Source organism: Bufo gargarizans, chromosome 9 (genome assembly GCF_014858855.1).
Source record: "Bufo gargarizans isolate SCDJY-AF-19 chromosome 9, ASM1485885v1, whole genome shotgun sequence".
Taxonomy (NCBI): Eukaryota; Metazoa; Chordata; class Amphibia; order Anura; family Bufonidae; genus Bufo; species Bufo gargarizans.
In genome coordinates, this window is record NC_058088.1 from 11,586,170 (window position 1) to 11,730,348 (window position 144,179).

General features: G+C 45.4%; 4 protein-coding genes across 10 annotated transcripts; 2 read left to right on the forward strand and 2 right to left on the reverse strand.

The window, feature by feature from the left end:
• The first annotated feature begins 637 nt into the window (after positions 1–637).
• On the forward strand, positions 638–47,250 carry CLIC1 (chloride intracellular channel 1). Its single transcript, XM_044269082.1, has 6 exons — positions 638–814; positions 29,925–30,034; positions 40,766–40,891; positions 42,073–42,179; positions 44,247–44,428; positions 45,311–47,250. The coding sequence occupies exons 1-6, from the start codon at positions 779–781 to the stop codon at positions 45,470–45,472; spliced, it is 723 nt and encodes a 240-aa protein (XP_044125017.1). The 5' UTR covers positions 638–778; the 3' UTR covers positions 45,473–47,250.
• Positions 47,251–62,864: 15,614 nt separating this feature from the next.
• On the forward strand, positions 62,865–90,214 carry DDAH2 (dimethylarginine dimethylaminohydrolase 2). 6 transcript variants are annotated; one of them, XM_044269143.1, is made up of 7 exons: positions 62,865–63,310; positions 79,969–80,416; positions 80,535–80,634; positions 82,210–82,283; positions 86,820–86,939; positions 87,085–87,228; positions 88,354–90,214. In XM_044269143.1, the coding sequence occupies exons 2-7, from the start codon at positions 80,153–80,155 to the stop codon at positions 88,468–88,470; spliced, it is 819 nt and encodes a 272-aa protein (XP_044125078.1). In that variant the 5' UTR covers positions 62,865–63,310; positions 79,969–80,152; the 3' UTR covers positions 88,471–90,214. The 6 variants fall into 6 exon arrangements, with proteins under 6 accessions (XP_044125078.1, XP_044125080.1, XP_044125076.1 ...); XM_044269145.1 differs by lacking the exon at positions 62,865–63,310 and adding an exon at positions 74,859–74,879; XM_044269141.1 differs by lacking the exon at positions 62,865–63,310 and adding an exon at positions 74,861–74,996.
• Positions 63,816–72,841, reverse strand: LOC122919933 (CCN family member 3-like). Its single transcript, XM_044269146.1, has 6 exons — positions 72,681–72,841; positions 72,395–72,602; positions 67,202–67,380; positions 66,770–66,925; positions 65,869–66,077; positions 63,816–65,284 (listed from the first exon to the last, which is right to left on the reverse strand). The coding sequence occupies exons 3-6, from the start codon at positions 67,215–67,217 to the stop codon at positions 64,928–64,930; spliced, it is 738 nt and encodes a 245-aa protein (XP_044125081.1). The 5' UTR covers positions 67,218–67,380; positions 72,395–72,602; positions 72,681–72,841; the 3' UTR covers positions 63,816–64,927.
• Positions 90,215–91,285: 1,071 nt separating the features above from the next.
• LOC122946546 lies at positions 91,286–98,398 on the reverse strand. Of its 2 annotated transcripts, XM_044306257.1 has the most exons (7): positions 98,254–98,363; positions 97,148–97,277; positions 96,514–96,831; positions 93,051–93,183; positions 92,505–92,536; positions 91,979–92,052; positions 91,286–91,888 (listed from the first exon to the last, which is right to left on the reverse strand). In XM_044306257.1, the coding sequence occupies exons 2-7, from the start codon at positions 97,200–97,202 to the stop codon at positions 91,793–91,795; spliced, it is 708 nt and encodes a 235-aa protein (XP_044162192.1). In that variant the 5' UTR covers positions 97,203–97,277; positions 98,254–98,363; the 3' UTR covers positions 91,286–91,792. The 2 variants fall into 2 exon arrangements, with proteins under 2 accessions (XP_044162192.1, XP_044162191.1); XM_044306256.1 differs by having other exon boundaries at positions 97,148–98,398.
• Positions 98,399–144,179: the final 45,781 nt, after the last annotated feature.

A 144,179-nucleotide genomic window follows, 5' to 3' on the forward strand; every position in this document is an offset into this window, starting at 1 on the left:
CGTTTCAGAATAAGGCTAGGTCTACAGGACGACATTTTGTCGCACAACAATTTTTATAATAATAGTCTATGGTGTCGCACTGCAACATGCGCAAAAAATCCATTTGAGATGAATTTTTCGGCGACTGTCGCGTCGCAGTCGCAGCATGTCACATTGCGACACCATAGACTACCATTATAAAAATTGTCGCGCGACAAATGTTGCAGTGTAGTTGTGCAATATTTGTCGCGCGGCAAATGTCGTCGTGTAGACCTAGCCTAAGAATGGTGTGTGGTCATTAAGGGGTTAAATAGGCAATCCTAGGCTTTGGCTGAAAAAAAAAGTGCATCAAAAACGGCCTCTGTGAACTGGTTATTCTGGTTCCTAACCATGCAAACGATGATTTCTAATAAACCGCACGCGTGACGCATTGGTGGTGCAAGAGTTGCACATATACGTGCGACACAATGTGTTCGTATGGGATCCACAAAAAAAATGAAAAAAAAGTCTGTGTCTAGCCCCAGCCCAAACTCTGTGACTCCTCTCCTGCCTCACTAGCTGCTAGACACCACCCCACTCTCTCCCTCTCTCCAATCCGCACAGTCTACCACCACCCCCAGCTCTGGTGCTGTCTCTTCCTGCCTCAGCCACAGAGCCAACCCTCCTGCAGCCACTTCCCACCCCACCCGTCTCTAAAGCACCAGCCAGCACCCATTCACACTGCACTCTCTGGATCTTTCCCCTACTGCAAAACTTTTTATTTCATTCGTGGACTGTGCGCGAGGCAGAAATCTTAAAGATGTCAGAGCAGGCTGATGTGGAGCTCTTTGTGAAGGTGAGGACTTCCAGTGGTCTCTTTTAATGGTATCTGATGTGACTAGTCCTCATTGTTTTGCAGCAGGTGGCAATAGCTGAGTGATGATGAATACGTCTATAGCATTGTAGATAAGATCCGAGTGGTCGCAACTAGTGTTGAGCGAACTTGTGTTTTAAGTTCGGCGTCTAAAGTTCGGGTTATCAAAGAATCGCGTTATGGATTCTGCTACCAGGGACCAAGTTATGGTCCATGGTAGCAGAATCCATAATGCGATTCTGAATCCATAACGCGATTCTTCGATAACCCGAACCCGCACTTTAGACGCCGAACTTAAAACACAAGTTCGCTCAACACTAGTCGCAACCCAACTTTCCTAGAGTCCTGAAAAGCCCAAGCAATCCCTCCTCTGTTCCCTTACCGCCATATCTCTTCTCTTCTGTTCTGTCCATTTGGAAACTTCTTGAGAAGCAGTAACGTTTACTGATGTTCACCCAGCTTTCCCAAAAACTTTAAATTTTAGCAATTTTTAGAGAAGGAAAGTCCACGACTTTGCCCCATTTTTTTTTTTTTTAAGTAGCTGGCGTTGGAATATAGCAGATAAATTATTGTCCCGTAATGTATGTCCATGGGAGTGACACTATTACCGTTGGGTGTACAGATATCTATCTACTGTACTAATTCACTGTTATACTGTTTGGTGCCATTTTCGTTCGTTCGTTCGTTACGTTTGCGATGGGCATGTAGGAGATGATGTGGCGATTACAGACGTACACGTTCTCCCCAAATCTGAGCCAATGCCAGGGCCTAAGGGGCTTGGTGGACCTATGCTGGAAAATAAAAATGCCTAGCTTCTGGGGGACCTATTGCAATGATATGATCCTATGGCCCACGTCTCCCTTGGGCAGGGTTTCTCAACTCCAGTCCTCAGGTCCCACCTACCGGTCAGGATTTCAGAATATCCCACAGAATGAATACCTGAGGTAAGTCCTGATGGATGGACACTAATTATATCACCTGCTCAATACTAAGGAAATCCTGAAAACATGGCCGGTAGGTGGCCCTGAGGACCGGAGTTGAGAAACTCTGCCCTTGGGCCAGTTCGGTCATCTTTCAGCTTTCCTTCACCCTACAGTAGGACATTTGTTGTCCTAGCTCTGTATCTAAAAAGCCTGGCGATCGTGGCATGTCCCTCGGCAGCTGGCTCCTACTCCAGTTGCATTGTCCCAAAATACTGTCTATGTGTAGGTTTATATAGTAGTATGTATACAAATTTTAGATTATGCATTATTTTGGTGCGTGCGCGTGTCTATAGCTCCAGAAGATGCAAACTGAGATGCAAATGGGTTCTTTTTGTATGTAAAATAGAACCAAAAATGGGTAAAAAAGAAAGAAATATGGATGCAGCCCAGAGTGTCCTTGCAGATGCTGGAGTATAGAGGAACAGGTTTAGGTTGTAAGTGGAGGGGGATGGGAGATTTTAGATCATGGAAAATATTGAAGAGGCAGAGTGCACTTCTTTCTTCGCTTCTCCATATGACCCAGCAGGTTAGGTTGAAGGCCTCGTACGCGGAGCTGCTGTCGTATTCCAGAGGGACTGTATTTACAGTAAATATTCTGTTAGGTGTTGTAGTTCGGTCAATTTCATGAGCTTGTAATGGTTAGAATAGTAGAAAATCATAAATGTCAGAACAACCAGTGTGGCGGGTATTCGGGTTGTATTGGCAGGTTGCGGTTAGATCAAGGTTTTTGAAATGATTTATTGAAATCTGCAGCAATACCTGGTGTGACCGTAATTTGTGACAGGCCTCAAAAACGGTGCTAGAAATCTGCCCGTCAGGAGTTTTATGACTGGTCTGTCGCGTGACTGACGTTTTTGTTGAAATTGCCTACAGTCATGGATGATGACCATCGTACACTAAATTGCCTTTGTGTCTTGAGTAGGTCTTCTGCTCCCAGTGGCAATGTGCTCTGAGGTCCAGCAGTTGAAGGAGTTCTTCTCCGCTAATAGGCCTGGGGCTACATGGTGATAGTTGCTGTGTAGCACTGCACCTGGAGAAATGAAGCAGTGGCGACAGTGACCTCAGATTATCAAAAAAATCCACCCCTGCAGAATATCAAAAAAATCTCGCGATACTGGGGTTGCATTGCTATCGAGTGGGGCTATTTCTAGAGCTACACAGCAATCCTTGGTTGCACAATGGGCATCACGACCAAGATCTCCATGTTGCACCAGCCAGTTTTCCGCGCAGGTGCAATGTGTGACGTGTACGCATAGCACCCACATTGATTCCTGACCCATCTATTTCAATGGGTCTGTGTACATGAGCGTTTTTTTTCACCCATCAGTTCTGCGCTGCTTAAAAAACGCAGCATGTTCTATATTCCGCTTTTTTCACGCAGCCCTGGCCCCATAGAAGAGAACGGGTCTTCAGTGAAAAAATCTGCATTCTCTTCTGGATGCAATGCGGTTTTCACTGATGGTTGCTAGGAGATGTTTGTAAACCTTCAGTTTTTTTTATCACGAGCATGAAAAACCGCTTAAAAACGCATTGCACCCGCGCGCAAAAAACTGAGCAACTGAACGCAATCGCAGACGAAACTGACTGAACTTGCTTGAAAAATAATGCAAGTCTCACTGAACGCATCCGGAGCCAATCCGTCACGTTCGTGTGAAAGAGGCCTAAAATGGGTTGTCTGGTTTTCCCATATCGCTTTATCTATTCTCAGGATAGGTCATCGGTGTCTGATTGTTGGTGGTCCGACACCCAGGATCCCCACCGATCAGCTGTTTTGAGGAGCTGTGCCTCCTCACAGCTTACTAAGCACAAGGTTGTTCTTGGTATTGCAGCTCAGCCCAGCTCACTTGAAAGATGCCTAGGCAACGGGAAAGTGGTCAAGACATCACTGGCCTAGGGTAAGCAAAGCAGCGAGAAGGCCACGGCGCTTCTTAATTGCTGATCACAGGGATCTTTGGTGTCGGACCACCACCAATCTGATGCTGATGACCTATCCAGATGGATAAGTCATCAGTTAGACATAATCAGATAACCCCCTTAAGCTATTTGTTGGTAGAAATTCTCCACCCTACAGTACTTAAAGGCCAACTGTGCCATCTTCACCTCTGCCATACATGGCCAGCTGTAATGACTGGGTGAGAATCAGTTGTTCCTAGAAGGTCAGATGCGATGATTGACCAAGAATGTGACCTCTTATGATCTTGAGAGATCTTCCAATATAAAAAGAAGAATGGTGTTTAGGGCTAGAACGTCCTTGAGTGGACAGAGAAGTCTGCAAGCTAAGATGTTGGCTAGCTACAGCATCACTGGTCTCCAAATTGTCCAAACTACAACTCCCAGGTAAAGGCTCTTTGGACATGCTTGGTAATCACTGTTCTAAATGGTTTGAACCCACAGAAGTCTGTCTAGGAAATTTTGAATGGTTATTTCATCTCTTACCTCCTGATAAGTTGCTGTGATATTTCCCTATTTGTCTTGCTTGGATACCAGTAGGTTGAGCTTGTCTACTTACTGCAATGTGGTGGTAATCGTAGGTAAAGCTACACGAAGCCAAATGTCACACTGACTGTAGGGAGGTGGGGCGCACAATGACGCTTCTCTAGTTTTTATACTCTAGGCCTAGTCTTAGGTATATCCTTGTGAAAGTCATGGAAAAACTTTGCATGACCAAAATATGAGTGACATTTGCAAGTAGTAATGGATAAAGGGTGGAGGGTAGATGAAGAAGGTGAGGATCCGAGATGGAGATCTGGAGTATGAGATTGTGGGTGATTGCAAGTAGCCTTTTATTTTCTTCATCAGCAATTCCAGGCTCAGGAAGCTGACTGGGCTCATTGAGCAGGTGAGATTCACAGGTGTGCTCGCTCCCAGGAGTCTACACTTGTGCAAAATGAGCCTCTATAGCCAAGTACAATACAGCTGGTAGCACTGCGCAGGTGCGGAAAACTGTATCATCGCGGGCATCACGCCCAAAGAAAGAAAAAATAGCTGTCGATCTAGAGTGAAGGAGGCAGGAAGGTGGAGTGGGAAGCTTGACTTGAAGCCTGAAGGTCACTGCCCCTTGACTTCAAGCTGCTCACTTAGTACACAGAGCGAGGGGAAGGGGGGGATTAAAAAAAATTGCTGCAAATTTAGCCATCAGATCAAATACCAAAAAACAGCATTAGAGACAAGATGACTTCAGCTTTCGGGTATTGCAGGCAGTTGATGGGGCTTAATGCGAGTGACCAGTTCCCTTTAATGGCGATGACTAACATGAAGTCCAGAAAAATCTCTGCCCCCTACTACTCTCTTAGGCCTCTTTTACACGGGCGAGTTTTCCGCACGGGTGCAATGCGTGATGTGAACGCATTGCACCCGCACTGAATCCTGACCCATTCATTTCTATGGGGCTGTGCACATGAGCGGTGATTTTCACGCATCACTTGTGCGTTGCGTGAATATCGCAGCAAGCTCTATATTGTGCATTTTTCACGCAACGCAAGCCCCATAGAAGTGAATGGGACTGCGTGAAAATCGCAAGCATCCGCAAGCAAGTGCGATTTTTCACGCACGGTTGCTAGGAGACGATCGGGATGGAGACCCGATCATTATTATTTTCCCTTATAACATGGTTATAAGGGAAAATAATAGCATTCTGAATACAGAATGCATAGTACAATAGGACTAGAGGGGTTAAAAAAATAAAATTAAAATGTAACTCGCCTTAATCCGCTTGATCGCGCAGCCCGACTTCTCGTCTGTCTTCTTTCTTCAGGACCTGGGTAAAGGACCTGTGATGACGTCACTGCGCTCATCACATGGTCCGTCACATGATCCATCCCCATGGTAAAAGATCATGTGATGGACCTTGTGATGGGCGCAGTGACGTCATCACAGGTCCTTTACCCAGGTCCTGAAGAAAGAAGACAGAAGAGATGCCGGCTGCGCGAACACGTGGATTAAGGTGAGTTAAATTATTTTTTATTATTTTTAACCCCTCCAGCCCTATTGTACTATGCATTCTGTATTAAGAATGCTATTATTTTCCGTTATAACATGGTTATAAGGGAAAATAATAGCAATCTACAGAACACCGATCCCAAACCCGAACTTCTGTGAAGAAGTTCGGGGTTGGGTACCAAACATGCCGATTTTTCTCACGCGCGTGAAAAACGCATTATAATGTTTTGCACTCGCACGGAAAAATCCCGCATTTTCCCGCAATGCACCCACATCTTATCCGGGCAAAAAACTTGACGCCCGTTTGAAAGAGGCCTTACTCTCCAGTTTTGATGACCTACAACAGTGGTTGTCACTACATGAATAGTATTCCCAGGCTACTGGGAATTGTAGTTGCACAGCAGCTGGAGAGCCACGGGATGGAGACCATGAACCGAGAGGAGAATTTATGTTCATATTTGAAAATGGTATCACCAGCTTACACGTTTTTCCCATTTTGGTTCAGTGGGCCTTCATACTCTAGTGACAGTGCCTCCAACCTGTTGGGAAACTACAACTCCTGGCAAGCTCTGGAAGGTTATGCTGGAAGCTGTAGTTTCCCAATAGCTTGAGAGCCACAGGTAGGAGACCTCTACTTTGGGGTCTCCGGGCTGTATCACTCTTGCATTATTCAAGACATGGAGATTTGCAGCGTTATTGGAGAAGAGGTGATTCCCGACTATATCAGGCTGCTTCACATTCATGTTTATTTTTTGCCACATTTTTTACTTTACCACTTATCTAAGTGGAGTGGATTGGATAGCATTTTGCATGGGTGTTCATTTCATTCATTCACCATTGTACGTCTCATTACCTGTGAAAGGAGGTATTTTCAGATTCCCTATTAGAGTACATTTGGGACTCACGTCAATTAGCCAGGGAGAGAATGACCACAAACTGTGTGTTTCTCTCTGGAGGACCCGGCATATCTGTATTTCATTCCAGTTCACCCATTGATTTCAGTGAACATCATGCAATACTTAATCTCGCCTGTGGTGGTGCTGCAGTAAAACCTAGCACTTTATCTTGAGGATTCCAGTCGATCACTGGGGTCCTAAGAGCTTTATGACCTGTGATCAACCAGTTTTTTTGTTGGCTGACCTGTGCCAACTATTTTATTAATTGATTGCACAGTGGCACTGTAAAAACTGAGCTGCTGATCACTTATTCCAAGGCTAAAAAACTTTATATTTTAATGTATAGGCAGCTTAAAGAGGAACTACAACTCCCAGCATCTTATGGCAACCTGTAGGATTGCACATGCATGGATCATGGCTTTTTATGCATTTTTAGAAAAAAATTTTTAGTACTGCACATGGTTTCCTGGATTTTGGACTCTGTTTCCCCACCAATAACACGCTCTGTGCACACAGAATGTGCTGTCGTGTTACAGGCATACACCCCTTCAGCAAATATTAACTTACAAAACCTACAGTAGTGCAGCAGATCATGGTCATGGTATACAGCAGGGATGGACAAGTTACAGGAGCCTGTTTGACCTCTCCAGGGCACAGATTTTTTTTTATTATTAACAGGTCAATAAGCAGTTTCATACCCATAAACGGCATACAACCCCTACTCTGAGGATGGGTCTGGTCCTGGTATACAGGGCTGCAAAACTTTACTATGATGATCTTCCATGGTGCTTGGAAGGGCCTGTACCCTGGGAAGGAAGCATATGTTCCTGAATGACACCATTTATAAGTAGGGGGGGGTCTTGTGACTTGAGTAATGGAAATCTATGGGGGGAGATAATGGGACCACTTCCTGTGAGAACAGCTGCCTGAATCCTGCAGGAAGTGTGGTTTATCTATAAACATCCTGTGCTTGCATACCAAGACCGCTGTCTGAACAAAGTACTGCAGCCACGGAGCTCATTGTGCCCTTTATTCTATGGTTGCATACAGTGCATACATTTTTCTGAAATTTTGACATTAAAACATTGCCTATTGGAATGTTTTTAAAGCTCCACATTCCCCTATTTATATGATAAAAAATTGGGCTACCTGAAACCTCCACTAGGGGGAGTTTACCGACGATAGATATATTATTGCATTCGATACATTCTTTGTAAGCTCCCCCTAGTGGTGGCTTCGTGAAGACAGAATTTTATCATCTAGTTTTATAGCTAAGAGAAGCACAGCGGGGGGATTTGGAGCTTTGTAACAGAAAAGCAAACCTCCCAACTCTATAAAGATTAATTGGCACAGAGGTTTGGACCTATTTGGATAGAGTGGTGGTAAAGGTTGTATGTTCATTTTTAGCTTTGGACATGTAAGGCTTTGTTAGTTATGTTCATAATGGAAGCCCCGACTCTGGGCCCAATCCATCCTATCGGTGCACACTGGATCTTATTGAGATATTGTGGGGTCTGTTGAGGTTCCATCTTTTTGACAGCAACGATAGTGCTGTTCTTGCTATCAAGCGTGATGGAATTGCCACCAGAGCCTCCTGAAAAGAACAGTGGGGCCGAACTGCAGTTCTAGACACTGTCCGTGGACAGGTGTGGCACTAAGAAGAAGCAGCCATGTTTTTTCTAAGCCTGGACAACCCCAATAATCTTCAGCTTGAGCTCTATGTAAGGTCCATAAACACTTTAAGGGGTTCTCCAGGCTGCAGATATTGATGACCTATGGCCTAGAAACCTAGATCATCAATATCAGATTGGTGAGGGTCCAACACTCGGTACCCCCACTGATCAGTTGTGGTGGGCTGCCTATGGTGCCAGAAACAGATCATACTGTGTAGTTTCTGGGAAGTCGGAGACACGGATCAGGATTGAGGAAAATAAGTGGAAACTATGAGTCTTTCAAAGTTTTTTAATGATGTATATTTTAAAATTACACCACCCTTACGGCCTATTATGCTATATTATGTGGATATGCTATTAATGTACTACCCTGGAGGAGCCTGTGTAGTCTGGACTGCTGTAGGTGCACAGGTTATAATCAGCCGATGACCTCAGGTTATATCGGAGAGTATTCCACCAGAGTTATTAGTGACTCCTGGGAGTTTCTCTTGGAACAGAATCTGGGATGGTACAGTTATGACATAATTCGAGAGATTTATATTAGTCACCAGGGGTGTAACTAAAAATGACTGGGCCCCATAGCATATTTTTAACCGGGCCCCCTCCCAGCAACTTCTCCGCAACACCCCTCTTCCCATGCAGCCAGTCATTGCCTCTAGCGGTCACATGCGCCAGGTCAAAATGGATGTTTATGCAGACCCTGGACCTGCAGTGCCGGTGATGGAGCCTAAACTCAGCGCGGAGGATCAGGTAAGTATGATCACCACGGTGGCCAGACTCTGCATTGGTGCTGTTCTCCTCTTCTGATCCTAAACTGTTTCCAGATGGGGCGGGTGCTGAACAGGTAAAGAACTTCATAACGCTGGTTAGCATCATGAGATGGTTTACCAGGTCCTCCTCCTTTTGCAGTGTAGCAGATACCATCGAGCAGGTCCTGGTCTGTAGTCACTGCTGTTGTGTCTGGGCTCAGAATTCCTACTAAACCAAATATTGTATCTGTATAGCGCCACCTGCTGTTTGGTCTTTTCCATATTTCTCCGTCCACCTCATTTAAGCAGGCAATACACGTTATACATTTGTCAGACGAACCTTCGGAGAATGGTGGGTTCAGCTGATACTAATGTGTGTAGAGCACTTTGGACTCTCCCGATAGATATCGGGGGGGATAAAAGGATTGGGCAAAATGAATATTTTCACCCAGTTCTTTTGTTCTCCGGGAAGATAAGAACTGTCTGGCAGTGGTTTTCTCTGCTCTCCCCATAGCATACACAGACACATTCGGCCAAGCTGAACATGTACGTGGATGGGGGAGATGGGAGAGGTAGCTCAAATATTGAGCCGACAGTTATTGCATGTGTATGGTCAGCTTAACATTGCTGAGGTGGTCGCACATGCTCAGTTCATTCTTTCAAATGCCACCAGCCGGGTCTACTGTTAGAGGCTGTGGGAGTTGCAGCAGAAAAGACACACACCCTGAGCTGTGATAGGGAGAGAGCTGTAGCATAGAAGACACACCCCCTGAGCTGTGATAGGGAGAGAGCTGTAGCAGAGAAGACACACCCCCTGAGCTGTGATAGGGAGAGAGCTGTAGCAGAGAAGACATGCCCCTAAAAAAGGACATGCCCCCAACAAGCAATTTTATAAATCTAGTAGAACAATTAGAGCAATAAATGTGGAGATCTCTGGATCCATGTGACGTACAGGGCTGGTTCTAGCTTAGGAAGAAAGAGATTGTCACATATTATATGATGCCTGTCACATTATCCCTCTAAAATTCTCAGTCGTTGTGTAAACCTTAAGGCGCCTGAAAATCCAACTTATAAGAAGGGCTATTTCTTTCTCCTTTTATTGATTGGAGATTGCAGGTTGCAGGGGTTTCTTTTTTTTTTTTTTTTCTTGGAGCTTTTGGTGCCTGTGTGTGCAGTACATGCTATGGAAATGATCCCATGCAAGGGGATTATAGGAAATTCCTATGCCGTGCCTGTGAGTGGCCATGATGTGGCCAAAGCTTCCTGATATGTTGATCCTTTTACTTTTTCCTTTGGGACTCTTTCGCACGACCCTATGGGCTCTGTGTCCTTCCTGTGGACCACAAATAGCGGTCCGCAATGCACAGGTACCGGCCGTGAGAATCCCATATTGTGGTGCAGATTCATTGACTTGAATGGGTCCGTGATCCGCAAAAGATAGGACATATCCTATCTTTTAGGGTGCAGAGGCATGGAACCGAAAGCCCACAGAAGAGATTCCTATTTGTACCTCCGCTTTGCAAAAGATAGGACATGCCGTATCTTGTTGATCGCCGACCCGCATCTGCAGGACGGAGTATGGAGCCCTTACGTTCCTGTGAATGGGGCCTTAACTATTTCAGTTCCATAAAATGAGATGCTGATCTGCCTTTTATGATCCCTAACATTTGGATCCCAAATCAACTGGAACATCTTAAAGGTGCTGACTCATAAGACGGCTCCGTTCGATATGCTGAATTGGGGAACATAAACATCAAAGAAGGCGTTGTCCTTTCAGGACCCAGAGAGCCCCTCACATGCTCAAGTCATCCATTTATTACATAGGGTAAGCATTCATCTGAATGGCCACCATCGCTGACCTTCAGAAGCTTCCCATGGAGAATTCAGCTGTTTCCAGGGACATTGGTAGCTGGACCAGTGGTGATCAGCAGATCAGTGACACCGCCTGTATGAAAGGGTCTGTCTCTCAAGGTGCAACCCATTTTTGCCCATATGAATAGACTTTTTTTGACCACATGCTTTTGAATGTGTTTTTTTTTTTCTGTTTTGTTTTTTTACACTGCAGTTTCTGAATTCTGTGTTCCAGAGCAGAATGTGTTTATGCATTATTATTTTTTTTGACCACATATAAAGAGGTTTTCCTGAAATGTCTGTTTTAGTAACTACTTGCATTCCCCACGTTATAACAATTCTGGAGCATCTATTCCTCTATTATTCTAGCTAGAAGTTATGAATAAGTTCCTAGATCTGTTTGCAGTAAAGGTGCTGTGCATGGACACACTGCCAAATGGTAACTCCCAGCTGGAACTTCAGTGCAAACTGCTAGTAATTCATTTATAACTTCTAGCAGAAATTACAGAGAATTAGCATCAGGTTTTGATTAAGAATATCCCTGACCAGTCTCCTTGTCCCAGCCACTGAAAAACACCCCCACAGTATGATGCTGCTACCACCATGCTTCACCGTAAGGATGTTATTGGGCAGTTGATGACTAATGCCTGGTTTTCTCCAGACATGATGCTTCAAATTAAGGCCAAAAAGTTAAATCCTGGTTCCATCAGACCAGAGAATGTTGTTTCTCACAGTATGAGAGTCCTTTAGGTGCTTTTTTTGAAAACTTCATTTGAGCTTTCACATGTCTTTTCCTGGGGAGAGGCTTGTTTCTGGCCACCCTGCCATAAAGCCCAGATTGGTTGACCTTCTGGAAGTTTAGAACAGACAGAAATAATTTCTTAAGGATAAACTACACGTACCACAGTTAATTTTAGAAAAAAGTAGAATTTAAACGTGCTTACTAAAAACGATACCTTTATTATTCAGACGGGTAATGGAGCAAAAACAGTTTGCTCAGGTGATGTCCTAAGTATGGTGGATATACTCAACAAGGACTCCTATTATAGATAGGATAAATTCTTAAATGGGGTCAATAGAGTGCTGACTGTAGGGTAGATGAGGGTAGATGAGGGTAATGGGTAAATGGGTGGAAAATAATCTTTCCCTGGATGACCCTCAAGATCTAGAGTCCTGTGCACAGGGATGTCCCCTGATGGTGGAGACACCCTGGCCCCCGTACCTAAGTGTCTCTGTAGCCGTAATAAAGCCCTACTTATAGACCTGGATTGGAAATAAATAAATCCAGGGAAAACAAAAAACACACATATAGATGAAAAAATATGTATAAACAAAATAACATCCCCAACGCCTTTCAGCTGCATATAGCAGCTCATCAGGAGGTGAAGTAGAATTAGTGGACGTAGGGAGTAACGAAGACTATAAAGTACAAGATGATACTTAGCTCCTATAAATATAACCTGTCAGATTCAATTCAGTGATGAAAACAAACCTCTGTAATAAAGATATATAGATCGATCAGAGGGGGGCCCTTAAGGTAGATGTATCAGGTATATAGGAGGCTGGAGGCTGAAAGTTTACTCCCATCTGCACACAGGATCTTTGGAGCTCAGCCAGAGTGACCATTGGGTTCTTGGTCACCTCTCTTATGAAGGCTCTTCTCCTCTAATTACTTTTGGCGGGGTGGCCAGATCTAGGAAGAGTCCTTGTTGTCCCAAATGTCTTCCAAATTTTTAAGAATTATGGAGGCCATCGTGCTCTTGGAAACTTTCAATGCAGCAGAATTTTTGTACCCTTCTCCAGATCTGTGCCTTCACTCAATCCCATCTAGGAGCTCTACAGGCAGTTCTTTTCTCCGCATGGTTTGGTTTATGGCCTCAAATAAATTGTCAGCTGTAAGACCTTATATAGTCAGGGCTGTTTCTTTCTGAATCATGTCCTATCAACTGAATTTACCACAAGTGGACGTCAATCAAGGTGTGGAAACATCTCAACGATGATGAAGAAAAATGGGAGGCCCCAGAGCTAAATTTTAAGTGTCATAGTAAAGGGTCTGGAATACTTCTTTCCATGCAAAATGTAATTATTATTTTTTTTTCAGTTTTAATACATTTTCAAAAAATTCCAACATTCTGTTTTCACGTTCTCATTATGGGTAATGATGGCGAAAAACTTGATGATTGTTATTTTTTATTCTAGCACAAGGCTACAACATAACAAAATGTAAATACAGTGAAAGTGTCTCAACACTTTCTGAATGTGCTGTATATACAGTATACAGAAGCATTGTTGTAGTAGTGATGACAGATCACTGCTTCAAACACTATAGCCTTTTACGGATATATTCACACGTCTCCAGGACCTCCTCCACTTCATTAGAATGCCCTCGGGTTACACTAGGTCTCCTATGCCTAGATAAGTCACTTGGTATTTATGACTTGGTCCATGTGGGTTGCCTGGAGTTGTCCTTGTAATGTAGTCTGACTCATAGCCTTACTGCGAAAGCAGTTATCAATGTGATAAAGAACTTGCATCCCTCGCACTGCCATAAATGCCTCTGTTATTACTGTACCTCTATGGGTGTTTCCAGTCATTAGTGTAAACTTACGGTATGTGTAGGAGTCTGCTTCTTACTCAACCATAATGCTTATACACACCCTCATTGTCTGTGACTACTGTGACAACCTCCCTGATTGTTATCAGCACTTCATTTTTTGACTCTGGCTTCTAGGGAACTATACATCTGTAATATGATGTCATATGTAGGCACCATACAGTGACACAAGGATACCTCGAAGCACCGAAGTATTGTTTCTGTTGGTGGTTCATGTACATAGAGGTGACCACCTTAAAGGGTTCTCTGCTTTGGGCACTCCCTATTTGTTAAGGCCCCTTTATAGGAGTTAACAATCTGGGCAATTATCGGGAAGGAGCATTACTAGGAACACTTGCTCTTGATAACTGGTCCATCTAAAGGTACCGCCGTTCACCCAATAAACAAGCAAACGCTCACTCGTTGCCTCATTGATGTGACACCCAAGATCATTGTTTCTGGGCAGCATCTCATCCTCATACAGAGAAGATGATTGTTGCATGTACTGTAAATGCAGCTCTCACTACTTCTGACCAGCGGTCACTTATTGGGAGCAAATGGTTCATTTCTGATGCTTGTCTGCAGAATCGGTCCATGTAAAAGGTCCTTTAAAGGGATCTCTTGATTGCTCGGGCCCTTAGTTATCATCCCTAATCTTTGGGGAAATCTACTGGAAGGTATTCAGCGCCTCTACAGGAGAAATACAGTATTAAACAGTGTCCATTTCAATCAATGGGTTGCCTATGTAATATAGGACAGGTTCTCCAGAGCAATAGATGCTCTTTGTAACTGCTCTCCACTCTGGCCAAGAGATGATGGTCCTCAACAGACCTCCATCAACTCGGAATTCACTAATTGGGTATAAAAGCATGGGTTTTCTCAATCGGACACCCCCTTTTAACATCAGCCAAGGGCTACATTTTAAGACTTTGTTGACCATCCGATGATCTCTAATTCCCTCGTTTGGTTTTGTAGAAACTCCCCTTGACTCAACGGCTCATTTTTGGTGGGTTTTCTAGCAGCATGTGTTAACTGGTCTCTTTATGCACAGGTGGCATTCAACTAGCATTTCACATTTGTACATCCGACTAGGTGTAAACCTTGATGTGATGTGTTACCATATCGAAAGGGTTGAGTTTAGCGTAGATCTGTGCAGGGTTCATGCAGCAGGACAATATGTACCAAACTGATCACATCAAAATGTTGGACAGAAATGTGTCGGCTTCTTTGGTGAACCAAGTCAACAACCGATTTGGTGCAGCCCGGCCACATCGTGTGCTCCACCTACATGGGTGGTAAGTTGTTCACTGATCTGGTGGGAACATAAGTCTCTGTATAGACAAGGTCCACCTTGGCACACTGCTATGTCATGGATTAATTTTGTTCAGATTTGTAATATGATGCCCATGGTCTGTAGTGTCTTATCTGTGCAGGGTATTGCCGTATGTGTACTTATAGCTGATAACCTGGATCGGATCTTGCAATGGGATATTTATTATCTGGATGCAGTTTGGCATTGGCACTATTTATCTGGGTGGGTGCCTAATGGCACTCTCTGAAAGAGAGAATCCAGCTTCTTGTGGAGTAAAAAATAGTTCTTTATTGGCTCATCATATATAATCTACCAAAATCACAGGAAAAAGGTGTCGTAACATGTTTCGGGCTACAGAATCCAGCCCTTCATCAAGACAAGATTGTCTTGATGAAGGGCTGGATTCTGTAGCCCGAAACATGTTACGACACCTTTTTCCAGTGATTTTGGTAGATTTTATATGATGAGCCAATAAAGAACTATTTTTTACTCAACAAGAAGCTGGATTCTCTTTCTGTTGGATATTCTATTGGGCCCAGTTCTGGCCTTTTTTCTGTGCTTCGTGGATTAGTCAGAGGTGAGAGCTGCAGCCATTTGTATTATTCTAATGGCACTCTCTGGATTAGACCTCTTGCATGTAGGCCATCTATTCCCATATTGCGGTCCACAATGCAGAGACACCATCCATGTGCCCGCCATTTGCAGATGCGGACCTATTGACTTAAATGGGTCTGCGATCCGCAAGATACGGTCCGCCGCACGACAAAAAAATAGGACAATACGGGCACGGATGGCCTATGTTCGTGTGCATGAGGCCATGGACATCCAGTTTTTTTAAATGTACAGCCTCCTAATGGTGCATGGGGTTATGTTCACACATTCCAATAGGGTATGTACTGCATAGGGTTGTTTCAATACCAAAATCTTGATTCGGTTTCGATACCATAAAAAAGTATTGCGATACTGGATACCATTCGATACCACGCGGAAAAAATAAAACGCCCAAAAAATCCGCGTGCATTCCGCATTTTAAGGAACGTCCGGCCCATAATAGAACAGTCTGATCCTAAAGTAAATAGCGAATCGCGCAGTTTTTATAACTTATTTTTCTGTTACGGCGCTCACCGCATAGGACATATAATATTTTTAATAGTTTGGACTTTTCAGACAAGGGTGATATGTGATATGTTTATTTATTGTTTATATATTTTATATGTAAAATTGGGAAAGGTGATTTATACTTTAGATTTTTATTTATTTTAACTTTTTTTTTTTTTTTTTTTACTTTAATAATTTCCCTCTTAGGTGGAATCTTTTAATCCCTTGTCCTATTCACCCTGATAGAAATCTATTAGGGTGAATAGGATCTCGCACTCTCCCTGCTGCCCTGTGCATAGTGCACACAGCAGCAGGGAGCCAACTATGGCAGCCAGGGCTTCAGTAGCGTCCTGGCTGCCATGGTAACCGATCAGAGCACCAGGATTACACTGCTGGGGCTCCGATCGGAACTTCCACTGCACCACTAATGAGGAGGAGGGGAGGGGACCCTGTAGCCACTGCCACCAATGATTTTAATACTTGGGGGGGTTTGGGGGTGCACTGCGCCACCAATGATTTTAATACTGGGGGGGGGTTTGGGGGTGCACTGCGCCACCAATGATTTTAATACTGGGGGGGGGGTTTGGGGGCGCACTGCGCCACCAAAGATTTTAATACTGGGGGGTTGAGGGGAGGGGCACACTGCGCCACCAATGATTTTAATACTGGGGAGGGACACACTGCGCCACCAATGATTTTAATACTGGGGAGGGGCACACTGCGCCACCAATGATTTTAATACTGGGGGGTTGAGGGGAGGGGCACACTGCACCACCAATGATTTTAATACTGGGGGGGAAGGGCACACTGCGCCACCAATGATAATACAGTTAACATTTAATAGAGGAGGCGGGTGCGGCACCTGAGGGGTTAACTGCCGCTAATCGCAGCTCCCCGCCTCCGGGATCCTACTTTCATTGGTGGTGCAGTGCGCACACCCCTGTCTCCTTATTGGTGGCAGCAGCACAGGGGTGAGGGAGAGAATGCTTCCTTCTGCCTTGTGCTGCTGAGGAGAACACGGAGCGTGCTGAGAGCAGCGCACTCCTTGTTCTGATACTAGACTGCGCAATAGCGAAGCCTAGTGTCGAAAAAAGGCAAATCTTGGTATCGAGATACTCGAAACAACCCTAGTACTGCACAAAGACTGGTGATCCACAATTCTATGCCTTGGTGTCATTATGGTTTTTTTTTTTTGTTTTTTTTTATGGTTTTAGGGGAAATGTTACTGCCTCTGTGGAAAACCACATTACAGTAGCACTGGCTTAGTCTTCCCAAATTCTGGTCAATCTGGAACCAACCACAACAAAAATGTGACTAATCTGTTTGCTGTGATTTAATGAACACTCTGCGACCGCAGTTGTGTATTTTTGTTGTAATAGGGCTGTTACTTTCTTGTATAATTTGACTTCGTGATTAAAGGGAACCTGCCATCAAGTTCATGCCGCCCAAACCACGGGCCACATGAAATCCCAAGCGGGTCCTTTATTATAGACGGCTATGTTTTTACTTGGGAACGCTGGGGTGTTCCAGGGACAACATAGTTTAAAAATGAGATTGGAACAGGAGATGAGCCTGATGTGCCGATTCTTACTACCCTGATCAGCTTCACTGACCGGTCTCTTCCGATACCCAACCAGGGAGAGAACTACGGTAACCACAACTAAGCGGGCAGGGAGAACTGTAGACTGGGCTCGCCTCTCCTTACCTGGGCTCGCCTCCCCAACTATTTTATTTTTTCCAAAATGTTTGAGTCTTTCAGAATAAAACAGTTCTGACATAAGGAACCCTGTTGGGATTTCAGGTTCACTTTAGTGTCATAAAAACCTTTGCCTACCAGGTTGTGTGTGTGTGTGTGTGTGTGTGTGTATATGTGTGTGTGTGTGTGTGTATATGTGTGTGTGTGTGTGTGTGTATATATGTGTGTGTGTGTATGTGTATATATAATCTCAAATCGGAAAAAAAAATATTGAGGGCAATAGAAGCCAATGGCGACCCAGTGACAGAACTTGCCCATGTGGTCTCTTCGAGGACACTTCAATGTTGCATGTGGGCAGAAGCAGGGTGTGTCAATTGTTACCAGTGTTGCTCTAGGTAGAGGCCCTCGGGCAGCATAGCAGTCCCTGTGTTTGCACAGTAACGCGTCATCACCTACTGTTATGCACAAATGTTTACTAAACCTCATCACCGGTTGCTCAGATTGATATCCCATTCAAGAAGGGCAGTTCATTTCTGCTAATCCCAGCCTGTTTATTTTTAATTTTCGACATCTCGTAGTTTTCCCTAGTTTTCTCGTTGTCAGTTATCCCTAATTTCTAAGGGCGATCAGATGTCTTTGGGAGGGGGGTTTAGTTTATTGAAACAATTGAAAAACTTACACAGGAACTTTTTGTAGCAAAATTCGGTAAAAAAAAAACTATAATGTAACACTATTTGTGACTTTTTTGAGTGAGCTGAGTTACAATTGTTGTCTTTGTCCATAAATTGCTAGAACCACTCAATAACTTGGTTGTAGTGATCGTTGGATGATTTGGCGCACTGATCACCTACATGTCCTATCAGAAGATATTGGAAAAAATCTGCACCTAAGAATCCTTGCAGGTAGAGAGAGTCCATGTTGTATCTTTGTGTGCCACCAAAAAAATGACTGGTGGCGTGCTCCATTGTATGGCACATTAGAGGGGTTCTCCCCTAGGAATATCACAGGGGCACTCTAGGGTGCCATGGGGTTGCCTAGAACACCTGCAGATATATGTAGATTCATGCCCCTTTCTCCCAGCAGTCCAAAGAGACTTGAATCTATAAGGTCACACATGGAGTCCATTCCGGGCCATGGGTCCATCAGATGAAACTGTATGGACTCCATGTGTGACCGTATAGGTTCCCATCCCCTTGGACTGCTTTGAACAAGAGGTATGAATCTACATATATTAGCAGGTGGGGTTTGTATTCGATTTTACTCATTACAATGGGGGAAATCTGAGACCTTTCTGTGTGACGGAGCATGCTGAGGAATTTAAAGGGGTTGTGCAGGATGAGAGACAGAACCTGCTTTTTCCTCGTTACCGCACCTCATCAGTTGCATTGGTTGTGTTCAACCTCAATTGTTTGCTTTCTTATCGGATCCCAGCTAGTTCTGCTTTGTTCTGATCACTTTTTGAGTAAAACCCCTCGCCTACCAGAATTAGATTTGTTATATTGTAAAAGAAGGCGCAGATCTTCCTGTTTGCAGCTCATTTCCTGACCCAACTGACTATTGGTCGTTGCCTTACACTAGGCTTTTACCAGCCCATCTCTCTCCCACCACCCACCATTGACGTCTAGAGGTTGCAAAAAGTGTTGATCGGTTCTACTTGCATCACTATAGAATGATAATCTGGTCCTCATATTGCCGGATTATTGGATATTGCTTACCTTCATGGCCATGTAGTGTTGATTTGGTGGAGCTCATACCGTTATCATAGGTTCCTTGCAGGCGGCCTACACTCTGGCCTCTATTGCCTGCTTTCTCCCGAAGACTGGCTCTGTGACCCAGTGTCTCCCCAGATCAGCGTCCCCATGCTGGCCACTGAAGCTACCGCGTTCTCTTCCCCTGGAGCCGACAGAGCCATATTTATGAGGGACATCACCAAGTCTGTACTCAACCACAACTGCCCCCCTGGAGAGCGCACTGTCTTGACCTTTCAGTACATGTGAGCCACAGGCTACCGCAAGATACTGTACCGTCCGCCGCCCCATATATGCAATGCAGAAAAAGAAAACCTATCAAAAATACACTTTCCACCCTCCTTACATCTATATAAAGTACTGTGCCAAACCATATTACGACAATGTATGTGAGTCGAGATAGATTAACCCTATTAAACTAGCTATAATGCCTGCTATGGCTGACCTTGATGAATAAGAACCTTCAAATGTGTCTTTAAAATATGCAAATTAGGGATTAAGTGCACCAAGGGCGGGGCCAGACCATTCAGTGCACCTTAGCTCCTCATCACTGCTTCCCTGGACACTCCCGTCTCCACCTGACTGCCTGGCCCTGTCAATTAAATGGAGGATGAGTGTCCAGAAAAGCAGTGGGGAGGAGCTAAGGTGTGTGGAGTGGCTAGTACCCGCCCTCAGTGCACTTAAGCCCTTATTTCTCCTGGGGAAGGGGGGGTACTGTATGCTTTTAACCAGTCAAGTCTAGTCCTACTAGGCATTATGGCAGGTTTAATGTGGTTGATCCTTCTTTCAGATGTTCTTTAGTGATGACCTTATAGAGATTGACACTATATATATATATATATATATATATATATATATATATATATATATATATATATTTCCCATATCATCACCATGACGGCCACAAGGAGATTGACCCATGACCTCTGTGGGGGCAGGAAACAGAGAAGAGGTTAAATTGCCCCCTCCCACCACCGCACCTCAGTGTTCCTGTCCCCACTGTGGCCAGGGTCAGAGAAGAGTCTCCCTGCGGCGGCAGGGAGATGAAGATAGGATTTTGTTTTATTATTTTTTCGTTGTCTCCAGGGGCCTCCTGGTTACCTGAGGCTCATCGGAGCTCCCCCAGTCCGCCGGCGGCCGCGTGCTCATGCTGGGCTGGGGGGTATCGGGAGGACTCGCTCTGGCTGGTCTGGAGCCTGCTCCCGGGCCGCAATTCTCCTCCTCCCCTGTGGGTCGGGCTGGTAGCGGCCGGCGTGTGCGCACGCCGACGTCGGTGACGTCACTTCCGGGTTCGGCGCAACCCGGAAGTAAAGCGCAGGAGCAGAGCAGTTTGAATAAAAGGCGGGAGCTGCCATAAGGACGCTGATCTGAGGTCTGTGAGTACTGCAGCTGCATTTTACCCTACAGAATGTCAGGTCCTGAGGTACAAACTGTGATGGAGCTGGATGCTCCCCCTCTGCCTCCTGTAAGTATCCCTCTGGGGATCCGCTTGTCTTATGGCACGATATTTTTTCTTTGCCAAAGCCTTATTTTCTGATACCGCTATTTCCATATCTGTTTCAGGCCAAAGAGGCGCAAAAAAAGCTTAAAAAACCTCCTCGCTGCATTTCTTGTGCAAGGAAACTGCCTGACGATTATGGAAAGAAGCTTTGTAAAGCATGTATTTCTGATGTAATCCAGGAGGAACAGTCGTCCCTTATGGAAAATATCAGATCGGTGGTTCAGGAAGAAATTCGGGCCGCTAGAGTTGCTCAGTCTGATCCCCAGGACGAGCCTTCTCGCAAGCGTCCGCGTTGCAGGATCTTTTCTTCAGGATCTGAGGACGCAGGCGATAAAGCTTCTACCTCCACGCAGTGGGAGGATGATCCATCTCTCTCTGAGGGGGAGGTATATGAAAATAATAGGAAGTTTTATTTTTCCTCGGAGGAGATGAATGACTTGTTAAAGGCAGTCAGAGCAACAATGGGGATTGAAGAGACCCCTAGGCGTTTCTATTCAGGACGAAATGTTTGGGGGACTCAAGGTGAAAAAATCCCGGGTCTTCCCCATAAACGAACACATTAGACAAATGGTTCTGGAGGAATGGTCAGAACCTGAGAAACGATTGGGGATTTCCAAAGAGTTTAAAAATCGATTATTATTCGACCCCTCTCAGTCTAAGCTGTTTGACGGGACCCCTAAAGTTGACGTGCAGGTGGCTAAGGTTAACAAAAAAACTGCCCTGCCGTTTGAGGATGCTGCCCAATTGAAGGACACCATGGAGCGAAAGGCAGATGCCCTTTTAAGGAAAGCCTGGGAGGCCTCCATGTTTAACATCAAGACCAACATTGCTGCAACATCGGTAGCCAGGTCTATGTACCTGTGGTTAGGGGAACTTGAGAACCACCTAAGCAGGAAGACCTCCAGGGAAGAGATCCTGCAGTCCATACCGCTACTCAAATCAGCTACAGGGTTCCTGGCAGATGCATCTGCTGAGTCTATCAGATTCTGTGCTAGGGAAGCAGGGTTGTCCAATGCGGCTCGTCGGACTTTGTGGATGAAGTCCTGGTCGGGCGACAGAATCTCTAAGCTAAAACTGATATCCATCCCCTTTTCAGGAGAATATGTATTCGGGCCGGTCCTAGACGAGATACTTGAGAAGGCGGCCGACAAGAAAAAGGGATTCCCAGAGGAAAGGTCCTTTAGGAAGAATCAGTCCTTTCGGTCCTACGGCGGACAGAATAAGTCTGTTAGAGGGAAAGGCAAGTCAGGCCGCTGGTCTTATCCCAAAGGGGGTAGAGGAAGGGGCTTCCTTCTCAAGCCCCAGTCTAAATCTGAGGACAAACAATGACGCCGTCGTAGGGGGGAGACTGAAGGATTTCCTGGGTCCATGGTCATTAACATCAAGAAATCCCTGGGCCCTGGACATCATTCAGCAAGGTTACAGGATCGAGTTCACCTCTCTCCCCCCTGCAAGATTCGTCATCACGAGGTTGCCTACCAGACTCTCCAACCTAAACATCTTTCAAGGAGTCCAGGACTTGGTGAAGAAGGGTGCTGTAATCCCGGTCCCCGCATCTCAGAGGGGTCAGGGGTACTATTCAACCCTATTCTTAGTAAGGAAAAAGGAAGGAGACTTCCGGACCATCATAAACTTAAAACAACTGAACAAGTTTATTCTTTACAGGAAGTTCAAGATGGAGTCTCTCAGATCCTTAGTGCCGTTGATAAAGCTAGGGGCATTTATGTGCTCGATCGACCTGAAAGATGCCTATCTGCACGTCCCCATTCACCCAGATCACCAGAGGTTTCTAAGGTTTGCTGTTCTAGACCCTTCCAATCGGATTCGTCATTTCCAGTTTATAGCACTGCCCTTCGGGATTTCAGCCGCTCCAAGACTCTTCACCAAACTTGTGGTAGAGATGATAGCCCCTCTCAGACAGGAGGGATTAAATATAGTGCCATATCTGGACGATTTCCTAGTCATAGCGGACTCAAAAGATCTCCTGCTGTCGGACCTGGAAGTATTTCTGTCCCGCCTATCTCAACTAGGTTGGATAGTGAACGAACCCAAGTCAATGTTGGTTCCATCCCAGAAGGTGAGATTTCTGGGAGTTACTCTAGACTCCGTAACCCAGTCAACCTTTCTTCCACAGAGCAAAATCCAGTCCCTGATAAACAAGGTGAGGCACTTCCAACAGGGGAAAAAATGCTCAGTGAGGGAAGCAATGAGCCTAATCGGCCTCCTAACCTCCTGTATACCCTCGGTCGAGTGGGCACAGGCTCACTGCCGTGTGATTCAGACCTGGCTATTGTCCCACTGGAACAAGAAGAAGGGTTCTCTGGACTCCAAGCTCCCAATCCCAGGATTAGTAAAGAAGTCCCTCTCATGGTGGACGAAGGAGAAGAATCTGTCCCAGGGAGTCCCTTGGATCAGATCACCGTCGATTACCGTCTTCACGGACGCCAGCCAATCCGGTTGGGGAGCAAAAATCGACAGAGCCTATTTCCAAGGAACGTGGAAGCGTCTAATATCTGCTCAGTCTTCAAATTTCAGGGAGCTGTATGCAGTAAGAGAAGCCCTTCTCGCCACCAAGCAATTGATACGAAATCAGCACGTGAAGGTCCTATCGGACAACGTGACTGTGGTCTCCTACCTAAAACACCAGGGGGGTACTCGATCAAGGAGACTCCAAAGTATCTCAGAGGAGATCTTCTCCTTTGCAGAAAAGGAACTAAAGTCCATCTCAGCAATGCACCTGAAGGGATCCCTGAATCTAGAAGCAGACTTTTTGAGCAGACAGGTAATAGATCACACAGAGTGGGCACTGAACCCAGAGGTCTTCAATATGCTAACCCGAAGATGGGGGCTTCCTACAATAGACCTGTTTGCATCAAGGAGAAATACGAAGGTGCAAACATTCTGCTCCCTAAATGCTGGGGACCATCCCTGGAGAGTAGACGCCTTCTCCCTAAAATGGTGCTGGGATCTAGGGTACGCATTCCCTCCATTGCCGCTCATCCCGAGGGTCATTCAGAAGATTCAGGAGGGGAGAACCACGGTGATGCTGATCGCTCCGTTCTGGCCCAAGAGGAGTTGGTTCACCCCTCTATTAAAGCTAGCAATAGACGAACCAGTGAGACTCCCACTCAGGGGGGACATCCTATACCAGGGTCCTTTGCTACATCCTCATCCGGAGTTCCTGAAGCTCACGTCTTGGATCCTGAGGTCTCCCTCTTAAGGTCTCAGGGCCTGTCAGACCAGGTTATAGCCACCCTGAGATGTTCTAGGAAAAAGGTCACTTCAGCGATATACCTGAAGATCTGGAAGAGATTCTGCTCATGGTCGGGCGAGGAAAATCCAAATTCCGTGGGGCCCAATATCCAGAAAATTCTGGAATTTCTACAAAGGGGCCTGGACATGGGCCTTTCTCCATCCACTTTAAAGGTTCAAGTTTCGGCTTTGAGCGCCTTCTTTGATTCCGACCTGGCAGACCATAGATGGATCAAACGATTCATTAGAGCTGCACGTAGACTGAGACCCACACTTAGGTCCCGCAGCCCAACCTGGGACTTAAATTTAGTTCTCAACAATCTTATGTGTTCCCCATTTGAGCCGTTGGAGGATTGTTCAATCAAGTTGCTTTCATTCAAGACTGCCTTTCTTATAGCAATTACCTCTGCCAAGAGACTAGGAGAGATTCAAGCTCTCTCCATTAGGGAACCATACCTTACCATCACTGAGGATAAGATTGTGCTTAAACTAGACCCAGGTTTCCTGCCAATGGTGGCCTCAGACCGCAACAGAGGCCAGGAGATCCTACTTCCATCCTTCTTCAACAATCCCAAGGATCAGGAAGAAGAGCAATTTCATTTCCTTGACGTTAGGCGTGCAGTTATTAGATACTTGGAAGCCACTAGGGACTTCAGGAAGTCTGACAGTCTGCTTGTCCAATTTGCTGGAAGGAATAAGGGATCCAGGGCCTCAAAATCCTCCATTGCAAGATGGATTAAGGACACTATTACCTTATGTTATAAGAACCAGAATCTGGATCCTCCTTCCAATATTAGAGCCCACTCTACCAGAGCTGTATCTACTACCTTCGCTGAAAGAGCAGGGGCCTCCCTGGATGATATATGCAGGGCCGCCTCCTGGTCTAGTATTCACACATTTGTGAAACATTACCGTTTGGACTTGTTTGGACTTGTCTGGAACCTCTGGCCTCTCCTTTGGTCAGAGGGTTCTCCAGGCGGTTGCCCCCACCCATAAAAAATAATTTTATAACTCTCCTTGTGGCCGTCATGGTGATGATATGGGAAAACCGGAATTAGACTTACCGGTAATTCAGTTTTCATGAAATCACCATGTCGGCCCATACATTCCCTCCCCTTCTTTTGTTGAAATTTTGTTGAAATTTTGTTTTTCACCGGTATTTTTCTGGTATGGTGTAATACTGGGAAATACTAGGACACTTCTGGCACTTGATATCTTTGGAACACTGAGGTGCGGTGGTGGGAGGGGGCAATTTAACCTCTTCTCTGTTTCCTGCCCCCACAGAGGTCATGGGTCAATCTCCTTGTGGCCGTCATGGTGATTTCATGGAAACTGAATTACCGGTAAGTCTAATTCCGGTTTTTGTCAATTAGATACCCTAATGAGCAATCAACCATGTAATAATTACTACCAACCACCAGTGGGTAAAAAAGTAGAAAACATTGTTCCTTGGATCCCAGACGTGGTTGTCCGTTGCAGTGCAAAAGGAGTAGTTAACTTGGATGATGGAGGAATAATTGAGTCCAGACTTTGCATGTATTTCCAAAAACAGCTTTACTTGTGTAATCCAAACAGTATACAGACTTGGTCTTGGTCTCCAGCAAGCTTTGGCATGAAGTTCTGGCAGGCTCTGCTACATCTGAATTCCTTCAGCTCTGCTATGTTGGTTGGTTTAAATAGGAACTTTTAGGAACTTAGCGTTTTGTAGTCTGACTCTCACTGTAAGGGTTAATTCACACGTCCGTTGTGTATTGCGGATCCGCAATACACCCGGCCGGCACCCCCATAGAACTGCCTCTTCTTTTTCGCAATTGCGGACATGTTCTTTTTTTTTTCCAGAGCCGCGGACTGGAAGATCAAGTGCGCGCTCCAGAAATGCAGATGCCGACAGCACACTGTGTGTTGTCTGCATCCATTCCTGACCCATAGAGAATGAATGGGTCCGCACCCGTTCCACAATTTGCGGAACGGATGTGTACCCATTCTACGGACGTGTGAATGGACCCTAATCCTAGGAACTTCTTCCTGGCTTCAAGCTTCTTTAGCTTGGCTTTTAGGCAATGAAAGCCCAGGAGGGGTACATGCAACCATGTATAAACTCACAGGCAAGGCCTGTCCAAATAGGACAAGGCCTGCTTCCTTCCCCAGCAGGGGACAAGCTGGACCTACAACCTCTCCTCCTGAGGGATAGGTTACACTGACCTACACTAGCTAAAACTCCTCCCTCTCTAGAGAGGGGGATAGAATTGAAGAAGGGTTCCATTCCACATAGTACAGCTCTGCCAGCAATGCCGCCACCTTGTGGTAAACCAGGTAACTGCATGAACAGTTTCATAGGAATAAATATGCACATTATTCAGGGATGATGTAAAATACATTCTGGTGACATAGGTTAGCGCGTTGGAGACAGTAGCAAGGTGCAATAGAGTGGTAATGGCACTCTGGGTCATTACAAAATCGCTGCTGGTAGTTTCCAACTGACTACGTCCCGTGATTTTTGTGGTTTTGGCAGACGTTGCCTTACAGAAAACAGATGTCGTTCTCAATATCTGCCAGGCTTAAAGGGGATTTCTGCATATCATTTCACTCTGCCATAAACCTGTCATTGATGGGGTCTGACTACTGCTAATAGTGATGGTTCCCAGACCCCCAGTCTTGCAAAGTATGTTACCCTGATAATTTTTAAGTAATTACTGTGAAAAGGGCCACATAGTTTGCCCATTATCCCTAACCATGTAAGACTGAGAAATTTCAATGACCATGGGTTGATTTGGTAACGGTGTAGAACTTGGAGAGATGGGTCAACACAACAAAATCCTTACATTTTTGTATTCTTCATCCATTCCCCACCATTTGCTAATCCAGTTACTTTTAGCTTGCCATAGCTTTTATCCATGAAGATACTTTAAGGGAATAAGCCTTGGTCAGATGCCTCCGGCTTCTCTCCCATATGAACCAAGGACCATTCATGTTAAAATCCATCAATGTCTTTTTCCCACAACACTTCATAACGTTGGCCGATCCAGCTAAAATATGGGCAGGTTTGGCTGTCTTTTGAATAATATATGGGCGCCTTTTGTGCACTTGAACACTATCCACTGCTGGCTCATTCCAACCATTTGGTGATGCAGTTGCTATGACCACTTGGGTAAAGGAGAGTTTTTTGTTGAATGAAGTTCAGAAATTGAACGGAATCCCTTATTCATTCTGACTGAAGAGATCTTGGGACTTTATTGACTTCTGTGTTGATCTTGAGCAGGTGTGGACTTCTTCAACCATGACTCATAAGATACTGTTGAAGACACTTGTGTAGACCTTGGCAGCCAAGGAGAGGCTTGCTTTGATGGTTTTGGCATTCAGCTGTCCAACTGTTAGGTGATCTCCATGTATAACCCTGCCCATCATATAGTCTGTCGATACCCGTAATGGTCCCTGATATACCCTGCAGTACAAGAAGAGAAGGTCTTTTTACTTTGCTCTTTCATGATCTTGAATGAAAGAAGGTACATTTGGCTCGGGTGCCAGGAAAGGTGTAATAAGTCATCTCTTGTGGGAGGGGGAGCCCCTTTTTAAGAACTTTCAACACTGACTTGCCCATTCCTATGGGAGGAACCGTGTAATTTGGTGGGACACCACCCAATTCAAGATTTACTCAGTGACCTCATCTCTTTGTAGGGTCTAGGTGTGGTGTGTGTACTTTCTGGCTCACAGCTATTTCTGTACGCAGATGATTATTTTTGGAGAGCACAGAAGGCATTTCTACGTCTCTATGTCTCTGAGCCATGATACCATTAAGATGGCACTGCGTCCTCCTAAAATCCTCTTAGTAAAAAATATTAGATATAAACTCATGGCAAACCTCCAACTCCACTGGCGACTGTTCTCTGCCACGGTGGACACGACTGAGTGACGTCTATGTGACGCCCCACAGATCTGGATGCTGGCTTGGTCCAGTTAGGTCACTTTTGCATGTCACGCAAATAAACCTAACCCTGTGAGTTAACCAAGGTGTGTCCAGCTAAAAATAGCTTCATTCCTCTCCCTGAGATTAATGACCGGACACGTGTAAGAAAATATTTCTCCATACAAAATGTTGGAATTTATTTTACTTTTATTTTTTTGAGCATTGACCTGTTTTACTTTTTAAGTCTATAAAAGAAAGGTCTTCATAAAATGAGACGTTTTACAGTTTCTAAATATAGTTTCTGAATTGGGGGAACGTTCACATGCTGCGGATTTTTCACGGCAAAAATTGCAGGTGAAAAATCCACCAGCAAAGTGGATGAGATTTTGCAGCAGAAACAGGAAAATCCTCCTGTCCTGCAGGAAAAATCTGCCTTGTGTTGGCCATACCTTGCAGTTCTCAAGGTTTTTAGGATCTCTGCTTGCTGTCATTCATGGATAGAAGTCCTGGTCATGTGGCAGACACACGGGTCCACCGCTCCGATAACTGTACGAGCCATGCACCTGCGTGTCCATCACATGAAGCTGGTGGTCCTATGAAGAAGACATATGTGGACCCTTGAAATATCAGGCAAGAGTCCACATATCTTCTACTTTCCACATGTAGCAGATCTGGATTTGTTAACCATCTTTTGGGTGCTGCTTTGCGCATCGTCGTTACTCTCTGATTAAAGATAATGAAGTGGATCGCCCTGCAGTCCTGTGTAAACCCCTTGATGTGCCGGAGGGTTACCCAGCTCTGCTACATCTGTTCTTTACAGTCCCTGCCTGCAGTTTTAATTTAAATCCTGTTAATGTTTGCCCGCAGTCTGTATTCTTTCTTGACGGACTCTCCACACCCTTTGTGATCCTGCTTGCCTTCATCTCTGGTCGTTCTCCATTTAAAGGGAGTGTGTCACCACTAGACCTAGAATATGTAGAGACCTCCTGTCTTTTGAGATGTTCCATAGACACAATGGTCAGGAGGAGACCTTATTGACTTCTATTGGAGTGTTTACTACTAGGCATGCTCCGTGACCTGTGCAAGGGTCAGGAGGGAATAGATAAGCTGTCGTATCACCTATTGTCAATGCTGGATCTATACATAGAGGTGTTACTTGTCATTGTAACTCTGCCTCTTGTGATGATGGCTACTGAAAAGTTACCTGCATGAATAAAGACCTCTAATTGGGCCTAGTGGCCGGTATGAAAATTGATTTTATATACATTTTATTTTAAAAAAAATGGATGACAAGGAAAAGATTTTTAAAAGTTAAAAAGAATTCTAAAAATTCTATGTTTAAGATAAAAAGGTAATTTTCTGATGACACGTTCCCTTTAAGCCTGCACCCTGTTCTGCCCAGAACTTGCAACGCTGCATTGGCACTTTCCCAGCTCTGCTAGGTGTCCTCTCTCCTGGGGCCTGAATTATTTCTTATTGTGGCTGCTCCGTGCCAGGGTTAGTAAGACATGGGTGTGCCCCCTTTAAAGCTGAGGAATTTACTAGGATGCATGTGCCAAGTTAATGGAGATGGGACTAGAGCTCGCCTACTCCTCCATGTTCTCCGCACCCTCCTCAGCAGACACCTTATCCTCCACTTTAAATAATCCACTTCTCCACTCCTTGCTCTTCATTCATTCTTCCTCATTATTTGCTCTGTCTCTGGCTCGGTTCCTCTTCTCCCCCCTCCCTCTCCCGCAGCTGCTGACTTTCTCTGCCTTGTTCTTCTCTTGCACAACATGGGTATTGTTAATGTTTAACGTAGAGATGAGACGCCCATCGATGTGCTGTGTACTCCTCTCCCTGTTTTACCTTTTTATATAAACCCCATATTTATTTATTTTTTTTCCCCCTCCAGGCGGGCTCTGATGGACAGACCATTGGGAATTGCCCCTTTTCCCAGCGCCTCTTCATGGTCCTCTGGTTGAAAGGAGTCACATTTAATGTCACCACGGTTGATATGAAAAGGTGAGGAACGGTTGGTAACTAACTTACCACGGACCTAATGTATTCTTTACAGGGATGGATTATACGGAGGTCATGGAGGGCCTAAGGGGTCCCCACCACCCACCCCTGTGGCCCAAGGGTCAACGATGACTGTTTGGTGTTCTATCTAGCCGATAAGAGGTGGAGAGATGGTTGCTTCTGTGAGGATCTGCAGCAGAAATCTGAAGGCCTCAGATTTCTTCTGTGGATCCTGCAGTAGATACCAGAAGGATTTTCAATATGCTTGGTTATGTTGAGATCCCATAGACAAGTGGAGAAAGTGACATGCATGCGCAGCAACCTTTCCTATAGGTAGCTGATTCGGGGTTATACGAGGTCCAAGTTTCATAGGTAAAATGGAAGCCTCCACTAAAAATTTTGCCCCGGGGTCTCCAACAACTTTAATCCAGCTCCGATTGTTTCTGTGCTGGGCATCCATATTTTTTACTTACAGTACCTGGAGTTCAGTATATGTTCTAATTGCTTATTGCTGGTTTCATTGCCTTCCTTTCCTGATGAGCGGTGCTGCAGTGTAAAGCATAGAGAAACTAGGCAAGAGCCCTAGCCATTGATCAGACAGAGGCTAATCCTGCAAATATTGCAGGAGCTGGAGTAGCAAGAGGTGCCAGAATAAAGTAACATTTCAATAGTTGCTCGACAAACACCCGCCTCACTCCCCTGTACACATGGATGCTTGGCGGGAAGGGGGCTGTGGCGCACCCATACACATTGGACAGTGGGCCGCTCTTGCCAGAATTATAATAATTATTATTTTATTTTTTTTATTCCGCAACTCTTTAAGGAAGACTTTAAAGAGCCATCAATTTAAAGGGATGTTCTCAGGAGATTTTTTAAAAATAACGGAGATGCTTCCCCCGCCCATCCCCATCCCCCAAGTGATTTCCCCCACCTCTGCAGTTCGGTGCTCACTAAATTAGGCTGGATCCTCTGCACTTTCTGTCCCACTTCAACACATCAGAAACACTAGGGAAGACCAAAAACTGGCAGATCACTGATAAGTGGCAGAGAAGGCCTTTCCTAGTGTGGAGGCGGGACAGGAAGTGCAGAGTGGTGAGGACTGGAGCAGCAGTGGTGGAGGATTGGCGGAGGTGAGTAAAGCTTATTCGATATTTTCAACATGTTCTGGCCCGATTGTGTTTTTTTTTTTTTTTCTTTTTAAGCTACCCATACACATTACATGTATATCTAATAGCTGATGTCTAGGGAGATGAGTATGGAGCAGATTCAATGGGAACGATGTTGTCCGAGTAGTACACCACTTTTACAGGATGACAATAATACGCACAAAACCGAAGATAAAATCAAGTTTAGACAGAGGAAAACTTGTTAGGAAACATTCTTTCCTGTATATTTACTTGTATATAAAGTGCAAGTGCTGCCAAAAATTACAAGGAGGAGGCACTCCGATACAACCTGTATATCGCATAAAGAAGGGCCTCATTCAGATTATGGTATAATTGTTCAGGTAGTGGGACTCTTACACTCATAAAGCCTATGCAGTAAGTGAAAGGGCTGCCAAAGGAACCGGCACTAAAGGAGGGCATCATACTCAGTCTTGAAAAATTGATTAATAGCCTGCTGGTGACCCTCAAAAACATTTGGAGCAAGGGCCTGCTGATCTGACCATCTAAAACCTTAGGGGCGAGGGCCTGCTGCTGCATTGGTGACTCTAGATAACCTGGGGCCGATCGCACATCCCCGTGACGGCGACGATCATTCGGATGTCTGCCCTATCAACTTTCAAAGTTATTTTCAGCGAGAACCACAAGTAACGGGGAATCGGGGTTTGATTCTGGAGAGGGAGCCTGAGAAACGGCTACGGTCTACCACATCCAAGCAAGGCAGCATGCGTGCAAATTACCTATTAGGTATAATTAGGTGAAGGCCTGCAGGTGAGCTGACCCTGTAAAACATTATATTCGAGGGCCTGCTGGTGAGCTGACCCTGTAAAACATTATATTCGAGGGCCTGCTGGTGAGCTGACCCTGTAAAACATTATATTCGAGGGCCTGCTGTGAGCTGACCCTGTAAAACATTATATTCGAGGGCCTGCTGGTGAGCTGACCATTGAAAAAATTAACAGTGTTCAAAGCAGGCCGGGTCGCCTGAATACTTCAGCTAGGAATAATGGAATATGACTCCGGTTCTATTTTGTTGGTTTTTGGAACTGGGGCCATGATTAAGAGGGAAGGCCGGGGACATCCGTATTGCGCCGCTAGAGGTGAAATTCTTGGACTGGCGCAAGACGAACCAAAGTAAAAAGCATTTGCCAAGAATGTTTTCATTAATCAAAAACGAATATCGGAGGTTCGAAGATTATCAGATAACGTTGTAGTTCCAACCATAAACGATGACCACTGGCGATCCGGCGACGTTATTTGCATGACTCGCTGACCAGCTTCAGGGAAACTGAAGTCTTTGGGTTCCGGGGGGAGTATGGCTGCAAAGTTGACAAAATACACTGTATGTCACAGATACATTTTTGAAGCGCACACGTTACACAGGAGATGTGGCGCAGCTAATGTCACTGTCCGCAGCTGACACCGTCTACGGAAAAAGTGCACTGGATGTCACAGATTTTTGAATGCGCACACTTTACACAGGAGATGTGGCGCGGCTAATGTCACTGTCCACAGTGGACACGGTCTACGGAAAAAGTACACTGGATGTCACAGATTTTTTGGATGCGTACACTTTACACAGGAGATGTGGCGTGGATAATGTAACTGTCCGCAGCAGCCTATTAGACGCTATTTAGCGCAGGATGCGCTAAAAACATATATTGCTGCTGTCGCACACAATAGTTCTGAAAAGGACTTTTGGGTCTCTGCTGAAAAATTTTTCTAATAAAAAATCTTCCAATAACCCTCCCTACACTGTCTGTCCCTTCCTATGCACAGCTCCCCCTGTCTACAAATGAGCTGAACATGCGCCATTGGGTGCTATATAGCACCCGATGATGAGTTCCGGTCAGCCAATCACTGTAATGCCAGTAGCCAACATGGCTGCGGCATTACAGTGCGTGGCAGTACCTCCACAGAACGTTTATTGGCTGCTTAGCAGCCAAGAAACGTACGGGGAGGAGACTTGAGCATGCTCGATCATCACTACTGACGGCCAAACGTGTATTCGGCCAACAGTTTTCTCAGGTGTATGTGTCCCCCTTCACCATTAAGATGACTTATCGAAAGGGGTCTGACCGTTGCGGCCCCCCGACAGTCACTAGAATGGGGACCCATGCTCCAAGTACAAGCGCTCTCCAGCATCCCCATAGAGCTGAATAGAGTGCCAATGCCCGTGCGTGACCGCTGCTCCATTCAGCTGGGGAAAACGGGCCCCCATTCTGTGGATAGGGGATAAGTTGACTCAATTGGACAACCCCTTTAAATCTCTTCTATCTATTTTGTAAGTTGTTGCATACAGTCTAGTGTTCCCTGTTATCAGCCTTTTTCGGGCACAGTAAAATCAGTGTATAGACAGGGTGGACTGTCTGTGATGAGACCGCTGTGAGTCACCGCTGTCTCTGCCCCACCACGTCTTGCGTCTTGATGGAACGTGGCGTCCTGCCATAAGGAAAATATTTCTGGCATTGCTGTTTTCCTTTCCACACCCAGCTTGCAAATTGCAGGACGTAATAGATGTTAAGTCAAGGGTGTGTCCACTTTTGCATTCTTTTTTGTGTGTGTTGCTCCAATGCATCTAAAATGAAGCAGCTTTGATTTAAAAAAAAATAATATATATGTTGAAGGCTGCTTGCAGCCTGTAATTGTGGGAGGAGCGTGCGCACCCTTTATAAACCCCCTCCTACAAGCAGGAGGGCGCCCGTTGTTGCTTACTTTTCGGTGGTGGAGCGGTAGCAGCCCAGCGCCTGACATCACTTCCGGTCACGTCCCGTGTGTGATTTCGTACTGCCAGCCGCACTCCCTGTAGTAAGTATAGCCGCTCTGCGGCTGGCCAGGCACGCCGCCACCGGCACCTCGTTCCTTGGTTCGGCAGTGCTCTGCCCGTCAAGCCCCGCTCTGCCCGCCGCCGCTGCCCGGCAGTCCTCGTCGCACCGCTCCCCGCTCCTGTGCTGTTCCTCCGGCGCTGGCATCACGTGATGACGCGCCGCCTGGGGGCGGGGGGTGGGCGGGGAGGCTGGCTGGCTGGCAGAGGCGGCTCACGGCAACCGGCTCACGACATACTGTTGTATTGGGGAATCGCTCCCCAGCCGCCCCCCGCTCCCTGTGCTGTTCCTCCGGCGCTCGGCGTCGCGAGATGACGCGCCGCCTGGGGGCGGGGGGAGGGCGGGCAGGCCGGCCGGCTGGCGGGGACTGCTCACGGCAACCCGGGCCGGTTCTTCCATGCAGTGTGGAACTCACTGTTGAACTGAGGAATCGCTCCTCCAGTTACAAGTTGGCCTATGAGCCCAGTGCGGGGGTCAGGGGCGCCGGGACTGGCAGCGGCCGGCGTCCGGGTGCCGGCCTGCTGCATATTAACCCCCGCATTGCTGTGGTAAAAAAAAAAAAAAAAAAAAAAAAAGGGATAAAGCTTCTTGTTTCAGCATGCTTGTTCGGGCCATGCTCCGGTTAACCCCCGCAATGCTGAAAAAAAAAAAAAAAAAAGGGGTTCCAATGCCAGGCCGGCCAACTGCTGCCCACGCCAGTGCATTGTCCGGTCTCACCCCCTGGGTGATTGGGGACGGTCGTTCCGGGGGTCAGGGGTCCGGCGGTGCCTGGGCCTCCCGCCGGTGCGGCCGCCCTTAAGTCACCTGGGGGAGGATAGGGGGGGGCGTTTCCCTGATCCCTGCATCTTTCCAGCACGGGTCTCCCTGGTCGCTCGGGTGTAATGTCTACCTGGTCACTCAGGGTTGATGGCTCCCCGGTTCGCTCTGGGTGTAATGTCTTCCTGAATCGCTCAGGTGCAGTGTCTTCCTGGTTTGCTTAGGTGTGATGTCTTCCCGAATCGCTCAGGTGTAATGTCTTCCTGAATCGCTCAGGGGTAATGTATTCTGGAATCGCTCAGGTGTATGTTTTCCGGGACCGCTCAGGTGTAATGTCTTCCTGGATCGCTCAGGTGTAATGTCTTCCTGAATTGCTCAGGTGTAATGTCTCCCTGAATCGCTCAGGTGTAATGTCTCCCTGAATCGCTCAGGTGTAATGTCTCCCTGAATCGCTCAGGTGCAATGTCTCCCTGAATCGCTCAGGTGCAATGTCTCCCTGAATCGCTCAGGTGTAATGTCTCCCTGAATCGCTCAGGTGCAATGTCTCCCTGAATCGCTCAGGTGTAATGTCTCCCTGAATCGCTCAGGCGCAATGTCTCCCTGAATCGCTCAGGTGTAATGTCTCCCTGAATCGCTCAGGCGCAATGTCTCCCTGAATCGCTCAGGTGCAATGTCTCCTTGAGTCGCTCAGGTGCAATGTCTCCTTGAATCGCTCAGGTGTAATGTCTCCCTGAATCGCTCAGGCGCAATGTCTCCCTGAATCGCTCAGGTGTAATGTCTCCCTGAATCGCTCAGGCGCAATGTCTCCCTGAATCGCTCAGGTGCAATGTCTCCTTGAGTCGCTCAGGTGCAATGTCTCCTTGAATCGCTCAGGTGCAATGTCTCCCTGAATCGCTCAGGTGCAATGTCTCCCTGAATCGCTCAGGTGCAATGTCTCCCTGAATCGCTCTGGTGTAATGTCTTCTCTGGTTCGCTCTGGTGTAATGTCTTCTCTGGTTCGCTCTGGTGTAATGTCTTCTCTGGTTCGCTCTGGTGTAATGTCTTCTCTGGTTCGCTCTGGTGTAATGTCTTCTCTGGTTCGCTCCGGTGTAATGTCTTCTCTGGTTCGCTCTGGTGTAATGTCTTCTCTGGTTTGCTCAGGTGGTATCTGCCCTGATTCGCTTTGGCGTTAATGTCTTCCCTGAATCGCTCAGATATCATGTTTTCCCTCAGTCATTCAGGTGCGGTGTCTGCCCGGCTTCGTGTGGGTGTTGCGTGTTCACTGGGTCACTCGGGGGTCATGTGTGCCTTGTTCATTCGGGGGACGTGGTTCCCTGTTCGCTCGGGTATCATGGATCCCCCTTGGTTGGCCGGGCGTCTTGTGTTTCCTGTGCGTTCAGGGATCATGTGTTCCCTGTTCATTCGGGGGGCATGTGTTCCCCGTGTTGGTCAGGTGTCATGTGCAGTATAAACCCGGGTGTCATGTGTTCCCTGAGTCCCTCGGGCACGGTTCCGGTCCAGGTTCGTATGGGTCAGGGTCACGCACCCGTTCGCTGCATGAGGGACTAGCTGTTCGCATCCCTCGCCGGGTATCGGTCCGAACACAGCTTATTTCTGCACATAAACAGGGCCTCGGCCACCAGAGCTGCAAGCAAGCCACCATCGTTGCGCCAAAGTTTCCTCCTTGTCCAGGTAAGATCCAGCCACGAGGCTGCTGTTACACCCTGTCACTGCGTTAAGTATTAGTCTTCACGAGCTCCCGTTCATAGGTCTTCATCTCACTGCAGAAGTCAGTAGCATGGTTTTCTTCCCTGATTCGCTCAGGCGTCATGTTTTTCTCCAAATCGCAGGTGTCATGTTCCCGGAAATCGCATGTGTCATGTCTTCCCTGAATCGCTCAGGGTTATGTTTTCTCCAAATTACAGGTGTCATTTACCCAAGAATCGCAGGTGCCATGTCTTCCCTGAATCGCTCAGGGTTATGTTTTCTCCAATTCACAGGTGTCATGTTCCCAAATTGCATGTGTCATGTCTTTCCTAGGTGACTCAGGGGCCAGGTTCCCTGGATTGCTCTGGTGTTATGCCTCCCCTTACTCACTTAGGGGTAATGTTCCCTGGATCGCTCTATCTTGTGTGTTCCCTGGATTTCTGTTTTCCGCAGGTTCACTGCATGCGGCGCGACTTCGGGCTCTTATTCTGGCTGTCCAGGGTTACCCAGCAGTTGGCCATGGCGCCCAGGCTGCATCCCGGTTCTCCGTCGCCTCTTCCAGTGCCACCAGATCGCACCTCTCTCCGGGTCTCGTACTAACGCAAGCTTATTTTCGGGTAAGCAAGGCCTCAGGCCACCGGAATTTCGATCCATCATCAATTGTGTCGCAGGGCTCCTCCATGCCCGGTCACTCCACGGGGCCGGGTTTCAGGTAAGTTCCAGCCGAGTAGCGGCGTGACGCTTCTCCGCAGCTCAGAGCCTTCCTTCGTTCTTCACGAGCCGCCATTCCTAGGTCTTCAGTATCGCCGGAGTCGGCAGCGCTGTCCGTTGATTCGGTCAGGTTGCGATCCTTTCTATACCATGTTCATTCCTGTTTCCTTCTGATTCTCAGGTTCATGTATTTCCCGGATTAGCTCAAAAATTCACGTATTTACCCATTCACCCAGGTCTAATTCCCCGGAGTCGCGCGGGTTTACGTGTTTCCTGGATCGCTCGGGTTCATGCATTTCCCTGAAACACTCAGGTTCATGTATTTACCTGAATCACTCGGGTTATGTTTCCAAATTCGCCCGGGTTCATGTTTCTGGATCGCTCAGGTTCATGTAGGTACCCAAATCACTCAGGGTTCACGATTTCCCTGAATCGCTCAGGTTTTGTATTTTCCTGTCTCTGTCAGGTTGCCAGTATTTCCAGGTGGTATGTTTTTCTGATTCACCCAGGTTACGTATTTCCCTGAATCACTCAGGTTTTGTATTTTCCTGTCTCTTTCAGGTTGGCGGTATTTCCAGGTTGTGTGTATTTCCTTGATTCACTCAGGTTACGTATTCCCTGAATCGCTCAGGTCTTTCTTCCCACAGGTTGTTCGCATGTGCCTGAATCACTCAGCTCCTTTTCCACAGGTTTGCATTTGCCTGAATCGCTCAGGTCTTTTTCCCGCAGGTTGTTTGCATTTGCCCGATTCGCTCAGGTCTTTTCCCGCAGGTTGTTCGCATTTGCCTGAATCGCTCAGGTCTTTCCCACTGGTGGTACACATTTGCCTGAATCACTCTGGATCCGTTATATTTGCCTGAAACGCTCAGGTCTTTTTCCCACAGGTTGTTCGCATTTGCCTGAATCGCTCAGGTCTTTTCCCACTGGTGGTACACATTTGCCTGAATCACTCTGGATCCGTTATATTTGCCTGAAACGCTCAGGGTTTTTCCAGCAGTATCCAGTGGTTCCTGTTTACCCGGTTCGGGTTCCGCATGTGTGAATCCCTGATGGCATGGGATCCGGGTGCATCACGGGGGTTTGGACATGGTCACCCATTATCTTGACAGTTGTTATTACATCAGGTATTGTACTCTGCTCCCACTCAAGCGGCATTCTCCTGTTCTTTGCTACGTCATGGTTTGCTCAGTCTCACCTGGGCAGTCTGCACCCTGATTCCTGATCATCAGGGGACCTCAGGGCGTCCCCTTGGTCTGGGCTAGTTGCTCCAGCTTTTCGCCAGGCTTGAGGCCCCCGTGGCGGCCGCCAAGCTGGCTAAGATCCAGGCCGCCTTTTCTTCCGCAACTTCTTCCAGGGTCCTGTCCAAGTGGGAGCTCCAGTCCCTGTTAGGGTTCCTCAACTGTGCGTTTACTATCATGCCCAGGGCAGGTCTGTCACTTCCCGGCTCCTCAGTCAAAAAAAAAAAAAAAAAACCCCATCCTCGGGGGGAGGTGGACGAGGCCATCAGGGTTAGCGCGGCGGTCCAGGTGCGTAGGCAACCCATGTTAGGCGAGCTTTCCGCAGATTGTCCGTAGCCCTAGACGGTCTCCCTTTTGGGCACTCAACAAGCATCATCACAAAGCAGCCATGTACCAGGGTTCTATGGGTTCTTAGACCCGGGGAGTCCACGTGCGGCACGGTCAACCGTGCAACCCTGCGCGGCATCCGGGCAGTTCTTCCCTACGGCCAACTGTTGGTATCCCGTCAAGGCGCTCCAAGAGCTCCTGGCCTCACTCCAGTCTCCCGCGTTAGACGACCCATTGCTCCCGATCAACGGTAGGCCCCCTTCTTCGGCCCAGTTGTCTCTGATATCCGCCCCCTGGCGGCTGGGTTGGGGTTCAACCCTAGCACGGCATCCGGGCACTCCCCCCACGTAGGGGCCGCTTCCGCAGCATCCAGCCATCAGGTATCGGCCACGTCATCCGCAATGGGTCGTTAGCGGTCGTCCTGATACGATAGGTGCATTTCCAATCCGCGAATTGAGATTGTCAGAGCCTTTCGTTCTTCGGGCTTCATGGGTCCATGATGCTCCAATAACCCATTGCACCTTACTCCATGGGTTCCTCAGGCCCGGGGAGTTCACCTGCAGCGCCATCTCCCGCACAACACCGCTCAGGCGACATCTCACCTGGCACTCTGATCACTTCATCCTATCCATCCCATCCTCAAGACCAGTCAGACCGGTCCTCCCACAGAGGTGGACTTTCCTTACGGCCACCTGCTGGTGTCCTATCAAGGTGCTCAAGGAGCTCCCGGCCTCCCTTCAATCTTCCGATCTAGACGACCCGTTGCTCCCGATCAACGGTAGGCCCCTGTCTTCAACCCTGTTCATCTCCAACATCCGTACCCTGGCCGCAGGGCTGGGTTTCAACCTTAGCACGCTATCCGGGCACTCCTTCCGCATAGGGGCCGCATCCGCAGCATCAAGTCACCAGGTACCGGCGCATGTCATCCGCAAGATGGGTCGTTGGCGGTCGTCCTGCTTCACAAGGTACGTTCCGAATCCACGGGCGGAGATCTCCAGAGCCTTTGTTCTTTGGCATTATAGTTCACACTATGCTTCAATAAATGCTTCACTCCCTGCTACGTACCGGTTCTCTTTTGGCCACTATTCAGGCCTTACCTCGTCACTGGCGCCGGGCACACTCCAGCCAGTTGGGTTAGGACAGTCCGTAGGCATGCCTATTCTGTTCCTCGCTTAGCTCCTCCCACAAATGTTGAAGGCTGCTTGCAGCCTGTAATTGTGGGAGGAGCGTGCGCACCCTTTATAAACCCCCTCCTACAAGCAGGAGGGCGCCCGTTGTTGCCCCTCCCTCCCATCCCCTTTTCTCATACTCTCCTCCTAGGTGGCCCACTATTCAGGCCTTACCTCGTCACTGGCGCCGGGCACACTCCAGCCAGTTGGGTTAGGACAGTCCGTAGGCATGCCTATTCTGTTCCTCGCTTAGCTCCTCCCACAAATATATATATATGAACCATGTTGCGTTGACAGCTCCTGTGCAGACCTAGGGGTCACCATGGTTACAGACTACAAACAAGCAAACCTGTAGTCGTGCCAGTGCCCCTCTTGATGCTAACCTACAGACTTTATAAAAGAGGGCAGAATGTCTGTTCCCTGGGGAGATAAGCATTCAGTAGTTTCTGGCGTCCACTTATCTCCCTCTCCCTACAAAAATAATCATATGTGATCATGGGAAAAGTCAGGGGAGATAGCTATTGGTTGAATCCTATGTGTATGGCGGGATTTACCCTCTGTCCATTGCTCCCCAACCATAGGCAGAGGTGACTGCGCGTGACTCTCTCTATTCAAATCTATGGCGTTGTAGTAGGTACCTCCCAGGCAGGGACCCCAGTTCTCCCAGTAGGTTGGAGCTCAGAGATAAAACCCCCATCTATTGGCCATTTCATTGATCTGGTCAATGTTGGCGGTCACTTTCAGTGTCCTTAAACTCACGAGATGCGGTATTTCCGGTTCCGGAGCCTGTACGAGGCTTGGGCTGATATCATCTTCAGTACTTCTGCTCTAATAATTCTAATTTGCCTTCATTTTATAGGAGGCCAACAACCCTGTTGACTATCGCCCCTGGATCACAGCCCCCTTTCCTCTTATTCCGAGGAGAGGTCCGAACAGATACCAATAAGATCGAGGAATTTCTGGAAGAGACTCTGTGCCCCCCAAAGTAAGTGCAACGTTCACAAATGGTTGTGTTCTCACAGTTACAATCTGACACTGCTTAACATCTACAATGAAATGATATTCGGGAGCCTGTATTATTCTCCAGAGCTGCATTCACAATTCTTTAGGCTCCAGAGCTGACATCATCCAGCATTCTCTGTGTTCATTAGCAGACATTTAGTCTTTTACATCAAGGACTACTGTACAGTAATCTAATGGTGGGAAAACGAACGGTCTCATTGCATTACTAGAGCTTAGCTAAGGGTACTTTCACACTAGCGTTAAAGTTTTCCGGTATGGAGTTCCGTCCTAGGGGCTTAATACCGGAATAAAACGCATCAGTTTTATCCTAATGCATTCTGAATGGAAAGCAATCCGTTCAGGATGCATCAGTTCAGTCCCTCTTACGGTATTTGGCTGGAGATAATAACACAGCATGTTGCAGAATTTTCTCCCGCTAAAATTCCGGAACACTTGCCGGATCCGGCATTAATTTCCTTGCCGGATCCGGTACCAAGTGTTCTGGAAAACTGGATCTGGTTTCCCGGTCTGTGCATGCGCAGACCCTTTAAAAATGTAAAATAAATTAATACCAGATCCTTTTTTTCCGGAGAGACTGATCCAGCACTTCAACGCATTTGTCAGATGGATCCAGATCCAGAAACAAATGTTATCCAAATGGATCCGGCAAGTGTGAAAGTGCCCTAAGCTGACATGACATCGTATCTACAGGATAGGTGACCAGTGGGACCCCCACAACATGTACCCCTACAACATGAGACCCCAGGTTAAACTATAACTTCCATACGCCCTGACAAGCCATGCAGAAAGGGGGTGTATAGCGGTATAGAAACCCCTTTAATAATGCTTGCAAACTCCATGCATCATCTACAGATGTAGCGGGGTTAATAGCGGGTTAACTAGAAGTGATAACTCAGCAAGTGTGACTGTTAACCATGCTACATCTGTATAACACAGCCATGCCATTATGGGACAAACAGGCCAGTTTTGTGCATAACCCGGGAATATTTGCCAGTTTAAAGGAAAAAGGGCTAAAAAAACAAAACAAAAAACTCATTGTATCAGCTGAGATATATGCACAGCCCCAACGAAGCCCCCCTAATGTGCTTACTCGGCCATACTGATTTTAATTTGCATCTGACCTATTGTATATCTCTTGCTCAGATACCCAAAGTTGGCCGCCAAAAACCCGGAATCCAACACGGCCGGACTTGACGTCTTTGCCAAATTTTCTGCCTACATCAAGAATTCCAACCCTGCTTTGAACCAAAGTAAGTGCAAAATGCTGGAAGACCAGGGGGACGCCATTTATCTGGGGCATCACTAATTGTAAAGTATGGTAAAAACTAAGACCTAGATCCCCCCCCCCCCATAGTCCTGACAGTTGGTTGTGGGGTTGGTGATATTAACCAGGACCAGAGGAGGCACCAGTTTTAATAATTGCTGAAGGACCCCCCTGCCTGATGCAATGGCAGTAGACCGTCAGCAGTCCGGAAAGCTTCACACTTTGTGCACGTAGAAGATATGGAAGCCCCGCCGCTGTCAGTCCCAACCACAGCTTCCTCCCTCTGCTGGTGTTTGCTGACTGCACACCGTTTCCGAGGATTGTGTGAAACATGAGCTCATATCTAGCTTGAGGGAGTTTCCTCCATTGCAGAAGCACCGAGAAACGAGGCAAGGCTTCGGGCCACATTCATACTGTGCAGATTAGGTGCAGTTTTTGATGCTTTTTTTTCCAGCCAAAACCAGGAGTGGATGGTCTAAGGGGGCAAGGTATAAATCCTTCCTCCATACTGTACTATTTTAAAGACCCATTCCTGGTTTTGACAGTTACACAGTTGTACTTAAAAGGGTGTATAATTTCCCCCCCCGGTAGTACTTGTAGGGTATATAATTCTCCCCCTGGTTCTACTTGTAGGGTATATAATTCTCTCCCTGGTTGTACATGTAGGGTATATAATTTGCCCCTAGTTGTACTTGTTTGGCATATATTTCCCCTCTTGTTGTACTTGTAGGGTATATAATTCTCCCCTGGATCTACTTGTAGGGTATATAATTCTCCCCTGGTTGCACTTGTAGGGTATATAATTCTCCCCTGGTTCTACTTGTAGGGTGTATAATTCTCCCCTGGTTCTACTTGTAGGGTGTATAATTCTCCCCTGGATCTACTTGTAGGGTATATAATTCTCCCCTGGTTCTACTTGTAGGGTGTATAATTCTCCCCTGGTTCTACTTGTAGGGTATATAATTCTCCCCTGGTTCTACTTGTAGGGTATATAATTCTGCCCTGGTTCTACTTGTAGGGTGTATAATTCTGCCCTGGTTCTACTTGTAGGGTATATAATTCTCCCCTGGTTCTACTTGTAGGGTGTATAATTCTCCCCTGGTTCTACTTGTAGGGTGTATAATTCTCCCCTGGTTCTACTTGTAGGGTGTATAATTCTCCCCTGGTTCTACTTGTAGGGTATATAATTCTCCCCTGGATCTACTTGTAGGGTATATAATTCTCCCCTGGATCTACTTGTAGGGTATATAATTCTCCCCTGGATCTACTTGTAGGGTATATAATTCTCCCCTGGATCTACTTGTAGGGTATATAATTCTCCCCTGGATCTACTTGTAGGGTATATAATTCTCCCCTGGATCTACTTGTAGGGTATATAATTCTCCCCTGGTTGCACTTGTAGGGTGTATATAATTCTCCCCTGGTTGCACTTGTAGGGTATAGAACTCGCCCTCCTGCCATTTTCGGTATACAGCTCCTAAGCAGATTGTGTCTCCATGGCTACAGACTACAAACAAAGCCCGTGTACTCTGATTGTGCCGTCCTCTTTTACGCCAGGCCTTCTTCCCTCTCTTCCATTGTCTGCTGCTTAGAAAGAAGTGGGAAGAGGGCAAATGGAGTAACACATGCTAGTAGGATTGGACTATAAAGGCGTTGTCTGTAACCATGGAGACACATGGGTCAGCATAGGAGCTGCATACATGGGGGAGTGCAACTGTTTTTTGTAAAGTTATTTCTAATTGCTACTGTCTAAGTAAAATATCAAGTATTGCTGGAAGTATAAAATCATTCTGTGCTTGTAATGAAAATCATCTCTTTATGGTGAGCTTTTACGTACTGTATATAGGCAGCATCCAATCTGAACAAGCAGAGCTGCAGTGTAAAGCATGGTAATGGGACAATGCAGTAGCCTGGGCTTCAGATGAGAAAGGAGGCGGGTTTTAGACTAGCTCGTACTCCCTGGTTACTGATCATTAGCTTTTATAGTGTGTCTTGATATGTTTTGTATTCGCCCTCTGATATGTAGTGTAACCCTGGCTCCTCTATCCCTCAGCTCTGGAGAAAGGCCTCGGGAAGGCTCTGAGCATTTTGGACAATTACCTGAACACTCCTCTTCCGGAAGAAATAGATGAGAACAGCGCGGAGGACGAGACGGTGTCTCACCGCAAGTTCCTGGACGGTGACGAGCTGACGCTAGCCGACTGCAACCTCCTCCCCAAGCTACACATAGTACAGGTGAGAGGCATCCATGTTCTGGAGGCACAAATCACTTACATGTGTGGATATTGGCAGAGCCGGATGTAAGAAACTGGGCAGTTGCCTAGGGTCTGCATCCCGAGAGGCAAATTAAAACCGCACAGTACTGTGTTGCAGTGCATCGTGGTATTATCTAGGAACTGACCTGCCGTATTTAATGGGACCTGCAGGATATTGCATTACTTTGTGGGGTCTTTAAGAGATTATCGGGGAACTATATGGTGGTATTATATATGATAGTATCACATTGGCACCATATGACAGTATTATATGGGCTAAAATTACTATTCAAGCGGAGTGGATGTAGGGGTTGCAAAGACTTGCCCAGGGCCCCAATTCAATTCAGGGGGGGAGAGCACAATATGGCAGTACTATAAATGCGGGTGGCCCTGAGGTGTGCAAGTAAGGTAGTTTAATAATCATTCAGTCCTTTCTCGAATGAAAACCTTCTGATATGCACTGACTTCTCATTTGAGCTTGTGCTTGTATATATAGATGAAAATTTGAGCAAGCAGAGCTGCAGTTTAAAGTACGGTGGAGGGAAAGGGCCGCAGCACAAGCTTCGGATTAAGCAGAGTATTTGAAAATGTCTTAGATCCCAGTTTACCTAGTGGAATAGAGCTAAAAAGCACCCTAGAAAATAAATGGCAAGTAAATCTCCTGATGCTGCTCCCCCTTCCCCTCTCACAGCGCGCTGTACCATAGAGGAACTGCAGCTCCACCTCCCTCCTCCTTTTTCCTGTATTACACCAGATGGAGGAGGTTCTCTGTACAACTATACATCGCTTGTATACGTGTATTGTCCAAGTTCTGAAGTCTCACCGCTCTCCTCCTCCTCCCCATTTATTTATTTTTTTGCAGGTGGTCTGTGAGAAGTACCGAGGCTTTAAGATCCCCGAAACGTTCACCGGAATCCATCGCTATCTCTCAAACGCCTACAAGCGGGAAGAATTTGTTAGCACGTGCCCGGCCAAAGTCGAAATTGAACTTGCATACGCCCCGGTGGCCAAACCCGCCAACTAACCGGCCAGCTCTTAACGAGAAAGAGGAACCCTCCTATTTAAGCTCCTTTATAATACACACAAAATAGCAACAAAAAAAAAGAAAAAACAAAAAAAAGCCCTCGCTTCTGTTCCTTTTTTTAAGAAGGACAGAGCGTCAATTGGCCTGTCGAACTGCCACTCGATAAATCCTGGGGAGACCCTCCTCGTCTAAATTGGGGCACGGTTACAGTAGACCAGGATCGGTGTAGTTCCTAAACACGGTCTCTAGGTGGCAGTGCACATGGTAAATTTCTGTTATCGGCTGTGACTCTCTCACCTATAGGACGATACGTTTTCTATACAGATCAAGGAGGAGGATTCATTTCTGCTGTGCATTAAAGCTCTTTTTCTTTTTTTTTTTTATGTGTATTTTATGTTTTTCTAATGGAAGCCATTATACCACTAGACAATCGACATGTTAAATTCCTGCTACATCTTCCTGGGAGATCATTCTATAATATACAGCATTCTATAGGACTATGGGATGATATGCCGAGGCTGGTCTCCCTGTGACACAAGTGCCTTTTTGATACCCTCTAGCTGTAAATATGATGAGGTCACGGACCCAAATATATATATTCTGATGCATAAAATCCCCCGCAGCCACTTGTACCGTGTTTGCCCTTCTTTTAAAAAGATAGTTAAAGGGCTTGTTTGAGTTAATTGCTCTGGAGGACCCAACATGTCATTGATTTCAATGGGAGTGGTGTAATACCTTATTTCTCCTGCGGTGGTGCTGCAGGGAAACTGAACACTTGCTACTAGGCTCCCGGCAGAGATCACAGCTGATGGAAAACCATGTTTATAGCCTATGGTGGCTCTCTAATGAAAAATAGATCATCCAAAGTGGGCAACCCCTTTAAATGTCTGCCTTTTTTAGATAGCGAGACCCTCGAAGGTTGGCGAGATTAAGGCTGAAATTCACAGCACAGTAGTAATAGGTAGACCAGGGATGTCAAACTCATGGCCCTCCAGCTGTTGCAAAACTACAACTCCCATCATGCCTGGGCATACTACAGCTATCAGGGAATGATGGGAGTTGTAATTTTGCAACATCTGGAGGGCCATGAGTTTGACATCCATGAGGTAGACCATACATTCCATGTAAATTAGTTATTAAAGGGGCACCCCTGCTTTATTTTCTTCAGACGCCTTTTTAGTTTGCATAGTTTTACTGTATATATTCACAAATCTGAATCAAGAGGGGTTTGATTATAGGGGGGAGAACTTCTTTTTCCAGTGCACCCCACTTCCTATGCTGCGGCCTTCAAGTATATTGCAGCAGAAGACATCAAGGGTCTACACCCTGACATTTATAGACCTCTTTTTGTTTAGTTGGGCTCTGCAGGATTACAAAAACAGCGCCACATCTGTCCACAGGTCGTGTTGGGGTATTGCAATTCAGCTCCATTCGCTTTTAATGAAATTGAGCTGCAATACCTCACACAACCACCCAGGCAGGTGTGGCGCTAGAGGAATGCAACGATGGGACCACTTTTTAAGATGCCTTTCTTTTTATTTTTGATTAACACATAACCACACATAGCCCTCTAATACTAGACACTGACCTTTTTTAGTTTTGATTAGAAGACTGCAATGACGCCCCCTAGAGGCTCCCCCCTGTCAGCTGCAAGTACCTTGTTTATTGCAATTCTTTAGGCAGGACTCATTCTCACTTAGACCTAGAAGTTGTATATTTAATATTCTGAAGAAATCAGCCTGAATATTCACATTTATATTAAAAACTTAACCTGAAAACCACCTGTTGGAGTTCTTTCTATGTATAGTGTGTGATTGTGTGGAAACTGGCAGCAAGGAGTTTTATTTATTTTTTGTTTTTTTTTACCCAAGAAGGGAAATTTGGGGTTAAAGGTAATGTCTAAGATTAGACAAAAAGGTTAATTACCGTAGGGGTGTGTGACGCAGGGCATATCACTAGGTGCACCCATGCCCTGGGCTCCTGGACCTTGCACCCCTGACTCCACTCTTGGTGACGGGCCTGTGGATATTGTTGGGCATTGTTATTTTGGCCCTGTATTGATGTGCTCACTTACATACTATATAACGGTATTATTTGGGCACTAATATATGTTATTGGTCAGTCCTGTGCCCATTAAACAAGGGAAGTGCTGCCAACATAATCAAAAAATTTGGGGATGAACGATCACAGTAGCGATCATTCATCCCCTCCCTTAAGCTTTTTTAAATGAGTTTTGATTGTCTGGTTTTATAATGTATCGGGGCCAGGGTCAAAAAAGCCAGGTCTCATAGGGCCGCATAGCAAAACTTACTACGGGCCCCTTGCCCCTAGTTTCCAAGTGCACGTGTGTTGATCACCCCCCCCCCCCCCCCCCCCCCCAGGCAATGCAGAACGCCCCAGATTTCTGACAAATGTTTTATTTTTTCATGTGGAAGAAATTTTAATTAAATACAACTTTTGTAATAAAAAAAAAAGTTGCTTTTGGCCTCAGCCATTTTATCGGACTTTTATGTCGGAAAAGTGGAACCGATGCTTCAAATATATGACGCTCATTCTGAACCCCATATTTACAGAAAACTGACATAAATACATTGATAAATCTCCTGCTTCTCTTCATTACAAAGCTAGCTGCCAGCAGCCACCACTAGGGGGAGCTCAGTGAAAAGGAATTAATACAACTTCTATGGAAGCTGTAATAATCTTTGTATTCAGCTCCCCCTAGTGGTGGCTGCATGAAAATGCAGTGTTTTCATACATTGAAGAGAAGTGCTAGTTCTGAGGGTCCCGGCCTCCCCCCTGGGCCCCATAGCAGTCGCGTAGTCTTTCTCTATTGCAGGTACGCCACTGATTGGGCTCCTCTAAAAGGACCCTGACGTGCGCTGTAATTCCTATGGGACAGGCGGTACTTGGCACCAGAGCGCTTTGTGGTTTTTCTCAGTTGGCGCTGCTATAGTGTGTGGTCTACAGGGCGAGCGCCTGTATAATCCCACTTCTCCTCCTGACCAGAGCAAGAATTTAACGTGGCAACACCAAAAGTGGTCCCTGGGGGCCATCCTTTCATTTGGTATTCTGACCTGTGGTCCCGAAAGTCCGGTCTTGTAGTGCTACCCTAGTGTTACCTCCCCAGTAGACCGCGCTATAGTAGCACCAATCAGTCTGTGGACATGTCGAAGCACAAGAGGCGGACAATTCGTAAAGAAAGGGTGTAGAATAATAGGGCGATTATGGGTTTTGGGTGGAGTTCCCCTTTGAGTAAATCCCGCTGACGATGCTTTGAGGTTTTGCATCACATGTTGAGAAATAATTTTCTAGCAGAAACCTGCAGTGCTGTGAACGTGCCGCCGCACGCTGCTGATTCCTCGGTGAGGGAGACCCGCGGGGCATGAACCGAGAAGGAAATAGAATAGGGCATCATCGGTGAGTCCAGAATGGAGGGGCCCCCCCGCTCACACACAACAATTCCCTCTGTTCCAGTTCATTATCCTTCACTAATCGCACAAAAGTTGCACAGATGTAGCAGAGTTGAGTTTGTCATGTCAGATTGCATTATCAGGGTATTGCGATATCTTTATCAATCTGCAGTCCTATACAAAACGCATAATCCTAAAAAAAAAAAAAAACTGTTGTGCCAAATGACAAACCAAACTCTGCCACATCTAGAGGCATCTATGGCCTGTCTATTGGGGGGTCTTACATGAAGGACAACCACTTTCAAAGGAAGCCGCAAGGATGTAGGCCAGGGGTGCTCAACCTGGGGTCCTCCAGCTGTTGCAAAACTACAACTCCCAGCATGCGCTAATAGCTGTAGTCGCAGCATCCCTGATCTAGGCATTTCCCCTGTAGCGCCTGCTGGTGGAGAGATGTGGTATCACAGGGTGGCCATTCAGGTCCACCAGAATAGAAGCGGCACTCCAGTCTGGTTTATTAAGTGGGGTACAGTGATCTCCATATGTCCTAATAGGGCATATCAATCCACATGCAGCTAGCTCCCTCTGGTGGTGGTTTCAGGTAGACACCATTTAAACAAATTTAAAAGGCCTCTCCAGATGGGAATCCTTTTTATTGCTCCTATCACATGTTCTTCTCTGGGATGTTTTTCCTTACACAAGATCATATAGCAGTGGATATATACACTAGGGGCCAGATTTATCATTACTCTGACAGCTCACTCCACTTTAACATATGGCTAAAGTCAGTTTTAGCCAAGTCAGATTTATGATCGGCCCTTTAAGACTGTAATAAATGTGGTTTGACGGTAGCAGTTTATCCGTCAGTAAGCAGCTTTACAAAAGTCGCACGTTTTTATGAAAAAGTCGCATGTTCTTTTAAAAAGTCTCATAAGATAAGCATGGTCCTCACTGGAGTGAAATTGTGACTTTTTTGCGACTTTTTAAATCGTCCCAATAGTAAATTTGTCTAGAGATTCATTTACATAAGAAAACACACCCACTTTCAGAAAACGGGCAAGCATAGTGCAGAGAAGAAAAAAGTCGCAAATTTTTGCGCAGTTTAAGCGATTGCGCAAAAATTTGCGACTTTTTCACTACATTATTCAGACTTGAGCTAATGATAAATCTGGCCCTAGGTGTCTGTATAACATGCATGCAGAACAGTGGGTGCTGAGCAGTGCAGCTCTAGAACAGGAGGAGAAGAGCAGGCAGCAGCAGAGCGATGCTGAGGGATGATTTGGCGGCGGAGTTGCAGAGGTCGGTATCGCAGCAGGTATTGTGATAGGTGACGTTGATCCCCAGCGTGCGCTTTTCACCGCTGATCCCACACAGACTGTTCACAGCGCAGCTCATCTCGTGCAGGATAAAGGGAAAGTTCTCTGTGGGAGATAAAGATGCGTCAGTGTACGGAGGTCTGTAGCCTGCCATTCCCACACTCGCCACCAGGTGGCTCCTTGCATCCTCAATTATTCCATAGACATTACCGCCTGATCCACGATCGGTGGATTTTCAGTTTGCATCCTGTTCAGACAACCTCAACCTTCGCCTCATGCGCGCAACCGTATGAGTCTACAAAATACAGATACCAGCTGTGTGTAGGGTGGCCACCTTTCCCAACAAAATATACCGGCCAAATAAAGCCACACCCAAAAGGGGGGGGGGGTGTTATGTGGTGTTAAGTCGCTATATCATAATGTGGCTCCCAGTATTAATGGTGCCCCCAAAATAAATAATGCCTCCATCAGTGCCCCCAGTAATTGTAATGCCTCCATTAGTGCCCCCCCAGAAAATACCCCTATTAGTGCCCCCAGTAATAGTAATACCTCCATTAGTGCCGCCAGAATTAATGATGCCCCATTAGCACCCCTGAATAATATTAATAATATGGCTCCCAGTATTAATAGTGCCTCCATTAGTGCCCACAAAATAAATAGTGCCCCCAGTAATAGTAATGCCTTTATTAGTGCCCCCCATGCCCCTATTAGTGCCCCCAGAATAAATAATGCCCCATCAGTGCCCGCAGTAATAGTAATGCCTCCATTAGTGCCCCCCAGAAAATAGTAATACCTCCATTAGTGCTGCCAGAATTAATGATGCCCCATTAGCACCCCCGAATAATATTAATAATATGACTCCCAGTATTAATAGTGCCTCCATTAGTGCCCCCATTAATAGTAATGCCCCTATTAGTGCCCCCAGAATAAATAGTGCCCCCAGTAATAGTAATGCCTTCATCAGTGCCCCCAGTAATATTAATGCCTCCATTAGTGCCCCCCAGAAAATGCCCCTATTAGTGCCCCCCAGTAATAGTAATACCTCCATTAGTGCCCCCAGAATAATGATGCCCCATTAGCACCCCCAATAATAATAATAATATGGCTCCCAGTATTAATAGTGCCTCCATTAGTGCCCCCAAAATAAATAGTGCCCCCAGTAATAGTAATGCCTCTATTAGTGCCCCCAAAATAAATAAATAATGCCCCAATTAGTGCCTCCCAATAATAATGCCCCCAGAATTAATAGTGCCCCCATTAGAGCCCTTATAGGAAAATATATAATGTTCTATTGGTCTGTAGGACCAAAAAAATCCCTTTAGGGATCCCTATTTGACAGTTAAAATCATAACTTTATTCATAATTCATTTACTAACACACATCTAGTTGAGAAAAAAACAAAGAAAAATTGATTAAAACTATCAGTGGTAAGGAGTTATGAGATAATAGTCAATATATCTGGTTGCCTGGATTTTGCAACCTTTTATAACAAAATATTTGTATCCGGCTCTATATAATAGATATCTTTTATTGTATAGTTTGAGGGCCGTTGATATGTGGAACCTCCCCTTTATTATGGACTCGTATAAGATTCCCAATGTGGGCTCAGCGCGTGTTTTCTACACTTTGTTTGTATTTGAAGTACATCTAGAAGGCCTATATTTAGTTTCAGTTTTAGTCGTGCTGAATCTCATTTGTTAATGCCATTCCCCTTTTAGAATGTCACACTATTGCAATGCTTCTGAATGGCTACAATGTTGCCTCTATTTATTTCATAGAGGTCTAGAAGGCCTATATTTATAGGACCTATATCTGGTTTCAGTTTTAGTCGTACTGAATCTCATATATTATTGCCATTCCCCTTTTAGAATGTCACACTATTGCAATGCTTCTGAATGGCTACAATGTTGCCTCTATTTATTTCATAGAGGTGAATGTAGGCACATTTCTATTGTACAAACACCGCTGAGCAAACAGGTGCCTGCAGTAACGCTGCTTGGCACTAGAGGTAGGTATTGAACCACCACATCAATCTCTGAACTATCTTCGCCTCACTATTCCTCTTTAATATACCATATATTGTATGGCCGGTACTCCTCTCACTCACTTAAACACACTGCCTAAAAATAGGTTCGCATAACTACACCCCTCCCGACATGTTTCGCCGCTGTTGCGGCTTCGTCAGGGGATGCGGGGTATACGTGTGCGCGCGCTCGAATGGACCTCCCTTTATGCTCTCCAAAAGTCCCGCCCCTCTAGGTCTCTCAACCAGTCCCGTTCGTACATGCGTTCACGGATCAAAGGTCACTATTCCACGTGTATGCTCTGCGCCTCTCCTGTCCCGTCGCAAGTCAGTGACGCCCAGTCCCAATTCAATGACGTCGGATAATGTTTACATGAGAAGACTGTCATGTTAATGGACTGTCAGGAGATCGCTGGGTAATTCACTTATCTTTTTTAACATTTCTGGGCTGGTATAAAGCGAGCAATACCTATAATTAATGTTTTATACTATAATGAGATGATGACTGGAAACCGAATTAGTATGAATTTTATATTTAGCCCCTTATTGATCTATCTTATTAATTTGACTAAAACGGGCAACTTTTTCAGCGATTTCTTAATAGTGACATACACTCTCCTTCCCTAGCTCTTCATTTTAATAATTATTTAGATTTTTTTAGATTTTTATTTTTTATATTATTTTCATATTTTATTTCTATATATATAATAAACATAGATACAATATAAATTGATCTAGATCACTATTACTATATAGTCTATCTTTTGATGGTAGGTACTGTATAGATTTATTGGGGATTATTCACACAGTGTATAAGAACATTTTAGCTGTATATGTCCCCTCAGAAATCCTACCAATCTAGAGAGCCATCAGGACGATTTTATATATCTATATCTTGTGTATTTATTTGTATATCTAATTCGTTCAGAGGACACATTTTATCATTATATTTATTATTAATTTTATTTTATTTTATTTTATTTTATTATATTTTATAAGTTATTGGTGTAATTTGTTTTTAATTATTTATCATATTTTAAATAGATCATTGTAGGATTAACTACAACGAGGATATGGAGCCAACAATTGTTTTCAAGATTAGGTAAAATGTATTTTATAAAGGTAATTCTTAAACGTGGGTGGGTCATTTCTCTGAGATTTTTGAAGGGGGGGTCACCATTCTCTATTTCTTCTCTTACATGTTGTTTTTTATATATTTATCATATTAAATTTTTCAATACATTATTTTATGTGCCATCTATTTAAATGAAGGCTGTATATGAAAAGCCTTCATTTAGGCCTCCTGGACTTAAAGTTTGTAGCCTTTGTATCCATCTGGCTTCCTCCTGTAGAAGTTTTATATCCAGATTTCCACTCCTAGGTCCCAGGGTCTTTTTCATCAACCCCCAAAATTTGAGGACTTCAATATTTCCCCCATGGGCATATGTAATGTGCCTGTAGAGAGACGTGTCTTTTCCTGTATTTATTGCACTAATATGCCCAGATATCCTTCGTCTTAATTCCTGTGTGGTTTTACCCACATATAATTTTGGGCAGTTGCAGGATGCAATATAGATAATTCCGCTACTGCGGCAATTAAAGTATTCTCTTATTGCATATTCACGTCCATCTACAGGGTTTTTAAATTTTTTTACTCTCGGTAGGTACTTACAAAACGTACAGTTACCACATGGGAATGAGCCAATGGTACTGGATTTTAACCAAGTTGTGTTTATTGTTTCCTTTACAGGTAAAAAACTGTGAACCAATTTGTCCTTCAGATTCTGTCCCCTTCTATATGTCACACTTGGATATGATGATAGGACTGGTCTTAATTCATCATCACTGGTAAGTATTTTCCAGTGTTTTTTCAGAATATTCATTATTTGTTGGTTATTACAATCATATGTGCCTATACATCTTATCCTTTTTTCTTTTTCCTCATTTTTCTTTTTATACTCATGTGATAGAAGTTCCTCCCTCTTGACATTTTTGACGCGATTAAAGGCCCTTTTTAGGCATTTTCCAGGATAGCCTCTACTCCTGAATCGTTTGTATAGTTCGTCAGCCTCCTTTTTAAAGGACTCCTCCGTTGTGCAATTTCTTTTGGCCCTTAAATATTGCCCCACTGGTATTCCTCTTCTCAGGGCTATCGGATGCCAACTCGTCCAATGGAGGAGGCTATTGGTCGCAGTGGGTTTTCTAAAAATATCAGTAAGGACTTGGCCATCCAGGTCTTTCTGGATTTTTAGATCCAAGAAACATATAAAGTCCGAATGTATTTCAAAGGTAAAATGCATACCTATTTTATTATGATTTAGAACACCAACAAAGGTGTGGAATAATTTTTCATCTCCCTCCCAGAATAACAACACATCATCTATAAATCTCCCCCAAAATAAAATGTGATCAGTAAATTGTGCCATTTTTTCCGTGAAAACTATAGTGTCTTCCCACCACCCCAGAAATAGGTTAGCGAAAGTCGGTGCACATGGTGTCCCCATCGCGGTACCCTTCATCTGTCGATAGAAGGTACCGTTACAGAGGAAGTAATTGTGACTTAAGATGAATTTCAATAGACATAGTATGAATTCATTGTGTTCACGAAAAGTAGTGCTCTTAGTATCCAAAAAATATTTTATAGCCTCTAGGCCCAAAGTATGGTCAATGTTACTATAAAGGGCCTCTACATCCAGGCTCGCCAGGTATGTAGATGAAGATAAAGAGATACCCCTGATCTTAGCTAGTACGTCAGTCGTATCTTTAATATACGACGGTAAGGATGACACAAACGGTCTCAATATCACATCCACATACTCACTGGCAGATTGGCTTAGGGAGTCATTTCCGGACACTATCGGACGTCCAGGTATTGGGTTCTTCCCTTTATGCACCTTTGGTAGTGCATAAAAGGTGGGGATTGTGGGGCTCTTATTGTATAGGAAATCAAATTCCTCTTTTGATATAAGACTATTGTCTTTAGCTGACTTCAGAATATCTTTTAAGTCCCCCAGATATTCCCTGGTGGGATTTTCGTGTAACGTCCGATAGATTTCCTTGTCCATTAATAACCTATTTACCATTTCTTCATAGTCCTTTCTATCCTGAATAACTATGTTTCCTCCCTTGTCACTTGGTTTGACAATTATATCCTTGTTAGTTCTCAGTTCATTCAATGCATTTATTTCTTCCTCTGTTAGATTCTCCGGATTTAATTCCTTATCTATTTTTAACTTATTTATGTCCTGAGAGACCAAGTGTACAAACGTCTCGATTTTTTGGAATTGTGAGAAGGGAGGTGTCCATTTGGATCTAGGTTTTAGATCTGTCAGAGGGAGGGCAACATCCACATTGTAACCCTCACTCTCCAGATGTAGACTCTCTAATATTTCTAAGGCTTGTTGTTCCCTTTGGATGAGTTTTCCAGTCTCTGTGTTTGTACTGGAGAACTGCTTGTGTAGTGCCAATTTTCGTGCAAAAAGATTTATATCTTTGATCCAATTAAATTTATCAAAGTTAGGTACTGGTGTGAATGTCAAGCCCTTCTTTAATAAAGTGACTTGTGCTTTTGTCAAAAGCTGTGTGGAGAGATTTATAATTTGAGAGGAGTTATCATTTTCCATCCAATCTATTTTGTGCTGTATCCCCACTTCTCCCTGTCCCTCGGTTGGGCACTGTTGTGGCCTAAAAAAAGAGGGGCTATAGGTGGTACAGCAAAGATATTGGATGGTGTTGTCACAATTTGACTCTGATTTTGTTGTAATCCGGAGTTGGTGCCATTCGTATTCATTTGTCCAGAGACTGCTGATGTTATTTCCAAGGGGGTAGAGGTGTCCAGAGATGTTTTGGACCTTACTGAGGTTCCCAGGGCCATCTTGTTCTGGATTCCCATGTTCATATTGGAAAAAGCAAAACCACCCAAGAAAGATGATGTCCCACTTTGTTGTGGTTGCAAACATTCTGATGTCTTCTCTTTTGGATTACCAGTTTTTTTCTGATCTCTGAATCTATTATATCTCACTTTTCTTTTTGTACCGCCCCGATTTCTCGGGTCTTGATTATTAACACTTTCGGTACCTGATGTATCAGATTCAGAGAAATCCGTATATCTAGTATTTCTCAACGGGTAACTCTGTTTATTTTTCCAGTTATATATTCGATTATTGTCGAAATCCAACTTATCACGGATATACTTTCTATGTTTTCTTTCCTTTATTTCCTCTTTTAGGGTTTCAAGACCCTTCTGCAATTTCAGTTCCTGATTTTTAAAATCTGGATGCTGTTAATTCGGTTTCCAGTCATCATCTCATTATAGTATAAAACATTAATTATAGGTATTGCTCGCTTTATACCAGCCCAGAAATGTTAAAAAAGATAAGTGAATTACCCAGCGATCTCCTGACAGTCCATTAACATGACAGTCTTCTCATGTAAACATTATCCGACGTCATTGAATTGGGACTGGGCGTCACTGACTTGCGACGGGACAGGAGAGGCGCAGAGCATACACGTGGAATAGTGACCTTTGATCCGTGAACGCATGTACGAACGGGACTGGTTGAGAGACCTAGAGGGGCGGGACTTTTGGAGAGCATAAAGGGAGGTCCATTCGAGCGCGCGCACACGTATACCCCGCATCCCCTGACGAAGCCGCAACAGCGGCGAAACATGTCGGGAGGGGTGTAGTTATGCGAACCTATTTTTAGGCAGTGTGTTTAAGTGAGTGAGAGGAGTACCGGCCATACAATATATGGTATATTAAAGAGGAATAGTGAGGCGAAGATAGTTCAGAGATTGATGTGGTGGTTCAATACCTACCTCTAGTGCCAAGCAGCGTTACTGCAGGCACCTGTTTGCTCAGCGGTGTTTGTACAATAGAAATGTGCCTACATTCACCTCTATGAAATAAATAGAGGCAACATTGTAGCCATTCAGAAGCATTGCAATAGTGTGACATTCTAAAAGGGGAATGGCAATAATATATGAGATTCAGTACGACTAAAACTGAAACCAGATATAGGTCCTATAAATATAGGCCTTCTAGACCTCTATGAAATAAATAGAGGCAACATTGTAGCCATTCAGAAGCATTGCAATAGTGTGACATTCTAAAAGGGGAATGGCATTAACAAATGAGATTCAGCACGACTAAAACTGAAACTAAATATAGGCCTTCTAGATGTACTTCAAATACAAACAAAGTGTAGAAAACACGCGCTGAGCCCACATTGGGAATCTTATACGAGTCCATAATAAAGGGGAGGTTCCACATATCAACGGCCCTCAAACTATACAATAAAAGATATCTATTATATAGAGCCGGATACAAATATTTTGTTATAAAAGGTTGCAAAATCCAGGCAACCAGATATATTGACTATTATCTCATAACTCCTTACCACTGATAGTTTTAATCAATTTTTCTTTGTTTTTTTCTCAACTAGATGTGTGTTAGTAAATGAATTATGAATAAAGTTATGATTTTAACTGTCAAATAGGGATCCCTAAAGGGATTTTTTTGGTCCTACAGACCAATAGAACATTATAGATTTATATCCCGAGGATCCCTAAAAAGGGACTGTGGAGATTTACTTATAGGAAAATACCGCCAATTATTATTGGGCGTAGCAAAAAATTCCGGACACCAGCAGGGCCACTAAAATAATGGCCTGGCCTGTGAGATACTGGGCGGGTGGCAACCCTGTGTGTGTGCGCATGTCGCATTTTTTGTGATCCCAGTAGTAGAAATGGCTGTCCGCTGGGGGGGGGGCTCTGACCATTGCAACCCCAGCGATCCCAAGAACAAGAGGTGCCCAAGTTCTATAATTTTCGGGACAGGCACACGGATGACATCTGCATTTTTGCGGTCCAATAGAAATGAATGTGTCCGAGCTGCAAAAAAATGTGGTTTTTGGCTACTTCGTTTTTACAGGTGTTTCGGCGCACACCACAATGTGTAAACCCAGCCTGAGGAACATTGGGGGTCATTTATCAAACTGGTGTAAAGTAGAACTGGCTCAGTTGCCCATAGCAACCAATCAGATTCCTCCTTTCATTTTCCAAAGGAGCTGTGAAAAATGAAAGGTGGAAGCTGGTTGGTTGCTATGGGCGACTAAGCCAGTTCTACTTTACACCAGTTTGATAAATCTCCCCCACTGTTTTCAGGCTCTGACAGCAAGCAGAGATCTTGAAAAATTCACACGAACACCATTTTAGGATATCCCTCCAAAAGTTGTACTACCTTTTGTGGAAAGGACATAAATGGCTTCTGTGTGCTTTCCGCGTTTATATGTCCGTTCCGCAAGAGATTGGAACATGTCCTATACCTGTCCACAAAATGCGGACCCGTTGACTTCACATGCGGATTTCACACGGACCACAGCTGTGGTTTGCCGACCGCAAAACGGAGACGGCCGTGTGTATGAGGCCTAATTACTGGGTCAGCCCAATGTTGACCTGTCATGCACACACTGACCACCAGGGGGCCGGCACTTACTGGTCTTTCCAGTGGCTGTAGAGTAGAGGCATCGCTCCTTGGGGGGGCATGTCACTGGGAATTTAATGCAGTCCATTGGAGAGAGAGTCGGAAACAGGCAGGTGTAGCATCTCAGGCAGTCCCCTAAAGGGTTAAACACAGCGTTACTGCTCAATAATCCATCTGTGTCCTCCTCAGGTATGTCGCTGCAGGTCACGCCGATTTACACCAGAAGAGTGCTATCTGCACCGAAGTTCACCTAACACCCCTCCCCCCATCCCCAAGGGGGGGGGGGGAAACTATCTTCAGGAGCCATAGTATATATATTTTTTTTTATTGTATATATTATATCTTAATATTTTTTATTTTTTTGATCAGTGATATTTTAGCACATATCATTCATTTATTAATTTGCAGACTTTTTTTTGGGGGGGGGGGGATATGTATTTTTTATGTGGTGTATTTATTTCTTTAGCTGCTTTTTATTTATTTTTTTGTTCCTGCTCCGTTGCATCCGTACATTTTGAACCCTTTTATCTCAGGCGGAAGTGTCTTGTGATCGCCAGCGGGACCATCAGTCCAGAGCTTGTTCTCCTGTGTAGCTCAGCCGCGTTAAAGGGGTTATTCCGCAGAACATATTCTACCTTTTTCAAATCAGCCCCTGGATCTGAATACTTTTGTAATTGCATGTAATTAAAAATTTTGTATAGGCACTGAGTTATTCAATAAAATGTGTCTGTACAGCGCCACCTGCTGTTTATTATTGTTCTTATTTCTCTGTCGACCTCAGTGAGGTCATTGAGGTGGTCGCACATGCTCAATTCCATACTACAACTTCCACCATCCAAGTCTACTTTTAAAAGCTGTGACAGTTTCAAGGAGAGAGCTGATACAAAAAGGACATGCCCCCTGAGAAGGGATAAGGAGAAAGCTGCAGCAGAAAGGACATGCCTGCTGAGCTGTGATAAGGAGAGACCTGCAGAAAAAATAATATGACCCCTGATCTGTGATAGGGAGAGAGCAGCAGCATAAAATACATGCCCGACATGCCCCATGAGCTGTGATAGGGAGAGAGTTGTAGCAGAAAGGACACACCCTCTGATCTGTAATAGGGAAAGTGCTGCAGCAAAAAGGAAATGCCCCCAGATATGTGATAGGGAGAGAGCAGAAGCAGAAAGGACATGCACCTTGGGCTGTGAGAGGGAGAGAGCAGCAGGAGAAAGGTTATGCCACATGAGCTGTAATAGGGAGAGAGGTTCAGTACAAAGGACACTCCCCCTGAGCTGTGATATTGAAAAGCTGCAGCAAAAAGGACATGCCCCCTGAGCTGTGATAAGGAGAGACCTGAAGCAAAAATAACATGACCCCCTGATCTGTGATAGGGAGAGAGCAGCAGCAGAAAAGACATGCCCGACATGCCCCATGAGCTGTTATAGGGAGAGAATTGTAGCAGAAAGGACATGCACCTTGACCTGTGAGAGGGAGAGAGCAGCAGGAGAAAGGACATGCCACATGAGCTGTGATAGGGAGAGAGGTTCAGCACAAAGGACACTCCCGCTGAGCTGTGATATTGAAAAGCTGCAGCAAAAAGGACATGCCCCCTGAGCTGTGATAGGGAGAGAGCTTCAGCAGAAAAAGCACGCCCCTGAGAAAGGACACACCCCCTGAGCTGTCAGCAGGAAATAAATCTAGCAGAGCAATTGGAGCGAAGAATGGGGAGATATCTGGATCCATGTGTCGTACGGGGCTGGTTCTAGCTTTGTTAGAAAGAGATTGCCATCTACTATATGATGTCTGATTTTCATTTTTTACATTAGTCATCAAGTCAATGGGGCTGAACTGCAATACCAGATCTACCAGTCTGTTTTACTAAATAACTTTATTCTTTGTGCAATATTGATTTTCCAGTAACTCTATAGTGTCCCGTACCTCTGTTATTAGTACTAGAAGTTAATTAACGATTCTACAGTTGGCGTTTGTCACACACCCCAATTGCAGATTTTTTAAACATTTCTAGTAGTAATATCTGAGGAACAGAAGAACATAGAGTTATAAGAATAGATGCTCCAGAATTTGTATTACACGGGTAATGCAAGTAGTTATAATTTATTAATACAAACATGTCAGGAGAGGCGACAGCGCCCCTTTAATAAATACCCCATACGTGCAAGCTATAGTAGAACGGACCTATAGAGGCATTATGGGTAAATATACATACACTCTCTGTTTGCCATGTCCTAACACCAGCTTTATGTCCACAATGATTTATATAAGGGGTAGGGGGTGTCCGCCAATACAGTATATAATACATCATGTATGCCTAGGGGGTAACTAGTGGGGCACATCCCCCAGCCGTTTGAGTGTCAGGGAGTTGGGAACAAACCTATTTGCTTTGTTCAGGATATTTAGATACAGGGCTAAATCATTGCCTCCTGATGAAGGAAAGTCTTGCTACATCTCAGAAGACCTGAACATACATGGTGCCGTAGCTGTAGGGCTCATTGATCCCTACAGTTTATGATGACTTGAGTTCATAACTCAATCCTTACAATATCTCCTCCAGCTTACAATTATAACATAGTCTTTCACTTACCATATTGTATGAGGAAGACCAAGGTCGTAGCCACAGTGAAGATCTTCATGGTCAGTCCCTTCCTTCTGTATGTCCTGCACCCCTTCTCTGCCTCTTTTATCTGCTTCCTCCTTTATTACCGACATCCTTCTCTTAATTAACTCTAATTTCATTTTTATTCTCCTTAGAATCTCCAGCTTTGGTTGAGCAGTTACTGTCCCAGAGCCATGAAACCTAGTGATGACAGGAACTATCTGGTGATACTTCCTAATACATTAAGTCTATCTACATCCGCATGTTACATAAATTGTCCTCTTTAAAACATCCTATAGTCTGGCACTGTCAGGACAACTCCAGTCCTATTAATGCAGTTCATGACTTTTGGGCTTGTAACCTCAAAGAGTCTCCATGGTGGTTGGAGTAGAGTACCTTTGGATTGAGAAGAAGCCATCATTATGATGACCTTAGAGCTTCTTCAAAGTCAAATTCAGATGGAATCTCAAGAACCTTATAATAAGCCCACCACAGGATCCTCTAGTCCTCTGGTAGGTTATTCCAACAATGATGATAGATGATCTCCAGTCTATTTCCAGCTATTGTCCTAGCTGATCTTCCATGCATAGAACCCTTAAAGTTCTACATCTACTGTAGATTTTAGACCGGGCAATTTGTAAAGGACCTTATGGATATTTTTTATCAGTGGAATAACCATGACCTGTCTACTAGTTAGGAGCATAACTGCAGACTATTGATCCAAAAGTCCTAGTGAAGATTTGGAGATGGCAGGGGATTGGTGTGCCGAATACCAATTTGTGCAGATATCAAGGACCACAGATACTGCTGGAAGACGGTAACTTCCATGATGGTCATCCACAGCGGTTCAGACTGGGATATATTAGAGCTGAGTTCTGTTACATCCACTCTATGGGATGATCATATACAGCCCAGCCACAAGCATATGGACAACTTCTCAATCCTTAGAAACCAAAGTTTAGGAACATACATGAGGAATCTCTGAGACTTTAACTCTATTTTACCTGTTAAAGGGTCGGACATTGGCTAAAGCAGGGGTCAGTGACCTCCAGTGTTATGAAACTACAACTCCCAGCATGCACATTTGCCTGGCTGTTCTCCCAAAGAACTCTCATAGAAGTGAATTGAGCTGAACATCAGGAGAATTTGCTAACCCAAGGTCTACACGATAGACACCCCCACTGGATAGCACCACCGAGACATCTTTATCTTGGAAGAAAGCTAATCTGCATATTTCTTTTCCCAGGGAGCATTACATGTCCAGTTCTGGTGCTCTCCACAAGGAGAAACATTAACCTCCCAAGTCTAGAGAACCACTTGAAGACTTTTTAGCTTTTAGGGAAAATATGACCTATGTCTAGTTGGACAGAAATGGACTGTAAGATTCTAATAATAAGTTGCTGTGTTCGCTCCCTACATAACTACTCAGTGACTCACAATAACTGTGTGTGGACGTCCTCGTGATTATCACAAGCGATGGGACCTCCCTTTATAAGTTGTTCGGAGGGGGCAGTGGGGTTACCATACAATGTCTCTTTGTCAAGCTGCTCGGCTTCTCGTCTGTTCATTTCTCTTCCTAAGAATTTGAGGTTTCTTCATAGAAATTGGGCACAATAAAAATGAAGCCCCTTTCAGGAGCTTATTGACATTAGCACACCAGTAGTGCCTGGTGCCCCATGCTGTTGTGCACTTTCCACGTCTTTGCTAGCATTGCTACACCTCTGGAGATCACATCCCTGTGCTGGCTCTCACAAAAAAATTGGAGTGAGTGAGACCGACCTTGAAGGGACCCCCACTTTCTAAGGACCCCATATCAGCTGCATACTGTGCCTCTATGTATGTACGCACTTGGTGTTAAGGTTTCCCCAGAGCCTGAATAGGTTGCAGTTAAGACTCCATCTACATGGACAATGGATCTTGTAACCTCAGGGTACGTCCACACGTACCGGAAATTGTAGTGGAAAAGCCAGCAGCGTTTTTGGACAGAAACAACAGAAACTGCTACAAAAACCGTAAGTACTACATGCGTTTTTTGCCGCATGAAAAGCCCGCGACCTACACCCTCTCCTCTACTGCAAAGGGTGAAACCTGCAGGAATAAATTGACACCCTGCAGCTCGATTTATGCCACAGTTTGGATGAGTCTTCTTAAAATCTTGTCCACTTTCCAATACAGTGCAACGCTGCAGATTTGCCGCACAAAAGTCTGCGTTGGCAAATCCACAGCTATTCAGTCATGTGTGAACCAGGCCTCAGTGTCCTGGTTTCCAATCTGACCAGGGTGACATCTGCTTATTCTGGTTTCCTCACTCTTACAAAATTCACTTCTATGTATATCTAAGAACCAGCCATGAGCCAAGCTATGGACAGGAACCCTGGCGGACAAGTACAGCGCTGCGGAATATGTTGTGGCCATACAAAGAACACATAGTTATAACCTGGGCTGTGTTCCTCCAACCCACCCCCACTTGTCATCTGCATTTCATTACGTTCAATAATGAGTAAAACTGACAGAGGAAACATGTGACAGCATTTTATTTCCTTCATGCAGAGCATACATGTGATCCTGTATCGAAAGAACTGCAAATCTGTACCAAAAGCAGTGCAAGAAGCAAGCCCACTGCTCCGTCCTCGGGTGAGGTCCTGAGCTGAAGGATAAACTGCTGCAAGAGAGGAGCCGGGTCATAGGTGTCTTTGGGTATGACTGCACTGCCCAGTCAGTGTGACGCGGCCTTGCCGTGTTCGAGCACCACGCGGCCAAATATAATACCATGTGGCCATTAACAATGCAGACCGGCTAAACAGTGTGGCCTCAGCTTAATTAGGGTGCAGTGTGGCCTATTTGGCCATGCAGTTCTTCATCGCAGCGCGTCCCAAATGCCACACAACCAATATACATATTCAGTACAAGGCATGGGGTAATGGGGATATTGGCGGCCTTACTTCTTTCCCATCCAGGTCCTCTCTGGACAGCCCCACCACTCCTGTCCTGCAAATGGTGGCTAAAAGAGGGGCACATGACACAATCCAGTCCAACGAGCTGCGGGTGTGCAGTTTCCAAATTTTTTCAGTGAGATCTGCAGATGGATGGGGTCACGTGCCCCTCCATCTTCCACCATTTGTAGGACAGGGCTGCCAGGAGAGAGGTCAAGGATGGGAAAGGGCTGCAGAAGAACTTCTGAAGAGTACATATTAGTAATTTACCAGTATCCCAATGTCTTGTACTGATTATATTGTAAGGTGAACAACCCCTTTAAAGGGCTACTCCCTTCTTAAGCATTTATGGCACATACATAGGAAAATCTAATGTAACAGCAAGAACATTGGGAAGACATTAGGGATGAGTGAACTTGTATTTGAAGTTCGGCGTACAAGGTTCAGGTTATCTAAGAATTCCGTTATGGATTTCGCTACCAAAGACCATAAGTTATGGTCTGTGGTAGCAGAATCCATCGAAAAATTCTTAGATAACCCAAACCTTGTACGCCGAACTTAAAACACAAGTTCGGTCATGCCTAGAAGACACTAAATATACTGACTTCCTTCTAACAACTCAGTCAGATCATAAAGGTCTCATCAGTGGGAGTCTCAGACTCCCGACACCCCACTGATGTTGACAGTGATATAATCTCAGTCCATAATTTCATTGGCTTGGTTGTCTTCTTTTTTATTTAAATCAATAGATGTTACCGAAGTTGTGGTCTCCACTTTTGGCTTTTTTGCTCTCTCACCCCGCTTCCTTTTTTTCCCACCGCATTCACACCTCTGCACCCACATAACTTGGTGGGTGATTTTCCTGTTGAGTTTGGCACATTGAAATGACACTGGGCGCGTGTGGGTCAGCGAAGGTTTGCATAAACGGCCATCTGAGCAAAGCCCACAGAATTTAGGGAGCAGAGGTCGGCTCGAGAGACAGTCACGATAACGGACGTGCATGGGATGGGACCAGTGCATGACACGACTGCAGACGTTAGTTGCCTTAAGGACCTGCCGAAAAGACAGATAATGATTAGAGTGGACACGTCCCACAACCTGGTGCTACATCCTAGATGTTTGATTTGACAGGATGGTTCCTCGAAGCCTACTGAGCATGCTCCTGCCAGTGCATGCTCTCAAATCGTCAGCTTCAAGTGTATATATCAGAGATATGAGCAGTATCCATGTATGATAGAACCATAAGGGACAATCCAAAATAAATACTCCACATTTTGGGGCCATGATGGGACCATGATACTAGGGGAACTGATAGGGCACAATATCAATAGCTCCTTCTCAGTCTTGATTTGTTCACGAGATTGTCCTCTTGACAAGGGCAACACAGCCTAGAATCCTAACTTTCTCTTGTTCTTTTTGAGTCACTATCTGGCGAGCTCGGCGGGATTATTTCAAAGAAAGCTCTGAAATTCTTCTGGGAACCAATCATGTGATGGATGTCCCTAAATATTAGTATTATTAATATTATATTAATCTGTTCAAGAATCTAAAGTATGTAGAAACATTGAAAATCCCTTTAAATGCTGGGAAAGAACTGGAAATGCAGAACCTTAAATGTGAGCGTTCCTTCTTCTTACCGTATAGTTAGCATTGGGGTATTGTCCCTTGCAGGGTCTGATCATGCATAGCCTCTTCTCAGCTTTAGGTATGCAACTTTCCTTCTCGTAAACTATTCGCAGTGAAGTCCCAAATCCACAAGTGCGTGAGCATGGGGTCCATTCTGTATCGGGTCTGCAGGGAGCTGGTTCTTCCAGTGGCTCCTCATCCTGTTCTGTATCTGTGAACCCTAATGGAAGATGAGACGTCCTTATGATACTGTAGTCAGTTAAAGCCTCAGACCATCCTGAAGATAAACTGTCACAAAATGCTGCCTCACACAGTTGGGTTTCTACCTAGTCTGACCACCCTGTACACTATTTGGGGGTTTGTAGGGTTTCGGGAGATCATTTAACCAGACGAAAGCTCAAGGATTTCTGTGTGGAAGAAAGGTATTCACAGCATTTCCCTACTGGGTGGGTACAGACAGATGTCTTATCGACATTGTCCTCATCCTCATGACCAAATTGGGTGGAAAAGTACCCAATGTTCTTAGTCCTTACTCCGAAATTCTCCTATTACTCATTTTCTGCTTTCCTTCATCTCATTTTGAGATTGTTTTTTTGCAGGATTTTGTGGCTGGCAATTTTTTTTTTATCCCTTCAATGGGTCCTTTTGTGTTATGGCCTCTTACAGATGCCCTTGTACAGGGGTTGTCCATGATTTTTAAAATAACTATCTACTATTTTTCTCCAGGGTCAGCACCACCTCTGTCCATTGTCCTGTGTCTGGTACTGCAGATCATCCCCATTTACTTAAATTTGTGTCAACTACTATGGATGATGGTTTCCTTGAAAGTCACGTTCACTTGTTGCTTCTGCCACCACCACCCAAAGCTCTGTCCCTACCCCATACAGATCTCCACACTCAGCTTTATCTCACCTCCAAAATCAGGGGCTTCTCGTCTTGTCCTGATCATTGCCTCTGCACCCGTAGACACATCATCTACAGCTGGGTAAGTATCATAGGGTTCATCCGAGTCTTCAGACCCACTTGACACCTCCAGACATTTCCATTGGGCACAGCACTCACCTGGAGCTGAAGTTGGAACAATTCATATGAAATCAATATCAATACCATGACCTAAATATGACTTATGGAGAACCCTATAAAAAGCCGGATGTAATGTTGTAGAAGAGCATTTATAGGAGGAGGTCTAACCCGAAGCTCCTGAGCCCCAGTGAAAAATCTGTTAGAAGGTCCCCACCTACCATGTGTCTTCTTCTGTAGCAGGGAGGCCTTTAGACCCCTCAAACATCTACCCCTGCATCTCCTAAAGCTGCACCCCTGTACATAGACCATACACGTTCTTACCAGTGACTAGTTGCATTTCCTTGCAATCGGGGATGAGGGGTTTCTCCGGTTCGGGACACAGAGGGACACAAATATATTCCCATTCTCACATTTACAGCGACTTTCACAGTTTATTTCAAACTCTTGTTCATGGAGAATCTCATTGCCGTCCTGGAAGCAAGACTGATGCTCGTAATGGACTGAAGAAAGGGAGGAGAAGGGGTTAAAAACAAGTTTTAGGTAGAAAAGAAGACGGATGTGTATATTAGGTGAAGCTGACGGGAACAATATTACTGAAAGGGCTCATTCACTTCAATGGGTGTGCATAAAAACGGAATAGACTCCGCGTGCATTCAGTTTCCGCATGTCCACATGGCCTTTCCAAAAAAATATTGTCCATATTACGGACAAGGGTAGGACTGTTCTATTAGAAGCTGGCCGTTCTGTTCTGCAAAATGTGACATACGCCCAGTATCCGTGTTTTGCAGATGCGCAATTTGCAGACCGCAAAACAGGCAATGGTCGTGTGCATGAGCCCTACGGAGAACATTCCCGGATCTAAATGTTCTCCTTCTGATAGGTAGCACTGTCTGCCATATTAGGGTATGTTCACATGGAGCTTTTTGTGTGCTGCTAAGAAAAAAAACTAAAAACTGATGCGGAATCCGCTTCAGTATTCCTCGTGGGTTTTTGGATGCGGTGTTTGGCATGTTTTTTATGCAGTTTTTGGTCATTCTCAGTTTGGATGCAGATTTGATGCTGAATTCGCACCAAGAATGAACGCGTCACTTCTTTTTTTTCTACATTGTGGTTTTAAAACCACAAGAGGAAAAGAAAAGTTCAGTGTAAATTAACAAGCGCTTTTTGCATTAAAATAAATGTTGTTGATTTTCAAACTTTTTGGGTGCGGTTTCTGGGTGAGGAATGCGCACTACTTAAAAAAAAAACCTGTGGGCTACATTCACAAGACTTTTTTTAGAAATAGGTGTCAAATCTAGTCCTCTTCAATTGTATGGTGACTGTCGGTCCGTGAAAAAGGACTAAGGGCTCATGCTCTTGCACGTGTGCCGCCTGTTCCGTGAAAATGCACAGTCACCGTCCGTCGGTGTGGCTTGCACAGACGAATGACGACCCATTTAACTTGAATGGGTCCACCATCTGTCCGCACTGCAAAAAAATAGTTCTTTTTTTTTCCAGTGCGGAGGCACAGATAGAAAACCCAAACGGCCGATGCCCGTATATTGCAGACCCGTTGTTTGTAGGCCGCATCGGCCAATAATGCCCCCTTCCCTCTAAGAGCTCATGCTCATATTTTGTTTCCAAGTCCTTACAGTTTTTTTTTTTGCGTATGTGAAACCATTCACTTCAATGGGTCCACAAAAAAAAAACGGAAATGACTCAGTGTGCATTCTGTTTCCATATGTACGTTCCGCAAAAAAATAGAACATGTCCTATTATTGTCGGCATTACTGGCAAGGATAGGATTGTTGTATTAGGGGTCAGCTGTTCCATTCTTCAAAATACAGAATGCACACGGACGTCATCCGTATTTTTTGCGGATCCGTGTTTTGCGGACCGCAAGATACATATGGTCGTGTGCTAAGCCCTAAGGGCTCATGCACACGAGCGTAATGACTCAGTGCCCATGCAAATAGTGGTCCGCAATGCACGGGCCATGTGTACTTCGTTTGCGGAGGCGGACATGTTGACTTGAATGGGTCCGCGATCCGCAAGTTATGGCCAAAGAAAGAACATGTTCTTTTTGTGGTGTGGAGGCACAGACCCAAAAGCCCACGGCAGCGCTTTGTAATGCTTCCAATCCGTGCCTCTGCCCCGCAAAAGTAAAGGTGAAGTCCTATCTTCAGTCGTAGGTTGCGGAACGCGGACCCATTCTAGTCACGGATTGCATATGGCCTGTATATTGTGGACTCGCCGTTTACAGTCCGCAATACGGGCACTGAGCCATGATGCTCCTGTGCATGAGCCTTACTGTATTGCAGCTAAACCACATTCAGTGGAAAGCTGCAGTACCAGACACAGCCCATGGAGGAGAGTGGCGCTGTTCCTGGAAGGAAGCAGACATGTTTTCTCGTACAACTTTAACTTGAAGGGGTATTCCCATCACATACAATGGGGGCTTATTACTAGGATATGCCCCCATTGTCTGATAGGTGCGCGTCCCACCTCTGGGACCCGGAGCAGGGAGAGCTCTGGCTGGAGGACCCTGAGTTTCCCGGGGTCCGTCCACCACCAAGCGCTGCTCCCCGCTGCTCCCATACAAGTTAATGGGAGCGCGGTCCCTGCTCCCATTCACTTTAATGGGGCAGACAGAAATAGCTGAGCCAGCGCTCGGCTATTTTTGGCGGCCCCATTAAAATAAAAGGAGGGCGGTTGCGCATGTGCAGTGTGGTCTCCATTCATTTCCCCGCTCTGTTCTCGTTTAGGTGCGGGTCCCAGTGATGGGACCCCCACCTATCAGACAATGGGGGGAATATCCTAGAGATATGCCCCCATTGTATGTGATGGGAAAACCCCTTTAATGCATAATCATTATTATTAAAGGGGTTGTCCAGGATTGTGTTATTCTCAGTATCTGATCAGCAGCTGCCGGCAGCCTGAACCCTTGCTGATCAGCTCTTTTGCAGTGATGGAAGTTGGGGCTGGATATACACAGCGCCATTCATTGTGCAGTGGACGGAGCTGGTTACTGCAGCACTGCGCCCATTGAAGTGAATGGAAACCGTCTCATTCTACTGCACCAGGGATCAGCAACATTCGGCGCTCCAGCTGTGGCGAAACTACAGCTTCCAACATGCATGCTTGCTTGGCTGTATTTGGTGCTCCCATCGAAATGAATGGAGCATGCTGGGAGTTGTAGTTTCACAACAACTGGAGTGCCGGAGGTTGCTGACCCCCGCAGTATATATATAGATCAGGGATCAGCAGCCTCGAGGACTTGGCTGTTCTGAAACTACAACTCCCAGTATCTTCAATTCACTTCTATGTGGAGTTACGAGAACATCTGAGTACGGCCTCATGTTCCGTTTTTTGCGGTCTGCATTTGCGGAACAGAACAGGCGGCCCATTGTAGTAATGCTTATTCTTGTCCGCAAAACGCACAAGAATAGGACATGTTATATTTTTTTTGCGGGGCCACGGAACGGAGCAACGGATGCGGACGGCACACGGAGTGCTGTCCGCGTCTTTTGCGGCCCCATTGAAGTGAATAGGTCCGCACCCGAGCCGTAAAAACTGTGGCTCAGATGCGGACCATAACAACGGTCGTGTGCATGAGGCCTAAGTGTGCATGCTAGGAGTTGTAGTTTCCCAGCTGGTGGAGTGCAGAAGATTGCTGATCCCTGGGGTATCGGACCCCCGCTGATCCTATATTGATGGCCTGACCCAGGGGTCAGCAACCTTCGGCACTCCAGCATGCTCCATTCTCTTCAATGAGAGTTCTGAGAAGAAGAATAGAAGTAGTCTGCATGCTGGGAGTTGTAGTTTCACAACAGTTGGAGTGCTGAAGGTTGCCGGTTGCCTGCCACTAAGGATAGCCCATCAATACCACAATCCTGGAGAACCGCTTAATCTACCGCTATCTCATACTGAGATGGATGCTATTTGTCCGCACAGAGCTAACAGTATACAAACACTTCTCACAGCTGAGCCTTTGCTACAATTGTATCCATTTTAGATGCAAATCAGCAGCACAATGTGCTACAATGTATCAAGTCAGGCTGCGTAACCCATAGAACATAGGCTGCCACCGATACATAGTAGCAAACCCTCAGAAGAGGAGTCTCTACATTACAGGGTTCCAGAACCAACAATGTTCTCATTCTGAAACAGCAAGCAGAGATCTTGAAAATAGTGAAAAAAATGAAATGCGACGTACATTAGAAAGTTAGTGAACTTTTCATTCATTGACTTGGGGTACTTTCACACTTAGCGTTTTTCTTTTCCGGCGCTGAGTTCCGTCCTAGGGACTCTATACTGGAAAAGAACTGATCAGTTTTGTCGCAATGCATTCTGAATGGGGAGCAATCTGTTCAGGATGCATCAATTTAGTCTTTTTGACTGATCAGGACGGAGATAATACCGCAGCACGCTACCGTTTTATCTCCGTCCAAAGATCCGAACACTTGTCAGGCATTTTTTTCCATAGGAATGTATTAGTGCCGGATACGGCATTCAAAATACCGCAATGCCGGACCCGTCCTTCCAGTCTGCGCATGCGCAGACCGAAAAATAAAAAAATAAAAATAAATGCCAGGGTGACACCGGAAAGACGGATCCGGCATTTCAATGCATTTTTAAGACGGATCCGGATTCTGATCCAGTCTTACAAATGCCAGCAGTTGGCATACGTTTTGACGGATCCGGCAGGCAGTTCCGGCGACAGGAACTGCCTAGCCGGATTTCTCTGCCGCAAGTGTGAAAGTACCCTAAAAACCTAAAAATCCCCTTTCGACTTACAGGCCAGTTTTAGTCTCATGCCAATCACGGTAAAATTGCGTAGGGGGTCATTTACAAAGACCGGCATTGATTCCCGCCTGCGCTGACAGAGAATACGAATAATTTACGATGGGGTGTGCGCTTTGTCATAAATTAGGCGCATCTACAGCAGTCCGTGCGCCTGTAGTGATATATGACTCCACTCCCTAAGTGGAGTCATCTTTTGCCCGATACGCCTAAATGTTAGTAAATCTGCCAGGGCCGATGACCACGCCACCGTCACGCCACCGTCACTCCCAAGCGGTGAGGACTGTTGCAGCATTTCAGATTGTGACAGTGAAGGTGCATCGTGATGGTTATTTTATTGCACTTTACATGTAAAAGCCACCATGGAGCCATCCAGCCTTAGGTCTCATGCACACGACCGCGTCCACTTTGCAGTCCAGAAACCACGGATCCGCAAAATACGGATGCTCTCTGCGCGCTTTCCACATTTTTCTCATTACTAGAAATGACTAGTCTTGTCTGCAATACAAACAAGGAACGGATATATACGGATGCTGACAGCAAATGTTTTTTGTTTTTTTTTGGGGGGGATCCGTATTTTACTGGGTCCATGTGAAATCCGCAAATAAAATGCAGCTCGGACGCGGTGGTGTGCATGAGGCCCTAATCTGCGGAAAGGTATCAAATGTTAAAGTTGCCTGAAGGTGCCCAACCCACTGGATTTAATAGAAATAGAAGTTACTTATGACAAACCCTTGCACACTCCTTGTTGGCCGGCCGAGTCTCCCGCGTAGTCGCAGAGTAAATTTTGGGTACCGTCACACGGTCTAAATCCATCGCAAGCAGAGTTCAGGCCATGGACGCAAACCGTGCACCCACAACCGCAGGTGTCCGGCGCCGGAGCAGCTCCCGTGGGGCATGAAAAGAGGATCTCCGGGCACTTGCACGTTGGCGGACATCCCTTAAAGGCGGAGACAAGAAAGCGCATTAGATGAGCGTTAAAAACGCAGAGGTAATGAAGCGCAGAGAACAATCTTACCGGCCTGTCCGCTAACGTCCACGTCGCACACAGTAACATCAAGCAGGCTTCGATATATGACCCCATTTCCATGCATTAGCAGAGACGTCTCCAAGGATTCCCACAAGAAGCTGCCACTTTATATAAATCAACATGGGCGCCTCTCATTGGCCGTCAAGATGCGTGAGTCATAATGTAAGGGGCCTGAGGTTTAGTATTTACGCTGAGTATCGGACGCCTGGGCTCGGAGATAACGGCAGAAAGGAAGCACGATGGCCATGACTCACTTATTATTTTCAGACCTTCTTGTCCTGAAGTTATTTTTAAGTATTTCGGCCGAGCGCAAGGTGCCCCACTGTCAGGAACCCCAACAACGTACTGCAGTGTGCAGGAGAACCGGGCAGCAAGAGCTCAACTTCCCTGCAGCTCCCCCACAGGAGAGGAGGAGCATTACACATTGCTCCGGTATGATGGCTTATTTCACTCTCCCTAAAGCCTCTTACACGCGGACGTGTGCGCCCCGTTGCCGTATTGCGGACCGTATTTGCGGATCTGCAGTACACGGGTGCCGTTCCGTGGGCATTCCGCCTTATGGATGCAGACCCATTTACTTGAATGGGTCCGCAAATCCGGAGATGCGGAACGGAAGCACGGAACGGAACCCCACGGAAGCACTACGGAGTGCTTCCGTGGGGTTTCGTCCCGTACTTCCGTTCCGCAAAAAGATAGAACATGTCCTATCTTTTTGCGGAACGGCCAGATCGCAGACCCATTAAAGTGCATGGGTCCGAGATTCGCTGCGGCTGCCTCACGGGGCGGTCGGTCCAAAATCCTGCATCTGCTGTAGCTCCAGCACTGACTTAGGCCTCGTCCACGTTTCCGTTTTTCATTGACCTGTGCTGTCTGCGTTTATTGCGGACAGCACACGTACCCATTGATTTAAATGTGTCTGTTCATGCACTACTTTGATCCGTGATGCGGACCCAGCACACCCATTGAAAATGACGGACACAATGCGGAGGGAATCCGTGGTGCATCCGTTTTTAGCTGAAGACTAATAGGAGATTCGTTGGAGCTGAGCAACGTCAGTGAATTACGGATGACATCAGGATGGTAAAAACAGACACATGGGGATTCTTCACGGACATCTTCACGGATAAAGGCCATACGCTTTTTCTTTCACGGACGTGTCACTGACACGGAAACGTGGACGAGGCCTTAAAGGGGTTGCCCAGAATTAGAAAAAGATGGCTTTTCTCTTCCAAAAACAGGGATTGTGTCTCGTGTTGCAGATTGGCTCCACTGTATTCAACAGGCAAAGCTGCAATACCGCTCGCATCCTGTGGACGGGGTTGGTGAAATTTTTGGAAGAAAGTAGCCATGTTTTCCTAATCCTGGACAACCCCTTTAATTACACAGCTTCATCCATTGTGTAGCGGACAAGACTGGTTACTGCAGCCCTGGTCCCACTACACAATGGACGGGGCTAAGACGTCTCCGACACCGGAGCTACCGCAGAATAGCGTGTGCGGTGTCCGACTCCAGGCAGTCTCATCATGAAGATAGGCTATCATTTGTAAAATCCTGAACAACCCCTTTAAGGCACATGCATGCTTAGCTGAGCCAAGCATGCATGTATATGGGGGGGTGTCAGGAGGAATAAACTGTATGCAGTGCTGGGTGTTCAATGATAGGACAGGTTTATAGCCGCATGAACATTGGCGCAGGGGCCACTTTATGTCCTAGAACACGTGAGGAAGATGCAGCGAAACACGACTGCGGCATCTAATCATAGAAAATGTCCTTAGTTTATTAATATACAACCGCAGATGATAAAGCTTTGAAATGGAAAGTGCAACCCCTTGTTATGAAGGGAAATCTGTCATTTACAGATATGAGGCATCACGTGGCGGCATAATGTCATACGTGAACCTGCTCCCTGGATACAGGTAGGTATAGAGGTGGGTAGCTGTAGCCTCCAGGTGTGTGCTGCTATCGTCTGGTGTGGGTACAAGCTCATGGATTTTTTTTAATGCAATTTTTTACCTGAAGATCCGCTCAGGTAGCTCCTGTGGAGCAAGCCTGTGCCATAGACTAGTGCAGGCTTGTTTAGCAATGGAGGGGTTAATTATATTCACCACTCCCTAAATGACAGGCTAGGTAGGTTATAAGGTGAGTGAGCCTATGGCTGTTTGTGTGGAGATCTGCACGGGGTGGAAGGTAAAATAGAGAGAGGGACCTGATCCTACATAGACCTGTCTCCATGTGGGCACAGCCTGGTCAGACGTGGACCCCGTGGCATGACTGAAGATCGGGGACCTCTAACACTGAATGCAGGTTGTGTCAGAAACAAAAGATACTGTATGTAGGGTTGTATGATAGGTGCACGTGACTGCAGGACATGAGCGGTGAGAGGGCGGTATAGGCTCTCTGATCTATATGACCTGTGAATGTGTATAGGGGAGGAGATGTGTATGTATAAAGGGGAGCAGGCTGCGGGTGTCCTATGTGTATATAGAGGGGGAGAAGGCTGCGGGTGTCCTATATGTATATAGAGGGGGAGAAGGCTGCGGGTGTCCTATGTGTATATAGAGGGGGAGAAGGCTGCGGGTGTCCTATGTGTATATAGAGGGGGAGAAGGCTGCAGGTGTCCTATGTGTATATAGAGGGGAGAGCAGGGTGCGGGTGTACTATGTGTATATAGAGGGGGAGAAGGGTGCGGGTGTACTATGTGTATATAGAGGGGAGAAGGGTGCGGGTGTCCTATGTGTATATAGAGGGGAGAAGGCTGCGGGTGTCCTATGTGTATATAGAGGGGGAGAAGGGTGCGAGTGTCCTATGTGTATATAGAGGGGGAGAAGGGTGCGGGTGTCCTATGTGTATATAGAGGGGGAGAAGGCTGCGGGTGTCCTATATGTATATAGAGGGGGAGAAGGCTGCGGGTGTCCTATGTGTATAAGAGGGGGAGAAGGCTGCGGGTGTCCTATGTGTATATAGAGGAGAGAAGGCTGCGGGTGTCCTATGTGTATACAGAGGGGGAGAAGGCTGCCGGTGTCCTATGTGTATACAGAGGGGGAGAAGGCTGCCGGTGTCCTATGTGTATATAGAGGGGGAGAAGGCTGCGGGTGTCCTATGTGTATATAGAGGGGGAGAAGGCTGCGGGTGTCCTATGTGTATATAGAGGGGGAGAAGGCTGCGGGTGTCCTATGTGTATATAGAGGGGGAGAAGGCTGCGGGTGTCCTATGTGTATATAGAGGAGAGAAGGCTGCGGGTGTCCTATGTGTATACAGAGGGGGAGAAGGCTGCCGGTGTCCTATGTGTATACAGAGGGGGAGAAGGCTGCCGGTGTCCTATGTGTATACAGAGGGGGAGAAGGCTGCGGGTGTCCTATGTGTATACAGAGGGGGAGAAGGCTGCCGGTGTCCTATGTGTATATAGAGGGGGGGGGGGGGGGGTTATTACAGAGGGGTGCATATCACCTGTGTATAGATTGTGTACACAGGGTCCTGTACATGTGTTTATACAGAGAGATGCATTTTGTTGTTTGTAGAGGGGTATGCGTCATCGGTATATACAAGTAAAGATGTATGTCATCCGTGTGTTTAGAGAGTCCTCATGTGTATATTGGGGAAGAGGGATGCACTTCCTGTCTGTGCTGCACATAGAGAAGTGTGTGTATTTTGGAGAGGGATGCATGTCCTGTGTGTGTGCTGCACATGGAGGAGAGGGGTGCATGTCCTGTGTGTGTGTGTGTGCTGCACATAGAGGAGAGGGGTGCATGTCCTGTGTGTGTGCTGCACATGGAGGAGAGGGGTGCATGCCCTGTGCTGCACATGGAGGAGAGGGGTGCATGTCCTGTGTATATGTGCTGCACATGGAGGAGAGGGGTGCATGTCCTGTGTATATGTGCTGCACATGGAGGAGAGGGGTACATGTCCTGTGTGTGTGTGTGCTGCACATGGAGGAGAGGGGTACATGTCCTGTGTGTGTGCTGCACATGGAGGAGAGGGGTACATGTCCTGTGTGTGTGTGTGCTGCACATGGAGGAGAGGGGTAAATGTCCTGTGCTGCACATGGAGGAGAGGGGTACATGTCCTGTGTGTGTGTGTTGCACATGGAGGAGAGGGGTACATGTCCTGTGTGTGTGCTGCACATGGAGGAGAGGGGTGCATGTCCTGTGCTGCACATGGAGGAGAGGGGTGCATGTCCTGTGCTGCACATGGAGGAGAGGGGTGCATGTCCTGTGTGTGTGCTGCACATGGAGGAGAGGGGTGCATGTCCTGTGTGTGTGCTGCACATAGAGGAGAGGGGTACATGTCCTGTGTGTGTGCTGCACATGGAGGAGAGGGGTACATGTCCTGTGTGTGTGTGTGCTGCACATAGAGGAGAGGGGTGCATGTCCTGTGTGTGTGTGTGCTGCACATGGAGGAGAGGGGTGCATGTCCTGTGTGTGTGCTGCACATGGAGGAGAGGGGTGCATGTCCTGTGTGTGTGCTGCACATGGAGGAGAGGGATGCATGTCCTGTGCTGCACATGGAGGAGAGGGGTGCATGTCCTGTGTGTGTGCTGCACATGGAGGAGAGGGGTGCATGTCCTGTGTGTGTGCTGCACATGGAGGAGAGGGGTACATGTCCTGTGTGTGTGTGTGTGTGTGCTGCACATGGAGGAGAGGGGTGCATGTCCTGTGTGTGTGTGCTGCACATGGAGGAGAGGGGTGCATGTCCTGTGTGTGTGCTGCACATGGAGGAGAGGGGTGCATGTCCTGTGTGTGTGCTGCACATGGAGGAGAGGGATGCATGTCCTGTGTATATGTGCTGCACATGGAGGAGAGGGGTGCATGTCCTGTGCTGCACATGGAGGAGAGGGGTGCATGTCCTGTGTGTGTGCTGCACATGGAGGAGAGGGATGCATGTCCTGTGCTGCACATGGAGGAGAGGGGTGCATGTCCTGTGCTGCACATGGAGGAGAGGGATGCATGTCCTGTGTATATGTGCTGCACATGGAGGAGAGGGGGTGCATGTCCTGTGTGTGTGCTGCACATGGAGGAGAGGGGTACATGTCCTGTGTGTGTGTGTGTGCTGCACATGGAGGAGAGGGATGCATGTCCTGTGTGTGTGTGTGTGTGCTGCACATGGAGGAGAGGGGTGCATGTCCTGTGTGTGTGCTGCACATGGAGGAGAGGGGTGCATGTCCTGTGTGTGTGCTGCACATGGAGGAGAGGGATGCATGTCCTGTGTATATGTGCTGCACATGGAGGAGAGGGATGCATGTCCTGTGTATATGTGCTGCACATGGAGGAGAGGGGTGCATGTCCTGTGTGTGTGTGTGTGTGTGCTGCACATGGAGGAGAGGGGTGCATGTCCTGTGCTGCACATGGAGGAGAGGGATGCATGTCCTGTGTGTGTGCTGCACATGGAGGAGAGGGGTGCATGTCCTGTGTGTGTGTGTGCTGCACATGGAGGAGAGGGGTGCATGTCCTGTGTGTGTGCTGCACATGGAGGAGAGGGGTGCATGTCCTGTGTGTGTGCTGCACATGGAGGAGAGGGGTGCATGTCCTGTGCTGCACATGGAGGAGAGGGGTGCATGTCCTGTGCTGCACATGGAGGAGAGGGGTGCATGTCCTGTGCTGCACATGGAGGAGAGGGGTGCATGTCCTGTGCTGCACATGGAGGAGAGGGGTGCATGTCCTGTGCTGCACATGGAGGAGAGGGGTGCATGTCCTGTGCTGCACATGGAGGAGAGGGGTGCATGTCCTGTGCTGCACATGGAGGAGAGGGGTGCATGTCCTGTGCTGCACATGGAGGAGAGGGGTGCATGTCCTGTGTGTGTGTGTGCTGCACATGGAGGAGAGGGGTGCATGTCCTGTGCTGCACATGGAGGAGAGGGGTGCATGTCCTGTGCTGCACATGGAGAAGGGTGTGTATTTTGGAGGGGGGTACATCTGTGTCTGCCCCCTCTCACTCTGCCTCTCCAGTGCTGTAGGAGGAGGCAGCTGGAGGGAGGGATGGAGAGACGGGGGAGGGATGAAGGGGGAGATGAGGGGAGGGATGAGGGGGGAGACAGCAGGGTGCTCTGACTGGGTGACCCCCAGCTTTCTGCGGTTTGGGGACAAGGACTTATCACGTGTTTGGACCCTGCGCTCCCTGTGGTGAGTGACCCTCCCTGTACCCAGGCCCTGCTGTGCCTCGCCCTCCTCCCTGCAGTCCCTGTCACAGCCCCTCAGCCCTGCTGCATGTCACCCCCTGCACGCAGCCCATGTCCTCCTCTCATCCCCCCCCCCGGTGGATGTGACCGGCTTGTGTCCTCCTGGGTCTCTCCGCCCTGTGACTTCATGTCTCCTCCAGTGCATGGTGTCTCCCATCCCTCCATCCATCCCTCTTTTCTCTCCATCTCCTCCAAATTCACTTGTCTATCTGTCCTCTGAAGGGTTAAAATGAGCAGCCCAGTGCAATCCCTAGTATCCCTGCGAGCCCGTGGGCCCGTCACGTGCAATGCCGGTGTAGGACCACCCTTACCTATTGTTATAGAGCCCCTATTATAACACGTCCCACCGAACGTACGGCGGCCGCTTCATAAGAATGCCTGATAATCATATATTATTAGGCCTTGTATGGCCTCAATTAACCCCTTCAGCTCTGGGGGAGGGGAAGGCTGCATGCACAGACTGGGGGGGGCAGCATGACAGCACAGCATCCTGCAGGCTACTAATTGCGCTTGAACATCACTAATTGGGCACTGCGCCTTTAAGCTATTCCCAGTCACTAATGGGAGGAGGGCTGCATATAAGCCCTCCAGCAGTGAATGGGTTAAGACTCAAAACGGAATCTAAAGAGTAATTTAACCCACTTGGTTCCAGACGGGGCTCAGAGCAGGATCCTCATACTTGGCTGCGGATGTAGCAGAGCTCATATGGCTTCTAAGGGTAACACTAGGGTCAGATTGGCCCAGGTTCAGACATATTGAGGCCGCGAGGTCCAGAAGTAGCCCGCTGTCTTATTACAGGGTGATTTCCCACTTGTGATGTTATCTAGTAACTTGCTAAGACCCAAGGGCCGGTCCGTCCTCTATTGCTGTCTGCTTCCATCATGGCGGGGGAATGTCTCGATACTTCAGAGGCTTTGCTGTTACCCATGGGCTTTATTACCATCCTCCAGGGAACAAGTTTTGGGACCAAATTTAGAAGTGTGGATGAGCTGCTGCTCAGTGGTTGCCGGGGTCTATTGTCCACTTGTCGCCCACATGGTGACCGCTGTGTTTGTGTTGGGTGTATACGTCTCTGAACATAGTTGTCATTCCTTTTTCTTGCAGGATGTGAAGTCAGGAAGGAAACCAGAGGAGAGGAACTCATCCAGGCAGGAGACAAGAGAATTAGGAATAATTGAGGGGAGAAGACTGGTACAGTAGAAGACGGGCGGTGGCTTCCAGATCTCAGTAACGTTTGAAGGTTTTGTAAGGTTCCTTGACTTTGGTTCCCCTACCTGGGGCATAAGAAATGACTGGTAGATACACTCATGTTGTGGTCAGAGGGGTGCCCTCCTCTCTGGCACAGGAGGCCGATGGGAAGGTGGACCTTGCAAGGGCTCAGAGAGAAAGTGGAGTCCTCTGTGGCATCTTACGACAGAAACTAGGACTTCAAGTGATGGAGCTTCCACCAAATGAAGATCTACCCCAAGGGCAACTTATTGGTGACATGGCAGTGGTAATAGCAGACACAGCTTTAATCACCCGCCCGTCAAACCCTGCAAGGAGAAAAGAGGTGAGCAGTAATGTCTGGCAGTCTGGGGATGATTATGTATTCAGCCCATCTTTGTTTCATAATCTACCATCTGTTCGTTCCTCCTCACTCTCTGCTCTTTTTTCCATCTTCCTCTCAGACAGAAGGTTTACAGAAGTTGTTTGAAGAGTTGAAGTTTCGAGTTTGTGAACTTACAGATGAAAGTGCCACCTTGGATGCCAGTGACATCCTCTTCACAGGTGAGTGGTTGACCAGAGCTTCACATAAGGTCTATCTCAGGAAGCTTCAGTGGCAGGAGGTTACCGTAAGTGTTTTAGAGAAGATGTGCAGCATGGGTTCAGATAAAGGTGTGATGGTGGCCATGTTTGTAGATTAATGGGAGATACTTTAGGACCAATGTAGGTAAATGCTTCTGTGGGCTTACATATCTATATAGGTTCAAGATGAATAATTGAGTTCTGAAAAGTGGTGGAGCTCCGTACATGCTGGAGGTCTACACTGGCATTACTACGTTGCATGGCTTCTATACTTTGTACTTTTTACCCATGGGACATGGACAAAACTTTGTACCTGTAGATTCTGCCGTCTTGTAGAAAAGTCAAAGGCTAGATCTGGCCATATACTTTGGGCCAAACTTGCTGATGATCAAATGTGTATGGAGGCCTTCTGACTGTCCCCTGATGGCAGAAGCTGGAGAGAAAAGGGGGACTGGGCCTGCTGGAGCTTTATCATACCCGATCCTGTGTTGGTATTAATCCATGCCAGAATGGTCTAACAGTGTCTTACTTCCCTATCTACACTGGCCTGTAAACGCTCAGCTTGGCCGAGCATGCATGTTTGGAGAGAGTCCTGTCAACCTACTGCTATCTTGGACGGAGTGGAGAGCAGTCACACAAAGTGTCTCTTGCATTGTCTGTGTACTGCAGGACAGGTCCTCCAATCTGCTGACTTGGATGGACATTGTGTAATACTTAATTTCCCCTGTGATGGCACTGTAGGGAAATTGAATACTTACTGCTGAGTTTTCCAACAGATTACAGGTGATTTCTGAGGATCCCAGAAGGACACTTTATGATTAGCTTAGTGTCTAGGGATCCTTTTAAAGAAAAGTAGGGATTGTCCAATGCAGAGAACCCCTTTAATGGCTTTCTTGTTAAGTAAGGCAGAGGAGTTCAAGTGTGTTAACCAAATTGTCCTCCTCACAATCATGTTGGTGTAGAAGGAAAGATTTCTAGAGACACTAGAGCTGCAGTCAGTAGCTTTTTCTATCTGCCTCCTCTACTACTGTCTGTGGGATGGGAGGAACACGACTGGAGAATCAGACTACACAGGGTTTGTTTGTAGTCTGTTACCATGGAGATGCCTAGGTCTCCATAGGACTAGTATGAACAGAATGATAGGATACCTTTTGCTTCATTTGTTTTATTGGCTGCGTTGAAACAATAAGAAAATAGTTGCACAAGTATACTTGCCCTTTAGGCCCCATGCACACGACCATATTTTCCGTACAGATCTAATGATTCATTTAAATAGGGCCACAAAACTTGTGGACAGCACTGTGTGTTGTCCACATCCGTTTGTCGCTCAGCAAATAGATCTAACATGTCCTAATGGTCAGGATCCACAGTTTGCAGACCAGAAAACCTATAGGGCCTAAAGGGAAGAGCAACCAAACCTAAAATTGGTCTCCTAACGAGATCTGAGGTCAGCCATGACAAAAATTCCAGAAACAGCGCCACTCTTATGCCCTGGATTTGCCTAGTATTGCAGCTCACTGGATGCCTGGTACATTATTTCTATTGTTCTTATTGCAGGTACAGAAATCTTTGTGGGTTTGTCAAAGTGGACCAATCTCCGAGGTGCTGAGATGGTGGCGAAAACTTACCAGGTAGTAATCCACTGTTCACTTCTCTAGTGCGGCCTCCATATTAATGTATACACAGCCCAGACGGCCATACCGTCGAGACTCGTTCACTGCCTTGAAGTGGCCTTAACTGGGTGAACCTTCTTGAGCCTTCCTATGGTGGGCTACCGAGGCTCCACTTGGTAAGACACAAGTTCTAGTGAAGTGCATGGGATGACCTTCATGATCCTTCACCTGGGACCACAAAGTTCTCTACAGACTTAAAACAAGTTTACTGGCGCTCTTGCTTAAAAATGTTGAGTATGCTCCAAGGAAGGTCAGTGCCGTAATGACAATTAGAAGAAGTAGAAGAAGAATTCCTGCGCTTACTCTCTGACTGCACCTAAGTACTAGTGACTAGAAGCGGGGTTCTACCACGTCTTCTCTCCTCTAAGTTGTAATAAGTATATATGTGACAGTCACGCCTACCTGAACTCGTAGTGGAGAGTCCGTGATGTTGATGTGTAGTGGTGACTACTTCGAAACGCGTCAGTTTTTGGTCCACAACAGCTCCTGTAGCTGTAAGCCAGCGTGACGTCACTGGCGCTCTGATTAGGAGCACAAGCTTTTTGAATAGGAAACGTGCTGTCGGCCAGGTGCACGTTTTCAAACTACACAGCCGGACTGGAGGATCGGGAAAAAAAGTAGTCGCCACTACACATCAACATCACGGACTCTCCTCTACGCGTTCAGGTAGGCGTGACTATGTCACATATAGATACTTATTACCAGGGGTGGGATTCAAATTCTTAACGGGTTCCCTACTCAACGGCAGGCGTGCGGCGTCAAGACACAGGTTTTTATATAAATACACATAAATTCACCATATAAATGGTACCGCTACATAAATACACCATATATACACTACACACACATACCACCCAACTTTCAAAAAGCCCAAGGAGCTAAACTATCAGAGGCGTGCAAAGCTCATCACAACCAGTTTTTTAAAGCGCAAGCCCACACCTCTAACTCCCCATAATGTCTATCTGCCCAGTCTCCATTGTGCCCCCCCCCCCCCCCCCCCCACAGTAGTTATACTACACTCACATAATCACATATACAATAATACTACAGAAACTGTACACCTGAAAATGCCAGTACCACACAGATGGTGCCCCCAGTACTGTGCCTGCTGTGCTCCCCAATACTAACCAGCAGAAACAGGTAAACCCCCTGATAACACTAGTACCACACAAATGGTGCCCTTCAATAATTATTGGCAGACACTGCCCTGCAAATAGCTGCGCCCAGCAAACGGTGCCCCTGACACTAAAAGTGGAAAACATTATGTCCCCCTGTTACTACTGGGGGACTATGGGGAACATGGTTACTATTATGTGTACTGTCAGAGCATTATTACTTCTGGGACACAGTGGGGACATTATTACTACTAAGTGCACTCTGGCAGAGAATTAATACTATTGGTGATACTTTGGAGCAGTATTACTCTGGGGGGCAAACTGGCCACTTAAAATGAGCACCAGTACAAAGAATGTCCCTTGTAATGTGCCCCAGTACAAAAAATTCCCCCTAATGTGCACTAGTTCAAAAATGCTCCCGTTCTGTGTGACAGTACAAAAAATACCCCCTTATTAGTGCCCCCTGTTGAGCTAATATCCCTATAATGCCCCCATAATGTGTGCAAGTATAAAATACCCCTATATAATGCTCACATAGTGCTTCTCTCCCCTTACCCATAGTGTCACCCATAATGTGCCAGTATAAAATGCTCCTATATTGTGCCCCAAGTAGATGCCACCATAGCGTTCCTTCCATTTCCCCATAGTGCCCCTATAATGTGCCTATATAATATGCCCCCATAGTGTTCTTCACCCCCCCCCCCTTCCAACCCCATAGTGCTTCCATAATGTTCCAGTATAAGATTCCCCCATGATGTCCCAGTGTAAATGCCCCCAGTAGGTGCCCCAATGTGGCCCTGAGTAGATACCCCAGATGTGCCAGTATAATTACCTCCAGTAGATGCTCCCATAGCGTCCCCCCCCCCCCCCCCCACATGAGGTGCCGGTAATGCTCCCATAGCGTTCCCGCATGATGTGTCGGTAATGCCCCCATATGGTTCCCCATCATGTGTCGGTAATGCCCCCATAGCGCATCACATAAAAGGAAAAAAAAAAAAACACTAATACTTGCCTCCATGCTGCCAGCGATGCAGGCCTCTTCCGGCCTGTGTCCTGCGCAGTACTAATCTCGGCAAAACGCCAGTGTGAAAGTAGCCTTAAAGGACAGCGGACGTGGCAGAACCCCGCTTCTAGTCACTAGTACTTGGGTACAGTCAGAGTAAGCGCAGGAATTCTTCTCTACAGACTTCAGACATGACAAAGTACTGGTGCTGGCCACCAAAAATGGCAGCTGGGACCATATCTTATGCTGAACATGAGTTGCACCTTCTCCTTTCACATCTTCTTCTGCTTCCTTCCCGATGGCTCTCCAGGAAGCTCCAAACTGATATAGATATATTATTTTATTTTTTTTAACACTTTTTAATATTTTGCAGGAAGATAACCTTATAAAAATAATTACCGGTATCAAAGGCTGTACACCATGTCTGTGGTATGCGTCTCGTATGCGGCCCCTAACCTCCCACATGATTACTATTTACACTCAATTTATTGCAATTAATAATATAATTGTGAATGTAGCTTTGGGTGTGAACAGAGAAGATGTGACTGTAGATCGGCAGATGAAGGAAGTAAAGTAACTCAAAATTATTTGTAGATTTAAAATAATAACGAAAATGTGTCTGTGCCGCTGTTCAGACTTGGCAGATGCGTTGGAAATACTTGTATGGACTTTACAGCCTTTCTGGAAGGTGCACCAAGAGATCGGTGCTCTGCTGATTTAGAGGGCATCTGTCAGCAGTTTTGTACCTATGACCGGTTACATGTGCGCTCGGCAGCTGAAGGCATCTGTGTTGGTCCAATGTTCATATGTGCCCGCATTGCTGAGAAAAATGATGTTTTAATATATGCAAATGAGCCTCTAGGAGCAACAGGGGCGTTACCATTACACCTAGAGGCTCTGCTCTCTCTGCACCTGCCGCACCCTCTGCACTTTGACAGGACCAGGTATGATGACTCTTTCACTCCCTGGCCCTGTCAATCAGTGCAGTAGGTGCAGAGAGAGCAGAGCTTCCAGGTGTAATGGTAACACCCCCATTGCTCCTAGAGGCTAATTTGCATAAACGAAAACATAAATTCTCAGCAATGCGGGCACATATGAAGAACATGGGCCCAACACAGATGCCTTCAGCTGCCAAGCGCACATGTAACGGTCAGCCAGTGTCATAGGTACAAAACTGCTGACAGATGCCCTTTTTAAAGGCTGTGTCCTCCTCTGCAACCAATGTTTAATTCTGGCAATGAAGGAATTTTGCAACAGATCTGGTTTAGCTGTTCATTACCGTTTTGTGCACACAGCTCCTATGCAAACCTACGCGTCTCCTTGGTAACAGACAACAAACAAATATCTGTCGTCTGATCCTAATGTGCATTCAGTAGGGTTACCCAGAAGTCTGAAACTGATAGCAGGGAGGATGACTGCAGGAACAGGTTGTGCACAGCTCCTGGTAACCATGGAGACACATGGGTCTGTATTGGAGCTGCATGCATAAAATATTTTTTATATTCTTATTTAATTTTTTAAAATCAGACTAGGGATAAGTGAAATGCGCTTTGGATCCAAGATCCAAAGTCTATTTTGTTCCCCTGCTTCATCTTAATGCTGTATGGAGCGCTGTCTCCGTTCAGCACTAAGGTGTATGCGCTGTGCAGAGGCAGAACTCGTTAAGTCCGAATTTGCGCGAGACTTCGGATTGCGTGTGTTTTTTTTTTTTTTTTTTTTTTTTTTTTTTTAAAACCCGAAGTTCTTCACCGAAGTCTCGTAGAATGTTGCCTCCGCGCAGCACATACATTTTAATGCTGTATGGAGACAGGTCTTCGTACAGCATTAAAACTAAGTTGGGGAATGAATCCTCTTTGGATCTTGGATGCGAAGCGCGATTCGCTCACCCCTAATCAAGGCTATAGGGTAAGTTCTTCTGTCTTTTTTTCTTTTAGATGCATTATAGCCGTAGAAAATGGTTTGCAAAAGTATTCATACCCTTTTAAAAAGACTTCATTTCATGGTGTATCCGTCCCGGCAGCATGCTGTTGCGGATGATGCCTTTAAGGAGTTGTCTGTTTGATTGCTGGGGTCCCGCCAATCACAAGAATGGAGGGTTGTGCTGCTGTTTGAATGGAGCGATGCTCACGCAGGCGTATTACCACTCCATTCATTTTCTATTGGGCGGACTACTGTACCCAGCCATCTGTCAGTCCCATAGAGGATGCATAGAGTAGTAGCACGCTCGGGTGACCCTGGCGGCATTCAAAGAGGGTACACACAGGACCCCCAGTTCTTGTGATCATTGGTGGTCCCCCAGCCATCGATCACTTACCTCGCGGATAGGTGTTATGATGGGACAACCTCTTTAACTATTCCAAACCTTGCTTCCCCTAGGATTATGCAGTCTCCACTGTACCGGTCGCAGGAGATTTCCACCTAAAGAGTTTCTGCAGCATGGGCGGCCCGGACACCCTGGTTATCGGCAGCAGCGACACTGCTAAAAAAGCACTCAAGGTATGACTGATAAGGGGGTGGGGAGGAACCATCAGCAATCCTGCATCACAAGCATAGGAGCATCCATTTCCCTGTGTATTGCTTTACCTCTATAAATTATGCAATGGGAATGTAAAAGCCGGATACGTATCCTTCACTTCATCAGACGATGGAGCAGCTGACGGACCACCATTACGAGACGCTGACCGTGCCCGACGACCCCGCCGCCAACTGCATCTACGCTCGCGTGGGTCCAAAGTCCAGCATCCTGGTTCATCGCAGTGCAGAGGAATATCCAAACAGTGTCCAGGTGACTATATCCGACTGAGGGGTGTCCTACAGATGTAGTCATCGCCCTTCCGAGGGTGTATGTGCCATAGATGCATTTCAGGCTGGTCTGGTCCTCATCTTGGACGCTTTTTCTGGGCGATGGGAACCTGGTGGTCTAATTTATATCTTTTGCTATAGGGCCCCTTGTTCTCTCCCCTGAAATGTTTCTAAATCTCCCAGAATGCTGTGCAGCAGCCCAAATTTTCAGTTTGCTGTCCAAAACTCTGTTCCTATTTGATGCAGAGCTCTGAATCCCCTGCTTTGCATAGCCAATTCCTTCATCAGCCACTAGGGGGAGCGGTGTGCTTTATGTGGATTTATTCAGGTAACATTGAGTTTAGTGGGTGCTGTGTGCAGTGATCTCCCCCTAGTGGTGGCTTCAGACCGGACAAAACGTTCAGATGCACTATGGCAGGCATGGCCAATCTGAGGCTCTCCAGCTGTTGTAAAGCTACAACTCCCACCATGCCCTGCTGTAGGCTGATAGCTGTAGGTAGCCTGGGCATGCTGGGAGTTGTAGTTTGGCCTCAGCTGGAGAGTCTCAGGTTGGCCATCAATGTACTATGGGGTTTTGGTGCTTCAACTTCTATTTAAAAAAAATGAAATCTATATATCATATCTATATCTATATTTCTGAAACTACCAGTAACGATACAACATTTTTAACCTAAAAATAAGGGTTAAGACATTTAGCTGCCTTTTATATTCTATACTTTTGGCAGCCAATGACCCATTGTTAGGTTTTCGGGGTTCACTGCAGCAGCCAGAACAGTGACCCCCTATAGAAGTGTGGTTGTGCCTGGTACTGCAGCTACGTCCTGTTTACCCTAATGGGCTGAGTTGGAGTATTTGACACAGCCACATGTATATTATACATTGATGGGCTAAGGAGAAGTAGAAACCCCCTCCCGTGCCAATTTCTTAACCTAACCTCTTTGCCACAATGAAAGCGCCCATTGCCCCTCTCTGCCTTTCCTGTGCTGCCTCGCCTCATTGGTGGTGCGCCCCTGACTAAAACCCCTTCCATGTACTAACTGTTCGGTTGTGGCCCGGCTCAGAATATACCCTTTATAATATACAGTGTATCCGCTTTCTCTTCATCCAGGTCTTTCAGAAGCTGACAGATATTACGCTGGTCCCTGCGTCTTGCACCGAGGTCTCGAAGATCGGAGGCTGTCTGACCGCCTGCTCTATACTGATAAATCGCAAGCTAGAGATCTGAGTTGTCGACCACCTTGAGGCTAGTTGTCAGACCACCCAACCTGACCCGGAGTTGTTGGTATACAGGCAGCAGCCGTCCCTCTCGTATCTCGCCGTACAGCAGACATGTCAGTCTATGGGTTTAATGGTATCATACATATTTTACAGTACTGCACACAGCCTGTAGCACAGTGCGTATAGACATATCTAGGGTCAGGCTGCCTGTAGATTTCAGTAGTTATCTGGAATTAGACTTTATTTCTTTTTCTTTTTTCTATAGGTGAGAGGATCTAGCCCGACCTGGTTAAGATAATGGAGTTTAGTTATCGTAGGCTGTCGACTGCAATTATTAGTGGCTTATAAAGTTTATTACTAATCCATAACTGAATGACGGAGGCCTTTACACGTCAGCAGGGGCAAGCCTATTTGAATGATTGTTGCTGTAATGTCTCATGTGGCCACTAGATGGTGCTGACATGCACCTAGAAAATGCTGTTTACTTTATGGTTACAACTGTTGGTATAAAAAAAAATCTGATTACTAATGCAGGCTTTGGCAGTGAATGGCATGGTAAAACTGTTGCCCCCCCCCCCAGTGCCAATACATCTTTTAACTCATTGGAGAGCAGATGGCTTTGTCGGCACTCTTCTAGATCTTGGCCATATTAATCAGATTTTTTTTTTCAAAAAATCTGCAGGGAAAAATCTGATTAGTAATGCAAACTGGAATGGTCTTCTCCCCTTCTACATGCCTTGGTGCCAGTCAAGTTATGAGCTCAGCTGATCTAGTTTGACAGTTCTGTTAATACACTGCCTGACAACCCTAACCGTCTCAATGTGATTGTCAGGTAGCTGCTCCATAGCGGCCTGGTTTGGATGGCTTTGTTCTCAGCTTGTGAATGGAATGGCGCTGAACCGAGGGCAGCGAGCGGTGCAGAGGCATAGCAGAACCCAACTGTTACTTTTCCTTACCGCTGCTTTATTAATCAGATTTTTGCAATATAGAAGTAGGTGGAATTTGTAGATGTGATTACATTCTGGGTTATCCATTTGAACTTTTTTGTAATATCCAGTACAGAATGAAAGGGCATCTATGGAAATATTACCAAAGGGGGGAAAAATATCAGACTGTTCCAACCAATCAGATGTTTGCATCCATGTTGGGCCTAGAACTTTTTGTAAGTGTAATGCTATTGTCTGCATTGCCCGGGCTGATAAGGTCATAGCAATAGATCAGGTTCAATCACTGCTTCTCTCCAGCTGCTGTAAACTACAACGTCAGCCTTCAGGGCATGCTGGGGTTTGTAGTTCTGCACCAGCTGGATAATGACTGGTTAGAGAACACTTCTCTACAGCGATGCACACCAAGAAGCAATCGACCTGTTGACTGCCAAAGGGCGACATGGCTCATTCTACCTTGTACTGCCTTACGACTTGTCACAGTTGTCACCTCTTCTGTGGTCATTCTGAATGTAGCAGTCATGATTGTTGACGGCACATCCTGGCAGTCATATCTTAGCCGGGCGGTAATCTGTTGTTGCCTTCTGGTGCTATTTTTGGTTGAATGGGTGTTTGGAGGGGATGGACCTCCCCTGGGTTCAGAGGGTGGATCTTCGTTTATCTCGTTCCATGCAGTTTGTCCCCTCTATTCTCTAGAGCATCAGTAGGGTACAGTAGACCACCCCTGTTCTGTCTCCTCTACCATATGCTGGAAACTGGGTTTGTTTTTTAACCATTTGACTTTATAAATAAAAGGCTTCAAGACAACGTGGCCTGTGTGATTTCTACTGATGTCTGACCTGATGGACACTGGATGGCAGGGATAGCCAATCAATACTCAAAGTACTTTATATCCCATATTTTACAGGTGGAACAGTTTCCAGCTTGACTACGGTAGTACATTGCAAAAGCCGTGGAAGACGTTCAGTGTCAAGATAATGATTGCTACATAAGTAGTCCAGAGCTGCACTCACTATTCTGCTGGTGGAGTCACTGTGTACATACATTACATTAATGATCCTGAGTCACATCCTGTATTATACTCCAGAGCTGCACTCACTATTCTGCTGGTGGAGTCATTGTGTACATACATTACATTAATGATCCTGAGTCACATCCTGTATTATAGTGAGTGCAGCTCTGGAGGATAATACAGGATGTAACTCAGGATCAGTGCATGATCTGTAATGTATGTACCTACCTAGTGACTGCACCAGCAGAATAGTGAGTGCAGCTCTGGAGTATTCTGCTGGTGCAGTCACTAGGTAGGTACATACATTACAGACCATGCACTGATCCTGAGTTACATTTTGTATTATACTCCAGAGCTGCACTCGCTATTCTGCTGGTGCAGTCACTGTGTACATACATTACTTATCCTGTACTAATCCTGAGTAACATCCTGTATTATACTCCAGAGCTGCACTCACTATTCTGCTGCTGGAGTCGGTCAATAACATTGTTATTATAAACTAACACCCCCCCCCCCCCCCCCTTACCACCACAAAAGTGGGGGAGGAAATCGCCTATAATGTCGGGTCAGGAGGAGCAGTTGGTAATTCCTACATTAGTTTACTGTACAGAACAGGTTTAAAGATGTTATTCATATAATGCAGAGCTTTGTGCACTTCAGCCAGCATGGAATGCTGGGAGATCTCTGCTCTGAAGCTTGCAGAATTGTGAATTCAGTTCTGAACTGTCCTCCAGACTATAACCTGAGATCGGCGTAAGTCATGCATTTGAATTTCTTGCTGTGGATGAATTCTATATCTGGAGGGGATTGGATCCATTAACTATTTCATGACTAGTGCCTGTGTCTACATGAGAAGTGCTCCGGGCGCCAAGCCTTCTGTAGTTTTATTATTCACTTACATTTCACACATTGTGAATAATTTATCCTCAAGAAAACATGAAACTCATTAGTCTAAAGTCACACAGTAAAAGATACACCCTGGGACGATGAAAGAAAGCAATGTTTTACCCATCCCCCAGAGATAAGCGTCTCCATGCACACAATGCGCCGCTTATCTTAATGGAAAAGCCAACTGGTCAGTTCTGCTCAGCTGATGGCCGGTCGGGTCCCATAGACTAAGAATGGTGGATGGAGCCCAAAAAATTGTTGTGATGGGCCTAAAGAATGGTGGATTATGGAGATATACTGTATATATGTATGTGCAGCTTTATAGTATAAAAGTATAATAAATCCGCTGTCTATTGCTCCCGGTTTATCAGCCGTCTCAGGCTGGAGAGAGGAAGACTGTGGGGTTCTTCATCTTCGCAATCCTTCCTCTCGCGATCACCTGAAATCCTACACATATACTTGATCTGCTTAGTCGCCTCTTCTGGTCACATGATGTTGGCATATATTGTATTATGACTCTTGGAAGGTTTTCGGAAAGGATCCCGTATGATCTCCAGCTCCACGTAAGATACTTCACTGTCCTGGAAAATTTTGCACGAGATTTTATGAATATTTGCATGCAATTCCCTATATCCCCAGCAGAGGGAGGCACTGCGGCCACTGATACTCACAGGCTCCAGTTTAGGGTGGCCGGGGTCGGAGCTGATATTTTCCGTGAGAGGGAAGTTGTCAGATCTCTTTCTGTCTGTAATGCAAAAAAAATAACTAATTCCAGAAGGTGAGGACATGCGCACTATGGTCAGGTTCACACGTAGCAAAAGCATAACCTCCTTTAAGGGTATTTTGGCAACGGCAGCAAATTTCCCGAGTTTTACATTTTACCGGATGGTAAGTATGAAAACCGTCTACCGGGCAAGTGAACCCGGCCTAAGCCCCAAGAAAGGTCTCTCTTTTCTGTTCCTCTCCATAGCCGCTTTCAGAATTCTGCTAGTTGCTCTGGGAAACAGTCAGCAGTTTGGCTCCGCCCTGCTGTCAGACACGTGACCAACTGCCACCTGAGGTCCCACAATGCACTCTGGTGCCAAGTTCTAAATGTAGCTTTAGTCACGAGGGGAGAAGAAGGCGTCACGCAATTCAAGGAAATCTAAACATTTACAAAAGTATGTGAACCCCTTAGGATTTTAGAAAATCTCTTACCTTGGCGATGTTGATGGGGAGCGGATGTTCTTCTAAAAAAAAAAAAAAAGAAGGTTAGACTGTGGTTAGATCTGAGTAATATTTAAATATTTCTCTTATCCGTTAGAAAGTATCCCTAAGGCAGTCCCCAGGATAATTATCTGACCCTGGTGTTGGCTAAGCAGCTTCCCAAATGTTCTGCCCATTGTTTAGGTTCTTTTTTTGGTGAATGTTACCATAGAAACAGGTCAAGGGGCCAACAATGACCTACTTCCTGCAACAACATAGCAGCTACAGTACCTGCAATCACCACTAGATGGAGCTCCCTTTCAGTTTACGGCCAGCTGAATAAATTCATATGCAGTTAGCTCCCCCTAGTGGTGGCTGCATGCAGACAGAATTATATCAGTGACAGGAAAACAAGTCACAATTTGATTAATAGAAGCAATTCAAGAAAAATTTAGACTGTGTGGCATTCAAATGTAAGCAAGCAAGCAGAGATCTTTACTTACATAAGACCTAGCTCTGCTACATCTGTATTTCCGTTACCGTGATATGTTCACCTACCTGCGTTTCATTATCAGGATGCCCGAGGTCAAGCAGATCACGATAGTGAGCATTATCAGTAGAAGCGCTGCAGTCATGATGGTCAGCAGGATTCTTGTCGACATGGCGGAGGCGATGGGAACAGAGGCCTCTTCTTATATGTGAATGACAAGGAAATATTCAATGACAGAGGACTGTAATGCTGGCAGTGAGACATAGGGGGCAGCGCAGTGACAGCAGCTGTATGGGAAATTGGACTGCAAACTGTACTGGGGCAGAAACGGAATCGGTCTATGCTCTGTGAGGGGCTGCGGGGTTTGGAGAGGGGTGGCGGGGTTATACATTTACTGTAATATAGCGCCATCATATGTCATCATTACCACACTGTAACAGTCACCCAACAGACTTCTATCGCCCTACAAGGGGAGGGGCCTGTTCATACTGCTCTACTACATGTGTCACATTATCACCCTACAGGGGGAGCGGCAGGTTCATGTCTCACTACTATATCTTTCACACTATCACCCTACAGTGGGAGGGGCCTGCTCATACTGCTCTGTTTTATGTCACTTTATCACCCTACAAAGGGAGGGGCAGGTTCATACTGCTCTGCTATACATGCAGTGGCGTGGGGAAGCGGTCTGCCCCGGGTGCCGGCTCTCAGGGGGGCGCCAGAACAGAAGCAATGAGCGCTTCCATCAATACAGATAGAGGCGCTCATTGCTTTTCCCTTTATAGGATGCAGTGCGTCTTATAAAGGGAATACTAGTGAGCGCTTCCATAATAGAGGGGGAGAGAAGCGCTGTGAGCGCTGTATGGTACTCACCCCTCCTCCTGCTCGCTCTTCTCGGGGCCCGCGATGCTGTGTCCTGGCCGCCTGCAGCGTCAGGACGTATAGAGCGCACTCCAACCTGACGCTGCAGGAGGTGACGGCAGCAGGGCCCTGAGAAGAGAAGACCTCCAGGACAGGGAGAGTGGGGTGCGCTCTCTTCAAACAGCTGGGGGCACAGAGGGCATTACTACTATAGAGAGGGCACAGAGGGCATTACTACTATGGAGGGGGCACAGAGGGCATTAATGTGAATGGGGCACAGAGGGCATTAATGTGAATGGGGCACAATGAGCATTATTACTGTGAAGGGGCACAATGGGGATTTCTACTATGGAGGGGGCACAGAGGGCATTACTAGCACAGTGGGCATTACTACTATTAAGGGGGCACAATGGGCATTATTACTGTGAAAGGGGCAAAATGGGCATTATTACTATGAAGGGGCAAAATGGGGATTATTACTATGAAGAGGGCACAGTGGGCATTATTACTATGAAGGGGGCACAATGGGGATTATTACTGTGAAGGGGGCACAGAGGGCATTACAACTGTGAAAGGGGCACAGAGAGGGCATAACTACTGTGAGAGGGCACAATGTGGGCATAACTACTGTGAAGGTTGTACAATGAGGGCAATACTACTGTGAGGGGGTACCATTTGTTTTTTTAAGTATTGGGGGGGGGGGGGATTTCCAGAGAAAAGAACCCACCCCGGGTGCCAAACACCCTAGGGACACGCCACTGTATACATGTCACACTATACATGCTCTGCTATACATGTATCACCCTGCAGGGGGCAGAACAGTCTTTATGGGCTCTCAGTACTGCTTTAAAGGGAACCTGTCACCGGGATTTTGTGTATAGAGCTGAGGACATGGGTTGCTAGATCGCCGCTAGCACATCCACAATACCCAGTCCCCATAGCTCTGTGTGCTTTTATTGTGTAAAAAAAAACGGATTTGATACATATGCAAATTAACCTGAGATGAGTCCTGTCCCTGACTCATCTCACGTACAGGACTCATCTCAGGTTAATTTGCATATGTATCAAATTGTTATTTTTTACACAATAAAAGCACACAGAGCTATGGGACTTAGTATTGCGGATGTGCTAGCGGCCATTTAGCAACCCATGTCCTCAGCTCTATACACAAAATCCCGGTGACAGGTTCCCTTTAAGACCTGAGCAAATTGAATCCGGTGACTGCAAGGTTCTTAAAGGGATTTTCCGAGATTTTGATACTGATGACCTATCCTCTGCCTTCTCTGACAGCTGATCGGCGGGGGGCTTAAGTGTCGGACCCCCGCTGTTCAGATCAGTATCAAAATCTCAGAAAACCCCTTTAAGCATCCACACCTCCTACTGGCCCAGAATAGCTACGCGTTACACTGGGAAGACAGGGAGTCATGAAATGTTCCCGAATTCTCACAGGGCCCTATGATAAATCTGTGGATCGCCTGTCTAAAAGTGACTTTTAGTTGTCTTACTTTCTTTCAGATTTTTTATGACAGAAAACGTAGCACTTTAGGCGCTTGCCTCTGTTCCCGCTAAGACTATATATATATATATATATATACAAAAAGTACACTTGGAAATGGGGCACAGCAGAGAGGTGAAGATCTACAAATATAAGTTTTATTCTGGCACTACAAAATGAATGGGCCCGCTCCATTTCCGCTGAGCTAGACACTTTGTAGAGCTGTTGTCGGGAGAGTCTAACGAACGCTCCAAAACTGTAGCCAAAATCGAGGCAGAAAGTCATTAGGGAATCTGGGCTATCTTCCAACAGTAATAATACAATTGGCCAGCAGATGGCAGCATCACCTCAGTGTCGTTTCCACCACACACATTAATGCCTGGGTAAAACGAGGACTGATTGTGTTTAACTATTAAATGACAGCTGTAGTCCACAAGATTGAATTCATTTGGACTGCAGGTGTAGTTAGATAGTTAAAGTCAGTCGTGCTACAAAAAGTCGCAGTGTAGCCTCACCTTTGCAGCACGGTGCGATACATTTGTACCACAGTGCAGTACATTCATAGGGCGTTTCCCCCTGTCCCCGGTGTAGCTCACCTACAACGTCCATCACATCCTGCCCCAGATATGACTCGCCCGGAGTGACTGTCACAGGGTACCTTAGCATTTCCCACCATTAGACAGCTATGTCCAGGGCCTGTACACACACGACGTATCACCCTCCTTGTGGTACCCCCCCATAATTGCCCTATGAGAGGAAGGACAAGCCCACGCCTCTCATATCTGTATCACATTATTGCACTACAAGAAGTGGGACTTGCTCATACCTCCAGACCATCACATTATCACCCTAAAAGGGCCAACAGGTTCTTACTGGTTTACCATTTATCCCAGTATTGCCTTTCAGGGTGAAGGTCAAGTTCATACCTCTAATACCTGCCCTGTGACACATTTGCCCGGGTTACAATATTGTCCTAAATGTTCACGGCCATCCTCTAGTATCTAACGGTGTTCCCTGCATTGTCCCACTCAGTCTAACCCTCTGCCTCCCTGAGTCTGCCTCCCTGAGTCTGCCTACCTGAGTCTGCCTACCTGAGTCTGCCTACCTGTGTCTGCCTACCTGAGTCTGCCTACCCGAGTCTAACTACCCGAGTCTGCCTACCTGAGTCTACCTACCTGTGTCTGCCTTCTTTAGTCCTGGGGGGTCAGGTGTGGGGGCCCCCACATAATACTCAGCCCTGAGGTCAGGAAACTCCTGCACATTACATCCCCACAGGCCGGTGTTGTTCTTCTTGTTGTCCAGCGGGTACCATATTTTCCGGCCCATCACCTGGCTGAATTTCACCACTTTTCCATTCTTGGTGAGGGTGAAGGTGTGATTGTGCCGAGAAAAGGCTTTCCTGTCCAGGCAGAGGAGGCACTGCAGGGAGTTAAGTGTCATGCGCCCACTCAATAGGGACAGAGAGAGGGAGGGAGACGGGAGGACGGAGCAGCCTGAGGAAGAAAGGAGGATGAGAAAACAAGAAGGTTTCTATTCTCGACAGCAAGCGGTGGCCTTCTATTAGAAAGTTGCAGAGCTTTTCATTAGATACTGATGAAGCTACAGAGTTGTCCACTAGTCATCATCAATAGTACGGCTCAGTTATAATGTATCCTGTCATTATGATGTAGTCATATACACAATAGTTAGAATGTATGGATTCTCAGATGAGATCTCCCATAGGTTATACTCTCATCATCACAAGATGATTCTCAGAAGATACAGTAGACATGATATCGGGGTATGTGTATACTGTGCCCTCCGCCTCACCTTCCACTCCACAGGTCACCACAAGAGCGAGCGCCAAGACAACCCGAAAATCCATTGTGTCCGGTGGACGTCTGTTCTTCAGATTAAGACCTGACTGCCACCCGTGTGCCAGTCACCAAGTCTATACCACCTGTGTGCCAGTCACAGAGTCTATAAAACCTGTGTGCCAGTCGCTGAGTCTATACTACCCGTGTGCCAGTAACTGAGTCTATACTACCTGTGTGCCAGTCACCAAGTCTATACCACCCGTTTGCCAGTCACTGAGTCTATAAAACCTGTGTGCCAGTCGCTGAGTCTATACTACCTGTGTGCCAGTCACCAAGTCTATAATACCTGTGTGCCAGTCGCTGAGTCTATAATAACTGTGTGCCAGTCGCTGAGTCTATACTACCTGTGTGCCAGTCGCTGAGTCTATACTACCCTGTGTGCCAGTAACTGAGTCTATACTACCTGTGTGCCAGTCACCGAGTCTATAATACCTGTGTTCCAGTCGCTGAGTCTATAATACCTGTGTGCCAGTCGCTGAGTCTATAATACCTGTGTGCCAGTCACCGAGTCTATAATACCTATGTGCCAGTCACTGAGTCTATACTACCCGTGTGCCAGTCATTGAGTCTGTACTACCTGTGTGACAGTCTCTTTCTCTATAACACCTGTCCAGGCATTCCTGTACCTACGCAATCTATGTGCCAGCCACTGTCTCTACCACTTGTATGCTATTCACTTATATCCCCTATGTGCCAGTCTCTGTCTTTATACCACCTGTCTAGCGTTACTATGTCTATAATTCTTGGGTGCCAGTCTCTGTAACTTTAGTCCCTGTCTGAACATTGTCTATCTATCCCACCTGTGTGCCAGTCTCTGTGTCTCTACCACCTGTGTGCCAGTCTCTGTCTCTACCACCTGTGTGCCAGTCTCTGTGTCTCTACCACCTGTGTGCCAGTCTCTGTGTCTCTACCACCTGTGTGCTAGTCTCTGTGTCTCTACCACCTGTGTGCCAGTCTCTGTGTCTCTACCACCTGTGTGCTAGTCTCTGTGTCTCTACCACCTGTGTGCCAGTCTCTGTGTCTCTACCACCTGTGTGCCAGTCTCTGTGTCTATACCACCTGCTTGCCAGTCTCTGTGTCTCGGGCCGTGCCTGGGTCAGTCTGCCCAAGTCTCGCTGTCCCATTTTCCATCATCCAGCATCAGGAGGAGATGAGGAAGTGGAGTTCCAGCTTTATCTGTGACATGCAGCCCTGACATGTTGTGTCCGCCATCTCCGGGGGGCCAGCCTGGCTATACATGGGTATAAACAAGACATAGAAGAAGAGGCGGAAACCTCCTCAGTGACTTGTCATTCCTTAATATAGTCTGTAAGTGGATTATCTGAAAACAACATTTAATGGGCCCAACTGGATGGCCGTATGGCTTTGCAAACTGTTACTATAACAGACAATTCAGAACCAGAAAGGAACAGTCTTCTCCTTATTCACTTCCACATGGTTCTCCATAGGTGGCGGCATTACAATAGTGCATAACAATCTACTAATAGAGCACCAACATATTCCGCAGCGCTTTACAGAGGATACATGCACCAACAAATGAGACATTACATAGTAACAAACTAATGAGCAATTTACATAGCTGTGAGGGCCCTGACCACAAGAGCTTACAATCAATTAGGGAAGTTAAAGTGCTTGCTTTGTGTAATTACAGTACCCAGCAGCAGGGGGTATCTGCAAATGTTTGCTGTTGTTCTATGTAATGTAATGTTAAGCTATACAGAACATAGAGCAAGGCAGAGGATAGATAAGAGATGATGGAGGAGGCGCAGCACTCGAGAGAAAGTAACAAGTTTAAATTATATTCTGTACTGGATGGGAACCAGTGTTGTGAATGGCACAGGGTGGAAGCGTTAGGGCAGTGATTGGCACAGGTTGGAGGCACCGATGCAGTGACTGGCACAGGGTGAAGGTATCAGTGCACCGAGTAAAGTCATTAACTCCTTAATTTATTTCACTTTAAACGGTCATACTGTTATACTGTTTAATACAGTGTAGCTGCATTTTGTATGTATGTTGTGATATCTATATATATATATATATATATATATATATCCTGTTCATTTGCATTGTATTTGCGAGGCTCTGTGGAAAGGGTTAATGAACACTGAGAGACTTTTGGGAATTTGAATAAGAAGCTTGCAATTCTCCATAGCTGCCATAGGGTTTACGAAAGAGCATGTTTTGGAGGAAAAAGCCAGACTAGTTTACCACCAAAACCAGACAGACTGACCTTTTGAATGTCTGGTCTACCTAGGTTATTATGTCTGAAGACTTGTTTGTGTCTGGAAAAACATGCTGTGTCATTGGCATTGAGTAGCATTGAAGCTGTAATGTAAGTCTATGAGAGACGGGAGTTGTAACATTGTATCTGTTTGTGCTGAGTTTCTCCACTCCTCACACTAGAAGGTTCTAGTTCAGCCAGAAACTGTATATAAGGAGAGCAGTCAGAGCCCTTAATGTTCTTAGGGAACAGTGGTTAGAAGAGGAGACTCTGACAGACTAGTGAGTCACCAGAAGAAGACGCTGAGATGGGGATACTCTGCCACAGCCTCTGTGCCTCCTAGCCTTGGACCAGGATATCAGCCTTCTGAAGGGAGAGCAGAACAGCTAGCTCAGGCCTTTCCTCAGCATAAAACCCTTCTTCTGCCAGGGAGGAGACTGGAGAAGCCAGCCCTATGTCTCACCTGTACTTCCTCCAGTAAAGAAGCACCCTGGTTTACTGAAGACCCTGACTCTCTGGACTTAATTCCCATTGGGGTGCATCAAACTGTACCATCCCTTCCAGAGAGCAGCAACACATAGTGATACCTCAATGGTGTCCAGGAGACCAAGTGTAGCATTGGGGCCATTCCAAACCCGGCCAATAGACAGTGACGGGCACAGGATAGATTCTTTAGATTATGGATGTGCCTAGAGCTCGATAAGAAAGGCGCACAATAGGGTAGTACGTTCTGAGACGTTTGTGCAAAATAAACAATGTACAATGGAGGCTCACCTTTTGGGGTTGTGCTAACATAGGCACAACCCTATTGTAGACTTATTAGACAAGGAAATGTCTTTGGGTGTGCTGCCGCAGGTCGGGGTTCCTTTGCAGAGGGATGTCCAGTCCATCCAGAAAGGGTGCTTTAACAAAGAGCTCAGATTCCTGCTTCGGAGCTTCAAAACCCGGTCAAGACAATCTTGTGTTATAAAATCTTCTTTATTTAGTTAAAAATCATGCCAGGTAAAAACAACATGTTTTGTGGAATAATGATCTTCTTCATCAGGTTAGCATGTATAAATGTACATGCTAACCTGATGAAGGGGATCATAATTCCCCGAAACGCTTTGTTTTTACCTGGCATAATTTTTAATGAAATAAGGCCTCATGCACACAACCGTAGTTTTGGTCCGCATCCGAGCAGCAGTTTTGGCGGCTTGGATGCGGACCCATTCACTTCAATGGGGCCGCAAAAGAGGCGGACAGCACTGTTCACTTGAATAGAGCTTAGCCCTGCCCCGTGACGTCACTGGGCCTGCGGTAAGCAGTGAGAAAGCCACGGCGCTACTGGAGCACCGCTGCCTTCTCAAACAGCTGATCGGCAGGGGTCCCAGGTGTCGGTGTTAGATTCTGATAATCTTATCCAGAGGATAGATCATCACTTTAAACAAACTGCAGAACCCCTTTAAAACTGTAATTTGTTGTTAAAGTATTACTTTTCTTTATTCTATGGAAACGGTAAAGTATTGGAAACCATGAGGTTAATTTAGGTTGCCTGGCTGATGGACTAAAGTCCACTCCTAGTTAGTGAGTCTAGTGCGTGCAGACCTTGAGAGAGGATGTGTTTGAAGAAGCTCTGCAGACCAGCCCTGGAGTTCCAGAGAACTGCTATCTCTGAGACCCCAACTTCTACACCGGAGTATTCCTAAGAGGATGACAGATATCAAGAGTCATCAAGGATAGTCAAGTTACTGTAACACCAGGAAGATGCAGACTGTTTAAGGCAAAGGACTTTGCTACTGTGAGGGGTATACATTGCTCAGGTACCTACCACACTGTGATATGGGTTACCAAGAACAGAGTAGCACACCTATGGTTACTGAGAGAGACTGCAAAGTGCATAGTGAGAGAGGCTGAGAGTACTACTTCTGCCACCTTTTTTGCTGCCTACACCTGGCCCTTGTGAACAGAAACCTCTGTAAACTACTTCTGGACTGAATCTTTGCTGCTAAAACTATAAGGAAAAAATATATAATATGTAAAAGATAAATAAAAGCAGCCAAACTGGAGACAGAGAGATTCATTGCCAAAGAGAGTAAAACTAACCCTTAATTCTCTTAGGATACGGGGGTGTATGCCATCTGGTTCTGCTGATTTGTCTATTTTAATCTTTTTAAGATGCTGCTGTTACTTCTTCCTGGGTCAGACAGGGACACTTTTAATGGGGAATTTACTTTTACGTTCTGCATTTCATCTGACAGTTTACCGTATTTTCCTCAGTGAATACAGTGGAGAAAAAAATATTTAATAGCTTTGCTTTCTCCTGATCGCTGTCTGCAACTCCCCACTCATGTAAAGGGCCAACACCTTCAGATTTATACTTTTTACTAGTTATCAGTGCAGTGAGCAAAGTAATCAACGCCTTACTTTATTTCACTTTAAGGGGTTAACTTAAATTGACTTATACTGTTTAACGATCGCCCCTGAGGAAGCCTTATCGGCGAAACCTGGGTCGGGCATTGAATTTGATGGACCTGATTAACACGCCTTATAAAAAGCATACAATCACGATTTTTTTGTGAGTATAATAAAAAAAAATCCATTTACTTAACTGTGCGGCCCTTCACTATGTACCCGTAGGAAGGTTGCTTTGAGGAAAGGCTACTATCCACAGGACTCAGGTGTGCTGGTTGTGTCAAAGAAGATTGCCGCTTCTCATGAGCTTGTGAACTGGGACGTATACCTGGCAGCGCGACCACCTTTTTGTATAAAGACTGGTTATTGTGATTTTACCTGCATCACACGGAGGTCAGCGAAGCTGCTCTGACATCAGGAAATGCAGTGGTGAACTTTTTATTTAGATTTTTTTGTTTATTTGACTTCATATTTTTGTTATACTGTTTAACCCCTTCAGGACTCGCGCCGTACATGTACGGCGCTGGTGGACGTGACTTAAGGACCAGCGCCGTACATGTAAGGCGGGCTTATCAGGCGGGTGCAGGAGCTGCACTCACCAGATCAGTGGCATGGACCCGGCAGTAACTGACAGCTGAGCCCCTGCTGCAGATGCCGGCTTGTTAACTCCTTGTATGCCGCGGTCAAAGCTGACTGTGGCATGTAGAGGGTTTGCGGCGGGTACGCGTGCGGTGGCAGGGACCCGATGGCAGAAAAGGCAAGCCCGATGCCTTCCATAGGCATCGGAGCTTGCGTTATACAGAAGCCTGTGAGATCCAGCCCTTAGGCTGGGTCTCATAGGCAGGCTGTCAGCATAAAAGCTCACAGCCAATGCATTACAACACCAAAAAAAAACACAAAAAAAAGTGTTTTTCATAATAAAAAAATAAGTTTCAAGAAAAAAAAACCAAAAAAAAACAGACATATTAGGTATTGCTGCGTCCGTAACGACCGGCTCTACAAAAATATCACATGATCCACCCCCTCACCTGAACGCTGTAGAAAAAATTAATAAAAACTGTGCTAAAACAATTTTTTTTTGTCACCTTACATCACAAAAAGTGCAACACCAAGCGATCAAAAAGGCTTATGCCCCCCAAAATAGTACCAAGCAAACCGTCACCTAATCCCGCACAAAATGAGCCCCTACATAAAACAATCAGGCAAATTTTTTTTAAAATATTGCTCTCCGAATATGTAGACACTAAAACATTATTTTTTTGGGTTTCAAAAATGCTTTTATTGTGTAAAACTTAAATAAAAAAAAGTATACATATTAGGTATCCGCGTGTCCGTAACAACCTGCTCTAAAAAAAATCACATGAACTAACCCCTTAGGTGAAAACCGTAAAAAAATAAATTAAAAATGTAAAAAACATTTTTTGCCACCTTACCTCACAAAAAGTGTAATAGCAAGGGATCAAAAAGTCATATGCACCCCAAAATTCTACCAGTCAAACAGTCATCTCATCCCGCAAAAACTGAAGCCCTACTTAAGACAATCTCCCAAAAAAAACTAAAAAACTATGGCTTTCAGAATATGGAGACACTAAAAAATAATAATATTTTTTTTAATGCTTTATTACGTAAAACTGAAACAAACAACAAAAAAAGTAGGCATATTTTGTATTGTCGCGTCTGTAACAACCTGCTCTATAAAAATAGCACATGATCTAACCTGTCAGATGAACATTATAAAAAACTAAAATTAAAACTGTGCCAAAACAGCTATTTTTTGTTACCTTGCCTCACAAAAAGTTAAACCAAAAGTCATATGTACCGTGAAATGGTACCAACAAAACTGCCACCTTATCCTGTAGTTTCCAAACTGGGGTCACTTTTTTGAGATTTCTACACTAGGGGTGCATCAGGGGGGTCTTTAGGGGGGCAACTTAAAATTATTCCACTGAAATCTGCCTTCCAAAAACCATATGGCGCTCCTTTCCTTCTGCGCCCTGCCGTGTGCCCCTACAGCAGTTTATGACCACATATGGGGTGTTTCTGTAAACTACAGAATCAGGGCCATAAGTAATGAGTTTTGTTTGGATGTTAACCCTTTCTTTGTTACTGGAAAAAAATGATTAAAATGTAAAATCTTTCAAAAAAGTGAAATTCAGAAATTTCATCTACATTTTCCTTTAATTCTAACCTAAAGGGTTAACAAAGTTTGTAAAATCAGCTTTGAATACCTTGAGGGATGTAGTTTCTAAAATGAGGCCATTTATGGGTGGTTTCTATTATGTAAGCCTCACAAAGTGACTTCGTTCAGACCTGAACTGGTCCTTAAAAAGTGGGTTTTGGAAATTTTCATAAAAACTTTAAGATTTGCTTCTAAACTTCTAAGCCTTGTAACGTAACCAAAAAAAGAAAGTGTAAGGCCCCTTTCACACGAGCGAGTTTTCCGCGCAGGTGCAGTGCGTGACGTGAACGCATAGCACTCGCACTAAATCCTGACCCATTCATTTCATAGGGTCTGTGTACACGCATCAGTTCTGTGTTGGGTGAAAACCGCAGCATGTTTTTCACGCAGCCGGGCCCCACAGAAGTGAATGCGGCTTTAGTGAAAAATGCATTGCATCCAGAAGCAAGTGCGGATACAATGCGTTTCTCACTGATGGTTGCTAGGAGATGTTGTTTGTAAACCTTCAGATTTTTATCACGCGCGTGAAAAACGCATCAAAATGCATTGCACCCGCGCGGAAAAAAACTGAACAACTGAACGCAATCGCAGAGAAAACTGACTGAACTTGCTTGCAAACTGGTGCGAGTTTCACTGAACGCATCCGGAGCCGATCCGTCACGCTCGTGTGAAAGAGGCCTAATTTACAAAATGATCCAAACATGAAGTAGACATATGGGAAATGTAAAGTAATAACTATTTTAGGAGTTATGTTTTTGGTAAATTTGGTATTTTTTTTATAAATAAAAATGTAAATTTTTGACTCCATTTTACCAGTGTCATGAAGTACAATATGTGACGAGAAAACAATCTCAGAATGGCCTGGATAAGTAAAAGCCTTTTAACGTTATCACCACATAAAGTGGCACATGTCAGATTTGCAAAAAATGGCAGGGTCCTAAAGGTGAAAAATGGCAGGGTCCTGAAGGGGTTAATACGGTGTAACTGCATTTTATATGTATGTTGTGATGTATCACAACATAAAGTGAAGGGGGGACTGCTAGGGTTAATAAATACTGTGAATGGGGGACTGGTGATGGTGAGTACAATAAAGGAATTTAAGAGGGGCCTGGATGTATTTCTGGAGTGTAATAATATTACAGGCTATTTACTATACAGGCCAGGAATAAGTCACCATGGCGCATGCGCAGCGGCGTGCGCATTCAGAAGATTGCGTGGCCCGGCCGGGAGAAAATCTTCAGTCTTTTGCGCAAGCGCGGCCCGGCCGGGAGAAGGCGTCAATCAAGCCTAGCCGAATCCAATAGGTGGACGTCGCGCTTGCCGCAGGTAAGTATGAAAACCGCTGATTGGAATACCCCTTTAAGTGGGGAAAATTGGCTTCTACCTCAGTTTTTTTTTTTCCTTCCTCTGGATCAACTTGCAGGATTACAGGCCGCACTGGATGGACAGATGTCTTTTTTCAGCCTTATAAACTATTTTACTAAAACAGTAACTAGTTATATTGACCCCATAAAATGTTCCTGCCGGGGACCCCTATACAGTGCCATGGAGAAAATGCCTCCGTCGCCAGTGTCTGCTGGAGACTTCCCTTTCACACGGTGCCCGACAAAGGAGATTGCAGTGTCTGTCAGAGAGCGTCTCAAGCAGGACACCAGGAACATGTCCACATGACAACGTCTGAAGCTACACCATTCAGACGTCCGTAGTGTTTTGCGGCTTGCATATTGCGGACCGCAAAACACTGACGCCGCTCATCGCCGGCACTTAATAGAGAATTCCTATTCTTGTCCGCAGCTGCAGACAAGAATAGGACTTGCTCACAGTTCGGGGCTGTCCACATCTTTTCCAGCCCCATTGAAAATCAATGGGTCCACACCCGTTCCGGACCCGTTTCACGGACGTCTGAATGTTGTTAAGAAGTAACCTTGAAGCTATGCATCACTAGAAGCTTTAGTATAACGGGAATCTGTCACCGATCAATATAACAGTAATTGTCCTGATTACTGCCGGAGCGTGTCCTCCAGATCCCTGTGACACAATATTTCTTTCTTATCCTATTTTATGCTTCCGTGAACAATACATTGCAGTATAGACAGGCCATATAACATTGTTGCATTTCCTTATCCATCCCGTGTCTATATAGCGGTATTATTTACTGAAGGATGTTGTGTAACCTCAGCCCTGATTTACATACGAGTGAAGTCCACGCTGTCCTATTAGTCAGAATTGCATATTGTCCAAGTTACTTTATCAGCGCACATATTGACGGTATATACTTCTGTACGTTTTATTGTTATTTACCCACTGACTGTTAGAGTCACACGTTGCACATGAACTTGTCTCTTGTTCCCTGTTCAGTATAAACTGATACGGGACACTATTAGGTTACCCACACTTCCCCCCTTTACATAACATTGCCTTTATGAAATCCTTTCCTTTTGTGTGTTGCTCTGCCATGTTCTTGCTGAGTGATTATGTACCTCGGAGTCCATGTGCCTATGAGCACCCATCTGTAAATGGCAGGCAGAGCACCGCATGGGCCAGGGTCGTCCAAACCTGTCAGAGCAGTGCTCCTAGAAATAAGATCTTGTGGGTGCCAGCCTGTAGGAGGAGAAGGCGTCAGCAGGGGATGTTGTACTCGTCTCCTATGTTGAAGTGAAAGTGGGGGGTAGGGGCACATCTATAAGAGACAGAGTCTGGTGCCAAGTGTTTGAGCCCAGGTGTGGTGAGGTGTGTGACGTGCCAGAGACACCACTATACCTCATATAAGAACTAAATAATACCACCATATACTTACTGAATAATACCACTATACAGTGACTAGATAATACCACCATACACTAACTAAATAATACCACCATATACTTACTGAATACCACTATACAGTCACTAGATAATACCGCCATACACTAACTAATTAATACCACCATATACTTACTGAATACCACTATACAGTCACTAGATAATACCGCCATACACTAACTAATTAATACCACCATATACTTACTGAATAATACCACTATACAGTGACTAAATAATACCGCCATACACTAACTAAATAGTACCACCATATACTTACTGAATAATACCACTATACAGTGAGTAGATAATACCGCCATACGCTAACTAAAAAAAAAACATACACTAACTAATTAATACCACTATATACTTAATGAATAATACCACTATACAGTGACTAGATAATACCGCCATACACTAACTAATTAATACCACTATATACTTAATGAATAATACCACTATACAGTGACTAGATAATACCGACATACAATAACTAATTAATGCCACCATATACTTACTGAATAATACCACGATACAGTGACTAGATAATACCACCATACACTAACTAAATAATACCACCATATACTTACTGAATAATACCACTATACAGTGACTAGATAATACCGCCATTCACTAACTAAATAATACCACCATAAACTTACTGAATAATACCACAATACAGTGACTTGAAAATACCGCCATACACTAACTAAATAATACCGTCATACACTAATTAATACCACTATATACTTAATGAATAATACCACTATACAGTGACTAGATAATACCGCCATACACTAACTAATTAATACCACCATATACTTACTGAATAATACCACTATACAGTGACTAGATAATACCGCCATACACTAACTAAATAATACCACTGTGCAGTGACTGAAAACACCATCATACATTAACTGACTAATGCCACATACACAACACTAACATACAGTGATTGAATAACACCACCATACAGTGACTGAAAACACCACCACCATACAATAACTGAATAATACTGACATACACTGACTGTATATAAGGCAGTGTACGAATGGCACTGGCGGCCAGGACGCAGGCGGCACAATCTGTCACTGTGACCACCTGAGTCAAGGTGCAGGTGTCTCAGGCCACAGACCCGCTAAAAGGCCTGTGGCTTGCCCAAAAGATGGTGGTGTTGAATGGGACTCAGTTGAGCTTTACATTTTTTGGGGGCCACACTATAGTGCCTTTAAAAAGTATTCACACCCCTTGAACCTTTTCCACATTTTTTCATGTTACATCCACAAACCTAAATGTATTTTATTGGGATTTATGTGATAGACCCGCACAAAGTAGCAAGTATGCGTGAAGTGAATAGAAAATGATATGTGGTTTTCAACATTTTTAATAAATAAAACTCTGCAAAGTGTGGCGTGCATTTGTATTCAGCCGCCCTGAGTCAGTATGTCTCTACCAGCTTTGCACATCTAGAGGCTGAAATTTTTGCCTTGTCTTCTTTGCAAAGTAGCTCATGCTCCGTCAGATTAGATGGAGAGCGTCTGTGAACGGGAATTTTCAAGTCTTTCCACAGATTCTCAAGGGGATTTAGTTCTGGACTGTGACTGGGCCATTCTAACACCTGGATATGCTTTGATCTAAACCAGGGATGCTCAACCTGCAGCCCTCCAGCTGTTGTAAAACTACAACTCCCACCATGCCCTGCTGTAGGCTGATAGCTGTAGGCTGGTTGTAGGGATGCTGAGAGTTGTCGTTTTGCAACAGCTGGAGGGCCGCATGTTGAGCATGCTGATCTAAACCATTCCATTGTAGCTCTGACTGTATTTTTAGGGTCGTTGTCCTGCTGGAAGGGGAACCTCCGCCCAAGTCTCAAGTCTTTTGCAGCTTCTACCAGGTTTTCCTCCAGGAATGCCCTGTATTTATCTCCATCCATCTTCCCATCAACTCTGACCAGCTTCCCTGACCATTGCTGAAGAATAGCACCCCCACAACATGATGCTGCCATCACCATGTCTCATGGTGGGGATGGTGTGCCATACTCCTTTCATTTTCAAATAATGGATTGAACAGTGCTCTGTGAGATCTTCAGAGCTTGGGATATTTTTTATAACCTATCCCTGCTTTACACTTCTCCAAAACTTTATCCCTGACCTGTCTGTTGTGTTCCTTGGTTTTCATGATGCTGTTTGACCACTAATATTTACTAACAAACCTCTGGGGCCTTCATAGAACAGCTTTAGTTGTACTGAGAATAAATTACACACAGGTGGACTCTATTTACTAATTAGGTGACTTCTGAAGACATTTGGTCACACTGGATTTTATTTAGGGGTATCAAAGTACAGGAGCTGAATACAAATGCACTCCACAATTTTAAGATTTTTATATATTTTTTTTATAACCTAACCCTGCTTCACACTTCTCTACAACTTTCTCCCTGACCTGTCTGGTGTGTTCCTTCGTTTTCATGATGCTGTTTAAACACTTAGGTTCACTAACAAACCTCTGAGGCCTTCACAGAACAGCTGTAGTTATACTGAGAATAAATTACACACAGGTGGATTCTATTTACCAATTACTAATTATATTCTGAAGGCAGTTGGTCACACTGGATTTTATTTAGAGGTATCAGAGTACAGGGGGCTGAATACAAATGCACGCCACACTTTCCGGATTTTTATATAAAAAAATAAATAAAAAAAACATGTATCATTTTCTTTTAGCACTTCACACATACTTGCTTCTTAGTGTTGGTCTATCACATAAAATCCCAATAAAATACATTTATGGGTGCATCCTGAAAAAATGTGGAAAAGTTCAAGGGGGTATGAATACTTTTTCAATTCACTGTATAGAGTGTAGTACTGTGGAAGGTCATTGTCCTCTTTTGTACCCCTTATTTATTCTACCTAGAAAGTTCAATTTGATGCAGATTCATTGTGAAATCACGAGGCATTCAATACCGTAAATGCAAATGACATCACAATCAGATAAGAGGCAAACATAAAGGTATAGGTAAGCGTCTGTAAACGTGGCATATACAATATAAATATAAAAAAAAAAACAGGCCTTCCTTATTACTGTAATCTATGCAGGCAAAGCAAACAGCACTGAACTGTATGTATATGGGTGTGACAAGTAACGTTGAAGCCAGCAGAATGGAGCCTTGTACAGGACTGTAAATGAACAAAGAAGAAGATATGGTCTAACGCAAGATCACCAAGAGCAAAGTGTTTGATAATCACTCAGCAGTTTACTAAATGCGGATATAAATCTAGTTGCATCTTCCGCTTTGGCAGCGATGATAGATGAAGCTAGTTTCTGTCCCTTTAAATTCAGCATTTGAAGAGGACCTGTCGGCAGGATCATCCCTATTAAACCAGGCACACTACATGGTAGGGTTGATCCTGATGATTAAACAGGTTTTCTAGGATTTACATTTTGATTACATATCCTCATGATAGGTCATCAATATGAGATCAGCAGGGGACCCGGAGTTGGACTGCTGTATGAAGAGGCAGCAACGATCCGTGAGAGCTTAGGCCTCTTCCTATGCTATGGTCACAAGTGTTACCGCTCCTGCACCCTGCTACTAATGGGCTAAACTGAATGTCATCTTATGTATTTTGTTCCAGGCCCTCTTCATATTGTGCATTGATAATCTTGTTATGTAACTGACATGTAATGTGCCTGGTTCACCAGCAGGTGGCAGATTTTCTGGCAGAGCTGTACTTAGGTAGAATGAAGCTCTCCATTCCATTCTAACCCCCCTCTGAAGAGAAATGGGCTAGCCCTACTTCCTGCAGGAAGGGTGGGGACCAGTTGGAGTCAGTCTAGTTTACCCCGAGCAAGAGGAAGGGTGTACAGGGTGTACAGGGGCACGTCTCTGCTGGACGTGCCCATGCCAGCCAGAGCACTTTAAGCTCTGCTGGCCATGGAGGCAGAAGCTTGTAAGCCTCAGGAGCCTCAGGAGCCAGGAGATTAGTTCATTGGCCGAACATAAGTCAGACTACAAAGTGAAGTGCAGCATCAAGAATTTGATCAGTCAGCTTGTCAGTACAGCAGAGAGAGAGAGATAAAGCTGAGTTGAGTTTGCCTGCCAGTTTATGCTAAAGCCTGCTGGAACCAAGACAAAGCCTAAAAACTGTTTGAAGAAACGTTTATTCAAGTAAAGCTGCCATTGACCTTCATTTCAAGGTCTGGACTCAAGTAATTCTTTCAAATCTCTCAATTATTCACCCTTTTTATCCAACAGTATCCAGGTAGGAGCACCGTGACACACATAAAGAGACATTTAGGCCGCACTACACCACTCGGCATTCCTACTACACCTGGGTCGCAATAGAGGGGCCGTGGGGGGAGGCGTCTCGTGGCACATAGCCTAAGCTCAGCTCAGTCCGATTCAAGTGAATGGGGCTGAGCTGCGATGCCAAGTACAGCCACTATTAAATGGAAGGCATTGTCCTTGGTGGGCTGCAACAGCTGATAGGCGGGAGAGCCAGGAGTCAGACCCCCACCAATCACATATTATAATACCATACAATCTCTTTAAAATGATACCTGTCTTGTGAAAATTGGTTACCGTGTTCCTGAGAAAAAATACTTTTATTCTTTATATAATTGAGCGCTTCAGTGCACCGGGGGGCAGGGCCTAGCCCCTCAGTGCACCTCAGCTCCTCAGTTTTCCAGTGTTGACCATACCCCTTTGTGAAGAAAAGCATTCATTGGAATAAAGAATAAAAGTCTCAATCCTGTCTGGTTTAATAGGGTTGACCCTGCTGACAGGTGCTCTTTAAACTAAGAGAACAGCCACATGCTCATGGTTTTAAGACAGCAAAATCAGATTGAATGAGACTGGAGTCAGGGGTGCACATAGCATGTATTCTGCCTGAAGCAGAAACTGAAAAGGCGCCCCTAAATATCCCCCCAACTACAAAACATACAGGATAATACAGCGCCACATACCTCTTACATCCAGTGATGTCTCCTCTGATGTAGACGTTCTCTTTCTTTATCTTCTCCATTCAGACCAGACCACCATGATTATTTTTTTCAGCCTCTTGTCTCTCTGGACTTTGACAACTACTTTTCCATCCTCTTCCCCACCTTCTGAACATCCCATCTTGCCACCTCTAATACTGTGCCCACTGTGCTTCCCAATACTATACTGCCCCCTTCAATAATTATTGGCACACAGTGTCCTAAAAAATAACTGTGCCCAGCAAATAGTGTCCCTGACACTAATAGTGCCATAAACATAGTGTATCCCAAAATAATTGTGCTAAGTTAATACTGTGCCATGGTACCTCCCAATGTAACAGTCCTCCTAAAAGTCCCACCAATAGTAATAATTCTCTGCTAGGGTGGACTGTATGGTAACAGTGCACCTATTAGTAATAATGTCCCTCATTTTGCCCCCAGAAGTAATAATGCCCCCAGTAATACAAACCGGATTCAAACCGGATTCCAAAAAAGTTGGGACAATAAACAAATTGTGAATAAAAACTGAATGCAATGATCTGGAGATGGCAAATGTCAATATTTTATTTGTAATAGAACGTAGATGACAGATCAAACGTTTAATCCGAGTAAGTATAATACAGTGCAAAGAAGAAGCCATTTCTAAGCAAGATCCACAAGCTCAGGCGTTTTCACTGGGCCAGGGATCATTTAAAATGGAGAGTGGCAAAATGGAAGACTGTTCTGTGGTCAGACGAGTCACGATTCGAAGTTCTTTTTGGAAATCTGGGACGCCATGTCATCCGGACCAAAGAGGACAAGGACAACCCAAGTTGTTATCAACGCTCAGTTCAGAAGCCTGCATCTCTGATGGTATGGGGTGGCATGAGTGCGTGTGGCATGGGCAGCTTGCATGTCTGGAAAGGCACCATCAATGCAGAAAAATATATTCAGGTTCTAGAACAACATATACTCCCATCCAGACGTCATCTCTTTCAGGGAAGACCCTGCATTTTTCAACAAGATAATGCCAGACCACATTCTGCATCAATCACAACATCATGGCTGCGTAGGAGAAGGATCCGGGTACTGAAATGGCCAGTCTGCAGTCCAGATCTTTCACCTATAGAGAACATTTGGCGCATCATAAAGAGGAAGGTGCAACAAAGAAGGCCCAAGACGATTGAACAGTTAGAGGCCTGTATTAGACAAGAATGGGAGAGCATTCCTATTTCTAAACTTGAGAAACTGGTCTCCTCAGTCCCCAGACGTCTGTTGAGTGTTGTAAGAAGAAGGGGAGATGCCACACAGTGGTGAAAATGGCCTTGTCCCAACTTTTTGGGGATTTGTTGACCCCATGAAATTCTGATTCAACATATTTTTCCCTTAAAATGGTAAATTTTCTCAGTTTAAACCTTTGTTCCGTGATTTATGTTCTATTCTGAATAAAATATTAGAAGTTGGCACCTCCACATCATTGCATTCAGTTTTTATTCACGATTTGTATAGTGTCCCAACTTTTTGGGAATCCGGTTTGTAATAATTCCCCCTACAATGTGTGCCTGTACAAAAAATTACCCCTTATAATGTTTGCCAGTAAAATTATCCCCCTTGCAATGTGTGCCAGTACAAAAATGCTCCCTTATAATGTGTGGCAATACAAAAATACCCTCTTATGTATGCCAATACAAAAAAAGCTCCCTTATGATGTGTACCAGTACAAAAAAAATTTTTTTAGTGCCCCATGTAGAAGAAATGTCCCCATAGTGGCCACCTTAGAATGTGTGCCAGTACAAAAAATGCTCCCTTATAACGTGTGCCAGTACAAACAGTGCTCCCTTACAATGTGCGTTAAGTACAAAAAAATGCCCCTCATGTGCCAGCACAAAAAATGCTCTGTTATAATGTGTTTCAGTACAAAAAACTACCCCCTTTTAGTGCCCCCAGTACAACGCATGTCCCCATAGTGGCCGCCTTATAATGTGTGCCAGTACAAAAATGCTCCTTTTTACAGCTGCAATGTCCCCATAGTACCTTCTCCAATTCCAAATAATAAACTCAGATAAATAATACATTCAAATACTTACCTCCATTCTGCTGTCAGCGATGCAGTGCAAGACACGGACCTCTTCTAGTCGGTGCCCTGAGCTCTATGCAGCCCGGCTTAGGCAGCTCGATAACGATGACACCGGCCTCTGATAGGCTACAGGAACTAGGACTAAAGCCTAATAGAGGAAATGGTGGGCCAGGGAGATATCGCTCCCGTGCCCCGTTGCATCATTCAGCTATATTGCTGCCCTGAGTACAGCGATGCAGTTCAATATGTAGAGATGAGCGTTTCTACAATGGAAGTTCACATTGCCCATGGCCCTTCCGCTGCCCCCCTCTTGCCCCTACCTGGTGCTGCCTGAGGCGATGCCTCACCTTGCCTCATTGGTGGTGCACCCCTGGCTGGAGTCTACATTCTCGGATTATGTTGTCAGTGTTGGTAATAGGTGAAGTGGCCATGCTGACCATCTCTGTAGTTCAGCAATCATCGAAACCCTTAGATCCATATTGTAATGCTGTATGTGTAGTGTCCCACTAGGTAGGGGTGGGCACTACACAAGGGTCAATTGGTGTGCGCGTTACTCCTACTCACAAGGAACAGAAATGTCATATTTAATTGTGCATTTAATGTATGTTCTAATGTGTTTTACATGCAATGTTACCCCTGTATGATGCAACTAGCAGGCCTAGTTGGGTGTAGTTAGACATCCCAGACACTAGAGGGAGATAGGGAGCCCCTAGTATAAATGTCCAGGCCCAGACAGGGAGAGTTAGTGCTGTGCAGTGCAGTGTGTGCAGAGTCAGGAGTCTGAGAAGACAGAGGCTCGAAAGCCTGCTGCCTGACATGCAGCTGGATAGCCCTGGCTGCTAGTGATGTCCAGGAGGCTAGTGAGAAGCTCCAGCCTGCCTGAGAACCAAGAGAGCCTTAGTTAGCTCTGAAGACACCCCAGTAGCAGGACCCAACCTCCTGGGAGAAATCCACAGTCAATCAACAGCCAAGTGAGGAAACTCCAGGGTAAGCTAAGTAACCCTGATGGGCAGATGCAACTAGAAAGGAAAGCAAGGATTTAATTAATACCGGAGGAAGATAGAGTAACCAAGGATTTAAGCCACCCTTTAGGCATCCGGGCCTTGGGAGATAAAGCCAGAGCAGGAGTTCTAGAAAGGACAGTGTACATTGATTCTGAGGGAAGGTACAACCTGCTGCTGAGTGCTTGTGAAGTTACCCTCTGCGTATCTTGCATAAATATTACCTGCCATTGTGTGAATAAGCCTACTTGTGGAACTGTGATTGAAAGACTGTCTTAATACCTGCTGTACAAAGTTGGATTGTTCAGTAAAATAACGTTTGGTTCATTATACTACTTGTGTACCTTCATCATTCCAACTACCAACCGGCGTGCCACCGTCCAAAGGCACTGGCGTCACGAATCCAACAGGGACCTTGCCCCAGGCACTCAAAATACCCGTAACATCCAGGGCACCTCATCCACCATCAGGCCTGGTCCCTATATACAGAGTGTGCCCCAGAGGAACCGTGTCTACCTCTCCTTCACTGCCACGCGCCTGCCCAGGGTTCTCCAATACAGTGAGTAACCCTCGATTGCCCATAACCGTGACCTCACTTCGCTATACCCTGCAGGTCTGGCGTGTTGCATAAATTGGCGTCACGAACAGGATACGAACATTCCTGCGCCATTGCGGATTTAAAAACTGTGTGCTGTAAATTGTCTTAAAGTGACAAGCCCCAATTGTTTTATTGAAAATTGCTGGGCCAAAGTGAACTGTAATAATTGCAGTGTGAAGATTGCATGGAATGGACTGTTTTCTACTTATTTAAGCCACCGCTTGCTGTCAATGAATAGACAGCGTTTTGCTTAAAGATGGCCGCTTAGCTTGATTGGATTTATTGCTGCGTCATCTTCATCCTGAATTGGCGGTAAAAATTGTCGCCTTCTGCTAAAAGTGCGGGAAGGCTGTCTACCTCTCCTTCACTGCCACGCGCCTGCCCAGGGTTCTCCAATACAGTGAGTAACCCTCGATTGCCCATAACCGTGACCTCACTTCGCTATACCCTGCAGGTCTGGCGTGTTGCATATGCTTTTAATTTCATATGTGTTAGACTCGGCGTGGAACTGAAATTAATTCTTGAAATTCTTCATGGATAAATGTTTATTTCTTGGGATAAATGACAGAGCAGGATACAGAGTAGATTGAAAATTCTGGCAGACTGGTAAAATACAAAAATAGTCTGGAATGATACGTCTCTCTCAAACCTATAGATTTGTATACCCCGGATGACGAAGGCATAACATTAACATAGCTTAACATGCCGCAGTCTACTGCAGTGCATAGACATCAATGTCTTTCATACATGATATCATTAATACATTATTATTTATTCACATGATGTCCTCAGCACATTATTATGCATAAGGGAGGTTACACCTCATAATATACTTTGTAATTCTTCATTGGTTAAAAGTTCTCCAGCACGTACAACTCCTGCGTACCTAATATGTTCTGACTTTTGACCCATCTTCCTCTTAGCTCATTTTGTTTGTCATAAAATCTAGAAGATGACAATTACACAATACTCATACATGGTCATAAATAGTATGCAGGAGGCATAGGGGAGCGGTGACTATAGTGCTTGCTGTACTCAATGCTCCCTGGTCTTCTTCAGGGCACTGTGCTGCACTGTGTCTTGACTGCATATGGTGTCAGGACGTAGTGCATGAAGGCTGGCCGAAAACCGGGGAGCAGTGAGTGCGCGAAGAGCCCACTGCAGAGTGAAGACGCCATCCAGATTCGGAGAGGTAAGTTCATTTATTTATTTAATGTCTGATCTGAGGTCTAATGAGGATTAGGGGTCTGATCGGAGGCCTGATACAAACTGGGGGTCTGATCTGAGGCCTGATACAAACTGGGGGTCTGATCTGAGGCCTGATACAAACTGGGGGTCTGATCTGAGGCCTGATACAAACTGGGGGTCTGAGCTGAGGCCTGATACAAACTGGGGGTCTGAGCTGAGGCCTGATACAAACTGGGGGTCTGATCTGAGGCCTGATACAAACTGGGCGTCTGATCTGAGGCCTGAAACAAACTGGGCTAAGATCTGAGGCCTGATACAAACTAGGGGTCTGATCTGAGGCCTGATACAGATTGGGGGTCTGATCTGAGGTCTGATACAAACTGGGCGTCTGATCTAAGGCCTGATACAAACTGGGCGTCTGATCTGAGGCCTGATACAAACTGGGCGTCTGATCTGAGGCCTGATACAAACTGGGCGTCTGATCTGAGGCCTGATACAAACTGGGCGTCTGATCTGAGGCCTGATACAAACTGGGCGTCTGATCTGAGGCCTGATACAAACTAGGGGTCTGATCTGAGGCCTGATATAGATTCGGGGTCTGATCTGAGGCCTGATACAAACTGGGGGTCTGATCTGAGGCCTTATACAAACTGGGCATCTGATCTGAGGCCTGATACAAACTGGGCGTCTGATCTGAGGCCTGATACTAACTGGGCGTCTGATCTGAGGCCTGATACAAACTGGGCATCTGATCTGAGGCCTGATACAAACTAGGGGTCTGATCTGAGGCCTGATACAGATTGGGGGTCTGATCTGAGGCCTGATACAAACTGGGGGTCTGATCTGAGGCCTGATACAAACTGGGCGTCTGATCTGAGGCCTGATACAAACTGGGCGTCTGATCTGAGGCCTGATACAAACTAGGGGTCTGATCTGAGGCCTGATACAAACTAGGGGTCTGATCTGAGGTCTGATACAGATTGGGGGTCTGATCTGAGGCCTGATACAAACTGGGGGTCTGATCTGAGGCCTTATACAAACTGGGCGTCTGATCTGAGGCCTGATACAAACTGGGCGTCTGATCTGAGGCCTGATACAAACTAGGGGTCTAATCTGAGGTCTGATACAAACTGGGCGTCTGATCTGAGGCCTGATACAAACTGGGCGTCTGATCTGAGGCCTGATACAAACTGGGCGTCTGATCTGAGGCCTGATACAAACTGGGCGTCTGATCTGAGGCCTGATACAAACTGGGCGTCTGATCTGAGGCCTGATACAAACTAGGGGTCTGATCTGAGGCCTGATACAGATTGGGGGTCTGATCTGAGGCCTGATACAAACTGGGGGTCTGATCTGAGGCCTGATGCAAACTAGGGGTCTGATCTGAGGTCTGATACAGATTGGGGGTCTGATCTAAGGTCTGATACAGATTGTTGTCTGTTCTGATGTCGAATACAGATTGGGGGTCTAATTGGAGGGTCTGATCTGAAATCTAATAAAGATTGGGGGTCTGATCTGAGGTCTGATGAAGATTGTGGTCTGATCTTAGGTATTATGAAGATTGGGGTCTGATGAAAAATATGAAAAAAAAAAATCTGATTCGGATTCTAAAACCAAAGGTGACTTTTATAAAACGAAAATTGCAGTATGTTTCAATTGATTACCTGGAAAATGATTTTCTCTTTTAAAACATATGACACCAATAGAGAAATTAACTCTTTACTGACTTCTTTGAGATAGAAAGCGGACCCATTCATTCTCAATGGGGACGGAAAGGATGCGGACAGCACACATTGTGCTGTCCGCATCCGCATTTCCGGTCCGCGCCTCAGTACAATAGAACATGTCCTATTCTTGTCCGCAATAGCGGACAAGAATAGGCATTTCTATAGGGTGCCGGCCCGGTGTATTGTGGGTCCGCAATACACTACGGACGTGTGTATGGACCTTAAAGAGATTTTTCAGCATCAAAATATTGATGACCTATCATCGGAATTGTCCAGCAATACCTGATCATCGATCAGCTATTTGAAGAGGCTGCAGTGATCAGTGCGGCCTCCTTACAGCCTACCAAGCACAGCGCCGTACATTGTGTAGTGGTTGTGCTTGGTATTGCATCTCAGCCCCATTTACTTCAATGGGGCTCAGCTATGCCTGACTAGGCTATGTGATCGATGAATGGGATGTCACATGGCCTAGGAAGAGACCTAAGCACTCACGGAGCGCCACGGCCTCTTTATACAGCTGATCGGCTGGGGACCCAGAAGTTGGACCCCCGTCGATCTCATACTGATGACCTATTCTGAGGATAGGCCATCAATATGTAAATCCTGGAAAACCCCTTTAAGCTCGTTGCCAGCAAATTACTTAATCTATGTTTATCTTGGCGAGTGATGGCTGTGTAGACGTTTAATAGGCGACGTTACCCATAATACATAATCTCCCTATTGTGTTGTTATTTCCCCATGGTTTATTTTTTGCTGCTGATTTCCTGCCCGCTCAGTTCTTATACTAACACTTATATACTGTAAATTAAAGGTGGAGATTAACAAGTAGCCTGATGCAATGTCTCTTTTTACAGGAGAGACGGTCCATTTGTCAATGTTGAGGTGTCTTTGGTCATTGAAGGCCATGTCTACAAGTTCCAAGAACTATGGGTCAAAGGCCACCCTCAGCAGAACCCTTTTTATATTAGGGCTGCTCCTATGGCCCATACACCCTTCTTGTAATAATTGATAAAGATGACATTGATCCTTAGTTAAAACTCAAAGCTCATAAATGTTCCATTTTTTGTCCTAACAGCTCAATCGGTGTCCAGCAGAAATAACCTTCTAGATCTAAAGTCTCCAGAGGAAGCTCACACAAATCACCGATGAGTCCATTTTTATCAACGTAACTGTTCTGGTCTCCATATCTCCATCTGAGATCAGGAACGCACAGATTGTGTCCTCAGATAGGACCACATCTGAAAAGATCCCATCATCAAGCTTCTTCACCACTATAGCACACGAGATATGTAAGAAATCTTCTAACATCACCGCTCCCTGTACATCACTCAATAAGGAGCCAGAACTGATAGTATTACTGGTTGGTGTAGTAAACCATGAAATACCGTATATCATAACTACACAACCAATGTCACCAGTGGAGAACATAATGATGGCCACTCGTTTTTCTTTACTTAGCTGCTTTTTTCTTGCCATAATACAAATTCTAACAGTCTATTCAGTAGGACTATCAGCTGTGTATCCACCTGACTTCTCCACAACGCAACTGATGCTCCCAACCACATTTATAAGGCAAGAAATCCCACTTATTAAACCTGACAGGGCACACCTGTGAAGTGAAAACCATTTCAGGTGACTACCTCTTGAAGCTCATCAAGAGAATGCCAAGAGTGTGCAAAGCAGTAATCAAAGCAAAAGGTGGCTACTTTGAGAAACCTAGAATATGACATATTTTCTGTTGTTTCACACTTTTTTGTTATGTATATAATTCCACATGTGTTAATTCATAGTTTTGGTGCCTTCAGTGTGAATCTACAATTTTCATAGTCATGAAAATAAAGAAAAGTCTTTGAATGAGAAGGTGTGTCCAAACGTTTGGTCTGTACTGTGTATATATATAAAATTGCAATAAATTTAAACTGCAACAACACAAGTGCGACTCTTTGAGGGCACATACCAAATTGTACCGTAGTGTAATATTATAGATATGGAATCCACTCTGTCATCACTGCCTACTGACCATCACCCATTTCTCTCCTCTCCAGGTCCATATATGACACAGACTGTATGTTCATTTCAATGCCATGTAATGACACATTTCCCCTGTGATGGCGCTGCAGGGGTATTGAGCAGTTACCAAAAAGGTTCCTTTAGGGCTCTTTCACACCTGCGTTCTTGTCTTCCGGCATAGAGTTCCGTCGTCGGGGCTCTATGCCGGAAGAATCCTGATCAGGATTATCCTAATGCATTCTGAATGGAGTGAAATCCGTTCAGGATGCATCAGGATGTCTTCAGTTCCGGAACGGAACGTTTTTTGGCCGCAGCAAATAGCGCAGCATGCTGCGCTTTTTGCTCCGGCCAAAAATCCGGAACACTTGCCGGAAGGCCGGATCCGGAGTGAATGCCCATTGAAAGGCATTGATCTGGATCCGGCCTTAAGCTAAACGTCGTTTCGGTGCATTGCCGGATGCGACGTTTAGCTTTTTCTCAATGGTTACCATGGCTGCCGGGACGCTAAAGTCCTGGCAGCCATGGTAAAGTGTAGTGGGGAGCGGGGGAGCAGCATACTTACCATCCGTGCGGCTCCCGGGGCGCTCCAGAGTGACGTCAGGGTGCCCCAAGCGCATGGATCACATGATCGCATGGCACGTCATCCATGCGCATGGGGCGCTCTGACGTAATTCTGGAGCGCCCCGGGAGCCGCACGGACGGTAAGTATGCTGCTCCCCGCTCCCCGCTCCTACTATGGCAACCAGGACTTTAATAGCGTCCTGGCTGCCATAGTAACACTGAAAGCATTTTGAAGACGGATCCATCTTCAAATGCTTTCAGTACACTTGCGTTTTTCCGGATCCGGCGTGTAATTCCGGCAAGTGGAGTACACGCCGGATCCGGACAACGCAAGTGTGAAAGAGGCCTTAGGCTACTTTCACACTAGTGTTCTTGTTGGATCCGGCAGGGTTCAGCAAAAACACTTCCGTTACTGATAATACAACCGTCTGCATCCGTTATAAACGGATCCGGTTGTATTATCTTTAACATAGCCAAGATGGATCCGTCATGAACTCCACTGAAAGTCAATGGGGAACGGATCCGGTTTCTATTGTGTCAGATTGTGTCAGAGAAAACGGATGCATTGTGGGTCATGACGGATCCGTCTTGCTCCGCATCCCAGGATAGAAAGCAAACCGCAGCATGCATTCCGTTCTGTTCAGTTACATTTGGTCCCTATTGACAATGAATGGGGACAAAGCGGAAGCGTTTTGTTCCGGTTTATAGACCCTATGACAGATCTTAATACCGTAAAATATTAACTCTAGTGTGAAAGTAGCCTTGTACATTGCGGCTGATCTCTGGGATTCGATCATAAGGAAAATGCCAGAAGCCAGCACGCAGACTTGGAAATTGTAGAAATGTAAAAGGAGAAATATTAAGCTACTTGGGTTACGATGAGATTTCCCCATTCCCACATCCCATCTGTATGAGATCTGTATAAGACCTTACAGAGCATTAAAGAGGCTGTCTCAATCAGAAAGTGGCATTTATCATGTAGAGAAAGTTAATACAAGGCACTTACTAATGTATTGTGATTCTCCATATTGCCTCCTTTGCTGGCTGGATTCATTTTTCCAGCACATTACACACTGCTTATTTCCAGGGGTTACGACCACCCTGCAATCCATCAGGGGTGGTCGTGCTTGCACACTACAGGAAAAAGCTGCGGGCTCTGGTGGCTGAAACCATGGGCTAGTGCTTTTTTCCCATAGTGTGCAAGCACGACCACCCTACAATCCATAGTGTGCAAGCATCACCACTGCTGCTGGGTTGCAGGGTGGTCATACCCATGGAAACAAGAAGCACATAATGTGATGGAAAAATGAATCCAGCCAGCAAAGGAAGCAATAAGGATAATGACAATACATTAGCAAGTGGCTGATCAGCTAGTCAGTGGAGGTGCTGGCACTCAAACCTCCTCAATCTGATATTAATGACCTATCCAGAGTATGGATTATCAATATCTGTAGCCTGGAGAAGCCATTTAAGATTACATATACAGAAGTGATCAGCCATACTCTCTTGCTGTATCTATATGACTAGATGGCGACATGTTATGTTACCATTGGCCATATGGTGGCAGAAAGTTCTTCTGCATTATTTCTAATTGTGGATTCACTAATAAAAGATTTCTTTGTTGTAAGTCATTATATTGGTTACAAGGAAACAGAACAAGGGCTAAAAACAAGAACAGCGCTCGTCTAGCTTAGTTGTGTTGTGTCAATAGACACAACCAAATATCAAGCCTATCAAGCTTATTACATAAATACATCACCAGAACCAATCCCAGTATATAAATACAGCACCAGAACCAATCCCAGCATAGAAATACAGCACCAGCACCAAGTACAATACATAAATATAGCACCAGAACCTAGCTCAAAAAACGTCTCAGTATAGATACCATTTCTATACTCAGGTTAGCCCTTGCCATATAAGTTTGCACAGTTCGAAACTACAACTCCTAGTATGGCTTGAAGAGCTGTAAAGGTATGCTGGGAGTTGTTGTTTTACAAAAGAGAATGGTACCACCCATCATTTCTCTGTAGGCTATATGAGGGGCTACAATACCGATTAGACACAGTCAGTGGAAGACTAAACATTTACTTTTAATGACTTACAGGTTCTTCTCCATCTGGTTCAGACCACCATGGTGACTTCTCCCAGCCACAACTTGCCTCTGCATAGTTTGCCAGACAGATGTCTTCAACTTCTCGCTTTTTCAACACATCCATACCCTACATATTAACGCAAACTCCTCTTACTGCCACATGCTATGTCCTGAATATAACAGCAGAATACACTGTGCCCCTGAACACAATCATGTCACATACTATATCCCCTGAAAATAGCACCCCTAATAATAGTGCCCCATGCACTGTGCCCCTATTTGTAGTGCCAGGCTCTGTGCCTCTTGCTCTGTGCTCCCCTTATATTATGTTTCTTGTCCTGTGCCCCATAGTGCTTTTTTCTCTGTGCCCCCAAATCTTGCTCTTTGCCCCCACAGTGCCTCTTGTTCTGTGCCCCTATAGTGCCTCTTTCTCTGTGCTCCCATACTGTGTGTCATGCTCTTTGCGCCCATACTGTGCTTCTTCTGTCCCCTATATTGTGTCTTTTCTCCTTGCACCCATTATGTGTTTCTTGCTCTGTGCGACCAAAATGTGTGTCTTCTCTGTGCCCCCATACTGTGCCTCATCTCTGTGCCCCCTATAGTGCCTCTTGCTCTGTGTCCCTATTGTGCCTCTTGCTCCGTGCTACCATACTGTGCCTCATCTCTGTGCCCCAACACTGTGCCTCTTCTTTATGCTCCATACTATTCCTTTTCCCTGTGCCCCCATACTGTGCTTCATATATATACTAGCTCAAAATAACTCCAGTGACATAAGTAAATCTTCTTGAATAGTGATTTTTAATTATTATGCGGCTCAGTTGTGACGTTTCGGCCAATACAGCCTTTTTCAAACTGAAGTGCAAACAAAAAGAAGTATATAGAGTAAATAACAGTTTGATCCATCACGACAAAATGGTATACAGTAGGTGATTCTGTGACAAGAGATATATCATTCATATCTATGGCATTTTCTGCGGAAGTCCATGTACCGGTATTTCAATTGCATGCAAAGAGCGGCATGAACATAATAAAATGAATGTGTCATCTACTACGTAATAGAAGTATTGTGGCATGACAACCTGCTGTCACAAGGCGGAAATCCAAGACACATAAAGCATATAATCGTATGAGGGTAGAGGTCAACCATAATATTACTGGTGTACAGGACGTGCATCCAAAGCGTTCCCAAAATGAGTGCTGAGTCATCCTAGTTAAGAAAACTTTGTTTAAGAAATGGTGGAGGAGCAGAGGCAACAGGGCCACTCACTGGGGACTGAACAGATAGCATTAACCCCACGGGATAAAGATAACTACCAGAGAATGCCATGCTGTGACCAGTGCGGTCGGCATCTTATGAGGCATGTGCGCTAATCAGTGGCTGGCATGTGCGTATGTAGTGTCCCACTACGTAACTGTGGACACTACTCAAGGGTCAATTGGGTCACGTTATTCCCCACCTTTTGTGGAACATGGTCATGGTATTTTGTATTGCATTTTAATGTATATTATCTCCTGTGTACCAGGCCTGTTAGGGGGGTAGTTCCTCCTCTTAGGCAGTAGAGGGAGCTATGGAACCCCCTAGTATATATAGTTAGACCCAGACAGGAAAGAGTCAGTCCAGTCTAGTCCACAAGGCTAAGTAGTGCAGTCTAGGCTGCCTGAAGTGCTGAGCAAGTGAAGCTCAGAAGTTAATCTAGGAGAAGAAGTTGCCTCCTGAAGATATCTAGCACCTTGAAAAGTACAGAGCAGAGCCACTTTTATCCAGCCAAGTAGAAAGCTGAAGGGCAGAAGGATATTTACAGGAAGAGGATTTATACCTGAGGAAGGTTTCCCTACCCAAGGATAAAGCCAGCTAGAGGGAATACGGGCCTTGGAGAAAGCCAGACAGGATCTGAAGAAAGTACAGCCTGATCTGTGAGTGTTATTCCCTCTGAGTATCTTGCAAGGACTTTGCCTGCCATTTATGTGAAGCCTGCCTGTTACCAAAATCTTGCATATGGAACTAACTGAAGCCTGTATATAGTTGAACTGTTCAGTAAAAAGGAGTTCTGGTTCACTACAACTGTGTGTACCTCAATTATTCCTACAACAAATCGGTGTGCCACCGTTACCCGCACTGGCGTCATGAACTATAAGGGATCTTGCTACCGGCACACTAAACCTACAACACCCAGGGCACCTCACCTACCACCAGGCCTGGTCCCTATACCCAGAGAGTGCCCCAGAGGATCTATGTGCCAGCCTCTCCATCACTGCTGTACGCCTGCCCAGGGTATATTAAAAATCGTGAGTACCAATAGCAACCCTCGGTCTGTTAACTGTCCCCTGTGACCTCACGTTCGCTCACCCTGCAGGACTGGCATACTGCATATTTTGGATCCTGTTCATGACTGCCAAATATGTACAGTATGCCAGTCCTGCAGGGTGAGCGAACGTGAGGTCACAGGGGACAGTTAACAGACCGAGGGTTGCTATTGGTACTCACAAATTTTAATATACCCTGGGCAGGCATACAGCAGTGATGGAGAGGCTGGCACATAGATCCTCTGGGGCACTCTCTGGGTATAGGGACCAGGCCTGGTGGTAGGTGAGGTGCCCTGGGTGTTGTAGGTCTAGTGTGCCGGTGGCAAGATTCCTTATAGTTCAGTGACGCCAGTGCCGGTAACAGGTGGCACACCGATTTGTTGTAGGAATAATTGGGATTGAGGTACACACAGTTGTAGTGAACCAGAACTCCTTTTTACTGAACAGTTCAACTATATACAGGCTTCAGTTAGTTCCATATGCAAGATTTTGGTAACAGGCAGGCTTCACATAAATGGCAGGCAAAGTCCTTGCAAGATACTCAGAGGGAATAAACACTCACAGATCAGGCTGTACTTTCTTCAGATCCTGTCTGGCTTTCTCCAAGGCCTGTATGCCCTATAGCTGGCTTCATCCTTGGGTAGAGAAACCTTCCTCTGGTATAAATCCTCTTGCTGTAAATATCCTTCTGCCCTTCAGCTTTCTACTTGGCTGGATAAAAGTGGCTCTGCTTTGTACTTTTCAAGGTGCTAGATATCTTCAGGAGGCAACTTCTTCTCTTAGATTAACTTCTGAGCTTCACTTGCTCAGCACTTCAGGCAGGCTAGACTGCACTACTTAGCCTCCTGGACTAGACTGGACTGACTCTTTCCTGTCTGGGCCTAACTATAGATACTAGGGGGTTCCCTAGCTCCCTCTACTGCCTAGGAGGAGGAACTACAGCCCTAACAGGCCTGGTACGCAGGAGATAATATGACAACATACATTAGAATGCAATACAAAATACCATGACCATGTTCCACAAAAGGTGGGGAACAACGTGACCCAATTGACCACAGTTACGTAGTGGGACACTACATATGCGCTGGGCGCTTGCGTCCCAACTTGCGTGTCAGACCTCAGTATGAGTTCTGTAGTATGGAAGACTTCCAGCCGGAGCGATAGTCTCGCGAGACTACGCTCCCGTGGTGTGAATTTTAAATGTGTGCATGTTAAACTGTGCAGGACAATCGGGGCACTAACAGTGAAAGAGGGATAATGCCGTACAGCTAGAATGAGAGAATCGCTATCGGAGGGAATGTATGTGAATACGGGAATAGGAAGTAATGAGAACAGATCGGATGTATAGAGAGGAACATTGTTGAAAGACAAGTAAAATGAAACAAAAGTAACATAAAATGAAAAAATAATGAAAATAAACAAAATTAAGTGATAGGTAAGCGAGAAAATGGAAACTCCAAATAGAAAGGCTGGAAAATTGCTGAAAAATTCAGGACAAACGAATAAGAGAAAAATGAGGAAAAAGAGAGAATACAGGGAAAGCAAGGTGGACCATGGATTGAATGAAAGAAGTGAAAGAAAGGTGTAAAAATGGAAAAAAAAAAAAAGGAAAAAGATCAAAAATGACAAGAGGAACCAGGAAAAATAAATAAAAAAATAAGAATGTGGATAAAATGTGAAAAAAAGGGAAGGTAAAATTGGAACAAAAAAATAAAAGTAATGGACATTTAGGTCACGATGAATGAAGGAGAGAAAAAAAGGGGGAAGGAAAGAAGAGAGGGGGAGATTACTATGTAGAAGATGTGAGAGGGATGGAGGTAGAAGCAGAGACTGGATTGGAATACTACCCAAAGGATACAATGTCTACGGTGGCACCAGGATTACAGCCATTCTATGTGATCTGTAACAAAGAGAACACAAATTAGTATAAAGTGAAAAGACAGGTTGTAACTGTAACAACAGTAAGGCGAAATCTTAAGTGTATGAGGCGAGAATCTCGTACTCTCTGTTCATCCCCTTAGGTTTAAGGCTGTCCAATCTGTGTATCCAGAATACCTCCCTGGTCTTAAGAATTTTTACACGATTGCCCCCTCTCCTTGGTACAGGTATGTGTTCTAGAACCTGAAATCTGAGTTGGGAAACTGTATGGCCAGCTGTGTGAAAGTGTGCCGGAACCGGTCGTAAGAGGTTTTTGCGTTGTATGTGTGATTTATGATGACAAATGCGGTCGCGTATTTTCTGTGTGGTTTCTCCCACGTACACCATTCCACAGGGACATTTCAGTGCGTAGACAACAAAGTTGGAGTCACAGGTGAAGAAGTTGTTGATCTTGAAGGGTTTTCCTGACGTGGGGTGATATGTGGAGGGGCCCTTTTGGATGTTGGAACATTGGAAGCAATGTAGGCAGGGAAATGTACCCTTGCGTTGGGTGTTCAAGAAGGTCTGCCTAGGGGTGGTTCTCAGGGGTCCAATGTCCGCTCTAACTAATAGGTCACTCAGGTTCTTACTGCGACGGGTGCAAGGTAAAATTGGGTTGTGGAATTCCTCCATGTCAGGATGCGCCTTCCGTAATAATTACCAATGAGATCTTATGCTGTTCAGTATCTTGTTGGCTGCTGGATGATAGGTGTGAACAAAGGCCAAACGTTTGGTGTTCTGGGGTCTTGGTGAATTGGGTGGTCATGCATGTCTAATGCTTTCAGAGGGTAGCCTCTGTCTAGGAAACGTTGTTGCATTTCCGTGAGCCTGGTCTGGCAAATGGACGTGGTTTTCACAATGCGTTTGATTCTGGTTACTCTGATCTTAGTATGGACCTTTTGATATGCGGTGCATGGAAGCTGGTAAAATGTAAAAGACTGTTACGGTCTGTCGGTTTGCGGTATAAGTCGGTATATAAGGTGTCCGTTGTAGATCTGCTAACTGTGGTGTCCAAAAAGTGGATGGTATCTTGGTGGTGTTGGATGGTGAACTGGAGTTCAGGGTAAACTGAATTAAAAAACCCATGGAATCGTAGGAGTGAATCTGTTGTCCCTTCCCAAATGCAGAATATATCGTCGATATATCGTTTCCATGTCTTGACATGGTTGGTGAAGTCCGCATTGGAATACAGGAAGGACTCCTCAAAATGTGCCATATAGCAGTTACCCATCGCGGTCCCTTGTAACTGTAAGAAAAAATCGTCGCCAAACAGAAAAACGTTGTTGTGCAATACTATCTGGACTAGATCAATACATAGGGAAACAACCTCTGATTTGTATGTAGATGTCTGGAGAAGGGCTTTGACTGCTCCTATTCCCTTATCATGTTGGATGGACGTGTATAAGCTGGTTATGTCCCAAGTTACTAAAATGGAATCTTGTTTGAAAGGGGGTAGTCTGTCAATAAGTTCCAGAGTCAAGTAAAAATGTGTCAAGTAGAAATGACCGTGTATTTTTTACCAATGGTGTCAGAATCTTTTCTAAGAAGATTGAGAGAGGGGCCAGTATGGACTCAGTTGAGGCTACAATCGGGCGGTTATGAAGGTTCTTGTGGATCTTAGGTAGAACGTAGAACACTGGAGTTATCAGAAGTGTAATGGTAAGGAATGAGACAGTTTTTTCATCGATTATTTTGAGCTCACGATAATGTGTCAATGTGGTATTTATTGTTGCTGCAATATTGGTAGTGGGATCGTTACATAATCTGCAGTATAATTTGGGGTCGTCTAACAGACTTTATATTTCACTTTTGTAAGAGTCTTTATCCATTATGACCAGTGCACCCCCTTTATCTGCTGCTTTAATAATAAGGTCCTTTCATTTTTGTAAGGACTGTAGGGCCTGTTTGTCACTATTGCCTAGTTTGTGTGTGTATTTGAATTTCCTTCCACTGAGGTCTTTCTGAAATTTGGACATATCTTTTTGAATAAGCCCAATAAAGGTTTCGACTGCGGGTTGGTTTTCTGGAGGGCAGAAAGTGCTTTTATTGCGTAGGCCTAGGTCCTTAATGGAAATCTGTGGTGGAGAAATGGGGACCACTCGTATGTATTGTGTTCTCTGCAAAGTGTACCTTCAACCGTATGTTCCTAAAAAGTCTCTGTAGGTCCATCTCGAGATGAAACAGTCCACCTGTCTAGATAGACAAAAGAAAAGGCCTCTTTCAAGTAGAGAGAGGTCGGCGGGTCCTAGTGTGTGTGATGAGATATTGGCAACCAAGGAATTTACCTGTGATCTTGTTGTAACTTGTTGGGTGCCCCTTGTGGAAAGTGGTGGTCCTGGTCTTTGGCCCCTGCGTCCTCTTAGGGGGCGTTGGTCTCCCGGTATGGTTTGTGGACGTTCTGCTCCTGATCCTGAGTGGGCGGAGTCTGATGATGAGGAGCGCCATCTTGTTGGATTTGGATACTGGTTGGTGGTGTCGGGACATCTCTACACTCTGTTATATCTGTAATCCTTGGTATCCTTAAGGAACTTCTGTCTCTTTGTGGTTTCTACTATTTTTCTAATGCTGTGAAAGGGTTGATTCGATTTGGGTTTTAAGTTGATTAAAGCCGTCTGTGGGAAGAATGGCTTTCAGTTGTTCTTCTGTGGCTTGGATTTCGGCTCTCATGGAGGTGATTGCAGTCTGCAGATATGAAAGCGTGAGGGTTATCAGATCAAACGAACATTTGTTGAGTATTTTCCGCAGAACTCAGCGTCGTCTCTGAAGAAAGTAGGTCTCGTGCGTATACGAAGTCCATGCGGGATTTGTTGTACTTTTAAGTATTCGGCCAATGTGGCACTGTGGAGTTCGTAGTTTAGTAGTCTCCTTGACTCTCGTTCAAGGTCCCGTGCTTCAAGCTCGGACGAAGGTGTTTGCAAAAAGATCTGTGATATCTCCTGTTGATTTAAAGACAGTGTACCACTGTCTTTTACCAGTAATATTATGGTTGACCTCTGCCCTCATACGATTATATGCTTTATGTGTCTTGGATTTCCGCCTTGTGACAGCAGGTTGTCATGCTACAATACTTTTATTACGTAGTAGATGACACATTATTTGTATTATGTTCATGTCGCTCTTTGCATGCAATTGAAATACCGGTACATGGACTTCCGCAGAAAATGCCATAGATATGAATGATATATCTCTTGTCACAGAATCACCTACTGTATACCATTTTTGTCATGATGGATCAAACTGTTATTTACTGTATATACTTCTTTTTGTTTGTACTTCAGTTTGAAAAAGGGCGTGTTGGCCGAAACGTCACAACTAAGCCGCATAATAATTAAAAATCACTATTCAAGAAGATTTACTTATGTCAATGGAGTTATTTTGAGCTACACTTAACGGGGTAGGAACCCTACTTCCAGGGACAAGGCTCAGCATCTGCTGACTGCATCCAAGCTACTGCTTACACTTCATATATATATATATACTGTAATAATATGTATGGCAGGCCTATCTATGTGTTTGTCAGCATGTTAACTCTGATAGGCTGCCATGTGCATTATAATATGTATAATATTATACTCATAATTCACTACTTGTGTCCCCCAAACTCACTGGCTAAGCAACACAGTGACAACAGGCTCAGACGACACCATAGCAGGTCTAGCTCCAGTCCTGCCATTCCTCCGGTCACTAATGGAGGCACTGGCAGGTCAGTAGTGACACATTAGTGATGGCAGTCGAAGCAGGGATAATGCCAGCACTCTTGACTCCGAAAGACAATGTCCCCCCCCCCCCCCAAGTGTAGCACCTCAGGAGGAGAAGCTGTAGTAGCGCTGGTGTAGCTGTAGTAGCAATGGCATAACGGCAGCACACACTTTATTATGGTGGGGTGGTGCACACAATGGCTGTCCCTGGTTGTCACAAGTATGTCTAGCAATTGCCACTGACTGTTAAGATGGGACCTGCACCTCTGAAGAATTGACATATTATAGCAATATGCCATAAATGTCCCACATGGGACAACCCACCTGAGCTAGTGCATCAGAGTTCCTGTTTTTGCTAGCTTGTGTGTCCATTGTGTGCCATAACAACTAACACCCTATGCACCTTCCACTCCCTGCCACATTTGCTACTATCTGGCTCCATGCTGATGAAGCCCAAGGTTGTGTGAAATCTAAAAAACAAAAAAAACATCCAAACTGAATGTCACAAATCAGAAATGTTTTTTGTTTGTTTTTTTGCTGCAGTTTCCTGAACAAACAATATATCTGCAAACAGAACTTATTATCAAGTATACATGCAGTTTCAATGATAAGACTGTTCCATGACAAGGTCCTTGATATAAAATTGTGGAAAAACCCAAAGCAGATTTCATTTACATCAGTCTTGCTGTTCTGCAAGAAGCAATCTTCGACAAAAGGCAAAATAATGAGTCGTAGACTGAATGGCTTCATGGTGCTGGCCCTCTGTGCACTTGGTAAGATGCAAGATTTCGTAAATTGGTGTGGTTGAAGGTTAAATGTGGAGATTAGATCAATAGAACTTCTCAGGCCATTGTTTTCGGTAGCATCAGGTTTTTTTTATAAGTCAGGGATTTGTAAATCATCATGACGTTGATGAGTTGAGATGCTCCACCAGGCAATGAAATTGGTCAGTTGGTTGGTGGATCTTGGATGTGTATGTAGACACTTGTATTGCATGCAAAGATGTCAAGTCTGATGCTCTAAAAAAAATCCAGTGACCAGCACATTGTAGTAGAAGGCAGCCACCTGCAAAAAGGTTACATAGGATGAGATTGTTGTGCACATCTCTCGCCACTTCTGTTTATAGGCCATACAGAAGCAGATAAGAATACCAAAAAGATCAGGGAGACCCATGTTGGGCATGACAACAGGGGTTCCCTGTCCTCCATCTAAATGAAGCGGTGGTCACACATAGATCCTGCGGGTCCATTCAACGTTTATAGGACTGATGACAATAGCCTCATTCTCCATCAGTTAGAAAGAGTTGTAGTGGTTGTAGTTTAGCCTTTTCGTGACGGGTCCCTCTATGGTGGAAATCTCAGTGATTAGGCACAGAATGCCAATCCTGTGGAAAGATGATAAGTTAGGATTCTGGCCATATGCATCCTTCGACCTCCCCACGAGCATGCACTCCCAGCTATTAGCCTGCATGAGTAATTGCCACTCTATTTCAAAGAGGAGACAAGACCTCCATTTTTGTGATTGGTGGGGGTCTTACCAGGATGGAAATCCCACCGGTTACACTGATCACCTGTGGATAGACGAGACGTTAGGATTCTGCCCATATCCATCCTTCGACCTCTCCGTGAGCGTGCATTCCCATTTGGTCAAGCATGTCTAATTATTCAAGAGACAAAAACAAAGAATCAGACCTGTTGAAATGAAAAAAGAAAAGCCAAGAAGCCGATCTGACAAATCCAATGTGTATGGGCAACTAAAGTCTATATCTTGTGTTATGGCATTGGACAGTTGAGCAGTGGGTACATCTTGAAAAGTGAGAAGTTTTCTAAGCATTTTTTTTCAATTTTTTTTAAGAGGTAGCATTCCTTATATTGTGGACAATCTTCTCTATAGAATACAGATCTACTTTGTGAATCCTTTGCAAGCAAATGACTTGAGAACTGAGGCTAAAGACAGGTTTAGACTACACGATGTAGCAGTCGATTGTCAGGAAGGAAGTGTTTCTTCCCGACAGTCGGCTGCTCGTTAAGTGAAGGGGACTGCCCATGTACATGGAGCAATCTCATTCACAGCATGAGGATGAGTGATCACTATTGCTATTTCTCATCCGCATACAGAATCATTGTGTCTGGGCGGCAAACCGCTGTTTAGACCACAAGATCTGCTGCCCGGAAACGATGATTGGGGTGCCTGTATAAATGACAGGATCACCCGATGAATGAACGTTTCGCTCATTCATCGGGTGATTGACTGCACACTTACACATGCAGATTGTCGGGAACGAGCATTCACAGCAATATTCGTTCCCGATAATTTGCCCGATAATTGGCTTGTGCAAACACACTTTAAATTTATCTCATAAGTGATTTACTTGTAGACAGTTAATGGATAACTTTTGCAAATGCTACATAAACCTCTCTATTGTGCAGTTTTGGGCTTTTCTGGTGGTAGGAGGTGGTAGGAAGCCAAATTGCAAGAAGCTGTTTCCTCTTACAAGACCAGACTAAATGGAGTTTCAGTGATATGCCACATTGGCGCCATGTTGGAAGCGTCAGTAGCACCACTAGGGGGAGCTCGGGAGCTTACTGCAGACTGTTTAGATGTTGAACACAATAACAAAACAGTATACAAGAAGCTTTTGAGCTCCCCCTAGTGGTGGCTTCAGTCATACAGAATGTTATTGAAATCTATGTCTCTGTAGAAGATCTTAAGTTCTGTATCAGAAAAACAGTTTCCCAGGTGGTAGCTGCTGGCATCCAGATATATGTAATCTGTCTCTGTATCCATGGCACAGAGGTTTGGAGTTCTACACTAGAATAACATAGGGTCTGGTCACAAAAAAGACATAGTAAATCAGATCAGAATGTTGGACCTAAAATAGTGTTTAAGGGTAGATATGAATATTTAGAATGGAGATTAGAATGCGGAGCCTCTTCTGATGAAGATTCAAGCCATTGCTGGAGAGAACATCCTTTTTATGTCTATGTGGTGTCTTTGTTAATTGACTAGTTTCACAAGTTCCAAGAGCCATAGCCTCTTCTCTATAGGGGCTGCCTCTATGGTCCATAACTCTTCATGTAATACTAGATAAAGATGACAATGATCCTTTAGGGTACTTTCACACTAGCATTTTGGCTTTCCGTTTCTGAGATCCGCTCAGGGTTCTCACAAGCGGTCCAAAAAGGATCAGTTTTTCCCTAATGTATTCGGAATGGAAAAGCACCAGAACCAATCCCAGCATAGAAATACAGCACCAGAACCAAGTACAATATATAAATATAGCACCAGAACCAAGCTCAAAAACGGCTCAGTATAGATACCATTTCTATACTCAGGTTAGCCCTTGCCATATACGTTTGCACAGTTCGAAACTACAACTCTCAGTATGGCTTGAAGAGCTGTAAAGGTATGCTGGGAGTTGTTGTTTTACAAAAGAGAATGGTACCACCCATCATTTCTCTGTAGGCTATATGAGGGGCTACAATACCGATTAGACACAGTCAGTGGAAGACTAAACATTTTCTTTTAATGACTTACAGGTTCTTCTCCATCTGGTTCAGACCACCATGGTGACTTCTCCCAGCCACAACTTGCCTCTGCATAGTTTGCCAGACAGATGTCTTCAACTTCTTGCTTTTTCAACACATCTATACCCTACATAATAACGCAAACTCCTCTTACTGCCACATGCTATGTCCTGAATATAACAGCAGAATACACTGTGCCCCTGAACACTATCATGTCACATACTATATCCCCTGAAAATAGCACCCCTAATAATAGTGCCCCCTATAGATAGTGCCCCATGCACTGTGCCCCTATTTGTAGTGCCAGGCTCTGTGCCTCTTGCTCTGTGCTCCCCTTATATTATGTTTCTTGTCCTGTGCCCCATAGTGCTTTTTTCTCTGTGCCCCCAAATTGTCTCTTGCTTTTTGCCCCATAGTGCCTCTTGTTCTGTGCCCCTATAGTGCCTCTTTCTCTGTGCTCCTACAGTGCCGCTTGCTCTGTGCTCCCATACTGTGTGTCATGCTCTTTTCTACCATACTTTGCTTCTTCTCTGTACCCTATATTGTGCCTTTTCTCCTTGCACCCATTATGTGCTCTGTGCACCCAAAATGTGTGTCTTCTCTGTGTCCCCATACTTTGTCTCTTCCCTGTGCCCCCATACTGTGCCTCATCTCTGTGCCCCCTATAGTGTCTCTTGCTCTGTGTTCCTATAGTGCCTCTTGCTCCGTGCTACCATACTGTGCCTCATCTCTGTGCCCCCATACTGTGCCTCTTCTTCATGCCCCATACTATTCCCTTTCCCTGTGCCCCCATTTATATATATTGTATTAATATGTATGGCAGGCCTATGTATGTATATACATTGTAATGTGTTCGTCAGCCTGTTAATAGGCTGCCATATGTATTATAATATGTATAATATTATACTCATAATTCACTACTTGTGTCCCCCAAACTTACTGGCACACTGTCCCCACATAGAAATTACCCCACACTGCCCCCACATAGCAATTTCCCCCACACATGTTCCCACATAGCAATTACCCCACACTACCCCCACACAGAAATTACACCACACTGCCCCCACACAATAGTTTCCACCACACAGCCCCCTATAGTAATTTGCCCCCACATAGTAGTCCCTCCCATAATAATTTGTACCCACACAGCCCCCTATAGTAATTTGCCCCCACATAGTAGTCCCTCCCATAATAATTTGGCCCGACACTGCTCCATATAGTAATTTGCCCCCACATAGTAGTCCCTCCCATAATAATTTGCCCCCACATAGTAATTTGCCCCCACATATTAGTCCCTCCCATAATAATTTAGCCCCACACAGCCCCCACATTCCCCCTCCTATGTACTCGAGGTCTCTTCCCTAAAATGTCCTCCTCTGTGTGTCGTCCCCCACATGTCCCCCAAAGTAGGCACATGAAATAAAAAAAATAAAAAAATTAAAAGCTAAATACTCACCGTCCAGGGCCAGGCGCTTGCTCGCAGACGAAGGCAGGATGAGGCAGGCATGCACACGTCAATGTACTGTGTCCCGGCACAGGCGCGCGATGACGTCATCACGCATGCCTGCGCCGGGATTTCACTTCCGCATAGGCCTGAAGCCTATGGCGGTGATAGGCGACGGGACAGGGAGCGTTTGGGTGTGGGCGTTCGGGTCGGCGTTGGGCCCCCTAGCGGTGCTGGGCCCGGGGCTGCCGACCCGAATGTCCCTATTGTAATCCGCCACTGGGCTAAGCAACACAGTGACAACAGGCTCAGATGACACCATAGCAGGCGCTCCAGTCCTGCCACTCCTCCGGTCACTAATGAAGGCACTGGCAGGTAAGTAGTGACACATTTTCCTTAAAGTGGGTAAAATTGGCTTCTACCTCACAGTTTTTCTTTTTTGCCTTCCTCTGGATCAACTTCCAGGATGACAGGCCGAACTGGATGGACAAATGCCAGCACTCTTGACTCAGAAAGACAATGGGGCAAGTGCTGCCCCCCCCCCCCCACCACCTAAGTGTAGCACCTCAGGTTAAGCTGTAGTAGCGCTGGTGTAGCTGTAGTAGCAATGGCATAGCGGCAGCACACACTTTATTATGGTGGGGTGGTGCACACAATGGCTGTCCCTGGTTGTCACAAGTATGTCTAGCAGTTGCCACTGACTGTTAAGGTGGGACCTGCAGTTTGAAGAATTTCTGACATACAGTCAGGTCCATAAATATTGGGACATAGACACAATTATAACATTTTTGGCTCTATACACCACCACAATGGATTTGAAATGAAACGAACACAATGTGCTTTACCTGCAGACTGTCAGCTTTAGTTTGAGGGTATTTACATCCAAATCAGGTGAACGGTGCAGGAATTACAACAGTTTGCATCTGTGCCTCCAACTTGTTAAGGAACCAAAAGTAATGGGACAGAATAATAATCATAAATCAAACTTTCACTTTTTAATACTTGGTTGCAAATCCTTTGCAGTCAATTACAGCCTGAAGTCTGGAACGCATAGACCTCACCAGACGCACAATTTTAGAATTGTGTCAATGTCCCAATATTTATGGACCTGACTCTATTATAGCAATATGCCATAAATGTCCCAGATGGGACAACCAACCTAAGCTAGTGCATCAAAGTTCCTGTTTTTGCCAGCATTGTGTGTCCGTTGTGTGCCATAACAACTAACACCCTATGTGCCTTCCACTCCCTGCCACATTTACTACTATCTGGCTCCATGCTCATGGGGCCCAAGGTTGTGTGAAATCTTAAAAAAAAAAAAACAAAAAAAAACTGAATGTCACAAATCAGTACAGAATGTATTTATTTTTTTGCTGCAGTTTCCTGGACAAACAATATGTCTGCAAACAGAACTTATTATCAAGTATACATGCAGTTTCAATGATAAGACTGTTCCATGACAAGGTCCTTGATATAAAATTGTGGAAAGACCCAAAGCAGATTTCATTTACATCAGTCTTGCTGTTCTGCAAGAAGCAATCTTTGACAAAAGGCAAAATAATGAGTCGTAGACTGAATGGCTTCATGGTGCTGGCCCTCTGTGCACTTGGTAAGATGCAAGATTTTGTAAATTGGCGTGGTTAAAGGTTAAATGTGGAGATTAGATCAAAAGAACTTCTCAGGCCATTGGTTTCGGTAGCATCATGTTTTTTATACTTGGCCCTAAGTCAGGGATTTGTAAATCATCATGACGTTGATGAGTTGAGATGCTCCACCAGGCAATGAAATTGGTCAGTTGGTTGGTGGATCTTGGATGTGTATGTAGACACTTGTATTGCATGCAAAGATGTCAAGTCTGATGCTCTAAAAAAAATAGGTCCAGTGACCACCATATTGTAGTAGAAGGCAGCCACCTGCAAAAAGGTTACATAGGATGAGATTGTTGTGCACATCTCTCACCACTTCTGTTTATAGGCCATACAGAAGCAGATAAGAATACCAAAAAGATCAGGGAGACCCATGTTGGGCATGACAACAGGGGTTCCCTGTCCTCCATCTAAATGAAGCGGTGGTCACACATAGATCCTGCGGGTCCATTCAACATTTATAGGACTGATGACAATAGCCTCATTCTCCATCAGTTAGAAAGAGTTGTAGTGGTTGTAGTTTAGCCTTTTCGTGACGGGTCCCTCTATGGTGGAAATCTCGGTGATTAGGCAGAGAATGCCAATCCTGTGGAAAGATGATAAGTTAGGATTCTGAACAGAGGCATCCTTCGACCTCCCCACAAGGAGACAAGACCTCAATTTTTGTGATTGGTGGGGGTCTTACCAGGATGGAAATCCCACAGGTTACACTGATCACCTGTGGATAGATGATATGTTAGGATTCTGCCCATATCCATCCTTCGACCTCTCCGTGAGCGTGCATTCCCATTTGGACAAGCATGTCTAATTATTCAATAGAGAAAAACAAAGAATCAGACCTGTTTAAATGAAAAAAGAAAAGCCAAGAAGCCCATCTGACAAATCCAATATGTATGGGCAACTAAAGCCTATCTTGTGTTAGGATATTGGACAGATGAGCAGTGGGTACATCTTGAAAAGTGCGAAGAAGTATTTTTTTTTAAGAGGTAGCATTCCTTATATTGTGGACAATCTTCTCTATAGAATACAGATCTACTTTGTGAATCCTTTGCAAACAAACGACTTGAGAACTGAGGCTAAAGACGGGTTTAGACTACACGATGTAGCAGTCGATTGTCAGGAAGGAAGTGTTCTTTCCCTACAGTCGGCTGCTCGTTAAGTGAAGAAGACTGCCCATGAGTGATCACTATTGCTATTTCTCATCCCCATACAGAATCATTGTGTCTGGGCGGCAAACCGCTGTTTAGACCACACGATCTGCTGCCTGGAAACGATGATTGGTGTGTCTGTATGAATGACAGGACCACCCGATGAATGAACATGCAGATTGTTGGAAACGAGCATTCACATCAACGGTCGTTCCCGATAATCTGCCCGATAACTGGCTTGTGCAAATCCACCCTAAGTTTATCTCATAAGTGATTTACTTGTAGACAGTTAATGGATAACTACATAAATATCTCTATTGTGCAATTTTGGGCTTTTCTGGTGGTAGGGGGTGGTAGGAAGCCAAATTGCAAGAAGCCTATTCCTCTTACAAGACTATACTAAATGGAGTTGCAATGATATGCCACATTGGCGCCATGTTGGAAGCGTCAGTATCACCACTAGGGGAAGCTCGGAAGCTTACTGCAGACTGTTTAGATGTTGAACACAATAACAAAACAGTATACAAGAAGCTTTTGAGCTCCCCCTAGTGGTGGCTTCAGGCATACAGAATGTTATTGAAATCTATGTCTCTGTAGAAGATTTGAAGTTCTGTATCAGAAAAACAGTTTCCCAAGTGGTAGCTGCTGGCATCCAGATATATGTAATCTGTCTCTGTATCCATGGCACAGAGGTTTGGAGTTCTACACTAGGATAACATAGGGTCCGGTCACAAAAAAGACATAGTAAATCAGATCAGAATGTTGGACCTCAAATGGTGTTTAAGGGTAGATGTGAATATTTAGAATGGAGATTAGAATGCGGAACCTCTTCTGATGAAGATTCAAGCCATTGCAGGAGAGAACATCCATTTTATGTGGTGTCTTTGTTAATTGACTAGTTTAACAGGTTCCAAGAGCCATCGCCTCTTCTCTATAGGGGCTGCCTCTATGGTCCATAACTCTTCATGTAATACTAGATAAAGATGACAATGATCCTTTAGGCTACTTTCACACTGGCGTTTTGGCTTTCCATTTCTGAGATCCGTTCAGGGCTCTCACAAGCGGTCCAAAAAGGATCAGTTTTGCCCTAATGCATTCTGAATGGAAAAGGATCCGCTCAGAATGCATCAGTTTGCCTCCGTTTAGACACCAAAATGCTGCCTGCTGCGGTTTTCTGTCTGCGATGTGGTGCGGAGCAAGACAGATCCGTCCTGGCACACAATGTAAGTCAATGGGGACGGATCAGTGTTCTCTGACACAATAGAAAACTGATCCGTCCCCCATTGACTTTCAATGGTGTTCATGACGGATCCGTCATGGCTATAGAAGACATAATACATTAGTTCATGAAGGATATATGCGGTTGTATTATAGTAGCAGAAGTGTTTTTGCAGATCCATGACGGATCCGCAAAAATCGCTAATGTTAAAGTAGCCTTATTAAACCACAAATCTGTTTAATTTTTGCCCCACAGCTCAATCTGTGTCCAGTAAGCTGGTCAAAAATGACCTGTTAGATCTAAACTCTCCAGATGAAGCCGGAGGGCGCGAGCTGTCTGCTATCAACGAAGCCATGGATATCAAGGTGACTGTTCTAGTCTCCATACCTCCATCTGAGAACGGTAGTGCACAGATAGTGTCCTCAGATCTGACCATGTCTGGAGAGAACCCATGCCTCTTCATCATTAGAGCTGAAGAGATATGTAACAAACCTTCCAACACCAGTGACCCCGGCACATCACTGAACAAGGAGCCAGAACTGATGGTGAAGCTGGTTGGTACAGTAAACCATGGAACACCTCACATCTATAGAACCAGTGTCACCGGCGGAGCGCTAGTGCTGACGATAGACATGAAAGAAGACCTTGTCGTTACGCGCAAATATTATCCTGAGCTGAAAAACACAACAATTTATCTCAATTTCATGTTTGAAAGCTATCAAAGCATAGAGAAAGATGCCAACTCTACTGATGTTTTTGTTAATGTACAGACTTTGTTCACTCCTGTCACTCCTACATTACCTCCAACCACCACCTTGCACAGTAAACAGTCTGGTCTAAGTAAGTATGAAGGATCTTCCTAAATCTTATATGTGAGAGATGGCCTACATACATAATTGGATATAACATAAGTCATTTGAAATTTTAGCATTTTTAAAGGGAGAATAAAAATTTGCCAGTAATTACAACAACATTTCCTTACTCTCAGTTCCCATTTGTATATGATCTCCAGAGAATTCAATAAAACATTTCCCTAATTTATAAGAGGAAGTACTGAGGTTCATAGAATATTAACTGGCTGTCCTTTTCCTTGCAGCTTGGCCAGTGGAGACTCCTGTTCATCCGCGTCTGGAATGAACAGGTCATCTCCCGCTCTTAACCTTATTTCAGGGATCCTCAGGGCTAATCATGGTCCCAGATTCCTGTGTATGAGCCCACTGACCATCTGGGTCTGCTCATACGGTTAGGAGCCAGTGCCAGGATTAGGGCGGTTTAGGAGGTGAGCTGCTCCCTTTTCCTGATGTCCAGGCATGGTTGCTTCCCGTTTACCCACGCTATATGGTGGGGAGTTTTCTCCCACTCCAGGGGCTGAGCGCATTACCAAGCACAGCCACTATACAATGTACGGAGCTGTGTTTGGAAAGCCGTGAGGAGCGCCGCTACCTAGCCGTGAGGAGCTGATCGGCGGAGGTCCCGGGTGTCCGACCCCCACCAATCAGATACTGATGACCTATGCTGAGGATAGTGTCAATAACAGTTGTAGAGCAGCACTTATGGACCTCGTAACCACACTGGAATGCAATAGCCAAGCCACAACCGCAGATCCTCAGCAGTCCAACGAATAGTGTACAAAAAGAGGCAACGGCAACATGTTCAGTGAATTCTTTATTGGATGAGCTTCATAGAAAGGGTGCCATAAAACCAGACAGCAAGGTTTCGGCTATGTGGTAGCCTCTATCAAGCCTGAAAAAGGCTACCACATAGCCGAAACCTTGCTGTCTGGTTTTATGGCACACTTTCTATGACGCTCGTCCAATAAAGAATTCACTTAAGATGCTGCTGTTGCCTCCTTTTGCACACTATGCTGAGGATAGGTCATCAGTATGAAAATCCTGGAAAACCCCTTTACGTTTCTGCATCCACTGTATATGACTAGATGGCGACATGCGATGATACAATGCACCATAAGGTGGCAGGGAATTCTCCTGCATTATTTCTAATGGCTTAACTGGAAGGGGAGCTGTAAACTGACAACTGGATCAGTTAGCTCTGTAGCAGAACCAGGCAGAGCAAATATAATAACCCCACCAGGGAGCGTGAACACAGCAGTAATATGGGAGCGTGCATGAGGCCAACCTGAAACGATAGGAGTAGTTGGTGTAAACTGTAGATTATAATATTATTTTTCTCCCCAGGTCCCCTGTATGGAATCATCTTGTTGCTGCTTCTCGTAGTTTTTCTCTTCAACTAAATCACAAACAGAAGATTTCTCTGTAAGTTATGATTAATACTCCATTCATATTCCAATATACTAGAGGCAGAGACTGTTTGGTATAAAGTGTCCTATTAATATCAACATCCTATAACACATAATAGTATAAGACAGAGCTAAAAAATGAACAGCACCATGGAATGGCTAAATAATACCGACACACAGTATCACATACAGTGACCTTAAAATAGTGCAGTACAGACCTTAAATACCAGAACTATGGCGTAATAACAATACCCAGTATCAGATAACGGTACAGTGTCTTCAAATTAATGCAATGCAGAGCCCAGGTAGTAACCCCATACAGTGCCTAAATAATACCGTAGCTGGAAATGTAGGGTCAGCCTGGAATAAGCTTCTCGGGAAAATTACTGGTTGGGGCTTGGTGGCGAAGGCCAGAGATATTGCCACTTTTGCCATTGCTGTACTCTAGCACTCCACTGAAATAGCGAGCATGTTCATTACGTCTCAACAAATGCATATTTCACTGGGTTATCTGCTGCTTATCTTATGTTTTTTCTCTGTATAGATCAATAATTCTCAGCTCTGCGGGTGCAGCCATGTGGTCACCTCTGTACATCATGACACAGAACCTGTGTGCAGTTTATCCGAGGACCATCCGAGTGCACTTTCTTTGAACCGCCTTCATGGTGTTAAGGATCAGTCAGGGAAAGTCCATGTGTATTCCTGACTCGAGGGGAGGTTCTCTGAATGTAGGTTAATATAGTTCATAATAAACTTGATAAAAGTAAAAGCATCTCTGCTGCCTTATCTAAAATACCTTTGCTTTTTATTTATCAAGGATTTGCTCTAGGAAAAATATTCTATATTTTCCAATCCAGCACCTGAATCTGAATATTTTTGTAACTTGATGTAAATAAAAATGTTGTATCGCCACCGAGTTATTCAATAAAATCTACTTGTATAGTGCCACCTGCTGGTTGTTCTTTCTCTTACTTCTCTGTCCCCTTCAGTAATATTGCATTATCAGTTCCATCCTTCAACTGTTGCAAGCTCTCTAGATCTACTTGTAGTGTCCCACATATGTGTGTAAGGGCCACTCCAAAATGTTTATATTCCATTCTATGTCATTTTTCACTGTTGAATGTATTTTTCCTTTGTCACAGCTACTAAGTTCCTATTACAGGCTGGTGGATGCTCTACACACATCCAACACCATATATATAGGTTAGAACACAGGAAGAGACAGGAGATTAGAAATGGGAGTTTAGGAGTGAGGAGTTAGGAGGAGAGGAGCCAGGCTTGGCTCTGTCCTGTGGGCCATGCCCCAGAGAGTGAAGCTACTTCAGCCTATGTAGTTCAAGCCTAGTACTTATTGACTTATTGATCCGTAACTGTAATATCCCTACTAGGAACCCTTCTGGAGACTTAGGGAATAATTGCTGTATCTACTGCAACCTCTTCAAAGAATAGAGCAGAGAGTTTGCCTGCCATAAGGGAGACTGCCCTTGGGTTGCTGGATTATTGAACTATAGACTATTGGCAAAAGGAAAATAACTGCAGTTTATCAGGTTTTAGTCACCTTTGCATTAGGTGGAGAGTTTTTAAGCTACAGGCTGCCCACCATAACCAAGGACAGAAAGGCCATCTGTCAGAATATTTACTTGCAGAGGATCTAAACTACTATTGAAAAGCTAAGTAACAAAAGCAAGATCAGGAACCAAGTACAAGTAAGATCATCACTTCTATACAGTGGAGCTGGAACCTATAGACACCACCTCACTGAGCCTGGTATGGGAATTTATAGCTTTACCATCTGTATTTATGACAAAGTGCTACTAATTGATGATGTTTATTGCAAGACTACAATTTACAAGTAAAATTCCTGTTTGGTTCAACCATTGCCTCCCTCATCATTCCACTCCATCTCCTAATTGCACCTAGCGGTGCTGGAGTCACAATCTCAACACAGGGGCCTAGCCACCAAAGCACCCTAAGCATACCCATTACCATCAAGGGCACCTCAACTTCCATCTGGCT

Excerpts from the sequence above, each read along its gene's own strand:
- CLIC1 (XM_044269082.1), top strand. The coding sequence starts at position 779 with ATGTCAGAGCAGGCTGATGTGGAGCTCTTTGTGAAG. Across the intron at positions 30,035-40,765 it reads ACCACGGTTGATATGAAAAG|GAGGCCAACAACCCTGTTGA; the intron begins GTGAGGAACGGT and ends TTCATTTTATAG. Across the intron at positions 40,892-42,072 it reads GAGACTCTGTGCCCCCCAAA|ATACCCAAAGTTGGCCGCCA; the intron begins GTAAGTGCAACG and ends TCTCTTGCTCAG.
- LOC122919933 (XM_044269146.1), bottom strand. Across the intron at positions 66,078-66,769 it reads AGAAGCCCCTGATTTTGGAG|GGTTCACAGATACAGAACAG; the intron begins GTGAGATAAAGC and ends ATCTTCCATTAG. Across the intron at positions 65,285-65,868 it reads ACCCCAATGCTAACTATACG|GTCCTTAAGGCAACTAACGT; the intron begins GTAAGAAGAAGG and ends TCTTTTCGGCAG.
- DDAH2 (XM_044269143.1), top strand. The coding sequence starts at position 80,153 with ATGACTGGTAGATACACTCATGTTGTGGTCAGAGGGGTGCCCTCCTCT. Across the intron at positions 86,940-87,084 it reads CTGCTAAAAAAGCACTCAAG|ACGATGGAGCAGCTGACGGA; the intron begins GTATGACTGATA and ends TCACTTCATCAG. Across the intron at positions 87,229-88,353 it reads AATATCCAAACAGTGTCCAG|GTCTTTCAGAAGCTGACAGA; the intron begins GTGACTATATCC and ends CTCTTCATCCAG.
- LOC122946546 (XM_044306256.1), bottom strand. The coding sequence starts at position 97,202 with ATGGATTTTCGGGTTGTCTTGGCGCTCGCTCTTGTGGTGACCTGTGGA. Across the intron at positions 92,537-93,050 it reads ATCCTGATAATGAAACGCAG|AAGAACATCCGCTCCCCATC; the intron begins GTAGGTGAACAT and ends TTTTTTTTTTAG. Across the intron at positions 92,053-92,504 it reads TCCCCATCAACATCGCCAAG|ACAGAAAGAGATCTGACAAC; the intron begins GTAAGAGATTTT and ends TTTGCATTACAG.